At 35.6% G+C, this 144,179-nt stretch overlaps 4 protein-coding genes and 1 long non-coding RNA gene across 9 annotated transcripts; 2 read left to right on the forward strand and 3 right to left on the reverse strand.

The window, feature by feature from the left end:
• Window positions 1-1,588: 1,588 nt before the first annotated feature.
• LOC127852352 (glutathione S-transferase P 1-like) lies at window positions 1,589-15,985 on the reverse strand. Its single transcript, XM_052386297.1, has 7 exons — window positions 15,853-15,985; window positions 12,849-12,881; window positions 10,612-10,712; window positions 8,832-8,919; window positions 7,800-7,906; window positions 5,117-5,215; window positions 1,589-2,080 (listed from the first exon to the last, which is right to left on the reverse strand). Coding segments are annotated over exons 1-7 (618 nt in total). The 5' UTR covers window positions 15,854-15,985; the 3' UTR covers window positions 1,589-1,891.
• Window positions 15,986-19,969: 3,984 nt separating this feature from the next.
• On the reverse strand, window positions 19,970-25,760 carry LOC127852355 (uncharacterized). Its single transcript, XR_008036209.1, has 3 exons — window positions 25,649-25,760; window positions 25,374-25,448; window positions 19,970-21,959 (listed from the first exon to the last, which is right to left on the reverse strand). It is a non-coding gene; the product is annotated as an uncharacterized LOC127852355 (long non-coding RNA).
• Window positions 25,761-25,811: 51 nt separating this feature from the next.
• Window positions 25,812-33,722, forward strand: LOC127852354 (glutathione S-transferase P 1-like). Its single transcript, XM_052386299.1, has 7 exons — window positions 25,812-25,974; window positions 26,329-26,438; window positions 27,357-27,444; window positions 30,452-30,555; window positions 32,072-32,128; window positions 32,691-32,732; window positions 33,191-33,722. The coding sequence occupies exons 1-7, from the start codon at window positions 25,938-25,940 to the stop codon at window positions 33,377-33,379; spliced, it is 627 nt and encodes a 208-aa protein (XP_052242259.1). The 5' UTR covers window positions 25,812-25,937; the 3' UTR covers window positions 33,380-33,722.
• Window positions 33,723-37,991: 4,269 nt separating this feature from the next.
• Window positions 37,992-121,520, reverse strand: LOC127852356 (fanconi-associated nuclease 1-like). 5 transcript variants are annotated; one of them, XM_052386303.1, is made up of 15 exons: window positions 120,927-121,520; window positions 59,578-60,057; window positions 57,524-57,664; window positions 56,028-56,235; window positions 53,164-53,298; window positions 51,226-51,324; window positions 48,857-48,991; window positions 48,192-48,420; window positions 45,642-45,803; window positions 42,446-42,662; window positions 41,377-41,573; window positions 40,657-40,755; window positions 40,180-40,308; window positions 39,704-39,809; window positions 37,992-38,504 (listed from the first exon to the last, which is right to left on the reverse strand). In XM_052386303.1, the coding sequence occupies exons 1-15, from the start codon at window positions 121,114-121,116 to the stop codon at window positions 38,461-38,463; spliced, it is 2,571 nt and encodes an 856-aa protein (XP_052242263.1). In that variant the 5' UTR covers window positions 121,117-121,520; the 3' UTR covers window positions 37,992-38,460. The 5 variants fall into 5 exon arrangements, with proteins under 5 accessions (XP_052242263.1, XP_052242264.1, XP_052242261.1 ...); XM_052386304.1 differs by lacking the exon at window positions 120,927-121,520 and adding an exon at window positions 120,671-120,894 and having other exon boundaries at window positions 59,578-59,800; XM_052386301.1 differs by lacking the exon at window positions 120,927-121,520 and adding an exon at window positions 68,095-68,228 and having other exon boundaries at window positions 42,446-42,593; window positions 59,578-60,854.
• Window positions 83,471-95,126, forward strand: LOC127852357 (uncharacterized). Its single transcript, XM_052386305.1, has 2 exons — window positions 83,471-83,693; window positions 92,494-95,126. Exons 1-2 carry the CDS (start codon window positions 83,615-83,617, stop codon window positions 93,570-93,572), a joined length of 1,158 nt encoding a protein of 385 aa, XP_052242265.1. The 5' UTR covers window positions 83,471-83,614; the 3' UTR covers window positions 93,573-95,126.
• Window positions 121,521-144,179: the final 22,659 nt, after the last annotated feature.

Consider the following 144,179-nt stretch of genomic DNA (forward strand, 5'->3'; position numbering starts at 1 on the left):
ATATCATTTGGCAGGTTTAGAAATTATCTCCCTTTTAAAGCTTATTACTTCCCTTGGATTGTATTTTTTTACTTTTGACCTTGAAGGATACCTTTCACCACTCAAAATGTGCAGCTTCATGAGATACACATGCACATGCCAAATATCAAGTTGCTATCTTCAATATTGCAAAAGTTATGGCCCATATTAAAGTTTTCGGACGGACACACAGACAGACAGACTAACGGACTGACAGTACAACTGCTATATGCCACCCTACCGGGAGCATAAAAATGTATCAGGGCATTTAGGCTCTGTGCATTTATCTTTAATTACTAAACATGATGTACCTATGATATCAATAGAACATCATATCCGTTGTCATGTAATACAGAATTTATTACATTATACTTGTAAATGATGAAAACTCGGCAAAGCATCAGTTTTATCTTTTTCCAATAACTTGTGTAATAAATTCCATATAACATAACCACTCATACAATACATGTATCTCAATATCTCTACATTCCAAACAGCAATATCATGTAAACATGCATAAGATTTGGTCAAATTGTTGTCAATGGAAACAAAATAAAACTGGAATAAACAATGCATTTGCATCACTGGGCACTGTGTAAGGTAGTGAAGTCTGCAGTGTACAAATGCTAAGGAAGTAAACAAGGCACTATTTCAAAAAAAACTTGTCAATAATTTTAAAAGTTACATAAGAAATAAATATTTATGCTTCTTGAAGAGGTGCTAGCAGACAGTCAGCATGGGTTTTCAGGTTTCATCTAGATGAATGCACATTAACAGGGGTACAGTCATGCCATATTTTCATTCATCCTGCAAGTTTACTAAATAAACTCTTAAAAAAATAATTCTGCATTGAAAATAAAAAAGTAGGAATAGTAGGAAGATTTGGTAAAAAAATAGGAAAAAGTAGGAACCTGATGAAATAGTAGGAAATAGTAGGAAAAAGTAGGAAAAAGTAGGAAAAAGTATGACCGCTTGACAGCCTGTCTTAAGTATACTTAAATGTAGGCCGGGTACAGGAAATATACGGAAACGTATCCGGAAATTTTTACGCTAAATTGGTCGTTGTAGGTTGTTGTTTTTTTTTAATAATTATGTTCATATTTATGTCAATATTATATCAGATAACCTCTATATTATCGAAACTCCTCAAAAAAGCATGTTGAGGAAGTTGTTTTTTTCAAAGAGGATTGTGTTTAGTATTTCGTAACGCGTTTTACGACATCGGATTTTGGGCTGGAACAAAACTCTGGTCTGGTATAAATTGGCCGGGTACGTGTTAGTATTTTTTCAGTACCCGAGGTACATTTTAGTAGTACCCGAGCCTACAATGACCAATCGTGCGATCATTAGTGTACTGTTGCATAATGCTCGTTCGAACATTTTTATGCATTTCTTACCAAATAGTAAATATTACAGTGATATAAATGTCATAAAAATAACTTTCATTAGAACTGATATCATTCATTAAAAAATGGATTGAATTATTTACGGTGTATTATGGCCTTAATAGCGTCTGTTTTCAACTCGTAAGGCATTTATTTTATAGAATGAGAAAAACATTAAAACTGTGGAAGTTTCGACTTCTTTATTTCATAAGTTGAAACATGCTAAGATTATACAAACGTGTTGATTATTTTCAATGCAATAACACTTCCATTGTAAACAAAACAAAGCTAAATAAAAAAGACTGTTCCCCGATTAAAACGAAAAAAATTCATAACACACATGTATGTAAATGTATAATTCTCATTATGCCTTCCAATAAACAACACTCTCTTTGCTCCACTGAGAATTTAGAGTCAAATTTGACGGATTGTGATCTTAGATCACCATCGCCACCGCTGAAGACGGCTGGCCGCTACACCGTAAGTTGTTACTGCTTGCCGTTTCCGTTTACAGGCCATGCCTTGAATTCGTCGGAGTGACGGTGTTTCTTTATGTTGGGGCGGGCGGCGATGCGGTCGAAGTAGGCCTGCAGGGTGGGGAACTCGTCGAGGAACCCCGGGGATAGCACGCACAGGATGTCGAGAAGATCAAACAGATTGTAGTCCGCAAAAGAAATCTGGAAAAACATAAATAGCCTTGAACGGAACCAGGTTTTTTTCATATTTTCTTTTTTTCGAAAAAAAGTTTCTCATGATTATTATATGTCAATTTTATTTCATAAACATATAACAAAGTAATTATATAACTTTAATTAAATGATTTTATGATTTTATCCTGATGTGTCAATATTTGTTGATAAAAAATCCCAATTTGGTCTATTTTGTAAAAACAATAATCTTATTTATAAGTGACATATTATCGATTTATGACAAGGCTCATTTTCCAAAAATAGCTCGAAAAAGTTCAATGAACGCATACACACTGCTTGTCCCTTCTTTGTGAGAACCACACACAACTGCAAACGGATTGATTTTATATCAGAACATCATTTACTTTTTATTTTCGCTGACACATAACTTTAATACCCTTCCTCGGTAAAGTTTAATTATTATTATTGACTAAATACTGGTTGGGTAAGAGCTAGAGGATTTGGGATCAATCCTTCATCGCTTAACCTCACTGAGCTGTTTGGAATGTCTCAAATTTTGTATCACTTGACAATCTTTGAGATTTATTTCCAGAGATCATTAAAAAGGCTTGGTTACTCGTTGTTTATCTGCTCTTTTACAACGTTTTGAAGTTCGGATGTGAATGACTAACTCCACGAGGTTGAAAACGCGATTGGTTGGCCTTATACACGCACATGTGATGGAAAGACCGTTCTTTACTGGCTTAAAAACAACAACATGCGAATATTATTTAATTTCTAAGATGATCTCATTAATAAGCACGTGGAAGCAAACACATATAATTGAGACTTGTTCTGGGAAAACGGGACTTAATGCATGTGCGTAAAGTGCCGTCCCAGATAAGCCTGTGCAGTCTGAACAGCCTAATCGGCGGCGACACTTTCCCCTTTTATGGAATCGTTCGTTTAAATTAAGTGTCTTATGAACATTTATCCCGTCAAGGCAAGTGTCGTTCCAGATTATTCTGTGCGGAATACGGGATGACACGTATCCTATTACCAGATGAAAAACAATAGTATAACAACGATAGCCAGAATACATGTAAGATTTTTCACATGTTTGATGTATTTTTGAATAAGGTCTTAAGTTGAGAGCTTATTTCTGATTTTTGAAAAAAAATGAAGGTTCATTTAAATTTAGCCTGTACTATTATGGGTGTATTATTATAAATAATTTGACTATTATTTATTATGTACTGCATGAGTACTGACAGACGAATGATGGGACATCATTTCACAGACAGGGGAAGTATGAGGCAGGCTTGATTTTGGAGTTTAAATACTTTGATTGAGTTGTTTCTCTTGGACCATACTTGTGATTACTGTGTCTAACCAGGTGTATAACTTGACCCCAGGTCACTTCTTTTTCCCACCAAAATAGAGGCTTTTCATTGGTCTTAGGAGAGTTGAAAAGAAGACTCTCTATGTCAACATTCATAGATGATTGTGTTGACATTTTAAACTTAGATTTGTGATTTTAAATGGATGGATTATCAGATTTAGGTTAGTATAAGTTACTTATGATTCTCCATAAGTTCAGTTGGCCTTATAAAGTGTTTTGGGTCATTTTACCTTTTAATGTTTGGCTTTTCCATTGTTGTAACGATGAGTGCTTTCAGTAATGTTTATGTTCTTAAATGACAGGTTAATTACATAATCTCTATTTCATTCTTTCTGTGCACTCTGAAACAAATTACTTATTTGCAGACTACTTGCACTGAGAGATTGAGGGTTTTGACAGAGTGTTGGTGAGCTGGTGTTTAGAGTATGAGTGTATCATTCCAGTCCACAACTGAGTAAGCTAAAGCTCTGTGTTGAGATGTACATATATATTTGTGTAATCTGTATATATGTAGGTTTATGTATGTTCTAAGGTACATGTGTCTAAAGTACAGTTGTGTACACGTGTCTGATAACAGAAATGAGCCACTACACACAAGATGATGTTTTAACTTGTACTGTTCTTGTGTGCTATGTAATGTAATGTACTAAATATGATATATATGATATTCTGATATATTTGGATATGTGACTGATATACATTACATGAGATTTAGTATTGTTAATATATATTTTCAGGATAAGTATAAATACACTTATGAAAGCATATGATCTTGAGGGGCTCGTTATTTACACTTCCGGTCAAGAACAGAACCTACCCCTTTAACGGTTGCGGGTTACTATCCCTTTAATCACACGGAATTTTCCTAGTAATCCGACAGCGAAACAGTATAAACTTGAGCTTTATAATATCGCTATTTTTAGATCAGATTTGGGGTTTTCCAAAATTTGGAGAATACATTTTTGTAAAATAAAAAACAAAATCGTCAAAAATGCGATATTTGATTATTATTTATAATAAAAAAATAGGAGGGATTGATATGATAAATAGACTATAATGTGAGTTTTGCATTAAGCCCGGTTTTTCCACAGCAAGGCTCATGATTGTTTCACTTGTACAGCTCTCATAATCAAGGCTTTTCATTGCTGTTTTTGTGGATAATTTAACAACGATTATAACCTCAATCTTTTGCGAGCACAGCTTCAGAAAAGATGTGTTTGAAATGCACTAGATTTTGGAGGTACCCACAAAACAAACTTAGCTGACACATTAAAATTCCTTTCAAAATCACTCACCGCATTAACCTAAATTATTTAAAGCAACTTCAGTGTACTATTGGTTCCTAACATATCAGCTCTGTTTGTACCCAAGGACGACAACATGGGTTTTTAAAAAGTTATGGAGAACAATGTCCGTATTCATCAAACATTTCTTTGACTCAAGTCTAAGAATAAAGAACATTCTTTACACTAAAATATTCCAGAATTGCGTTAATTTTAGGTGTAATTGGGCATTAATTACCTCCATCCACATTATTCCCAATTTCCTCACAGAGAACATTTTGTAAATGACATATTAGCCGAGATATATTTATCCTGGTTCTAAGCCTATTCTTTATTCGTAATTATAAGAAAGGGTATTTGAATAGGTGCTTCGGATAGCAACCATCCTGGAAGACTCACCGTGTCGGTGATGAAGTCGCTCCCCCATCCGGACATCAGCGTCTCGATGAACTGGGTCTTGGCCTTCGCGTCCTTGATCAAGTCATCCTTGCCTGTCTCCTAGCAACGGCAAAATGGGTTCAAATTGAGGTCAATATTTAATGTCTCCTAGCAACGGAAATGTAAGGTTCCAATGTATGTCAATACATGTTGTCTAGCAAAGGCAACATGGGGTTTAAATGTTGATCAATACATGTTGAGTAGCAAAAGCAACGTGGGGTTCGAATGTTTGTCAATACATATTGTCTAGCAACACAAAAAAACAACATGGGGTTCAAATGTAGGTCAACACATGTTGTCTAGCAACGGCAACGTGGGGTTCACATGTAGGTCAAAACGTATCTTCTAGCAACCACAACATGGGGTTCAGATGTAGGATAATATATGTTGACTAGAAAAGGCAACTTGGGGTTCAAATGTAGGTCAATACATAGAAACCCTTCACCAATGATCAATAATTACATTGTAGGCTTCTTTACGGACCACATTTTTTTTTAATGTTTCATTTTTTAACTAAAGTTTGATACAGAAAATTAAAGATTGAAACAATAAAATCATATCTGAAATTCATTAGCGTTAGGGGTTGCAAAAAAGTTCCCTGAAAACAAGGCTAGACAAAATGTTAAGGTAGGTATCATTTTTCTATCAATAAACACTCTGTGTTATCCCCAAGAGTGAAAGATATTTTTAATTTATCATTAAATTTTGAACTCAAGAAAGATATGATTGCAATAGGCCAGACACTTGCACAGTAATTTTTTTCAGATGTATCGGAACACAAAAGTACCAATACAAAATTATGCATGTGAAACTGAATAACTTTAGACAAGGGACAAAATTGTCACAAAACCAGGTTTTCATTCTAAAAAAAAACTGATAAAGGGAGACAACTCAAACTGAACTTTTGAAATGAACAAACAAAATTAACCCCCTTTGTAAGTTTGTTTCAAAATAAATCTATTTTTAGTCGTGGCGACCTTGACATTGGAGATATTGACGTGATTCTTTCGTGCTACACACCGTCCCATGATGGTGAACAAATGTGCCAAATGATTTTAAAATCTCATAATGAATGACATAGTTATAGCCCAGACAAGCTCATTTATTGCTATTTTTTACCTTTGAACTCAAAGTGTGACCTTGACCTTGGAGATATTGACGTAATTTTTTCGCGCGACACACCGTCTAATGATGGTTAACAAATGTGCCAAATGATTTTAAAATCTCACAATGAACGACAAAGTTATGGCCCGGACAAGCTTGTTCCGCCCGCCCGCCAGCCCGCCAGCCAGCCAGCCAGCCCGCCCGCATTCGCCAATCTAATAACCAGTTTTTTCCTTCGGAAAACCTGGTTAAAAACAAAATGACTACAGGACTTAACTCAATTCACGGCGTGTAAGTATATACTAACTTCGCTCTGGGTAAACAGGGTCCCATGCATGTGAGTGAAGTGTCATCCCAGACTAGCCTGTGCTAGTTATAATCAGGGACGACGCTTTCCGCTTTTATGGTGTGTTTTTTTGTTTCAAGGAAGTCTCTTCTTAGCGAAAATCGAGTCTATGCGGAAAGCCTCGTCCCTGATTAGCCTGTGCAGATTGCAAATGCTTATCTATGACGACCCTTTAGGCTCGTGCATTAAACCTTGTTTTACAAGAGCATGAATCCTATTCCTATTCACGGTGTGCAGGGGTTTTTTTTAGAGAAAGGGGAAGACGCTGGACGCTGGGTGACAGGGGAAAAAAGAGTGCGAAAGAGACATATTAGGGGAAAAAATAAAAACTGTTCATTTCAATGTCTATAACTCATTAAAAGAGGCTTGTCTCTGTCCTTTTTGTTCTTAAACACATTTAACACGTATTAAAGTCAAAGTTCTTAATAGATGGGTGTAGATCTTGATAATGGGAAATGTTTTCAACTATATTTCTGTACTGGGGCCGGGGGACGATGTCAATTTTGTGATTTCAATTTCATGATGAATGGGTTGACGATCTTGATCTGCTACAGTATTGGAAGGGAAAGGAGCGGCAGCTGCCGATTGTCTACTTTCACTTTCACAATGTTCGATGTTGATTACCTCAGAATCCTGCTGGGTTATAACGGTTTTCGATGATTCTTTCTTAGAAAATGCCTCGATGTGTTCAGTATCTTCCGAGTCCGAATGTTTTATTTTGTTTGTGTAAGAACGCCAATTGTGAGACATTTTTTTTCTGTTTTCACGTTTATATCTTGGCTTGCACATAGCCCGGATGAAAATTCAACTGGTTTCCGGTAATAAATTGACGAAACACCCTTCTCGCGCAAGACCGGTATCCAGTAAAATAGTCACATGATTATTACGATTAGTTGCCCAGTTTACATGACGTAATTTAAGAGCTATATTTAGAATAACTGGGATTCCCAGATTTTTTGTGTTCGTCTGGAGAGAGAGAGAGAGAGCGAGATCGTTGTACATGGTGCAAATTGGATAATTGTCGAATGCCCAAAGGAAAAATAAACATTTCTTTGAGAGAAAATATTATAATTTAGTGAAAAATGATATTTTTGGTGGGGAAATTGTATTTTGAGGGAAAAAATTCTGGTAGGGGAAGACGCCGAATATCGGCGTCACTTTCTTAGTAAAAAAAACCCCTGGTGTGTAACATACATAGTTGCCGTAGATCATGCGGACGTAGGCGCCCCGGATGTCCTCCCCCTGGTCGTTGATCATGTCCACCCTGGCCGCCACCAGCGGGTCACTAGGCTCCTTCAGACCTAAGGGAGATAAAAAGTTAAAAGTGTCGCACACAGGCTAATTAATGACGATACTTTCCACCTAAAATACACTTTGGCTAAAAAGGGACTTTCTTCAGACGAAAAATACCATAATAGCAATTTCATCATAGGGGAGTGTCGTCCCTGATTAGCACAGCCTAATCTGTGAAAATTCTTTACGCTTAAGCGCGCCGATTTGACACTCACGGTTGAGTGACGGGCGAGTTTGTGAGATAACCATGCAACCGTTGTCACGTCTAAAATTAATTTGTATTTATATGTAACGTTCAGAACTAGTGTCCGTCTCTGTTTGGTTGGTTATTTAATGTGTTAAACGTCCACTTCAATCATATTCTCTGTAAAATACTTATTCTGAAATTTCATTTTTAATGTAGCCTGGAGTTATAAATAATGAGCCGAACCGTTAATGAGACGAAGAAATTCACTCATAAGAATCAAATAATAAGTGAATTAAATATTGACAAATCAAAATTCAGAAGAACGGACAGACGGATGGAATGATAGACAGACAAGTTTTTTACAAACAAAACCGCCAAGAAGCCATATTGATACTGAGATAAATTGAACGTTAGGTTAACCCATTTATGCCTAGCGTCCTGAAAAAAAGACATTGCAAACAGCGTAGACCCTGATGAGACGCCGCATAATGCGGTGTCTCATCTGGATCTGCGCTGTTTGCTTAAATGAATTTCTTTATGAAATATTCTAAATAGAGAAATAAATATACTGGACACCCCTAATTTTGGAAATAAATTGATCCCATTCAGAAGGATGGGAGAGTCCACTGGGCATAAATGGGTTAATAAACGCTCAAAATATCTAATGCATCAGCTTCCAGATCCTTATTTCTGCCTTGCAACATTAAACCCATATTCTTCCCTATTCCCTCTTGATATCAACACACCTGCTTTCTTTCCCAGATATCTGAGAATGGCACAGGACTGTGCGACCTTCACCCCGCCGTCTTCAATCACTGGAACCTGACCGAACGGCTGAAATACACAGATAGTTGAACTGTTAATAAAATACTAAAAGTATAATGAAAACCATTTATAGGGTAAAGACGATCAAGGGGCGGAAATGAAAATGACAGGTGGACAAAGGGCCCTGCTTAAATATCCATCTCACTTCGTGGCCGTTTTGGAATTGTTTGTTTAAAGGAAATCTCTTTTAAACGAAAATCGAGTCTAGGCACTGAGTGCACATGCATTAAGCTCATTTGCCCAGACCGCGGCGCGCATGTGCACTGAAAAAATACGCGCATACAAATCATTATTTGACAGAATCAACATGCTTAGCCATAATAAGAGTGTATGTTTCCCGTATTTAGAAACAGCATATGAGGGAACAATGAAATTAATAAATATTTAGAAAAATAATTTCAATACCTTAATAAAAGTACAGTCATCTAAATAAGCCAATTCCGTACAGGCGAATCAGGGAAGACACTTTCCGCCTGTACCATTAGCGCTCAGGAAAGTCCTCTTTTAACCGAAAAAATCCATAAAAGCTGAAAATGTCGTACCTGATTAGCCTGTGCGGACTGAACAAACATGCATTAAGCCCTGTTTGCCAAATTATAGTTTGACGTAAGCTTGAACACAGGTATCGCCGATACTGTCCAGTGTTTTTTCACTATTTTGGAAATGAGGCCATGTCTCTTAGGAATGGGAAAAACGTCTCGTTTTAGCTAAAATTTGGAAATAAGTTTTGCTGTCTTTTTGCTAACAGATACTTTAAATTTGAGAATAAAAGTGATTTGAAACAAGGGCTGTTTGTAAAACATGCATGCCCCCCATATGGGTTATCAGTTGTAGTGAAAGCCATTGTGTGAATACGTTTTTTGTCACTGTGACCTTGACCTTTGACCTAATGACCTGAAAATCAATAGGGGTCGTCTGCCAGTCATGATCAATGTACCTATGAAGTTTCATGATCCTAGGCGTAAGCATTCTTGAGTTATCATCCGGAAATCATTATACTGTTTCGAGTCATTGTGACCTTGACCTTTGACCTAGTGACCTGAAAATCAATAGGGGTCATCTGCGAGTCATGATCAATGTACCTATGAAGTTTCATGATCCTAGGCCTAAGCGTTCTTGAGTTATCATCCGGAAACCATCTGGTGGACGGACCGACCGACCGACCGACATGTGCAAAACGATATACCCCCTCTTCTTCGAAGGGGGGCATAAAAATGTATCAAGGTTTAACTTATAGAGCTGGATTGGAGATGAACTAAATGCTGAGATCGATTTAAAAAAAAACTTCAATTGGGAATTTTAAGGTCCCATTATGGAAAAATATTGCTTTTTTCCATTGGGAATGGGTCCCCTACATGCGCCAAGTTTGAATGAAAAACAACACTGCTGTCTGGACTTGGTCTAGTCAACGATTTTTTCCTTCTTTTATATAGTACCAGAAAACGTCATTTTCCCAATTGGGAAAGAACAACACATTTCACATTTAGTTAGTTTCCCTAAATATATTATTGACAACGTTACAACACTTAGTTATCAATTTTAAAGTATTTGGGAGCAAAAAATCAAATACACTTATTTCCCATTGTGAAGACTTCACGACGCGAATTTTACCAATTTCAGGTTTGTTCGCACACATTTTTCCCATTTGTGCTGGTACCGGTACTTTTTCCAATTGGACATAAAATCGTTGCTAGTACTCACCATCAGAGGTTTGTACTTGGTCGCCCACTCGGCTCCGATGTTCACATTCTCCAACTCGATGTCATTGTCCAGGCAGATATAGCGGATAGCCTGGCCGCGACCTGACCGTGAGAAACATGTGCTCATTGAGGGTAATCACGTGACGATAAAAGATGGCGTCGTCCGTGCCGAAACAGGCATTTTTCGCCGTTGTATACCATAAATTGTGTTACTTGTTTTAATTTGTAGATGCCGCTCACTTTCCAGCCATATAAGTAAGAAAGCGATAATTTTGTATAACTATCCGCTTTACATCTCGACTTAACTCGCTACGAATTTACTTGGCAGGAGCTGTTATTTTGTGATCCCGATAGGGCCGTCGGATCTTTTACATTCCAAGTTCGCGCTTAATTAATTAAAATAGTTGAGCAGACACATTTACCCAAAGCCACGGAAAATGCGAAAATAATTGAAAGTCACACGCCGAAAATCTATGTAAACAAATGCAACATCTTCCCTTGCCAGAATAATTCCTTTACCTTAAAAATGTTGAATACAGTTTAAACACACAGTGAGTTGTGTGTCATGAAACTGTAGATTTACAAATACTCGGTAAAAGGCCGATAATCTAGTATAATCTTATCGTCCTTGCTGTACCGGTGCATTGATAAAATAATACACTTTGAAATTTCAAAAACGGTTGTTTTTGTTGTTTTGGTTACAACCCTAATTCATTAGTATTTTAATTACTTTATATATAAATTTGCTTGTTTTTCTTTTTTTTTACATTTTGTGTATGGGACTTTACGCGAGGAAGCCATGCCTGATTACTTGACATTATAAAGCCTTTTATTATCGAAAAAAATACTCCTATGTCATAGTTTGTTTTCAAATAACCCACGGCCGAGAGTTTAGATTTGTGGTATCCAATCACTCGTGCTTCGGACAAGTGACTTAACCCATACGCATCTTAACCTCCGGCCGAGGTTTATATGAGTCGTGCTCTGTGTAAAGGGGGTTTAATACATGTGTGTAAAGTGTCGCCCTAGATTAGCTTGTGCACTTCACACAGGATAATCTGGGACGACACCTTCCGCTTATATGATATTTTTCGGTTAAAGAAAGTTTCTTCTTAACAAAAACATAGTTTAAGCGGAAAGAGTCGTCCCTGATAAGCCTGTGAGGACTGCACATGCTAATCTGGGACGACACTTTACGCACATGCATTAAACGCCCCTTTCACAGAGCGAGGCTAATATGCAACAACAACTTAGATATACAAGTATTACTTCTTGAAAAAATAAACAAGTATATGTGCGCTTCATTCCTCACAAATCTTCTGTAAGCGTTTTTACATCGCTTTTCGCGTACAACATTATCTTTAAATTACCCTACGAAATATTATTTTAATCATATCGACACTACACAAGCTACGCACATGTCTGACTTGACAATACGAACATTCACGCGTGATCCTTCCATCTCAGATAGCAGCGAGTTGCGACATGTGATAAATGCCATCCTTTGTGTATTATTTATTACAAGGCCACTGCCACAAATAGCCTAAAAGTTTATTTATAGCCATACATTAGGTTGTTTTCTTCTTCCAGGTCACACACTAAACTTTACCAAATACTAACACAACACGATAAGCGGTTTTAAGTGATATGCCTTATACGTCTGGAGTTTGTGATGAATTTATTAAAACCATATCACACGCTATAGATAGCATGGGCTGTGTTCTGAATTATTACCGTATGTTCTAGATTAAATATTTTATCACCCTGCATGCAGATCGCTCGCCACAGCAATATGCCATGCCGACCGTCGATAACTTTACAAAGATCCGATTATATTGATCGTAAAAAAGTATGTGATTGCAAAAAAAACTTCAATGGGTGATATTAACTAAACTGTGTGGAAACCTCAACTTATGTCAATTATTTAAGTAAAAACTTCATAAAATATGAGCCTCGTTATGGGAAAACGGGGTTTAATGCTGACTGCATTAAGCCTCGTTTTCCAAGAGCGAGGCTATTTAAACGTATTAATATATTTGTTAAAAGGTCAAAATAAGGGTCATTCCTGGATTCTTCAAAAGATCAAAGCAATAAAATACATGACATCAAAATGTTTAAACCAATTTGATTTGATAGTTTGATGTAAGATATGAAGCTGAAAGCGTTTGTAAGATACGCGCCATGATTTATATTATATATAATAGAAGGCATGAACTTGAAGCGTCACCAATTACTTACCTCGAATGGGGAAGTAGTACAGTTGAACGGCCACTGAAACAAATCGGGATAAAACATTTGAAACTAGTAAAACACTTTGTTTTAGTTTCGTTTAAACCTATTTATTTTAGCTCGATTGCATCGAAAGCCTAAGGCATATTGGTAAGCTCTCGAGTCTGTTTCATAAGTAGGACCAGTACGGTACATGGACTGGTGTCTCTATAATTGAAAGTATAATTACAAAATATTACATCTGATGTTCCTATGCATCTGAAAGGGACTTGTCCTGTACATTTCAAATGGATTTTTATGTACATATTTAAGTATTTTTTCAATTTCTGTAAGTGCACTTACTAACAAATAAATGCTATTTGGAATAGTTTTAAAATGATACAATCGAGAAAAAAGAGGGCCTGAAAGGCCCAAAGTCGCTCACCTGAGATAACAAGATATTATTGGGACAAATCTTCTGACCAAGTTTCATGAAGACCGCACCTTGGAAGCCATGTTTTTCAAGCAAACATAATTATTTTCGAACTCATCCAAGATATCATTGAGATCAATCTTCTGACCAAATTTCATGAAGATTGGACAATAAATGTGGCCTCTAGAGTGTTAACAAGGTTTTACTAAAGCCATATAAGGAAAAATGCCCCGCCCTCTGGCGGCCATGTTTTTCAACCAAAAGGCATCATTTTTTAACTCTTCTAAGATATTATTGGGATGAATCTTCTGACCAAGTTTCATGAAGATTGGACAATAAATGTGGCCTCTAGAGTTTTAACAAGATTTTACTATAGCCATATATAGCCATATAAGTTAAAATGCCCCGCCCCTTGACAGCCATGTTTTTCCAGCAAATGTTACCATTTTCAAACTCATCCAAGATATCATTGGGATAAATCTTCTGACCAAGTTTCATGAAGATCGGAAAATAAATGTGGCCTCTAGAGTGTTAACAAGGTTTTACTATAGCCATATAAGGAAAAATGCCTCGCCCCCTGGTGGCCATGTTTTTCAACCAACCGTCATCATTTTAAACTCTTCCAAGATATTATTGGGATGAATCTTCTGACCAAGTTTCATGAAGATTGGACAATAAATGTGGCCTCTAGAGTGTTAACACGATTTTACAATTACCATATATAGCCATATAAGGAAAAATGCCCGTGGCAGCCATGTTTTTCAAGCAAAGGTTACCATTTTTGAACTCATCCAAGATATCATTGGAAAAAATCTTCTGAGCAAGTTTCATGAAGATCGGAAAATAAATGTGGACTCTAGAGTGTTAACAAGGTTTTACTTTAGCCATATAAGGAAAAATGCCCCGCCCCCTGGCAGCCATGTTTTTCAACCAACCGGCATCATTTTCAAACTCGTCCAAGATATTATTGGGATGAATCCTCTGACCAAGTTTCATGAAGATCAGACAATAAATGTGGCCTCTAGAGTGTTAACAAGATTTTACTATAGCCATATATAGCCATATAAGGAAAAATGTCCCGCCCCTTGGCAGCCATGTTTTTCAAGCAAACGTTACCATTTTCGAACTCAACCGTCATATCCAGAAAACACATGTTCTGACCAAATTTTATGAAGATTGGACCAAAAATGTGACTTCTAGAGTGTTCACATGTTTTCACGATATACATATAGAGAAAACTGCCCCGCCCCCTTGCGGCCTTGTTTTTTCAACGATCTGGACCATTTTCAAACTCGTCCGAGATATCAATGAAACCAATGTTTCCACCACGTTTCATGATGATTGGGCAAAAATTGTGACTTCTATAGTGTTCACAAGGTTTCTCTAAAGCCATATAAGGAATACTGCCCCGCCCCGTGGCGGCCATGTTTTTCAACGGACCGGAACCATTTTTTAACTCAACCAACATATCATTTAGACAAACATTTTGACAAAGTTACATGAAGATTTGGCATCAAATGTGACTTCTACAGTGTTCACAAGGTTTTTCTTTTTTTTTGACCTAGTGACCTAGTTTTTGACCCAGCATGACCCATTTTCAAACTCAGTCGAGGTATCAATAGGACAAATGTTCTGACCAAGTTTCATAAAGATCAGAAATACATGTGGCCTCTAGAGTGTTCACAAGGCAAAATGTTGACGACGGACGACGCACGACGGACGACGGACAAAAGGCGATCACAAAAGCTCACCATGAGCACGTTGTGCTCAGGTGAGCTAAAAAATGAATTAACACGTGTGTGTGCCACGGATTCGAAACCATGACCTTTAGAATAAATATATATGGACCATGCTCTGGGAAAAAGGGGTTTAATGAATATGCGTAAAGTATCGTTCAAGATTAGCCTGTGCATACCGCACAGGCTAGTCAGGGATGACAATTTACTCTATTATGATATTTTTCGTTTAAAGAAAGTATCTTCTTAGCACAAATCAAGGCTATGTGGACATTGTTGTGCCTGATTAGCCAGTGATGACTGCACAGGCTAATCTGGGACGACACTTTAAGCACATGCATTAAACCCTTTTTCACAGAACACGGCCCATATGTTTAACGCGCTTACTTGAGACCACACAGGCTGTCGATATTTGTCATATATTTTAATCGCGTAATAGTCATTTTAATACACACACATTTTCCACATGATCGTTTAAAAGCCCTATAGGCAATACTCGCTTTATTATTTTACCGATTTTGATTGATGGATATTCATAAACGAACCAATATTTAAAACATTTTTCTGAGTCAAAAGTGTTATTTCGCTTGTTACAATAGATAGTATATATTACACATATTTATATTTCAGTTTTAGTCGGAAAATTGCCATGTTTCCACAACGTAGACACGTCGCTTTAAATATATGCATGTATTGTAACACAAAGAAACCTGTGCATGTTTCTACCTCAATGCATGGGCGAACGATGCATTACACATAAAACTTAACAGCAGTCGATATTGTCATAAATGCACACTCAAGTTCACTTGATATTTATTCATTAACATATTCCGAAATACAACAAAGCATACAAATAAGCTCTTACTTGTTGTGCAGTCCCGTGATTTCTGAAAAGAATGTACAAGAAGTGAGCACAATATCCACTATTTTATCATGCAGATATAAACCGGTTAAAAGCAGTTGATTATCGACTGAGCGCTCTGTGTAGCTCATTGATAAACTGAACTTGATAGGCGATTTAAAGGGACTCGTTCATAGTTTGGTAAAATGAAGATATTCACAATAATTGTCATATTTCTTTTATACACATTTTGTTTATACAAGCGAAATAAAACTCCAATAAAAATGTTACAAATACTGGTTCACGAATTATTAATAAAAATTCGAAATCGATGAAGCGTTTTGCAAGGCTTTTGTTTAGTTTGATAAAAAGTAAGTAACTAAAATAGCGTGTATTATTCGCGCATGAGCTCTAAAGCCTGCGCGACACTGTTTGATTCCTTCGGTCCGGGTAAGAATAACGGGAACGGGACTTTTTGTTTCTTGTCAAAGTATTATATTCAAAATATTATAGTTTCGTTTGTTAACATTTTAGTGACATGTGTCTAAAATGCAAAACTCTTAAAACAAGTCCGTTTAAAGGGACCTTTCACAGATTTTTGCATGTATTGAAATTTGTCATTAAATACTGTATATTGATAAATGTAAAAATTGGTTATAAGAGGCTCCTGTAAGAAAAAAAAGAATAAAATTAAGCAGAGAACAAAAAGTAACCCCTTAACCGGGCTCGAATAACTTACACCTGGAGTAAAAGTCTGTCGCTTAGACCACTCGGCTATCCGTGCTCATACAATTAAAGATTAAAGAAGTTGTTTATACTTTATACAAGCAATCTTCGTCGTAGAATCACACAATATAACGACAAAAACAGACCTCTCCAAATTATTCAATCGTTTTGCGTTGCAATGCTTTATAATTTTCAGGTTTTTAAATCGTCAAAAGGCCACTCCAAATTGATGTGTTGGTCGTCGGATTTGCCGCACCTATTTGTTCAAAATGGAAAAAAAATAAATTATTTTTTTACCGCTCGCACACTTTTATGTTTCCTTCTGTAACCATAGCGCATGTGTTTTTTTTATTTGTAAAAAAAAAGAAATCTCGCAGAAACGATTTTTGACGCTGAATACGAATGCCAAATATAGTGTTTCGTAACCTTTTTAATCGATATTTGAAGACGCTCAAAAAATCGATCGAGACGACCAGAACAATGGCTGCCTGCGTGACATCGTGTTTAGCTGTGGTGACAATTGCTACAGATTGCGGCGAAAAGTTGCTTCAGCCCACACTAATGAACATTAACACATCTGCCACGTTCAATGATTCATTTCAATTAGTGTGTTCACGTTCGGACATTCAACTATCAGCCGATGCCATTTCAACATGTTGTATTTCGAACAGCATCGTGAAACATGGTGTACGCTTTTTTATGCATTTTCTTCATTAAATGGGTTTATAGACGGTATTTCCCTATATGTAGGCAATTTTTTCATATGTTAATACAGTTTTAAGTGAACTAAAATAAACATAAAATCATTAAAGGCTTGTTCTAAAAGTGTCACAAGGACAAAGTTTTATAAGTATGAAAACGCATGGTTGACAGAACATGTTTAACAGAGTCCGTGTATTTCAGCAACATCAAATAAGTGCTTTTTAATTTATAAATTTATTTCATAAAAATACAGTACCGTACTAGCCATCAATATGCCCCTTTTAAAATAAGGTAGCGACAATGGATTATAATGCATGGCCTTTGAATAAACATTTTACTAATTGCATTACAAGATGATAAATCAAAACTTACAAGTATTAAAATGGTTCCAGTCTGTTGAAAAATATGGCTACCAGTTGTGTTTATATGGCTATAGTGAAACCTTGTTAACACTCTAGAATTCACATTTATAGTCCCATCGTCATGGAACTTGGCCAAAGATTTGTTCTAATGATAGCTTGACTGAGTTCGAAAATGGTTACGGTTTGTTGAAAAACATGGCCGCCAGGGTAGCGGCAGTTTTCATAATATGACTGTATTAAAACCATGTTAACACTCTAGTTGTAATGCTGATGTTGGTGCACAATGATTATAATGATGATGATGATGACCTAATAGATATATTATTGCTTGTGTGTACATAGATTCTTTTCTTTGTATGAGAATTGAATGTAAAATATTGCTGTTTAAACAAGTATCCTTTGTTAATGCAATATTTTTCTATCGAAATGTGCTTATTTTTTTATTCTTCGCTCTTCGCTCGCTTGAGAATTTTCCTGTTTTCAAAAAAAATACTTTTATTTTTTTTCGCTCGCCTCTTCAACTTTTTTTTATAAAAAAACGGAGACCAACAAATCAATTTGGAGTGGCCAAAGATGCATATAATGGATATTTTAGAGTATGGTAAATGTTCAGTATTACTGTTTCCTCACAAATATCATAACAACAACGAAAATTTGCGAACAAGTCCCTTTAAATTGTGAAGCTTATGAAGTCTTGCTGTTGTAAAGAAATATATAAAAAAAACAATTGAGGACTTTTAAGAAAAAGGGAACAATCCGGAGGTATCCTGCTTTTATTATTGTATATACAGTTGTAGTAGTAACAGCATTAGTGGTAGTGGAAATTGTAGTAGTAGTAGTAGTAGTAGTAGTAATAGTAGTAGAAGTAGTAGTAATAGTGGTGGTAGTAGTAGTAGCAGCAGCAGTAGTAGTAGTAGTAGTAGTAGTAGTAGTAGTAGTAGTAGTAGAAGTAGTAGAAGTAGTAGTAGTAGTAGTAGTAGTAGTAGAAGTAGTAGTAGTAGTAGTAGTAGTAGTAGTAGTAGTAGTAATAGTAGTAGTAGTAGTAGCAGTAGTCGTAGTAGTAGTAGTAGTAGTAGTAGTAGTAGTAGTAGTAGTAGTAGTAGTAGAAGTAGTAGTAGTAGAAGTAGTAGTAGTAGTAGTAGTAGTAGTAGTAGTATTTTTAGTAGTAGTTGTAGAAAATAGTAGTAGTAGTTGTTGTTGTAGTTGTAGTAGTAGTAGTAGTTGTAGTAGTAGTAGTAGTAGTAGTAGTTCTTCTTGTTGTTGTTATTGTAGTAGTAGTAGTAGTATTAGTAGTTGTTGTTGTAGTTGTAGTAATAGTAGTAGTAGTAGTAGTAGTAGTAGTAGTAGTAGTAGTAGTAGCAGCAGCAACATAAGAAGCAGATGATGTTGTTAATGCTGTTGTAGTAGTAGAAGTAGTAGGACTAGTAGAAGTAGTTGTTGTTGTTATTGTTAATGTTATTGTTAATATGGCTCTTGAGCTTACAATAGGCTTGTTCTCCCCCGCCTACAGAGGCAATTGTCGGCATTGTATTTTTATTGATAAAAATATATATCTATATTTTATTGATATCGAAATATCTTATGGATATATAAATACGTTGAGTATTTTAGATATATAAATGCCTTTAGTAGTTGGTACGGAGTTTCTTATTAACTAATGCCCCATGTCCTTAATATCAATTAATCACATGGTAGTAGGTATGATGAATTAATTCTTATGACATCCAGGTGTATGTCCTGATAACAGTTGCATCACATGAAAGTAAATATTAAGAAATAATGCGTTTTACTTAAGACACACTGTCAGATGTTCAAACCGAATGAATTAAATGTACACAAGATAAGTATTGATGCAAAGCATCAAAGGGCGTCGGGAATTTCAGTGTAAAAGGCACTCAATGAAGTTACATGGAACGATTTTTTTTCTACTGTAAATATTAATATATTGGCCGATTATTTTAAACAAAATAGAAAAAGATACTGGTATAACCATTATCTATGATTTTGTGTTATAACCCCCAAATAACCATTATCTATGATGTTGTGTTATAACCCCCAAATAACCATTATCTATGATTTTGTGTTGTAACCCCCAAATATTTCATAGTTCATTTTATTTACATTGGTTTCCTTTTGTTTACTGGCATCCGTCTGCAGTTTTCATTAATGGAACAGGACTGTGTAGGTTTTAAAACATCTGCTTCATTTTGTAAGCGTAATTTCATATTTTTCTCAACTTCAAGGGGAGATGATTCTGAACTTATTCTTACGTTGCTCATTTACGATAGGGGTTGAGTACTCATTGATGTGAAGACACTGTTTAAGTTTTAATGTGTTTACGAACCCCCCACCCTCTCACACATATATTTCATGGGCATAATAAAAACAAAAAATGGTTACAATAAAACAGCATATTTATTTAAACTAAAATGTCTACATCAAAACAAAAAGTTAACATAGAACACAAATAAAATAATTTGATTCTACTGGGGCTCGAACCTTGGGCCTCTCACATGTGAAGCGAGCGTATAACCACTACACTACGGAACCGCTTGAAAAATCACCTTCTAACTAAGATATTAATAAGTGACTGTAGTGTAACGGTTATCAATAAAGCAATAAACCGTGTTATGGCTGTCGTCTTGTAAAATTGAAGAAAATACGCGTTAACCAAAACTCGAACAGCAAAAGTCTGCGCTATTGTTAGAAAAACCACAAAATAAGTATATTTTGATTATGTTTTGTTTTTATACAAAACCAGAAAGTTTCAACGGTTCGCGTATTTGCCAAGTCCTTGTGATCTTTTATTATTGCCCAGTCCATGTGATCAGTTATTAATTAAAAGAATTAGCTTTGCATTATTGGCAATAAATGTTGTAGTAAATGTAATAGGCACAAATGCAGTACTTATTTACACTAATTTACACAAAAAATCACCACTATGCAAGATATTCTGACAGCAAAAATATATACATTGATCCGTAAAACAACTTCTCCTCCCATAAGCGAAAAACAAACGTATTACATACGAGTCGCCGCACTTCAGTGCGACGCCAATAATGTACGGCTATTCGGTTGCGAACTGTTGATATTAAATCCCTTTGTCGAGTAGTAACATCATCATTGAAGAAGGGGAGCTCGAAGCCAACTGAAGGCGTGTATTGCAGAAAAAGTGGTGCTGTTGTATTAATATGTTCCTAACAATTTCATCTATATAAAATGTGTAGTATAAAAACATGTGCCTCAAAAGATGGAACATGAATACTTTACTAAAATGCATAATTTTAGGGAATTTACTGCATATATGCTGTCGGTTATCAAATAAAGAAATAACACACATAATAAATCTTATTCTTGGGTACCTTCCTTTCGTCACCGGCTTGTTCAGATGGGAAAGCGGTGGACTAAAAATCTGAAGATCGCGGTTTCCGTTGCCGGCCCTGCCACATAACTTTATTAGATTATATCTGCTCTCCACCCCTCTTCCTCTAATAAAATACATTGTATAAACGATTTGAATGTCAAGCGGTTGTTGTGATTGTACATGTAAACTAATGACAGTTTCCAGAAATCAAATGAACTTACTGACGGTTCGTCTATTTAATGAGTGTAATCGTTTAACTATTTTTCTTTTTATTGACCGTTGATTTTAAAAAATGACAAGAAAGTCATTCAATCACCTGTAATTTATAACTGAAAATAAACCCTTACTGAAAATACAATATATTTAAATTATTAACACAAACATTTCATTGAGTCAACACATTAAAATATAGGATATTGTGGTACAAAACGCATGCATAGATTTTAGTTGCTAGATTTTCACAGATACTGCAGATGCACTCTTTCAAAATGAAAGAAGTCCACGACACACATCAGTAACAAACGCATGCACTTAGTTGAGTTGACAGAGCTGAGTCTCGGGAGACTATGCTGATGCGCTCTGTTTGTCACTTCTGGGAGCAACGCCTGCTGTGGCTAAGCAGGCCAATGCGGGAATGGCAGTCCGTGTTGTACAATATGCACGCAACAAGGCTTGCAGTCGGGGAATTGCGGCGCGGGCTTTCCGCATGCTTCTCTTTCGAGTTGCAAGCTCAGAACTGCTTGCGTCGGCTGCCTCGATTCCTTTATGTATTGACTGTCTCCAAGCCATGTGATTCTCGGCCAAAGTCTCCCAGGTGTCTGTTGCGACGCCGCAGTCTTTGAAGTCCCCCTTGCAGTCACCCTTGTACCTCAGGACTGGCCGACCCACGGGTCGAGTGCCAGTTGCGAGCTGGCCGTACATGACGTCCTTTGGTAGGCGTCCATCCTCCATTCGGCGCACGTGGTCCTTCCTTTAAACTATAAACAATCACAATAATCCTTCATTTAATCTATAAGGAATCACAATAAGTCATGCATTTAATCTATACGCATTTACCATAAGTCCTGCATTTGATTTATAAGGAATCAAAATTATTCCAGCACAAAATATATAAACAAAAACTATAAGTCTTTCACAAAATCTATAAGCAATCACCAATAGATAGGTCCTGTTTTAATAAGTGGTACGCATGATGTTGTAGACACTTTGATTCCCGAAAATGTGGCTCTCTGATGTATGAGTTTTATCTTCTTGTTGAAATGCGTTTATTTATATAATAACTATTCTTACTAACCGTGTTAAAGCACGAATCAGTTTGCATAGGCAATCGCGACACAAGGGTAATGTATGCATAACTTAATTAAAACACACGTGAAATGTAACCACTGATGTTATTCGTTTTTCTATTCGACACGCTGGCCATGCGGATACTTCGATAACAGAATCCAGTAGTAGAACGTCGGCCTCTGGTACCGAGTTTAAGCCTAGATAGCAGCGGGAGGGGGGATACCGGAATTTGCCCACGATTCGGCAAGGGTACCGGTGTAGTACCAAGGAAGCAGATATCGAGAGGAGTGTATATAAGCTCCAACGTTACAATCGATATAAGATAAATAAATTTAAAAGATAAATAAATTTAAAATTTACGCTAAATTGGTCAGATTTCAATTCCGAAGATGTTGTATCTTAATTGAATATGCCATAAAAAACGAAAACCATATTCATTGTACAACGGGGTTATAAAAAGAAGGAAACTTTTCGGTGATTCGTTTTAAAATTAAAGTCAGTGCAGACATTGTCATTTATTGCATGCTGACTATAACAGTATTCCACCGCATTTTTTTTCATTTCTGGTCGAGTGTGTTATATATCTGTTGAAAAGTGTCCGGTAATCGGTCACAGGAGTGCCATTGTCGCTGAGATGATCGGTTAAAGAAGTCGCCCAAAAATGTGGCATCAGCATGTGAATTTCCTCAAATACGTTAGTAAACTTAAAATGTAACGTGTGTTAAATAAAAAAAGACTTATCTATCTATTAATTCAAATTGTTAACAAGTTCTTGATTTATTTCTGTGTGTGTGTGTGTGTGTTTAAATTTGTACATGTTGATTTTCTCGTTTTTGCTCCACGAAAGCCACCGTTTTTTCGCGAATTTCTTTCATCGCAATACAATAAAATAATCAGTACAACATGTTACTTTTGTTTATTAATTATTCATTTTTTCGGCGTAAGCTGCATAAGCCAGCTTTTCACCCTGACTTGACCTTTGTAAGTGTCCAATAAAATTCAAATAAAATTTCCCGCGGCTAGGTACGAATGAATACACTTAATTTATTCCATTGGCTGATTTGAGTATACCACCAGAACATTGGAAACATATCCGCGTCTTTGTACCACTGTTTTACTGTATGAAACAATTTTATCTCTAATGAAAAGGCTTAATAGATAGAACAGTTTTACACTCAATTCTCGACATCAATACAGTTTGTGCGTACACCTTTTATTTTCAGAGTATTACCAGCGCAAAAGCGTTTATACTTAAAAGGCTATGTTCTCATATTTAGTACTCACTTCCATATTCCTGTCAACATGTTAACATGTAAAAGTATAAAGAGCAGTGGAAGCGAGGCCTCACTTTAAAGAATTGCATTTCAACCCGCGAGGTTTCGGGTCAAGTCGCGGACATTCATAGTTTATATACAGGCATCACCGGAGTTCGCGGTCAGTTAAATAATCGTTATATAATAAAGACGCTATCCGTGAACTAGGTTACCTGGAATTTTCTTTAGACCAGAAATATGTTAAAAGAAGATATTCAGCAATATAATTATGGTATGTCAATAATAGATTCTTAATGTGTTTTCAACAATACAATGATAAATATTATTTTTAATAAATTTAACCATAATTATTCCACCATATTGCCTAATGTACTAAAGTGATATTATGAGCATGTAACAGTTTATAGGTGTCTATCGCAACCGTTGATTATTTTTGATGTTTCTACTTCATATACACTTATAGTAATTAATGCAGCATCAACATACTAAAACAATATACCAGAAAGAGAAAAATAATGCATTTGAATATTAACCGTACTTTCGTTTGACAACTGATCATGCGTTTACGAGTTGAACCTAAATTTAGTTTTAGTGCAGATTTGTTCATACGACACAAAGACACAATATTGTTTTACGGATCATTTCGGCTTACAGGACTGGGTGGGTCACGTAAGAATATCGAATATAAAATATATTTTTATAAACAACTGGTAGCAAGGTGAGTTGCAGATAATTCATCAGTAACCACATTTTAACTAACTATTTTGACCTGTTAATTCTTTTCAGCTCAATTCAACAGTGCAAAATGCCCATAATATCACTTTAAGCATGAGCACGATGATTCTCGATACTGTTAATAATCTAATCAAATAGCAATGCCCGACAGACCACTAAAACAGGTTTGTTCTCGTGTGGCCGGTTGACTCATATGTTTAAATTTCACTTCCATTCTTCTTTTGGTTTTCTGTTTTGTATCTATAGGTTTATGACCAGCAATATGTTATAATGTAAAATAAGCCGCGAAAACTCCCCGTAACATCCCGTACTGCGTGTGATGCAGCTAAGAACTGCACAGAAAAAGACATTCGCTATCCTTGATCTCATTCATTAAACTATTTACGCCGTATATCTTTTTTAAAGATATTTCTTGTTTATTCTATAAACGACCTAAGAATTTAAGTAATAGTCTTGTGAAATGTTCAGTGTCTTATAAAAATACTCAAATACATTTATCTGGTAAATGTAACCGACGAAGATGCACACACTGCAATAATATTAACATATGTTCAAATTTCAAGAGTAGTGTTTCTGGTTTACCCTATGATTTACGCTATGATGTTGATTGTACTTCACGTAATGTTATATATCTAATAACATGTAAAAATTGCTGTAAACAATATGTCGGGCAAACTAATCAAAATGTATCCCACAGAATGAATAGCCATAGATTTAATATAAAAAACGGTTAAATAAATAATATTTTACATGTTGCTACACATTTTGGATCTACTCAAAATGATTGCATTTATCTGATTTCTCTTTTGTACCTTTTGATGTTGTTGAAAACAATCTAGACCGTTTATGTAAAGAAACATTTTGGATACATAAATTAAAAACTATAATTCCTAACGGTCTAAATAATAAACTGCTTTATAACATATAGAATATTAGCATAATTCACATATACATTTGATGTTTGCCTATTACACTGTCCTTTTATTTAAAAAATTCGCAATACGAAGTGCTATTCCATCTATCTATCACACGATGTTCCGTGGCTGAAAACCCCAAATGAACAGAACATAAATGCAAGCAAAATGAAGAACTCACCTCTCGCGCGCAGCTTTTTTTCTCTGTTATCGAAGTGCCATCGCTATATCGAAGTATCTGAATGACCAGCGTGTACTTCAGCAATAAAAAATAACATATATATATATATATATATTATATATATAATTTAATCATGACATTTCTAAAAGTTAGTATGCGTTTACCTGCTTATTTGCAATAAACGCAATCACAATACTCTCGTTGCTTTCAATACGTTTATTAAATACACTGTGATAAAATTAAGGATGTTGTCAGTTAGTGAAAGGGTTACTTACAACATAAATGTCTGTATGTTCTCATCGCTGTGATATGACTAAAATACTGCTGATTACGCCAAACAAAATTCAAACAAACAAAATGCACGTGTGAACTTATCATTTCTCTGAGGGGAAGTCACTGCTCCGTGCAGATTGACATGGGGTATGTTATCAATAAGGCCACCCCGTTATCAGACCCAGTGTTCTACAATCTGACTTCTACAGTAGTCCAGGACGCTTGAACCATTGCATACAGTTGATTGATTTGCATGTAGTGAATCACATACCATTCAAGGGTGCCTGTGAAATGACGGAATACACTTTTTATTATTTCCCAGTTCGAGGTGAGTTGTGAAGGATGTTCAATTAATAAATTATTCTAACATTATACTCGCTGATAGTTACATGTATACAAACAACGTCGAACAAACTAGGACTATCAACATAGAAAAGCAAACAGAAGAAGCGGTCTCGATTTTGATAGCATCACAATAAAATTATCATTTTAATTAAAAAATAATAATGTAGCTGACCATCTTTTTGGTTAATAAACAACGATTTGGAGTTCTGAAGTCTTTGTTTAATACTGGTCCTCACGCAGGTTGCGGCGAGGCTATCCGGATGCTGTCATTGTTTAATACTGGTGTACATGTAGGTCGCGGCGAGGCTATCCGGATTATGTCTTTGTTTACATGTAGGTCGCGGCGAGGCTATCCGGATGTTGTGGGCAGACGTTGGCGCGTCGTACGAGGAGATCAACGTGGCGCCCTCTGTGGAGGTGTGGCAGCAGCAGTGGAAACACAAGATGGTAAGGGACAGAACACGAGATGGTAAGGGACAGAACACAAGATGGTAAGGGACAGAACACAATATGGCAAGGGACAGTCTTTGAGTTTGTAAAGGGGAAGGCTCCGAGTTGGTAAGGGGAAGTCCTCGAGTTGGTAAGGGGCAGTACTTGACGTGGTAAGGGTCAGTCCTTCTGTTGGTAAGGGGCAGTATTTAAGTTTGTAAGGGGCAGCCATTGAGTTGGTTAGGGTCAGTCATAGGAAACACAAGATGGTAAGGCAAAGTCTTTGATTTTTTAAAGGGGAAGGCTCGGACTTAGTAGGGGCAAATCTCGGAGTTGATGAGTGAAGTCTCGTAGTAATTAAGGGACAATTAGGAGTTATTAATGGACAGTTTCGGATATGATAACGGACATGCTTGAAGTCGGTCACATACCACTTCAGAGTGATTAATGTAAATCTCAATGTTGCTAATGGAAGGCTCGTGAATTAAGGACAACCTTAGTGTTATTAAGGGACAGGCTCTGGGTGGTTTAATGACAGTTCTCGGATCGGTTCGGGTTGATAAAAGAAAGTCTTGGATTTCATTGGAAGTGAACAAAGTACAGCTACGTTAGAGTGGCCATGTGTTCAAGTACATCGTTGAATTCACACACGTGTTTTATAACCAAGTATACAGCTGCTACGTGCAGTCCATGTTTTGCATGTATATTATGTAGTTGGCCTGTCTGCATGTATATGCCATCTTTAAAAGTAAATTATACGAGATGAAATTTTTTGGTAATCATATATCACATCGTTTTGTTTTCTCCAGCATGATTTCCGGTTGATGCTCACACTGGTTCCCTGTTTATTGTGCTAGTGCAGCCATTACGCTGGTTCTCTGTTTCTCGTGTTATTTCAGCCGTTATACTAATTCCCTGTTTTTCGTGTTATTTCAGCCGTTCGGCCAGGCCCCGATGGTGAAGCACGGGGACCAGGAGCTAGTGCAGTCGAACGCCATACTGAGATACCTGGGCCGGAAGTACGGTACGCAGCTATTGTTGGGGGTACTTTTGTTCTCGTAATTGCAAAAATGTGTAGCTTAGTTTTACTTTCTATCCAGAATATTTTACCAATATATGTTTGAAATCATATTTTACAAGCATGTTAAAAGTTAAAAAATAATAATAAAGGAACAAGTAGACAGATTTCGTGGAATATGTCATGAGCTACATGTAGATTTTAACGAAAGAATAATATAAGGAATAGGCTACTCTCAAGCAATTATAATAAAGAAAATGGATTACCAATGTTGCAAACATCGGGACTCGAACCCAAGACCTTTGACAGCAAAATCTTACACCAATCACTAAACAAATGAATCGCTCATAAAACAACAGCGACTAATTAAAACATTGATATTGTAACACGCATAAGAATAACATTATCGATAAAACCCGTTTTAAAACCGTTATTATGTATTTCAATTAATGATTATCCATTCACGATCTTGAATATTCATGAAAATTCATGACGCGGATATAGAGTATGCCTTCTATAACAATGTTTTACATATTTTGCAAAAAATGAGGGAACTCAAACACCGTATAGCCGAAAGGGCGTATTCATTTAAAAAAAAGAATAAATATCAAGTGGTTTACCGGTTGAAAACACACGCTACTCCTTGGCGAAAATCACGAAAACGACATTTTGTAAGCCAGTACCATCTAACCTCACTCAGTCAGCTCCCGTATACGCACGCCCCCTGCTTAAACTGAGTCTAACTGTGAGATTTAACACTGATGTAGTTGTAGACCAAGTTGTGTGTTTTGGCTCCAGGACGTTTTAATCTCGAGCTCATAAGATTCGCGGGTCTCGTTATTTTACTTTCTTGCGTACATTTTTTTATCTAAAAATCGGTTGCAGGCAATCGCCGAATTTTATGCGGCTGGAGTTTGAGTTGTTTTATGACAGTCGTTTCCTACATGATTTTGAATCTACCTATCTACTCATTTAACATTGTAACAAAGGTTCTATGTTTTAGTATAAACAATATATTAAAGTTGTATTTAGTTGCCGACAAAAAGTCAACGCGATTCTAGATAAATAAATAAATGTAAAAAATACGTAGGTATGTAAATCTTGATGCAAGATCATTCGTTTGTATAACGTTTTGGAAATATTCCAAGTATGTAGTCGTACAAAAACATCCAAAAATTAGTATAGCTTTTTTTTCGCATTGTTGGTGAGTCAATTGTCAAGACTGGAAAAAATCATGTATGTAACTGTAACTACAAATGAATCTTTACAACGGCCCCTTATGCAAACCTATATGTCACTGTTACTACGAGTGTTTCTGTATGCTGGCTAATGTTTCAGACCTTTGTGTCACTGTGTCTACGAATGTTTCTGTACTCTGGCCCCTGCTGTAGACCTATATGTCACTGTAACTACGAATGATTATGAACGCTGGTCCCCTGTTTCAGACTTATATGTCACTGTAACTACTGTCACGTAATCGTTCATAGTTCATGGACGACACATAGTTACTAGCAATGTACATTACTCTTAAATTACTGGTGTGTAGCCTATCATTCAATATCTCGTCATGCGCGTATTGCCATGATGACGAGATTTGCATTAACTACCATTTTCCCGTGTTGCGCATGGGGCAAGTCCGTCCCTCTCTATTAATGTCAATTTATCTGCATAATGTGGGATAAAAATATTCAACAATACCATATATCAGTTTCTAGTCCAATTTAAAGTCTGACATAACTAATATTTTCAATTATACAAATACGTTGTGATTGCTACATGATTGTGTCTTTGTCCAACTGTTCACCTCTAGATCTAAATGCTAACTGATTATTTTCCTACAAAATTTGCCCCGTGAAACTCAGATATGAATTCCATTGGTCAGTGTTCTATACGTGCTTAGTTCTGGTTGGTTGGGTTACATTCGGGAACAGAGCGTTCAAGCTTTTACATGCATCGAATAGTATTGTTTCTGTACAAATATCGTGTGTAACTAAGGCAAACAAACACCACCGCCTAAATCCTTTATGTTAACAGCGTCGAAGCCATTATTAGATAAGAGCGTTGTTAAACACACAACCTATCTATATACGATATTTGATCTTATACTCTGTTTATTTTGTGACTGCACTTTTGTGACTGTCATGTTTACTACCCATCGATAAAATTTTCAATATTTCATACATAAAGTAATCCCAAAATAGTCCACCTACAAATTCCTACCATAACGTGACACAACGAATGTTTATGTACGCTGGTCCCCTATTTCAGACTTATATGTCACTGTAACTACGATGTTTCTGACTCTGGCCCCTGTTGTAGACCTATATGTCACTGTAACTACGAATGTTTCTGTACGCTGTCCCTGTTTCAGACCTATATATCACTGTAACTACGAATGTTTCTGTACGCTGGTCCCCTGTTTCAGACCTATATGTCACTGTAACTACGAATGTTTATGTACGCTGGTCCCCTGTTTCAGACCTATATGTCACTGTAACTGCGAATGTTTATGAACGCTGGTCCCCTGTTTCAGACCTATATATCACTGTAACTACGAATGTTTATGTACTCTGTCCCCTGTTTCAGACCTATATGTGACTGTAACTACAAATGTTTCTGTAATCTGTCCCCTGTTTCAGACCTTTATGTCACTGTAACTTCGAATGTTTATGTACTATGTCCCCTGTTTCAGACCTATATATCACTGGTACTACGAAAGTTTATGTACGCTTGTCCCCTGTTTCAGACCTATATGTCAATGAAACTACGAATGTTTATGTACGCTGGTCCCCTGTTTCAGACCTATATGTCAATGAAACTACGAATGTTTATGTACGCTGGTCCCCTGTTTCAGACCTATATGTCACTGTAACTACGAATGTTTATGTACTCTGTCCTCTGTTTCAAACCTATACGTCACTTTAATTACGAATGTTTCTGTACGCTGTCCTCTGTTTCAAACGTATATGTCACTGTAACTACGAATGTTTCTGTACGCTGTCCCCTGTTTCAGATCTATACGGTGACGGACCCCTGGAGCAGTACCGGATGGACATGCTGACCGACCACGTAGAGGACATCCGGTCAGAGTACAGCCGCATGATCTACCACAACTATGTACGTATATGGGATGTTAATACATTCACAGCAATGTGAATTTTTTCATCAAACGTTTATTTAATACAAACTACTCTACTATGGCGTTGACTTAAAGTTGGACGACTGATAACAGAAAGATAAAGGGACGTATTAAAAATATTCAAATTTCGGCAAAAAATGTCCTTAAATGTGCTTACTTACAAAATTGTAATATTTGAAACAGTCTAAGATAAATAAAATATACAAACAAACAAAAACTTCGAAGCTCTTACCAGGATAAGTGCCCAAGACTATTGAACGCAAACCCCATATAGCTACTACTCGACCATTCAGTATTGTGAAGTTTAAAGGGGCCTTTTCACGTTTTGGTAAATTGACAAAATTTAAAAAACAAATGTTTCAGATTCGCAAATTGTCTCTGTTGTTATGATATCTGTGCGGAAACAGTAATACTCAACATTAACCATGCTCTAAAATATCCATTATATGCATCTTTTTTACGATTTAAAAACCTGAAAATTATAAAATCGTTGCAACGCGAAACGATTGCATAATTTGGAGAGTTCTGTTGTTTTCGTTATATTTTAGGATACTACGAGGATTGCTTATATAAAGTATAGAATACATCACTCATTGTATGAGCTCGGATGGCCGAGTGGTCTAAGCGATAGACTTTTACTTCAGGGATCAGTGGTTCGAACCCAGTTGAGGGTTACTTTTTTTTCTTTCTTTAATTGTTTAATTCTTGTTTAATTCTTGTATTTTTTTTTGACTGGAGCTCTTTAGATCCAATGTTTACATTTATCAATATAAAGCATTTAATGACAAACTTCAATACATGCCAAAGTCTGTGAAAAGGCCCCTTGAAAAGTATTTTAACGCTATTTATTACACATACTTTGCCAAATAACGACGAAAAACTTAACAAACGCTTTATTATTTACATGATTCGATTGATGATTGTTCATAGACGAACACATAATTGAGTCTCGCTCGGTGAAAATGGGGCTAAATGCATGTGCTTAAAGTGTCGTCCCAAATTAGTCTGTGCAGTCTACACAGGCTAATCAGGGACGATACCTTCCGCGTAAACTGGAATTTTGCTTAAAAGAGACTTTCTTCAAACAAAATATATCATTAAAGCGGAGAGAGTCGTCTTTTATTAGCCCGTGTCTACTACACAGGCTAATCTGCGACGACATGCATTAAACCCTCTTCACAGAGCGAGGCTCATATTTTTGCCAAGTGTATTTAGTTAGCACTGTTTTTTGCTGATTTGTATAAAAAACATACATCATTTTCCACGACAATTTTTTTTGGAAAATGTTAATTTATTTAAATTGAATTGTATTTCAGTTACACAATTTAACGCTACTGTATAATATCTAAAATAATTCCCATCAAATTTTGTTTGAGATGTCAATTATTTTTTGTTATGCATTTCCGACCATCATGTTGTCTGTACAACGGGAATGATAATTAACACTACATAGTATATATATATGTATATATTTACATGCATATTCTTCCCTAGGACAACGGCAAAGACGAGTACATTAAATCTATTCCTACCAAGTTCGCCCCGGTCGAAGTAAGTAATCAAAGAGTACACTGTCCGCTTGTATGGGCTTTTTGTTCAAATTGAAGTCTCTTCTAAACTAAACTCCAGTTTAGGCGGAAGTACTGTCCCTGATTAGCCAATACGGACTGCACAGGCTATTCTGGGACGACACTTTACGCATATGTATTAAGACTAATTTTCTCATAATGAGGCTCATAATATTTGTACAACTTTTGCATATTAAACCTTTGTTTAATTCAGTTTGTTCAATTATCTCGAATAGTGTATCGTTTTGTTTCTCCTTCCAGGTGTGAAGACGTCGTTAAATTGCGCTGACGCTTAACATTAAAAAGAAGTGCATGCCTTATTGTTAAAGCAAAAAACACAGGGCATACTGCTTCACGTTGTGATATTATTATTTGCATATTGTTGAAAGGCAGTATTCTTATTTCTCACTAAAACGATTTTTTAAACTAATTTTTTATTTTATTTATTTTAATGGCAATCATTGCATCCACACGTCCACACAGCTTTTTTAAATTGCCAGGTATTGACAATACATGTTTAGTCATCTTCTTCGTTTTGTTTTCAGAAATTTCTGATGTCATGGGGAAATGAATACATCGGCGAAAGGGTATGGATCGACGTCATGTTACTTAACTTCCTCAGGATGAGTATGTGGGCATAAATTTGTTAAAATTAAAGAAACAAAAGTTTAAACATGTCGTTTACACTTGCATTAATCGTACATAGCCCAGGATATACAAGGGTGGGTATTACAGGGGATTTTACTTCACGACGCAGTCTTACGGTTCGGAGCCATTTTACAACACTTTTTCTCTATGATTCCTGATATAATGCTTTGAAAAAAGTTTTTTAGTCTTAATTGCAAAAACTACGACCCATAGTTCAATAAATTAATGTTGAGTTCTGATTCCAGATGGTCAGTGCTTTTAACGTTGAAAAAAAGTTAAATTTAAATTCAACCATTACACACACTCCATTGGATAGCGCCATATGAAAGGGATATTAATGGAAATGCGCTGAGACTGTTTGGTAACGGAAGATTTGATTTTCTGCCGCATATTTCAGATCTCGTTCGCGGACTACAACATGTGTGACCTGCTGGATATCCACGAGGTGCTGTCCCCGGGCTGCCTGGCCCAGTTCCCATCCCTTACGGCGTACCACGCCCGCGTCCTGGCCCGGCCACACATACAGGCGTACCGGAAGAGCGAGGGCTTCAAGACGCGACCTATCAACTTCAACGGCAAGCAGTAAACACAGTTGACGCCCATGTTCTGACAAATAACAGACTGGAGTCCCAAACGCTTGATTCGCTTTTAGTTTAGTCACACATATGGTCGGCCTCGTTACATCGAACAGCAAGCAGTACACACTAATGCCATGTCGTGTTGCTTTGGTGGCATCACCATCTATCTATAGACGAGTTGACGCACGCGCACCTGCGAAGTTTAGAATCCGCCCACTGGTTAGCAAAATGTTGTGGAATTCATATTAGATCTTACACAAAATGTTGACATGATCATAGTTCATAATAACTTTAAGTAAATATAGTAAATATTATTAAACGAATTGTGTCTGAATAAAACAAAAAAACTGATGGCCCCATCGTGTTTACTTTAGAGACATCACCAATACAAACAGTTAAAGTCCATGGCCCGAACACTGAATGTCCGGAGTTCTTAACACTTGCACTTTATCCGCTTTTAGTTTAGTCACGTAGAGAATCAGCCAAGTGGGGCGTTTTATCAAAAGCTGTCTCTCCAAATTTCAAGTTCAAGTTGCGTTTTGTTTATCGACACACAACTACTAACCGACCGTTTTTAATTTCAAATGCCACGTGTGATTTATTAAAGATCCATAAACAATCAAAATCAACGAGTACATATTATACTTCGTAAAATAAAGTTACCCCCCCAAAAAAAACACACAAAAAAACAACAACAACAACAGTGTTACTTATTTATATAAATAGCCAGAATTTCAACCATAGAGTTGGTCTGGTAACATTGATTTAACGAGATACAAACTGCTCGTTTTCATTTTTTCTGGGACAGTATATCCCATTTGAATTTACCGCGACGATATCCGAACATTTACGAGCTAACGCGAGATTGGCTTCGGGCAGCGTCGGAAGGCGGAAGCATGATGTGGATCTCATGAATAATCATTATGTTATTAATTAGTGGAGATGAAGTGAGGACGTCCTGCTTTAGCTATTCAACAAGAAAAACAGGAAAAGAGAGCGTGCAAAAATGAAAGTGAATGTGGGGCAATACATAACTGAAAGGAACTGTGTCAAGGAAAGAATGGGTTTGTTCTTTGTTTTTGAACTTGCCTGTTATCTTTATAATAGCGCGTAGAAATTATAGAAAGCTCAGGCAAGTGCGCTCAAAATTATGCAAATTAACGCAAACCGAATAAATCTCATCCTGACTCGAGATTATCCGTGAAACGATTTTTAGATGCTTAACGCTGCAGAATGTTTGTACTTTAACTTTTCTCTTTACACCAAATTACTTGTTTAAGGGTTTCCTATTGAAATTTACGTTCGTATGGCGGTTTTGGTTGTTGCAAGTTTTTAAATAGCGTCATAGTATTCGGAAGTTTTTTATGGATCTTTAATTGAATGGTATAAAGGTTAAAAGTTGCAATATCACGTAATATTGGAACTGTACTGGAAGCATATTAGAAATGACTTCCAGAAAACCAATCTTATTTATCTGTTGTACTCGGGAGTAACAGACAAGAGCATTCAACGAATTTCCGATTCGAATGATGAAGTGAATATAATAGTTACCTAGTGATTTAGTTTCTTTATCCAACGTGACCCAGTTTCAAACTCGGCCAAGATATTATTAAGAAAAATCTTCTAACCCAGTTTCATGACGATCGGACAATATAATGCATGTGCGTAAAGTGGCAGGTTGGTCGATAAGCTTCGTGGTGCAGGACATCGCCACGCCGTCTGTATCGCTGCCATTCGTTTTCTCTGATATAACTATTGGGGAGGCCATAGCTGCGTTTGAGTCGCAATCGCCGCGTTCGGTGATTCATGATTAACTTATGGCAACGGTGTCGCTAATGGACGGGACAGTGGCGGGAACATGTACCTCAGATGGATGCAATTTTGACTGGTCAACATTTTCGGGACTTAATGGGAACAGTCCACAACGTTTAAACCCATGGATTATCTGGTTCTCATGGCAAAACTGCGCCGCAGCGAGGCTCATATACGTATTAAAATGGGTCCACTTTCACAGCGGTATCGTATACAAATGGGCCTGAAATCTTGAATCAAAATGGGTCTACTTTATCAGAGTTCCGGTATAAATATGGGTCACATTTCGGAAGTCTCAATGGGACACCCCTGCCCTAAAATTTGGAAAGTAAACCCCCCCCCCCCCCGGGAATGTGCTCCTCTCGCCAGTGTTTTCCTACCCATATTACCCATGCGCCAGTTGTTTCCGCCACATATTACAAATACGCGACTTTTTCACTCCACTTTATAACCTCCACTTTCAGACACCAGCGAACACGAGTCTGCGGTACCTAGTCGGGCGTATGTCCACCGACCTGGCCCCGCACCGCTACATATATGTCAGCGAAGTGGCGACGTTCAGCGAGGAGAATACGTCTGACGCCATCAACTCCATCTGTCATTCGATGGTTGATAAGTGCTGGGTAGTGGGGGCTGGAAGTCCGAGGTGTTCCTATTCGGCAGGTTCGAGCAGCGCATTAGAACTCAGTCTCTTGGCCTTGAACTAGGAATTATGAACTTCCGGCGTCGAATGATGACGTTGAAAATCGAGTACTCACGCGGTATAGCGACGACCAACGATAACAAGTTGGTTATCTGCGTCAACAAGACTACTACGTACTTCGACTATGACCCTAGCCACGAGAATCATGTCTTGAAACTGGGTCAAGACGGCGACGAATCAAAGAAGCTAAAATACGGCCGTGTCCCATCCGGGTGGTGGTGAATACCAACGATGAACTCTGTGTTTTCGACAATCTGAAGCACTCCGGAAGAACGAAGATATTACGCTGGTCGAAACGCCGACACGCGCTAACCTGAGAACTAAGAACTCGTCTATCATCAGAAAAGATAAAGTCAGTTTCAAGATTCCTGTGAGCCGGAAAGAGCGGGACGGTCCGTTGAGTCGACCTCGAAATACATCATGGACAAGATACACACGATGGACAACTACAGCTGAACAACAGTCCAAAAAACCAGGCACCGGCGCACGTAACCTACAGTTACGAAGCTCCTTCGACAACAGCGTAACCATAGGCACCTGTCCCGGAACACACCAAAGCGCTCAGCGGTATGAGGGGTGCAATAGAGACTGTGACCGTAACATACTCCGCGCCTTACCTGCCGCCCTTTGATCCCCGCGGAATCGCGTGCGACAAGAATGGTCCCGTGATCGTTTGCGACTATAACAGCAACATGGTGCACCTGCTGGACAAGAACGGACGCCTCTTGATGTACCTATTGACGGCGGCCGACGGCATCTTGAGGTTGATAGCGCCGGGTACCTATGGATGGGCGGTGAAAATCTACAAATTCATCGCGAAGGCTTATCAGGGACGACAACTTCCATTTTTATTGCATGTTTCGTTAAAAGGAATTCTCTTCTTAGCAAAAGTATATTGAAACCTAACTATGATTAGCTATTTGGAAGTTTGAGATCCCCACAGTTTAATTCTTGGCTACTGTTGCATATATCTTGATAGAAGCACCGGCGAATAAAGTTGAAGGTTCGAACAAGTGTTGATGTAAATTGCGCGCGTTTGCGGGGCCTATATATCACCACAGGATATTGCTTGTTTGTATTATAATTGTATCCATATAGTGAGTTGCTGTCACACTTTATAACCACGAACAACTACAGGTGTCCTCTTTAAAGTTTGCGCCGTTCACTACATCTAATGTAGAATTTAATTATTTGAATTTGTTTCTTTACACCATGTATATAATATCTGTTGATTTATTTGATCATCATGCCTTAAGAAACGAAATGAGATTTAGTTTTTATTTCTGAACTCGCAACGCTAGAATGTTTGCTGCCAAAGCAGGGAAAAGGCAACTCTAATTGGATGCATTACATATTAGCTCAGAATTAACTTCAATTTTAATTGAATCTAGCCTGATGAAAGTCAGCATATCTCACTTAAAAGCATAACACGTTTCTATTATTTTTAGAGTATACATTCAACATATTTTTTTCATATGTTGCATATTACATGTAATTCCCACAAATGTGTTTCAAGGTATAAAAATCGCTTTGGAATTGACACGTAGGACTATATATACCCGATTTCAAGCCATTTTCAGGGTCGAAGCGACGCTAATGTACGACTAATAAGCTTATTTGGCCTTAATTTGCTAACAGAAACAAATACTGTTAAAATGCTTTGATAATAATTTAACAAAATAATACAGATATTTAATGCAATATTATGCAATTTTGTGCACAAATCATATATAATATCTATAATACAATTTCCATAGAACTAATCTGTAAAGCCCGTTAGTAAACCAAAGCTTGAAATTGTATAGCTTTTTATGCAAACTATCGCTGTAAGAAGGCTCTCAGCAATGTGTCAAGGACCTTCAAAACGTTAGCAAAGTGACAGGGACTTTCAATTTTTTAATGTTATATGTTAATCACTTCCTAAGTTTCTCAGTAAGATGTAGTGGTGACAGCAATAATAAATCATAGTCGGAACAAGGACGCGCTAGGAGAGAAGCGTTTACGAAGGAAAAACGCAAATGTCGTCAAAAGTACACTTAACAGTGCAACACTTTGTAATACTGCTTTACTGATGTACATCATGATTTGATGACATAAGGCAGAAGAACACATTTGTATTTATTTATTTGTTTATGAAAACAAATACAATTTACACTGTATCATTTAAACTTAGAAACTATCAACCTGATTTAATATAATTTTTTTATCAAATAAAACTTCTATGAACACAGTTGATTCCTAAGTACAAATAATATCGCGATCAAATAAAGAATACATACATTTGCCAGAATCTGCCTTCAATAAACCTGTCTATGCTAAGAAAGTATGTAAAGAAAATGAAATAAAAGTAAACAGAGTTATAAATGCTTCACAACATGATCACCCGTACAATGCGACTATATCAAAACATGTCTTGGAGAGACTTGTAAGAGTTCAACACATGTAAAAAAACACAGACAAAACTTAACAAAAGCACCTAATATGTTTGCATCATGTGGAAAGTGTGGCATGCCCTGTGGTTCCAGCATATAATGTTACATTAATGTAGAAAACAACGATGGAGACATCAAAACTTCATTTCTTGGAAGTTACAGGCTTCAGCCGCTTTGCTCCAACCGCTACAAGTACATTAACAATAACAATAAAATAACAAACTTTACAAAACTGCACTTGGACAATGGCATGTAACTCATCAAAATAAGAATCTACAAAATAAGTACATGAATTAATCATCAGCAACCAAAAAGACGACCCATCAAAACATGTTTGCAGACATTAAAGTTAGGCTTGATTGGTCATTGTCTGCTTGGGTACTACTTAAATATACCTCGGGTACTCTTTAATATACTTAAACGTACCCTGGGTACAGAAAATATACTGAAATGTACCCGGGCATTCTAACAATAAATTGGTCGTTCTCGGCTTGCTTTTTTTTCAAATTAGCTACGTTCATTTTTCTGTCAATATTTTGTAAAATAGCTTCTATGTTATCTAAACTCCTGCTCACAAAAGCATGGCGATGAAGTTTTTTTTTCCAAAGAAAATTGTGTTTCGTATTCAGTAACGCGTTTTACGACATCATATTTTGGGCTGGAATATAACTCCGGTACAATATAAAATTGGCGGTTATGTGTTAGTACCCGGAGTACATAAAAGTATACTTAAGAGTACCCAGGGTACATTAAAGTAGTACCTGAGCCGACAATGACCAATCGAGCTACAGTTAGTGTACCATGTACAGGTATTAACCATTATTTTCTTGTTTTAAAATGTTGATCACAATTGCAATGCTTGTCAGTAGATTTTTTTTCAAGTTGCACATTTTCCTTAACTGAACATTATCCATTGGAGGTGTTTTCATTTTCTACAAGAAGTCAAAGGACACACACAATTCAAACCACACATAACAACTGCGTTCCTAGTTTACAAGTATTTCTTCAGAATACGTAATATTTCACTGTACAAGTCCAAACAACACCAGTAAACAAAAATATAGCAAAGTAATTAATGCATGGCTTCACACAATTAGGTTGGGAAGACAGTTGTGCAAGCAGCAATGATCAATCAAAATGCTTACATGAACACAAGTATAATGATCCCAGTTTGGTATCAAATATGCCTCCTTCTCTCGCAGTTTCGGTCATGGGTTATCTCCCCACTAAAGAAATGTTCTCAAATTCTTGGAATCTTTAGGAGAAACCAAGAACTTGTTTTTCCCAGGAAACAAACTTGAGATAATCTCTATAAGCCTCAAGCTTTCTTTGCATTACGAAAATTTAAAAGTTGAAACGTTAATCTACTAGCAACACCAGAGTACCTTTCACGTAGCAGACCTCAGCATCCACCCCAAGTTTCAAGAGGAAGTCTATCCAGAGGATCTGCTTGGTGGAGAGGCGGTCATTGGGTCCCTTCACCTCACAGATCTGTGGACGACAATGTTTGGTGGGAGAGTGTTTGCAAAATATGAATCAAATGATGCAAATCCGGTACATAAATGACCAAAGCATGAATCTTTTAGAGGATTCAGTGGTGGGTGAATAGAAGCACTGACCCACAAACAATTATAAGGTGATTCAAAATGTTTCGACATACAATGAACAAGAAACACCAATTAAGTCTACTATACACTCTGGTTAATAACACTTTTAACCTCACTGTATTAGAAAACACAAACATAACAAGAAAACCGGTAGTAAACTATACTGTTCTTCCCATCCATAAAGGAACAGCTGATTTTAAATCCAAGCCAGATACACCAGTCAAGTCTGCCAATTACTGCCCTCTAAATGATACCTTGAAGGTCCTGGTGTCTGTGTTCCACAGTGTGAGGTCAGGGAAGCCACTGCGGGTGTGTCGTGGGTCTCTCACATAGCGTCCCAGGATACCTGATATCACAGGGCCACCCATGCAGCTAACCAGGTGCTGCAAACAGACAGGTGGAGACAAAGTCAAATGCTTAGCACTAAAATAGATTTCGTCTGCGTGCTTCACATTTTTGAAGTGATTACAGGTCATATTTAAAAGAAAATCATTTCAAAGAGGTCATGCTCTATCTGGTTCGCTTCCATAGAGGATAAACTCTACCTGATGTGTGACCCTAGAGTTTAAACTCTACACGGTGTAAATCCCTAGAGGTTACACTTAACCTGATGTATTCTCTTAATGGTTACACTGTACAAGGTGTGAATACTTAGAGATTACACTGTAACTGGTTTGTATCCCTAGAGGTTACACTATACATGGTGTTTATCAGTAGAGGTCACACTCTACCTGGTGTGTATCTAGGCCAGAGAACTTCTCCCACGTGATCCCTTCAACCATAGTGCCATTGTGTTCAGTCCACACTCTTCCCACCTCTGCAATCAGCTCCTGTAACAATAAAGGGGAGGGGGCTGCACATCAGCATGTGGTACCATAATGCAACATACCATCAATACTCGAATAAAATTTATTTAATTGCTCCAGATTTTCATATTGGGCTAGTGCCTTTGCAGCATATCCCATTAAGTTTTCGCCAATTTGTTTTACCTTGATTGCATCAAAAGCACTAAGGTATACTGTGACAGTCAGTCTATATCCTTTAAAAAAAAAACAAGTATATTGCAGGTTTGAAAAATATTTGGAGAACATTTCCAGAATTATGGTTGAACTTTTCACCTCCCAATCCCTGGGCTGCCACCATAGCAACACCACCACCACCACTTCAGATGTCATAACTAATTACCCAGTGTCGTCCAGCAGATACAATGTAGTTGTTTACTAGCAGCACTAGTTTAAAACTATTTATTTCAGTTACATGGCAACAGAATCTAAAAGCTTCCATTTCTGGGAAATTCCTGTGTATTTTGTGGAAATCTGGATAACACTTCCAGAGTGAGAATCAAATCCGGTACCTCTGCATTGGTATGCACACACCATTTAAAACCACTGCTACATTTTTGCATCACTTCATAACGTAGGCACCATTTAAACTTATCCAGGGTTACACACCTCGATGCTGGCCCCTTTGATCCACTCTAGCCGCTCATCCACAACCTGACTCCTGTTCCTGTAGAAGTCCTGAGTGGCCAGGTCCAGTGGAGCCCCCTGGTAGGGTCCCTGGAACACATCTGCCACATCCGTGAACATCACGTCCCAGAAGAGCAGCACAAATAGGTTAGTCACCACTGAGCCCTCTGCATGCAGACCTATAGGCAGACACAACAATCCAATATTCTGACAAAAAACAATGCTACTATCATACAAGAGACCGTTAAAACTTCAAACTTTGAAACGTTCCATGGGTAAAGATACAGTAATGCTTTATTTATTCACAGCATTCTTTCAATGGAGGTGTGACATCGCTGCATTCATCTTACATATCAGCTTACACCAAGTTACTATTCCATTTTGCAACTTTGAAAAGTTGTTTTCTAATGTTAACTGACAATAACAGGGCCTTTTCTCACCATCTTGAGATTATGACCTATACTTGTGAAGTTAAGAATTTAAGCACAAATTAACTTTAAATTGGGAAAAAGTATCGTAGTTTGATTAATAACTTTTCAAAAATTATCCATAAAACTCAATTAAAACAGAAAATACTAAAACTGAAAATATTGGTGTAAGGGATGTTACAATTTCAAACGTCTTATTTCTATCCTTTACAGATCTATTTCCAAATATTTGAAAGTCAAACAATAAATTGGAAATTAAGGACATAAATTTGGTAAACAAAAAACATTTGCCATTGTGAATGACCAAAAAGCAGCAATAAAAAAAGCCCTGAATAAATAAATACCCCAAAAATTGATTAACATACGCATACAATTTATATAAAACATTTTAAAAAGAAATTTAACTATTTGGTAAATTTGATTCTTATATGGACTATAGCTCAGCATATGCACGTTTCCAAAACAATAAAATGTTTACAGATCAAGCACATAGATCATACGAAGGCAGTGACGTCACATCTCTATGAATGACTGAACACTACGTGACATCTCTTTGAATAGAATTACTGAACATTACATGACATCTGTATGAATAGAATGACTTAACACTACATGCCAGCCACCTTCTGGGTATCCGTTGTTCTTGTAGTGTTCCAGCACCAGTTCTTCTACAGCACACAGAGTGGTGGAGTCAGCGTCCCCTGCCATCACAAACTGGTACTTGACCCCCATCTGACCTGCATCTGATATCACCATCCCCTCTATCTCTACCTGCAACACAAACTGGTACTTGACCCCCATCTGACCTGCATCTGATATCACCATCCCCTCTATCTCTACCTGCAATACAAACTGGTACTTGACCCCCATCTGACCTGCACCTGATATCACCATCCCCTCTATCTCTACCTGCAATACAAACTGGTACTTGACCCCCATCTGACCCGCATCTGATATCACCATCCCCTCTATCTCTACCTGCAACACAAACTGGTACTTGACCCCCATCTGACCTGCACCTGATATCACCATCCCTCTATCTCTACCTGCAAACATAGGACCCCTCATGTGAACATTGGTCTTTTGCTATATGCAGCGGGTGTAGCTCCACACCAGTCTGCAAGTCCGCAGTCTGAAGGAGCTACTTTGTTTGCTAATGAGAAAACAAAACCTAGCGGACAAGGTAGCTCCGGATTATACCATGGAGATGCACAGGCTGGTCTGGAGATACGCTGGCCGCAAATCATATAACAGCCATTTTCACATGACACTTTTGCGGCTGATATAGCATTTGACATCACCATATCCTCTTACTCCATCTGAAAATAACTTTATAAAAAAAATGAGGTTTCTAGTTGGAAATTTTTGGCCGGAATGAGTTTAACATTATATTAATACAGTTTTTCCCAATAATTAATCGTTTACAAGTGTATACCTTTGTATTTTCAAATACACATATTAAACTAGAAATGGCGCGGCAGAGGCCGACGCGTATCCCCACGCCGAATGTTTGACCTAGGTGTGCCCCAGGGTTGGTAATGGGGCCATGCATAGCTGAGATTGACCGTATTGTCATAAGAGAAGTTCATCATCAATTAGAAGTGAATTGGTGTAGAAATGAAGAAGTTATAGTAAAAGGCAATTTTGGGTGGGTGTGACATATGTGGGCAGGGCGCCCCAGGGTTGGTAATTGTGCCATGCATAGTTGAGATTGACCGTATTGTCATAAGAGAAGTTCAGTATCAATTTGAAGTGAATCGGTGTAGAAATGAAGAAATTATAGTAAAAGGCAATTTTGGGCGGGTGTGGTCTATGTGGGCGGGGCCCCAGGGTTGGTAATGGGGCCATGCATAGTTGAGATTGACCGTATTGTAATAAGAGAGGTTCAGTATCAATTTGAAGTGAATCGGTGTAGAAATGAAGAAATTATAGTAAAAGGCAATTTTGGGTGGGTGTGGTTTATGTGGGCGGGGCGCCCCAGGGTTGGCAATGGGGTCATGCATAGTTGAGATTGACTGTATTGTCATAAGAGAAGTTCAATATCAATTTGAAGTGAATCGGTGTAGAAATGAAGAAATTATAGTAAAGGCAATTTTGGGTGGGTGTGGTCTATGTAGGCGGGGCCCCAGGGTTGGTTATGGGGCCATGCATAGTTGAGATTGACCCTAATGTCATAAGAGAAGTTCAGTATCAATTTGAAGTGAATCCGTGTAGAAATGAAAAAATTATAGTAAATGAAATTTTTTGGTGGGTGTGGCCTATATGGGCGGGCGCCCCAGGGTTGGGATTGGGGCCATGCATAGTTGAGATTGACCCTAATGTCATAACAAAAGTTCAGTATCAATTTGAAGTGAATCCGTGTAGAAATGAAAAAATTATAGTAAATGGAAATTTTTGGTGGGTGTGGCCTATGTGGGCGGGGCGCCCCAGGGTTGGGAATGGGGCCATGCATGGTTGAGATTGACCGTATTGTCATAAGAGAGGTCCAGTATCAATTTGAAGTGAATCGGTGTAGAAATAAAGAAGTAAATGTAAAATAACCTAAAAAAATGAGTGATAATTTCTGACGCGGCCCCACCCCAACCGCTATAACTTTTGACCCAGGGGTCAGATCAAAATTCCAAATAGTGCAGGGTCGCACATATGCTCATAGCTACCATGTGTGTAAGTTTCAAGGTTCTAGTGCTTTTAGTGTAGGAGGAGATAGTGGCCAGGACGGACGGACAGACAGACAGACAGACAGACGGACGGACGGACGGACGGACGGACGGACGGACGGCGGAGATAACCACAATATCCCCACCTTTTTTTCAAAAAGCGTGGGGATAATTACAAATCATACTTTTATTATAACAACTATATATGTTTTTGTATTTTTTCAAGTGAAGTGAGTGCATTCTCTTTTAAGTTGATTCATAGCCGTTAAATCATTAAGCAATTCCTAAATCCTATTGATCAAAGGAGGATAGTGTGATGTTGCAGTGTAGAAACTATGCAACTGATTAAAAAACTCCCTGGACTGGAAAATTAAAAGTTAACTTGAGCCAATGTTAAGGTTTTAGCACGACATGGACGGCGGACGACACGACAATCTGGCTATGACAATACCTCGGGTTTTCTCCGAAAACGCCGAGCTAAAAATAAATCCCAACAGTACAAACATGCGTTGCCCCTTGAATCCTTATTGTTTAGACAAAGCTATCTATCAGGTAGTTCAAAAGATTGTTAACAAGATGGTTAATAAATTAATGAAGTTGACCGCTATCCCTCACTTAGATTATCTCCTTTTGATGAGTGTTTCATGACAACAAATGCATATACACAATCACTTACATAAAGTTAATATTGTTTTGCTTCGTGACCACATAAGTACTAAATAAAGTTTTATGTCATTTACAATGACAGAAAGTAATTGGTTTCTTGCTTATCAGTGGGTGTACAAATGCACATCATATGTCAAACATCAAACCAACCAACGTAAATAGTGAATACAATTTAACAAAATGTTTGGCTAATTAATGTTGACAATTTTTTACATGCTTGACCTACTATTTTTCAAATGTTGTTTATATGAGACCAAAACTCAATTGTCTTTTCAGTCAGAATATAACACAGTTGAGAGAACAGGACTTATTAGGGAGTTATTTACTTACTTCCACCCCTTCAAAGGTGGATGGATTTTGTTCCGTAGGCTGTATTCCTTGTTTGACAAGAATATTTTTATAGACTTGGAAGTGTTGTGTTTATACAAAATAAATAACAAAGAACAAATCTTTCATTGGTTTCCTTGTTATCACTCCACCAAATTACTCGCCATACCTCGGGTGTTGGTTGGACTGGTTCATGATGGAATTCAGCGATCTTGTGTGCAAACTTTGACTTGGGCGCCTCACACAGTCTGCGTGCTCTCTCATAGATGGCGTACCTGCGCCCGGTGTGCACCCTGGTGTCTGACAGCCCTCGCAATATCACATCTAGGCTCTGTAGGAACACAATCTGGGGCTTGTCACTAAGAGAATTCTTTGATTTACCCCTTTACCACTTACATACGTATTTTCACGCATTTGTAGTCCCTTAAGTTATTTTTAATTTAAGACTTTTCTTACTAGATTTTAAGTTTTTTAGGCTTCATCTCCAAACCTTTGATACTGATGAGCTGCAAAAAGCATAAAACCTGAACAGACTGCGAGTTACTCACAGGCTGTTCTAATTTCATGCTGTTTGCACATAGCCGTTTTTACTTGCTTCTAAGTGGGAAAGGGTTAAGGGGTTTATACAGACATGTATTTATAAAATATAAAATAACCAGGTCTTTTTTTTTACATAGGCATAGACCTTAAAGACTCAAAAGAATCTTACTTTGAAACATATGGTGAAGAAAGCACATTTGGTTAAGATGTCATAATTGGTGAGGAAGACTTTTTAGATGTAGATTGGATATTGAGTCAATGAAGCATGTACAATAAGGAGCATTTTAGACTATTGGTCAAGAATATCTCTGCAGTTTAAAAAGTGATATGCAGGAACAGATGTAACTAACCCAAAAAATTATATAATCGAGTTTGAATTTTTAAAATGAATAAAAGAAGCCCATGATGCCCCTTGGCTGATCAGCGTTTGCTGATACAAGGCACCATTTAAAAAGAAAAGTGAGTGGGGGCGGAAAACTTAATGTGCACATTCAAAGCGGCGCATTTTGGGCACTAGAGACTTAAATGTCCAATTGACAACAAGTATTATTGCCCAGTCATAACAATTTCTTTGGACCGCCTTTGTGGGCCATTGGGGGCAACACAGGCTTACATGTTTGCAGTTGACAACAAGATCAATTTTGAAAACACTACGTCGGTAGAAGCTGACCAATGTCTTTTTTTCTCATTTAAATCCTTAAAATTGTTGGATCTGTCCCTGATATGAATTAAAAATAAAGGTAAAATATCATTTCACAACAGACATTTAATCTAGTATCACCAAACCTTTGTTCCAAGTGTGAATTATACCATTGCACCTTCTTGCCAGCTATATTCAAGGGCAAATAATTCAGGAATGTGTGGATCACATAAGATGAAACCACAGTGCTTCAGGCTACAGTAAGTAGGAGACCACAGTGCTTCAGGCTACAGTAACTAGGAAACCACTGTGCTTCAGGCAACAGTAACTAGGAGACCACAGTGCCTCAGGCTACAGTAACTAGGAGACCACAGTGCTTCAGGCTACAGTAACTAGGAGACCACAGTGCCTCAGGCTACAGTAACTAGGAGACAACAGTGCTTCAGGCTACAGCAAGTACGAGACCACAGTGCTTCAGGCTACAGTAACTAGGAGACCTCATTGCTTCAGGCTACAGTAACTAGGAGACCACAATGCCTCAGGCTACAGCAACTAGGAGACCACAGTGCTTCAGGCTACAGTAACTAGGAGACCACAGTGCTTCAGGCTACAATAACTAGGAGACCACATTGCTTCAGGCTACAGCAACTAGGAGACCACAGTGCTTCAGGCTACAGTAACTAGGAGACCACAGTGCTTCAGGCTACAGTAACTAGGAAACCACAGTGCTTCAGGCTACAGTAACTAGGAGACGACAGGGCTTCAGGCTACAGAAACAAGGAGACCACAGTGCTTCAGGCTATTATTATTGTGCTTGGGATTTGCTGTTCAGTTGTTCTGCTGAAGAGTAACCTAGCTGTTCATTCACACAAGTACAACCTACTGAAGCATTTTGTAGGTCTCTATCACAGTAACAAGTCTTAAATGTTATAAAACAATAATAGTTTATATTAGCTTAATGTTAACTTTGAAAAGCAAACACTTAAAAATGTTCCTTCTTTTAACATACAGCTTGTGAGAAAAATGGACAAATAATGTTAAGGTTAAAAAAGTAGGGGAAAATAGGACTATGGGTAAACAAGAGATGTGTTTGTCAGAAATACGATGCCCCCTATTGCGCCGCTTTGAAATACAATTTCAATATATCATTTGGCAGGTTTAGAAATTATCTCCCTTTTAAAGCTTATTACTTCCCTTGGATTCTATTTTTTTTTAACTTTTGACCTTGAAGGATGACCTTGACCTTTCACCACTCAAAATGTGCAGCTTCATGAGATACACATGCATGCCATGGACAGTTCAACTGCTATATGCTACCCTACCGGGGGCATAAAAAGAAGAGAGACAAATAGGACTTAAGTTTAAAAAGTAGGAAAAAGAAGGAACATGTTTCAAGATTCATGAAAAAATATGAAGAACTTTTAACGTTATGACAGGATCCAGAAAAGTGTGACAGACTCACGGTCTCACGGACACACAGAGCGCAAACCATAAGTCCCCTCCAGTTTCACCTGTAGGGGACAAAAAGTAGGGGCCTACCTTATCAGGAGACTTGAGATGAGCCTCCAGGTTGAGTGCCAGTCTCTCATACCACAGACCACGGTACTGATCTCCATACACGTCCTGTGACAGAAGCTGTTCCAGCAGATCCACTGCCTCCTGGTACCGCCGGGCCCTCTGTAGGGTCTCCAGCCCCTGGGTGTGGACCCGGGTGTACACCCAGCCGGCTGTGTAGCAGCGCAGGAACAGGGGCAACGAGGCATCCCACCTGGTTAAAAGAGGCAGAATGATGTTACTAGGACTTCTTTAAGGCCTATTTAAGGTATGGTTAGTAAATTGATTCCCCTGTTACACCTCATCCCCTTCATTCTTCAATTCTTAAGAATTATTCTTCAATAATAAGGTTATGACCGTTATAGGGTGATAAAGATTGCCCGAGTCTGTGAAAACTCCTCAAAAGATTATTACCGACGGTTTTTACCAACTCTGTTTGTCTTTGAAGTTTAGGATTTATTTGAACATCCATGTTTGACATACTTCTCCTAGCCCCTCTATAAATCAACAAAGCAAAACAGCCTTACATATATCAGCGCTGAAACAAGGTTTTATAAACAAACAAATTCTTAGACAATAAAAGAAAAGTATAGCTTAAAGACAAATACTGGCTTTATATAAGTAATATCATCACAAAGATCCTCCCATACTTGACATAGGTCTTATTCCCACACACGTCCTCAGCAACCTGTCTGGCTTTCTGGTACAGATCCAGGGCATCTGACCACTTCCCTTTCTCTGTAAGGTGCTGGAGGTCAAGGTCAAACTGCAGAGCCGTCTCAAACCTGAGGTCACATGGCAAAGAGCCTCAAACCTGAGGTCACATGACAAAGAGCCTCAAACCTGAGGTCACATGGCAAAGAGCTTCAAACCTGAGGTCACATGACAAAGAGCCTCAAACCTGAGGTCACATGACAAAGAGCCTCAAACCTGAGGTCACAAGACAAAGAGCCTCAAACCTGAGGTCACATGACAAAGAGCCTCAAACCTGAGGTCACATGGCAAAGAGCCTCAAACCTGAGGTCACATGACAAAGAGCCTCAAACCTGAGGTCACATGGCAAAGAGCCTCAAACCTGAGGTCACATGACAAAGAGCCTCAAACCTGAGGTCACATGACAAAGAGCCTCAAACCTGAGGTCACATGGCAAAGAGCCTCAAACCTGAGGTCACATGACAAAGAGCCTCAAACCTGAGGTCACATGACAAAGAGCCTCAAACCTGAGGTCACATGGCAAAGAGCCTCAAACCTGAGGTCACATGACATATATATCTGAGGAAACATGACATAGATACAGGCAGGCAGGTGATAATCTGCAGAGCAGTCTCATGGCATACATATCTTAGGTCACATGACATACATATCTGAGGTCACATGACATACATATCTGAGGTCACATGACATAGATACCTGAGCACACATGACATACATATCTCAGGTCACATGACATGTATAACTGAAGTCACATGACATAAATACCAAAGGTCACATGACATATATATCCGAGGTCACATGACATTTATACTTGAGGTCACATGACATACTGTAATTATTTCTAAGTTTTCGGTCACCCTCTGTTTTAGCACAAATAATTATTTTTGGTAACTCTAAATTTTCGGGGTTTTGTCCACAGTGAATGTCTCTTAATTTTCTGACAGTATATTTTACCTCGCTTTTCTACAGACTTCTACCCTGTTTTCGCTTATCTTGGATCATGGATTTTTACAACGGGATTAAACCTTGCAGATTCATGACTGAGGGCGATGGACCATTACATTCGCGTAATTGGGTAAATAACCATGTATACCTGTAGTTAGTAATGGACTCATCCTACAGCATTTGAAACAGTGTTGTCTTATAAAGAAAGCGAAATGTTTTCTGTTTTTTACATTTTTGTTCCATATCATTTCAGGCAAGAGTTAGCGAAGCTGTGAAGTTGTATTTTTTTTAAGCAGAAAAAGAAGAGTTAATCACAAGATAATTATTATACATTGATTCATTGCATTTATTTCAATATAATTATAATTTTCGGACACCTTAATTTTTGTCACTAAATTTTCGTACACCTGTAATTTTTGAATATTTTTCGTATCTAATTTTTCAGACACAATTTTTTAAATTATTTTTAAGTGTCCGAAAACTTCAAGTAATTATGGTATATATCTGAGGTCACATGACATACATATCTGAGGGCACATAACATAGATATTGGATGTAACATGAAATATGTACCTGAGGTCACATGACATAGATACCTGACGTCACATGACATAATTATCTGAGGTCACCTGACACATATACCTGAGATCACATGACACATATACCTGAGGTTCATGACAGATACCGGAGGTCACATGACATATATACCTGAGGTCACATGACATAGGTACCTGAGGTAACATGACATATAAACCTGAGGTCATATGACATATACCTGAGGTCATATGACATATATACCTAAGGTCACATGAAATAGATACCTGAGCTCACATGACATATATACCTGAGGTCACACGACATACTTGAAGTCACATGACATATATATTGTGAGGTCACAGGACACACATATCTGAGGTCACATGGGCTAAATGCATGGGCTGAAAGTGTCGTCAAAGAATAACCTGTGCAGTCCACACAGGCTTATCAGGGAAGACACTTTAGTCCACACAGGCTTATCAGGGAAGACACTTCCACTTCCATGGAATTTTTCATTTAAAGAAAGTCTCTTCTAAACAAAAATTCAATCTGGGCTGAAAGTGTCGTCTCAGAACGAGGCTCACATTTTAAAGATAAACTCAAGATGTATTTGCAATTTCAGACTGCTGCTATTTTTCACCTGACCAATGCTGCTTTGTCAGCAAACACTGCCCTCTGCTTCCACTTTTAGCTTTAGGAGACTGAGATAGAACTTTACCCACATCCATTAAACCCACTTTTATCCAGAACAAGGCTAAAAAATAAAAAGATAAACTCAAGATGTATCTGGAATACAGGCCCGCTGTCCCATACTATTTTTCACCTGACCAACGCTGCTCTGTCAGCAAACACTGCCCTCTGCCTGTTCACCGTGTAGCGTGGGTAAGTCACCTGACCAATGTTTACTCTCAACATCTGGAACCTGTGAACACATGGGAATTGATGGTAGTCAGGTGTAAACAATTCATGAATTCCTTTGAACCTCCCTCATTATTAATGAATCAAAAACTTTAGTTTAATTTAACAACAATTTTCATGATCTTGGCCATCTTATCCAGAAAATAACATTCTACTAAAATGTTTAGGGGTATGATACACAGCAACTATTTTGATGATTTCATTTTTTGTTTAGGATTTGTGTTGCACTACAGGAAGTAGAAAAGCAATATGGGTACACTTTTTGTATGTGGTCCATTCCAAATCCATACAAGAACAGGAAACCGTCAGAGACTGGTGATGCTCCCCAAAGTTTTTTTTTGTCACAATATTGCACTATATATTCAGATAAAAGGAAACGTCTTGAGGGGCATAACTTTGGACAAAATAATACGATGGATGGTTTAGCAACTTAAAAATTTCAAAGGGCCATAACTCTCTAAATAAATCATCTAACCAGAACCCACAAATAACATGCGCATCTCCTCAAGGTAGTTAAGCTTCCCATAAAGCTTCATTGAATTCCAGTCAGTAATTGAGAAATAGCCCGGACAAGAATTGCACTATATGTACAGTTTATAGAAAATTTCAAAGGGCCATAACTCTGTGAAAAATCATCAGACCATAACCCGCTGATAATATGCACATCTCCTGTTGGTAGTGAAGCTTCCCATAAAGTTTCATTGAATTCCGGTCATTAATTGCTGAGAAATAGCCCGGACAAAAATTGTGCACAGACGGGCGGACACACGCATGGACAGACGAAGCGGCGACAATATGCTCTTGGGGGAGCATAACAAGAGATGTGTTTGTCAGAAACACAATGCCCCCCTACTGCGCCGCTTTGCTTTATATATATTTTTTTTTTATTATTTGGCAGGTACAGATAATTATATCCCTTTAAAGCTTATTACTTTCCTTGGATTTGTATTTTTGATCTTTGACCTTGATAGATGACCTTCATCTTTCACCACTCAAAATGTGCAGCTACATGAGATACACATGCATGCCAAATATCAAGTTGCTATCTTCAATATTGCAAAAGTTATTGCAAAACTTTAACCAATGAACAGACAGACAGACACACACAATGACAGACAGACAGGCCAAAAACAATATACCCCCGATTATTCGATCCAGGGGCATAAAAATGGTGTTACTAGATATAGTAAGGTATGTAATAAGTTTTACATGGCATAAACATTCATTTTGTCAAGTTCACCGTGTAAAAAACACAGTATATTCTGACAACAAACTTAGAAAATTGTATTATTTTTTTAACATTTAAATATTGCACACTTTATATATATATGTATAATTGAAAACTATTTAAAGTCTGTTCACAATGCATTAATTAGATCTCACTTTCATTACATATCATACGTTAATTTAGCAAACGCTTATGCATGTTATTTAACATGTTAACAGTTTGAAAATGTACAACATTTTTAAACTGGAAGAATGGGACAATTAACATCACCTCTCTCCATGTAGGTTACATACAACTTAATTTAAATTTATTTATCATTTATCACTTTCCCTTAATATTTAACCTTTAATCTCCCATCTTACTTTCAATGGTTATAAAATTACTATAGCATCATCTAAATAATGTATTTCCTGGTAACTATATAAAGCGTAAGCACATGTATGTTAAATTTAATACCGATTTTGTCTTTTTATGATTTACCTTAATCATTTTTATAAACATCAATAGTAAATATATTATACTCAAGTACATATAACCAACAAAATCAGTAATGTTTCATCATATGGTTTGATCATGTTGTAATGAGGTGTTTGTTAAAATGAAAAGGTAACATACAGCTGGTTTTGTCCGCCGCCTGCACTATCCTCGTCAAAGTTGGTCTGATAGAGTGAGAACAACATGATGGCCCGTATGAACATGGCCCGCGCCTCCCTGCATAGGTGACATACCTCGCCCAGGTATGTGAGAGCTCTGGGGGAAACATGTACTTTCAATTTAAACCTTCTCTCTGGGAAAACCAGGCCTAATTCATGTGCATAAAGTGTCGTCTCAGATTAGCCTGTGAAGTTTGCGCAGCCTAGTCAGGGAAAACATTTTCCGTTTTTATGGTATTTTTCTTTTCAAGAAGGTCTCTTCTGAGTACAAACCCAATTTAGAAGGAAAGTGTCATCCCTGATAAGCCTGTGCAAACTGCTCAGAAGTGTCATCCCTGATAAGCCTGTGCAGACTGCTCAGGCTAATCTAGAACGACAATTAATGCACATGCATTAAGCCCTGTTTTCCCAGAGCGGGGCTCAATTCATGCGCTACATACTTGAAATAACCAGTCAATTAAATATAAAAAAGCCACCATGAAATATTTAAATGTCTTAACATTTATTTTTAAAGTGAATTGTTTACAGTTACAGGACAATATTAATATTTTAATACAAATTGTCATATATTCAAAGAAGAGGGTCAAGCTGGCCCTATATCGCTCACCTTAATGTAATGGGCCATGGCAAGTTTGGAACCCAGTAGCATGATTTACACAAATCCAAATATCAAAGCTTTTTGCTTTCTGATTTCAGATAAATGTTTTTTAAGCTATAATTCCATACAACTCAATATAAAACATTTCACTCACAGACACTCTTTGGCTTCAATTTTTTACTCAGGTATATGATTATACAAACATAGTAGAGGACCACTATTTGACCCGAGTCATTTGAAAATAAGCCATATGTGGACAGGATAGCTCCAGACCAGCCTGCCCTTGACACAGTACAGTCAGGAGCTGCCCTGTCCACCAATAACAGTTAATCTATCAATTATCATCAACTGAAATTTGAAGAAGCCTTTAAGTGTTTGTAACTAACACGTTTAGTAGATTAATCAAAAAATATGTGTATTTCTACCATAGAAATTAAAATACGCTTGATTGTGGTCCAAGAGGTTAAAGGTTCAAATTCAGGTAAAGGCACTTCTTTATTTAACTTATTTTTCTTGCTATTATACTTATTTAGAAGCAATAAAACAATTATTTTTGCTATTAAAGCAAAATTACAAAAATAAAACAACACAAACATCAGTAAACAAGTCCATTTCAAAATAATTTTGAATTCATCATTCATTCCAAGTCTATTACAAATGTTTATAAAATAAAACAATCAGGGTTTAACTCACAGCCGTTAAAATAAATAACTATTTAATCATGACAAAGAGCTGTATATTAGCTAATAAACAGTGAGAATTGTAGAAACATTGTAAAGTCACCACATACATATCATTAGAGAATTTAAAATCCTGAGCAAAGCTTAATAAACTTTATTTTTAATTTCAATTACAACTTTATGTGTGACATTCCATTATAATCAAAACACTTGCATTATTATTTTGTAATCTTCTAAAGCGAACTCTCTTTTATATTTAATTTCTTTCTCATCAAACCCATGTTTTTAATAGGTTATTAGTTGCTGCTTAACCGTTTTCCACTTAGAAGCAAAGTGAAAATGAATATGTGCAAACAGAATAAAACCAGAACAGCCTGCGAGTAACTCGCGAGTAACTCTAAGTCTGTTCAGGTATTATGCTGTTTGCTTCTCATCAGTATCAAAGATTTGGAGATGAAGCCTAAAAAACTTAATTCTAGTAAGAAAGTTCTTAAATCAAATGTAACTTTCTTAGGAACTACAAATGCCTGAAATACGTATCTAAGTGGGAAAGGGTTAACAAGGATAAACAATTCTAAAATTAACATTCTGCCTGTTCACACCAATCAGTTTCCTACATGCGAGACAGTGCATACCTCTCAGTCGGTTGTTTGTTTAAAGCCTCTATAATGCTCAAAATCAACGAAAAATTCGTAAATATTTCGTAAAATAAAGTTAACACCTAAAGAATCAGTGTTCCTTGTAGAAATAGCCACAATTTCAACCCTAGATGTGGTATGATTACATAGATTTTTGTAGATACAAAATGCTTGTTTTTATTTATTTGTGACACAATTAATTCCATTTTAATTTCCCGCGAATATATCTTTTCATATGACACGAACACTAAAATGGTACCATGTTAGTTTTCATGTGTCGTATGAATAGATATTGTTGCGGGAAATTAAAATGGAATCAAATATGCAAAACAATAATAAAAACGAGCATTTTGTATCTACAATCATCTATTTTAACAGACCACATCTGGCGTTGAAATTTCGCCAATTGCCATAAGGAACACTGATTTTTAATTGTTTAACTTTATTTTATGAAATATTGTACACATTTTTTGTTGATTTTAAGCGTTATAGAGGCTTTAATTTTTGGCAAAAATTCAGCCCCATTCCAAATCTAGAAAAGTGAATATTTTTCCCAAATGACTGCCTTTAAATTGCAATTAAAGGTTTCCAAAAAATAGAATTTTTAATATATAAATCCTCAACGTTTAGTTCCTCTACCTACAAAGCTGTATTACTTGAACCTTAGAAAATAAAAAATTGAAAACACGTATTTTTTCAAGTTTAAAGTATTTGTCAGATTTTGTTTTATGTATTTGCAACTTGTACTCAAATCAAGAGCCAAAATGGAGAGAAAAAGACACTGTACCTGTTGAGGATGGTTTGGAAATTCTATTTTTCTTAATTTTAAAGTATTTGTTAGAAAAAACAAACAATATTTCAAACTTTTTATCAAAACACGACCCAAAATTGAGCAAAAAAGACACTGTACCTGTTGAGGATGGTTTTCTCCATGTTTGAACCTGCCTTTCCACAGAACATGGTGGATATGGAACTCTCCTTGGCTCGTTTCATCAGCAGCTCTACAATACGGGGTTTTGGCAGTCCCTGGGCGGGGATGTGAAGGGACTTGGCAAGGGCCCGGAGGTCGGGGGCCGACATGACCTTCAGAACTAGGCCAAGGTCAGTCAGGTGGTCTCCTAGCAATAATTATACAAGAGAGAATAAAACATATATGTAGTAACCATGTATACAACAGAGAATGGAGGAATGGAACAATATAATTGGACAATAATATTCACTTAAAATGTACATTGTTTTCTTGCATAATATAGCCACATAAAAGATTTTTGTCCTATACATTTGGTATGACACTAAATTTCTTTGATATTTGACAGGCCTTTTTCTGGACATTTTGGGTAAAAATGCAATTTTGGGATTGGAAATTTGTATTCCCCCAAAAAGTCCACTGATTTGGGAAAAACTAATTTAATAAAACTCTTTAGAATAGTTAAAATTAGAAGAACAAAATCATATAAATGATAGTTAACTTATATACTTTGTTAGCTGTAATTGAAATAAAATACAGATATACCGGTAACAATAATATATATTAAACGCACACACAAAATACTTGGATATTGGGATTTTTTTCGCCATTTCTCTTTGGGAATGGGTCCTTTTAACAATTTAACAAGCCAGTGGATATGCTAGGAAAAATCCTGTTTGACATTTAAAGGTGATAAAACTACTAAATTTTTTAAAATAAAAGTAAAAAATATACAACTAGGACATCAACAGAGTTAACAGAAAATCCCTAATTCAGTTAATTCTATGCTTTAACAACACCATAGGAGGTTGCTTGTTGTTTGCCAGAACTTCAAAATGATTAAAATAAAAGAGATGTAATAATAAGGTCTGTTAAACCCCTTCCATAATGTAAAGTTCTCAACAAAATACAAGTACTTTTAATACAAGTACTTTCTTTTTAATAGATGCTTATGTTTCAATGAATTTTCTGCCATTTGACCCGGCTCACATTTATATGGGAAGCCTGGCCCCCCTGAAAAAAGAAGCACCACTGGCCTAACAAGGCCCAACACCCCCGTAATCTGACATGCTTACCCTGACGCCCCCTGAATATAAAATCCCTGACAGCCTGACATGGGCAGCCCCTCCAACCTGCCATGCTAACCCTGACGCCCCCTGAATATAAAATCCCTGACAGCTTGACATGGGCAGCCCTTCCAACCTGACATGCTAACCCTGACGCCCCCTGAATATTTAAAATCCCTGACAGCCTGACACGGGCAGCCCCTCCAACCTGACAGTCCCAGACCCCTGAAGTTACAATGTAAGAAGTCGAAGTCCAGCCCCTTTCTACTGACATAAGAATCTTACCCCACCTGAAATGAGATTCTCCATGATGAGTAGACAGCCCCTCCCCCTTACATGAGAAGCCCCACAAATCACACAAGTACCACTTACCTGACATGAGAAGCCCCGCCTCCTGCAGTCTCTGCACTAGTAGCCCCAGCTCTGAGCTGATCTCTGGATAAGCCAGTCTGGACACAGGCAACCATGCTAACTTCCGTGAGAACAGCCGGACATACAGCTTCTGAGAGGCTTCTGTCAGGGGAAAGACAAAGTGATATACTCAATTTGTAATCAATTAAAACCACTTAAAATACAAATCACTTACAGAAAAGATGAGGGAATTTTTCCTTTTTTATTTTTCTTCTTTCAGTAATTATCTGAAGATGATTTGTATAATATAGGGATGACACAAAATATTTGTGTAATAAAAATTATTTGAATACTTTCAAATTAGCACGATAATTAGTACAGTGAGTGTCATATTTGCCTATAATTACCAAAATTCAATGCCAAATATTGCTTGAGAGTACACATGTGTACGTATCGATCTATGATTGTAATGACCGTTTGCGGTTTTCCGCACGGTTGTGTCATCCAGACATCCACGGTCAACTACCAAGGGTATAATGTGTGCTTGAAGGTTGCTGAACAAACTGCTGAACAGATTCTCATGTGCCATGATTGACAAGATTGTATCATAGGCGCTCTAAGGCAATTTTTTATTATTTATGTTTTATATATATTTAGTTTTATGTACATAGATATTGACAATCTATATACATAGTCAAACTATCTTTTTTTTAATAAGAAGTTTTTTCGAGAGATTTTTATTGATTTAGTATGTGTATGCATTATAATAAACAACGGGTAGCTAAAAAAATAAATATATATAAAACATAAAAAAAAAAAATTGCCATTGCATGATTAAAAACAGTTTCTGTTGTCAAGCAATGGTAATGATTATAGTTCATGTTCTGTTAAAAGTTGCAACGTAGGTCTGTATGTACATTTCCCAATACATATGTCTAAAATTTTATGTATTTTGATAAAAAGATCTATTATTACGTATTGCACATTTTTCTCATTATAATGATGTTTGTTTCAGCACAATCTATTAAGTATTTGAACAAAAGCATTTTGATCTTGTTTACTTTAATAACCTTTATAACCATTGCATTTTTCAGTTTTCTAATACTTTGATGACCAAATTTAAGATTCAAATACCAATTTCGCTATTTTGCTATTAATTTTGTTGGCATCCCTAGTACAATATTATTATTTTATATTATTTACTGTCATATTGTATATAAATCAAAATTAGAAACATTACCAAAATAGAGACAAGATAAATCTATGTGTACAAGTAAAATCAACATAAAATGGGTCAATTGATATTTATTTTCCGACCATTTTTGAGAAAAAAAAATCTGTTTGAAATGTGCCAGTTTGTTTACACATAATCTTAACAGTTATGGTGTCAAGTTTTTTTTCTTGAACTTGATTTGGGAAGGACCTAGCTGGCTTTCCATTTTGGGGGAAAAACTTATCAACAAAACTGTTAGGGGAAGACATTTTCCAAAGTAAGCTTGAAAGTTGGGGAAAATTGCATCATTTTAAAGAAATTCTCTTTGGGGAAGGGCCTTTCTCTTGAGGGAAAGAGCCTATATAAGGAACTTTCTTAAGAAGGAAACAAGCCCTGGATGTCATCAAATTGTTTAAGGATTAGGTTTCAACCTAGCTGAATATAAACTTAAATTATATGGTATTTATTGTCAACATCATACTGAATAACAACTGTTACGTCATTTAACAGTTTATATTATTGCATATATGCAATAATATAAGCCGTGCTCTGGGAATACCATACTTATACGTGTGCATTAAGTGTCATCCCAGCTTAGAGTGATCAGTCATCAGTTTTAAGCCCAGTATTCCCAGAACAAGGCTCATATGTATATGAGCTTAGCTCTGTGGAAAGGGGGTTTAATGCATTGTGCGTGCTGTGTTGTCCCAGATAAGCCTGTGCAGTCTGCAGAGGCTAATCAGGGCTAATCGGACTGCACAGGCTAATCTGGGACGACACTTTACATGTATCAAAGCCCGTTTCCACAGAGCACAGTCCATATTCCTACTTATTGTAAGGTAAATCATATTGTGAAACTCACCATCCAGACTCCTGAAGCTGGCAATGTACGCCATGTCCTGGTCATCAAACAGCTTGCTGTTCACCACGTCACTCAGTACACTGTCCAGGATTGTATGGAAGTTCTCCAAATAGTATGGCACCTGGAACTCTACTCTTCCACCACCTGCTACATCATCTTTGTCTTCAGTAACCACTATGTTGACATCACGACTGTCATCATCTGCTTTAACACTTTCTGATACCTTAAAGTGACTTTCATGATTGGCTCCTTCAACATTTTTAATTGACATAGCATTTTCTGCTTTATTTCTGTCTCTACTGGATTCATCTTCACCTAGATTCACATTCCTGTTTCTTTTCTTGCTAAGAGTTCTTGTACTTGTCTTACTGGAATCTTTAGACTTTTTGACCCCATGTTTTTCAATATCTTGTTTCATCTTTAAAAGGAAATTCCCAATAGACGGTCTTTTTGGACTTTTCAGCTTTTCCTTCTGTACACCTTTTCCCCGAATGTCTTCTGTTTCCTCAAGCTCAAGGCTATCACTTATAGTAAGATCTATTGGATGATCAGCAGTAAGATCTTTACCAATAAAAGATTTCTTCTTTTCCATGCTGATGCCATCAATCTTTGCTTTCTTGAGCGAAAGTCTTCTTGAGTCCTTTATTGTTCTTTTTCTTGTTATTTTTATCATTTCTTTACTGGAATTAGATTTTTCATTAGCATTAAGTTCAGCTGTATCAACATAGTCAGCATCAGAATCCAGTACACAAGTTGTTCGTTTCCTCAAATTGTAAGTTCTTGATTCAGAATCAGACTGTTGCAAATTTGATTTTGTGTTGTTTGCTTCCCCTCTTAAATTCATAGTTTTTATGTTTATTTTAAATTCAGATTCACTTCCATTGTCACCACTTTCCCCATCTTTACCATTCTCACCCTTAAAAGCATTCAATTTATTTTCACATACATTCCTGGCATCAGTTGAGATTTTCTTGGAAAGAGAACTTCCATAATTTGCTTCTTTCTTTACATCAAGGTTGCTTTCAACATCGATATGTTTCTCAGGTGCTTGGAAATATTTGCTGCTATTTTTCCCATTGCTGTTGCCATTCTTTTCAGTTTCTCCAGGAACACTGTCAACATCACTGTCAGATTCTGATACTATTATAATATCTTTCTTTGCTTGTTTCTGTTTTACTGCCTGACATTTGAACATAGATACAATAGTGGTCTGAGGTGTTGATGCAACAGGTGACTTTTTCAGTGACAACCTGTTTCTTTTCTTCTGTGCACTCATCCTTTATAAAAAGAAAAACATAATAGTTCTGTATTGGCGAACACATTCGTAAGATTAATTAGCAAACACAAGACAACTTAAAACTGCAATTCACAAAATATATAATAATATACAATAACAGATTAATTAAACTTTAAGATATGATGACAAAATATGTATTGATGGTGCATATTAATGGATAATATACAGCAGAACTGATTTTGTTCAGGTTTTAATTGTTTACAGTATTCTCTTTTGTTTCTACGAGAATAAAATATCCGGGAAATAAATGTGTATATCTGAATCTAAACATAAACAAAACAACTGATGTATAATAATCTTATCTAATCATATATGATAAATGTAATAATGTTACTATAACACTTAGTGTATGTGTTAACCTGAAATTAAGTGAAATTTACTGAAAATTTGTGTTCACTGGGACTTGTTCAGAGATTGGGGCATTTTGTTGTGTGTTGGTAAATGCATGAAATTGCTAGATTTATAGCTCGGAAATGAATAGCCCCATTATAATAACACAATAAAATTGAAGAAAGAAAGTTTTTAATCTCTTACAAAGGCTCAAACCAGTCCCCTTTACCAGTAGTTTGTATTCTATCGCCTTCACCATTCCACTCTCTGGGCTGTTGCATGGTTGAGCGCATTTAATACTTTAAATAATTGACACAAGAGATGAAAAAACATCTAACTAAAACCATAGAAATATTCCAAATTATACAATTGTTTAGCAATCAACACATTGTAATTCTATCAATTTCATATGATAATTATTCTAAGTCAAAACTGTATTTTAAGTGTGAATCTACAGTGTGTTTTTTCATTAAAAATTAGGTCCGTATTCAGCCCCCATTCCCAATGTAAATAAGCTATACCAGTATATCTTTACAAAATGGGACCTAAAAATTCCCAGATTAACGTTTCGAAAAAAGTATAGTTTTTTTGGGGGGATTTAAACATTATTTTGTTCATCTCCCATCCAGCTATATAAGTTTAACCATAAAAATATAATACTGAAAACACTTGTATTATCACATTTGAAGCATTTATTAACAAAACAACAACAACACTATTTCCTAATTTAAGTCAAAATGCCGATAATTTTCCTAATCCAAAGGGACCCGGCCAAACTCCCAAAATGGTGAAAAAACAAACACGGTGTGCGTCTAAGTCTCATTAATTTAAGTTTGCTCCCTGATGTAAATTTACAGTGGTCTTCTAATCTTTTTTTAAAGCTGCAACAAAAAGTTGGGAAAAGTCATTTTGAAAATATGTGAAGTCCCTAAAAAAATGCATGTTACTTTTTTTACCACTAATACAAAACGTGTACTTCAGCAATGCTAGTTTCAAACAAAACAATTATTTATTGAGACTAATTGTACAGTGTACATTTTCTAAATCCTTTTCCACTCAGATGGAAAGTGAAAAAGACTATGTGCAAACAGCATAAAACCAGGTCAGCCTGTAGTCTTTATGCTGTTTGCTGTTCATCAGTATCTAAGGTATGAAAATGAAGCCTTTAAAACTTGAGTCTTGTGAGAAAGGTCTTTAAAGGGACTCCAATAAGTAATAATACGTATCTGAGAGGTAAAGGGTTAAAACAGTAAATGTACATATAATAAGTCAAAGAAGTGGTAATATAATAATAATAAATGAGGGGCGCGCTATGAAGAGTGTACTCAAAACACTCACTCACATCCCAGATAAGACTGCACAGGGATGACACTTTCCACTTGCGGTAAAGTAGATTTTTGTTAATAAAATACTCTTTTTTTTTTAACCCTTAGATACATATTTTGACGCATTTGTAGTCCCTTAGAAAGTTACATTTAATTAAATACCTTTCTTACTAAATTCAAGTTTTAAGGGCTTCATTTCCAACCCTTAGTCACTGATGAGCAGCAAACAGCATAAAATCTGATCAAACTGCCAGTTACTCGCAGGCTGTTCTGATTTCATGCTGGTTGCAAAAGCCATTTTCACTTTGCTTCTTATGGGGAAAAGGATTAAACGAAAACTAATAAAAGTGAATGTCGGCCCAAATAAGACTGTGCGGACTCCACAGGCTAATCTGGGACGACACTTTACGCACATGCATTAAGCCCCATTTTCACAGAGCAGGGCCCAAATACAATCTTACAAAAAGGCATGTTGGACGTTTAATAATTTTACAAAAGCTTCAACTGTTGTACTTACAATAAACTTTATGGAGGATAACTACTTATTAATTTAGGCAACACAAACACAAAAAATTATTTCTTATAACTATTGCTTCTTTTACAAATTTAGATATCTTAAAAATTTCACATGTATCCGTGGTATTTTGCAAATAGTTAACTCTGTAAACAGAAGATAATTTTAAATAACATTCCTTTTAATAGCGTTGTCAAATACCAGTGTATGATAAAATCTACGGGAAAATTGGCATATATCTTTGATACATCTAATTTATTACAACAAAGACAATATCATTTGTCTCCTGAGGTATTATGACCAGCATAAATTCCAGTTTGAATTCTCTGCTGTAGAAATGTTTATTTTAAATAAATAAAGTCAATTTTTACTTTTATTAACAATTCTGCATCCTAATGATAATGCAATTAAATGTGTTGGTAATATGGTAAGACATTTAAGAAAAATGCAAAATGTGTCCGCACCATTTGAAAGAATTCTACAAAATTATATTTTGAAGAAAAAAAGGTTGGCCAAGACAGAAAAACAGCTTAAATATAAAAATTAAATAAAACAATCATAATACCTTTTCAATCCCCGAGTGGCTATTTTTTTAATAATAATGATTATGACTGGATTGAGTTGGTAAAGAGACTTGGTCTGAATTTAAGACAATTAAAGGGACCTTTTCATTTTTTGGTAAATTTACAAAATTGAAAAAAAATTGTTTCAGATTCGCACATTTTTGTTGTAGTTATGATAGAAACAGTAATACTGAACATTTACCATGCTCTAAAATATCCATTATATGCATCTTTTGACGATTTATAAAAAAAAACCCTGCAAATTATAAAGCGTAGAAACGCGAAAAGATGGAGTAATTTGGAGAGTTCTGTTGTTGTCATTATATTTTATGACAGTACGAGGATTGCTAATATAAAGTATAAAATACCTCACTTTCTCTATGTGCACGGATGGCTGAGTGGTCTAAGCGTTAGACTTTTACTTCAGTGGTAAGTGGCTCGAGCCCAGTTGCGGGTACCTTTTTTTTCTTTCTTTAATTTCATTCTTGGTTTTTACTGAACAGTTTTAGATCCAATGTTTACATTTATCAATATAAAGCATTTAATGACAAACTTCAATACAAGCCAAAACTTGTGAAAAGGTCCCTTTAAGGAGCTATATTTGAAAAATTCCATTGATGATTTGGCTTATTGTTGATTCTGGCCTCAATGTTAACCATATCAATTCAATATAATTCAACCATTTACAGAAAAGCACATGAAAACTGTTTGACGTCAAGAGCAGAAACAACAAGGTCCAAATTCACCAACAAACTATACCCACACATACCAATACTTGTGTACCATCATTAGCAAACCAATATATCATCTAAGAGGAATACTTGCACTAATCCAACTGGTTAAGGCATATTTCATGTCAATTCTGTTTCCCAGAATCCAGACGGCACTTAAATAGGTAAAATGAGCAACAAAGACTATTTTCTAGCATAAATAACCGCCAACAGATCATAAATATATCACTAATGCACCATTTAAACAACTTACTTGATAAGTGTGTTTGCAAAATAATGATATCAAATTATTAATCCAAGGTTCAAGTCAACCTCTCACGAAAATATGTTAAGTGTTAGAAATGGAAAAAACGTAGTATTCTGAATTTGAAAATATGCTTATATTTATTTATGGACTAACTCTGGGATCCTCGGCACGAAAAATTGATAGATTTCGTGTCTAATCAACCAATTGTGCTACACTGACTATCTCTGGAACTTCTGTACGGAAGATTGAATGATAAATTTATAACAAGGCAGGAGTTGAAGAATCCACTCGACCGCTCGCATATGCGAGTGAAGTTGACGGTCGGGCGAGTAAAATTTGTTAAATACTCGACCGACCGGGCGAGTGCTGTTTTTCAAGTTGAGAAATATAAATTCAGTTCCAGAACTCCTTCCACATCAATACAAATTGCGAACAATTTTTCGAACGAACAAAAAATACGTTAAATACACAAAGAAACTGCACTATCGTTTTGACAATGAAAAATGACCTCACGGGCACAGTAAAAATAATTCTTGAAATTGGCTGCGCTCTTTTCGTCGTTCTCAGTGCTCTTAGCTAATCGATTAAAAGTGAATAAAACTGTTAAATATATTGGTCATTCCGTGAATTTTAATGTAAATATCAATAAAACAATAATACATCACTGGTTAATTATAATACTTCTTATATTTAATAAAAAATAAACAGAATTTTTTTTTATTAATAAACAGAATAATTCCGAATTTCGTGATCAGAAGCCTTAGGCAAAATGTACCATATTGTAACCGTTTGTCAATCAAGCTTGTCTTTCAGTAAAAGTTCGTCTGAAATATTAAAATGAAAAAGGGTTCTATTTTAAAATATCTGCAAGGTGGTGGCGACAGGGAACAGAAAGAATTAGAAAGGTCGTCAAAACGAGAAGCGGAAAGAATTAAGAAAAGGAAAGAGGTGCAGAAAACGTAAGGAAAGCAAATATAATCCATCAGATAATGTAGATAATTTGTTTGCAGTTTAGTGTCACTATGTTAAGTAGGTTTAGAAGGTTCTGGTTGATCATGACTATAAATATAGATATCTAATTTTTTAATGCAGGGCGAGTAGATTAAAGTGAAGGGTGAGTGGATTGTCAGGCCTACTCGCCCTGCAGGGCGAGTGGCTCTGGAAAAATTCTTCAACCCCTGCAAGGGCTTTCGGTTTGAAAACTTTTTTTTTATCAACCTTTTTGTTTTGTGCATTTATCCACAAACAACACATAAATTGATAGCAATGGAGAGGTATTGTTTGATATGATGTTTTAAGATAGTTAAATTCAATTTTATAGACAAACTTGAGACTTAATAATTTTACATTGAATTTGGTTTAATAAGGAAGAATGGTCAGCTGCACCTATGTACTCATAAAAGCTCAAAGCTTTCAAGAAGAACTATTCAGAGGAAAAATATGGTGAAATAATTAATCAGTCATGTTTTTTCATGCTGCTATCAGATAATCATGAACAAATATCTTGAAGGTTTGATCCTTTCATTGATGAATTGAATCCTGAAACAAAATACATGTATAATTGTAATTTTCCTTAATTATCAAAGTGCCACTTTAAAAAATAATAAAATATTTTGATACAAGATTTAAAGGGGCCTTTTCCATACATGCCAGACGTCCCGATCTTGGCGGGACAGTCCTGCTTTTGGGGTGTTTGTCCCGGTGTCCCGATGTGACACTATTTGTCCCGACATTCGTACAAAACGATATACGCTCTATAAGTCGACAATAAAATTCCCTATTCAAGCTCCGTCTGGCTTTAACTAGTAAGTAACTACCATCGCTAATCCCTTTATTGCCCCCTATTTACAAACCATATCTTCTAGTCGAGTGATCCAGTGTTGTTTTTGATACCTTATCAGCGGTATATCGGCAAATTATTGATTTTATCGGGCATTCACACCATGGTATTTTTATGATAAGGGTCATTAATTGCTACTGATAGATGCATCGTAGTGAATTAAGCAGATTGCTTTTGTATTTCAAGGCCCAAATCAAGTCTAAAGATACTATTATTACGCGGTATTCAGTGTATTATCAGGGTTTTTTTTGGCCCAATTTTATAGCCGAAATTCGGCTATGTTCCCAATCCCAAAAAGTATACTTTTTTCCCAAAATGTGGCAAAAAATTCCAAATTCCCCCCCCCCCCCCCCCCCCCAATTTTTTTTTTTTTTTTTTTAGAAAGAAGTGTCTAATGCGTATTTTATCTCAATTTTAATTCAATTACATCTAACAGAGTATTTTATGATTTTGTTCTTTTAATTTGAATGATTATAAAGAGTTATATCAAATTTAGTATTTCCCTAATCAGTGGACTTTTCGTGTGGAAAAAAAAGGCCAATGAATTTATTTTCCCAATTTCATGAAAATGCCGATAAAATTCCCAATTCCAAAGCCATGGGCTATCTTCCCAAAAAGTGGGAAAAAAAAACTTTTTATGTCCTCCAATTACCTTGAGTCGAGCGGTAAAGGAAACATCTAAAATTATTTCTGAATTAATTCAAACAATGCTACAATAAACAAGGTGCCTAAAAAGATTTATTTCATTCCCGTTAAATCCATGTCAAAATTCTTATTTATATGTCAAACAAATCGAGCGCTGACCGATACCAAAGACATAAATTTACTTTCTTTTTTTGACTGATTTTCAGAAATTAATCTGTACATATTGCATCAATCAAAATTTAGAGTTAATGGATGACTGGTTGAATAAAAACAGTGCTCCATGTACGCACATCCTGTTGAACGTTGCCTTTGTCCCAAATGGATTCATCCGCATAGTGCACATGTTTGTTTACTTCCGAAAAATGGAGAACGTCTGTGTTTATGCAATTCTAAACACATTTATCGTCAATATTTGCCAAAAATTATAAGGTTTAGTAAGTAATTAGCTGATTACTGACTTCAGTAAAGGCCACATGATTTATTGTCTTAGGTTTCCTGCTTTTTGGTAAAATGTCCCGACATTTTTAATGGACTGTCCTGATTTGGACCGGAAAATTTCTGGCATGTATGCCTTTTCATGTTTTGGTAAATTTAAATAATAAAAAAAGTTGTTTTAGATTCACAAATTTTTGTTTTAGTTATGATTATTGTGAGGAAACAGTAATACTGTACATTTACCATGCTCTAAAATAGCCATTATATGCACCTTTTGACAATTTAAAAACCTGAAAATTATAAAGCGTATCAATGCGAAACAATTGAATAATTTTGAGAATTTTGTTGTTGTTGTTATATTTTGTGAAACTGCGAGGTTTGCTTGTTAAGGATTATTTTTATTATTTTTTTAATTGTATTCTTGAATTTCTTTAATGGAGCTTTTTAGATCCAATGTTAACATTTACCAATATAAAGCATTTAATGACAAACTTCAATACATTACATGCCAAAATCTGTGACAAGGCCTCTTTAATTAACATGCAAGCTGTGATTGTTTCCACAATAAATTAATGATGTCACACACGTACCTGAAAGCTATCATATGTACGGACTTATATTATAAATGTGTTGTCTTAAAGAGGAACACTTTTTAGCGTTGAAACATGCAAATTGCACAACGCAAACCAGTGGCGGTTTTATTTTTAATTCCATGACATTTTTGGAAATAAGGGAGGTTACTCCTTGACAGTAGCCTCCCTTGAAAGAAAAACGCTTCAATAATTATGCGGCAAAGATTTATCTCATGGGTTAAGTTCATGGGAGGGATAAAATTCATTAAAACTTTGATTTGGTTTTGATTTTAAAGATAAAGACGGATAGAATAACATTAACACATTTTTGACATTCAATATTTTTTTGCTTTATTCATATTTTTGTTTAAAACCAATACATTTGTACACTAATTTACGAAATCTCAATCTAAAGTTAGGAAGGATATGCACTACCGTAAGTTGAATAAATACAAAGCTATATACATAAACAAGGTCAAGTTAGCAACATATCACAGAAAATTATTGTCAGAAAACAACAAATGAGTTATTATTCAACGGCATTTTTGGATAATTTTCCTAAACAAAATTAAAAAAATAACTAAACTGAACTACTTTTTTAAAAATCCAGGTATGGTGGATAATAAGAGTCACCATTCTATTTCAAGGGCTTAACAATTTTGCTATAACCAAATGGAAATTTTTAAACCATCTCAAATTGAAAGAAATTGCAGACGACATATAAAATTGTAAATAAATATAAAGAAATATGTTTGGCTGGGTAGAAATCATCGTGATAAGAGGAGATATTGCTCATCAATAACAAGATTTTATGAGTTTTGTGCAGACGACTCTAGAAATCATAGTTTTACATCGAAATACACAGCTAGGTATCATAGTTTTTTTCTTTCTTCCTTCCTGAACAACTACTGTCCTTGTACCGTTTTGAATAATGTGTTCAATTTGGCAAACCTAAACTTTTTATACATTTGTATACCGATTCCTTCTACCCATTTTGAAAGCGTGGCACTCGCTGTGCTCCGTAGAAAAAACGTGCATTACAAATCGGTCGAAATCACGTGAAGTAGTAAGAAAACCTGGTATGTGTATACACATACCTGAGAAAGCACATCAATATTTTGACAGTTGGTCGCGACTACTAAAACAACTGTTAACATTAATCAGGAAGAGATCGCGCTTTATAACAGAAATGAGCACACAGAGATATGATCACTTACCCCATTTCAAATATTTTCCAGCTGAAAATTTTCCAGCACACGTATTTTTTTTAGTGTATTTGTATTGTTTTTCTGGAGCCGAAGTTTATCTCACATAATATCAATCCAACTTCCGTTGTTTTCACTTTCGTTATTAAAAACTTCGTTTAAAAGAATTATTTTTACTTTTAGGTTGTTGAAGCGAATTATTATTATATATTATCAATAAAATAGTATACCGTGATGAATTGAACGGACTTTCGTATCAATCTTTCTGTCAGTCTGTAAGCGTACTATTTTGTGCGCAATAATACAAGTACATGTGATTCGACAACAATTGTAAACATTGGCGAAATGCTTCTTACAAAGTTATTTTTGGAGTGTTTATGAGGTCTGATCATGCAGTTTGCACACATCAACGGAAAGATTACAATCCAATGCATTTGTCTTCGTCAAACGTTTGGAATGTCAATATAGGGATAATACATGTTTTCGAGGGCATGATTATCTGCGGGCGCTCGAAAAATCCGTTCCTGCCCGAGTGCGCACTCGGGCAGGAACGGATTTTTCGAGCGCCCGCACTCGGGCAGGAACGATTTTTCGAGCGCCCGCAGATGATCATGACTGAGAAAATGTGTATTTTCGCGATTATTGCATAAACAAATGACGCATACCAAAATAATTTTAAATAACATTGAAAACAATGTTCTGTTCATTCGACATCGACAAAATAATTCGATTATTTCAATACGGTTCAAGGTTGTGTTTTACATATGCCTCACTCGGTCATCGTCCGAAATGACGAGGCTTTACCTTCGGATAGGCAGTTTTCGATTTAAAATGTGTTTAAACAGTGGATTAATGCAAAGTTGAAATGCAGCCGCGTAAAGTAAGAAATGAGGAATTATTTTGGAATTTACAGCAGGAACGTTGAAGGTACATAAACACTTACATTTACAGCATAGTCTTTTGAAAGTGTTGAGTAAATAACCTTAACTTCAATGGCGTTGCCAATACAATAAAGCTGTTGTCAAGAGAGTGCAGATTGTATAACTTTAAAAGTGGATTGAAATTGTCATTATCCCTGCATGTATGAGGAAACTGGTGCTTATTCAGTTCCCCATATATGCTTGGAAAGTCGTCGAAGGCTGGAGAAGAGAAGTAATTGCGCGTAGACCAGATTATGGATATGAAAAACACATAACAGGGCTTGAACGGCACGTGAATCGCATTGTTAATACACGATTTCTCCCGTTCAAGCCCTCCTTTTGCCATGTTTCTGCACCCCGCCAGAGGGCATTATAGATAGAGTTTATGCAATAATTAGGCGATGAGTGAGTTTTTAGCATGTTTCTTTCAATTTTATTAATCTAAAAATGGCTGCCCCCATCGTCATGAAATGACATGTGTTCGAGTTTTGATATTTCTAGATATGTATTTTTTTTCTATTTAAGCGTAACTTGCCCTCATCAATGTCGATAGTATAAACTAGTTATATAATTTTCCGCCGAAATACGTTGAATAAACATCATTCAGATTTTTGAAAATAATGTCTATTTTTGTGTTAAAATCACTTTGTATTTTGATTGATTGTGTCGAGGGTATGAGATTTTGCTGCACAAAATTGGTATCAGTTTGAAGGAAAACCACCCTTTTAAGCAAATATGTAAACATTTTCAATGTGGCACTCTTCGTTTAGTCAAATTTGAGTTCAATGCTAGGGGTCCCACATTTTTCAAACTGAAGCCTCTACATGAACCCACAAGGCTCGTTACGAAAACGAACAGCGTATGGATCCATGCGTGACCATGAAATCAACAGAAATATCTGATATTAGTAATAACAATTCCCACTGATCTTGAAATAGGGTAATATATATGACAAAGAATAACGTTTTCCGCTGTCTTTTTTCTGATCAAATATTGGAGTAATGCACTCCAGATAGATAATCAACTATACTTGAGCGACCAATTTCTCCTTTTTTTTCACACACGAGTTATGTACAATAAGAAAAAAACGCGTAAATAAATGTAACGTAATGTACATATACTATATATAATATTAAGAATTTATCTCATTGTACATTATGGTATTGTTATTGTCGTGTTATTGTTGTATAAACTAATTTAGGAAATAGAACTTTGAAATTTAGAAATTGATTATGTAGATGTGTAATGTAATGGGTTATAATGAATATATCACTATTATTAACAAACTAATTTAAGAAATAGAACCTAGAAATTTAGAAATTGATTATGTAGATGTATAATATAATTAATATATTATTCTTATGAGTTTATATTTCAGTAATATGTATATGAAAAGTTAAGATGAATGTATACATGCAATGTTAAGATAAAGTCTGAACAATTAATAATACAACTTGGGAGATATTTACAAAACTGACCTGGTTAAGATTTATTTAAAGTAAGAAAGCAAACACACTCAGGGTGGGGTATAATTGGAATCAATAACATAGAAAGTCAGACCTGATTAAATCCAAACAAGAATACATTGAGTCCAGAGTCAGCATATAGATACGAGATTATACGTAACAATCATGGTCAATAAACAGCACAGATGAAAAGGTCTGCTATTGTCTGGAGTACAAAAGTCATAGTACTGACGAAAGTAACAGAATTACTCTATACCAATAAAAATTGATTAGTACCAATATACATTGATTAAATTTTAGTATATCCGCCAAGCAAGTGAATACATGAAAAAAGTGTTCCTTCTAGAATATTCTGACGAATCAACCAATGAATAATAACCATACTAGCTGAGGACCAATCAAAAGTTTAAAAGAAAAATATGCAAATTAAATTGGGGATAAAATGGGGATGTTTGGAAGGAGAGCGGCACTCTGCGCTTGGGTTAGGAAAATACAACAGATAGACTTAGAAAATAATGTTTAAACTATAACTACAATTTTGATGTTAGAGAATAGAGTAAAATAAAGAAATAATTTAGACATCAGAGACTTGTTTTATCTTCATTACGTGACACGTGTTTAACTGGTGCGCGGTGACAGGATCAACCAGAAGTACCACTTCTTTCACGGGCCAGAGGGAAGAAAACGTGCCGGACCTCCACAACGAACGGGCAAATATTCGGTGAGTGACTGACTTATTTTCCTATGGTTAATTATCTAAGATGGCAGATCAAGCGATTCCACAATTCTTTCAAAATTTAAGCGAACAAATTAGAGGAGTAACAAATGCTATCGGAACTCAAAGCGTCTCACAAGTAATTCAAACTTATGACGGAAATCCTAAAGAATACAAAAATTGGATCAAAAACATAGAGAAATATGGGGTACTTTCACGTTTGGCGGGGGATCAATTGAAGTTAGTAGCTTACCAATCCAGTAGGGGACTTGTTAGCGATTACATTCAGAGGTATTTGACTGATTTTCCTGATGAGTCATGGGCAACCTTAAAAAATGAACTTAAGATAAGATTCGCAGAAATCCAGGACCCTCATTATGCTCTTGCTCTCTTAAAAACACTCAAACAAAAACCCGACGAAAATGTCCAATTATTCGCGGAACGACTTCTGTCTTTATCTAGTGAAGCGTATGAAAATGTTGAGGATAACCTCGAGATGATCGAAAGTCAGTTAATTGGAACTTTCATTGACGGCCTGAGACATGATTATTTACGCCTTAAATTAATGCGAGAAAATCCGACTACTTTAGCGTCAGCAGTCAATTCCGCATTAGCCGAACAAAATGTAAGAGCAAGATTCGAATTAAGGTCACATTTGAGTCATAATCAAGTTCAAACACCACTTAATAGACCTGTTCCCATGGAAATCGATCATTTGAGACCATCAAACACTTGCAGGTATTGCAAGAGACAGGGTCATGTTATACAAGACTGTAGACGTAGGAAAAACGAAATAAATGCATACGCCGTAGGTCAAAACAATTACGCGCGTAAGAACGAATATGACAAAAATTGGAAAGACAAAATAGACTGTTGGAATTGTGGAAAATTGGGACACTTCAGTAGAGAATGTACTCAAAGAAAACCATACCTTAATAAAAAAAACTAGGAACGTCGTACCAAAAAGGGGTCTATGGTAACGACGGAAACGTAAAGACGTATAATATTGCTTTGTGTGGAAACCCAAATTCTTGCCTCATTTCAATAGGAAATTGTAAATTTAGGAGCTTGATAGATTCTGGTGCAGAACTTTCTGTAATTAGTAAAAGAGCTTATGATCTATTAAAACACAAACCACCACTTAAAATGACAAAAATTAATCTAAAAGCGGTCGATGGTAACTCGCTATACATTCGCGGGAATGTAAAATTAAAATTTAAAATAGGGAGTATATATATTGAACATACATTTTTTGTCGTTGAAAACATTAATAGGAACGTAATATTAGGGAGAGATTTCTTACAAGACAACGGTGTCCGTGTATACTTTGATCTAGGATGTTTAAGAATAAAAGATTGTTATGTACCTCTGGAAGAAGATGTACACCTTTCGGTAATAGCGAGGTTAACTAGGCATACCGTTCTTAAACCACAAACTGCATATAGACTCCTTGCCAGGACGAAGAGAAACAGCTTACGCTCAAATCAAAACTATGACTTTACTGGAATAAGTAATTCTTTCTTTGATAATGAACCCGGTTTAACAATCGTTAACTCAGTAGTCAAGACAACGCGTGATCGTAAATTCCCTATTCTAATTATAAACAATACCCATAAAACGATTAGACTAAGACGTAATTGTCCCATAGGCCAACTTCAAGCTATCCAAGATAATGAAATATGTTCTATCGAAAGCGTTATCAAAAACAATACACCCAAATCAGGCTTATCTAAAGATGAGATTCTATCAGATTTACATGTCGCTGGGGATCAAAAAGAAAATATTCTTCCAATACTCTTAAAACACAGAACTCTCTTCGCAAGAAATAATTTAGAACTAACACAAACTACAGCAATGGAATTTAACATCGATACAGGGGACCATCCTCCCATTAAATTAAGGCCGTATCGAACACCATTAAACAATAAGGTATTCATAGATAAAGCTATTGACGAAATGTTAGCGGCAAACATAATAAGCCCATCGCGAAGTCCGTGGAGTTTCCCTATTGTTTTAGTAGACAAAAAGAAAAATAACCTTGATTCAAATAAAGATCAAAAAGAAGAGAAAAGATTTTGCGTCGATTTCAGACAGCTTAACAAAATTACAAAACCAATTGCATATCCATTACCATTAATCGATGATATATTGGCGTTATTAGGGAAAAGTAAATATTTCACCAGTTTAGATTTAATATCGGGTTATTGGCAAATACCTATAAAAAAAGAAGACAGAGAAAAAACGGCTTTTGCTTCAGGGTTTAGGGGTCTATTTCATTTTAACGTTATGCCATTCGGTGCGTCTGGGGCGGGATCGATATTTCAAGAATTAGCTAATAAAGTACTTAAGGGTTGTGAAGGATTCGCCGTAGCGTATTTGGATGATATTTTAATATTTTCACCTGACTTACAATCCCATTTATCACACGTAGATACAGTACTGCAAAGTCTCACTAAGCATAACCTAAAACTTAAACTATCGAAATGTCAATTCTTGCAAAGAGAGACTAGATACCTAGGCTTCATTATAGATGAAAACGGTATAAGGCCAGATCCGTTAAAAGTAGAAGCGATCCGACAATTCCCTAGGCCGAAGTGCGTACGCGACGTACGATCTATCTTAGGTGCTGCAGGATTTTATAGGAGATTCTGTCCGTCGTATTCAGAAGTGGTAGAGCCTCTCATTAATCTCACGAGAAAGAATGTCCCATTTAAATGGTCAAAACAATGCGAAGATAGTTTCTTACAATTAAAAGACTCGTTCACACAAATTCCTTACCTTTCCTATCCAGACCCGAATAAAGGTTATATTCTGTATACAGATGCTTCGGATAAATGCATCGGATCTTGTTTAACTCAAAAATGCGGGGATAATGAAACCGGAGATTATGTAGGGGAAAAACCGATATTCTTTCTATCGCACCGATTAAACCCGACGCAATGTAAATATAGTACTATTGAGAAAGAATGTTACAGCATATTTTACAGTCTAAATAAATTACACCATTATTTACACAACGCCGAATTTGTTATCAAAACGGATCATCGCCCGTTAAAATTCCTTCTTGAATCTCCGATGCAAAACAAGAAAGTACAATTATGGGCCTTAAGTATAGCAGGTTACAATTGCAAAATTGAGTATATATCGGGAAAAAAGAACATAATTGCCGACTTTCTAAGCCGACCACCAAACACCAAAATAACGAATGACCGAGACGAACAAACAGAAATAGAATTAGATATTAACGATAAACATTATACAATTAGTTCGGAAATAAATGGAAAAAACCAGACGCGCGAAATTAATGTAATCGACTCTACGCATATCGATCACAGACAAGTAATTGATAATAGCACGATCCCACAAACGGTTATAAATAACGAGACAATCGAACCCGATAAAATAAATGATTGTAACATGGAAATTGAACAAGGAAAAGACCCACACATATCTGAGATTAAAACGAGATTAAAATTAGGGAAACTAAACAAACACGAAGATGGAAAATTCATTATGGTTGATGAGATATTATACTATATATCGAGCGTCGATGAAGAACCTACCTTTAGGCTTTTTGTACCTAAACACCTGACAGGTTTAATTATTAATCAATATCATGACGAAAATGGACACGGTGGTTCTCAAAGACTTTTTCATACCATAAAAGAGAAATATTATTGGCCTAAAATGTTCAAAGAATTGCATGATTACGTGTCGAAATGTATTGTCTGTCAAACTAGAAACTTGAAAGCAATTAAAGCTCCCGTATCATCAGAAACCGCAATACCACCATTCCCTTTCTCGGTCGTTTCCATAGATATATGCGGACCATACCCAACAACGCTTTCCGGAAATAGATATATAATATGTTTCGTGGATCAATTTTCCGGATATATAGAGGCTTTTCCGTCGCCGGATAAGTCATCTGATAGCGTAATACACCTGTTAGTAAACGAGATTTATTGTCGTCATTCATGTCCCATAAGGATAATTACCGATAATGGTAAAGAGTTTACTAGTACGGCGTTTACAGAAACATTAAAATCCATGAATATCCAACACGTCAAAACGTCCACATATCACCCAGAAGCTAACGGTAAAAATGAGCGCTCTCACTCGACTATGAACAATATACTATCAAAACGCGTTCAAGAAAACGTACAACAATGGGATTTACATTTAAACATGTCTTTGGCAGCTATGCGATTTTCCCATTCAGAGACATCAAAACATTCGCCTTTCTTTTTAGTATTTAACAGAGACCCCATTCTACCAATAGACAATTTGTTAAAACCTAGGCGTAAATATCACGGTGAGGATTATCATAAAATAATATTAGAAGAACAACACAAATCATTTAAAAAGGTGTGTGCACAAATTCAAAAATCTAAAAATAAACAAGCCGAATATGCGAATAAAAATACACAAGATATCAAATTTGAGATTAACGACCCCGTTTACTATAAGAACTTACATCGTACAAATAAATTAGACAGTAAATGGAGACCATATTATCGTATTATCGAACAAAAATCACCGTTAACATACATAATAAAGAATCAATTAGACAACTCAACTATTAAAGTTCATGCTGACCAAATAAGACATGCTAACATAAATGAGTGGCCTATATCAAATACTAATATGGGACGCCCCATAAGGAAAGCAAATTTAGCTTTTGCCGAAAATAGTGAGTCTGATAGCGATTTAAATAAGTCAATACACGGATTACCTATCATAACTAGGCAAACCCGCCAAATTCGGGACAATTCTGATGAGGAGGAAGACATCCCCTTAGCAGAATTACAAAAACATTTACGGAAAAAACAATTCAAATACAATGCGTCAAACTCTAGCGAATCCGACACACATCAATACGATAGGGCTGAACAACAATATCCACCCCCGCGTCAATCGGACACCGATTCGACCGATCATCACATGCAAATTGATGAAATAGCTATTAAGCACAAAAAAAGAAAATCCATACGACAACGTCAAAGATCTAATAAATCTATTAAGAAAGTGATTTTCACGTGCCTAGAGGCAATAGCTGATCATATGTAATATTTACCATAACGACCACACGAGCAACGTTGACGTCTATACGCTTAAATGACCCCAAGTTATGTAAATAGCATTTAGTTAGTAACCAAATCGGATAATATACTTCTTCTTTGTAATATTTCAGATGATGTTGCCATCATTTGTTTTGATATTATCGTTGCGCATGATCGGAGGACTTGAGATTAACGAAAATGTTATATTTCAAAAAGTTAACGAAGTGTCTGTGACCAGAGCTCATTGGCAAATAGTCCTACTTCTCGATACCAACGTCTTCTCTACATTTCTTACCCAACTTGAAACCAGACTAAACGATATCACGAATACCACGAAAGACATGATGTTCCAATTCAAACGTAATGATCTACTTTTACAAACAGACGCATTTGAACAATCATTAGCACAACTCCATACGGAAATCGAATACATCCGTTCTGACCATGACAACGTACTTGACAGCTATCTAGATTATAAAACGCTCAGTCATACCCAGAAACGCTCATTGTTACCCCTAGGCGGATTCTTTAAATTTCTTTTCGGCACAGCTGACGATTCTGACATCCGTAATATTCAAACGCACGTTAATCAACTTCAAGAAAGCCAGAAAACTATTATCCATGTGTTACAAAATAGTTTATCCATTCTCAATGTTACCCAACAACACATAACTGAGAACCGCCACTCCATTAACACTCTGATATCTACCCTCAGACAACTTGACGAAAAAATCATGCACACACATGAACGTTTACAGGCAATGACCCATGCTATTCAAGATTATACGGTTAATTACAACTCCCTGAAGGTCATGGTTGATGAATTACGTCAGGCTGTTTTCCACGCATCACTATATCTAGAAACTTTTAAAGGACAACTTAATATGCTCAGCACTGGCAAACTTTTTCCATCTCTTATTTCACCTATTCACCTGAAAGACGTACTATTAGACATTGCGACAAAATTGCCTAATAATTTACAACTACCAACTAATCCCAAGACCGACCTATGGCATTATTACCAATCTACCTCAACGACCGTCATAATGTCACCTACTACTATTATCATTACAATGGACATCCCTCTCCTCGAGATAGGAGCTTCCTTCGAGGTATACGAAGTATTCAATTTCGATATGCCCTACTCACCCGCTAACGAAACTATCAATGACAATAAGATCCACTATAACATGTCCGCTAGATACGAACTTGAAACTAAGGGCTTCTTGATTGATCAAGCGCGAAATCACTACTGCCTATTGACAAATAACGAACTGAAAACTTGTCAAGCGCGACGTACATGTGACGTACAATCCCCATTCTACCAAGTAGACATGTCTAAATTATGCGTCATAGCCATTATGATTAACAACACTCAGCACATAAAGGATTATTGCAAGGTGATCATACACCCTAACACCGTCTTACCTGCTGCCAAATATTTAGGATCTGGTAACTGGGCGATAGTCTCTAGACAAGACCTACGCCTCGTGACGATATGTCAAGATCATTCCCAAAATAAAATATCCGTTCGCGCTATCGCTCCCATAGACATTGTTAATGTACCCATGAACTGTCGCGCATACAATGAATACTTTACATTAAATGCCTGGTACATTAACTCCAGTCAAACCCGGCTTCAGACCGACAAACTCGACATACCTACCTTTAAGGGTTCTTCCATTTGGAAACCATTCCATACCTCTCTCGTTAATTTCACTAAAACCGAAATGCCTCATGACCTATCAAACATCAAAGAAATACCTATGGAAGCTTTAATAACAAAACTGCAGAGTATCAGACAATTAAATGACATTGACACGACATCAGGTGACTTCCCATTATGGGGTTACATTATCATTGGTGTAGCGACCGCTCTGAGTTCTGGTGCAGCACTCCTTATTTACTGTAAATGTAAACATATGACCCGATCTAATCGTCCCATAATTGCCCAATTCCGATCTGCCAACGATGATATGCACCTGGGAGAAATCAGTCCCCCGGGTTATGTGGGCGTGGCTTCCTGTGATGTGGCGCACGAACCTCTCGTGTCTGAGGTCAACAAGCCCTCAGCACCCCCGCAACGACCGAGAACACTGTCATCCCTATACCCGTCTCTACGAGGGTAACAAACCCTTCCAGACGACAACATCAGGATGATCCTTGACGATAACAACTTGTCAACAACCAAGTTGTGAACCATAAACAGCACCATGGGCTGTTTACTGGATATTACCTACTATCGTCAATAATGAACAGAACGATATACTTGCAAACTAAGATCTACGAACAATTGTTTAGTGCACTACCACATCGATCGATATATCACCCGTATTCGTCTATTGTGACTGTATATATGTGTTGAACACTCGTATAATCTTCAAAGAATGTTTGGAATATGTATTATTAGGATGTTGTCTATAGTTAACCAAGATGCGTTGAACACTCGTATAATCTTCAAAGAACGTTTGGAATATGTATTATTAGGATGTTGTCTATAGTTACCCAAGATGCGTTGAACACTCGTATAATCTACAACGAACGTTTGAAATATGTGTTATCGCCACATTGTATATAATTTACCAAGACTAATGTCAACACCATGAACTGTATCTAACGATGATTTTGATTCCACGAGTTATTCTACCGCAGAGTGACTCTACCGGAAGCGGCCGCCCAATCTACCGGAAACCCATCATCCGCGGGAACCAACTCTACAAGACCAACATCGCGCCCGATCTACCGGAAACCCATCATCCCCGGACAACAACTCTACAAGACCATCATCGTTCACTGACACCAAACTTCACAAACTTTATCGTCTGCCGACACCCAGTCTGCAGGAGCTCCAATATCAACCAGTCTACAAGACCTACATCAACCGCTGACGCCAACTCTACCAGAACAACATTTTTCGCTGACGCCCAACTACACTAACTTTATTGTCCACTAAAACAACATACAAGAACTGTGCTGCCCACTGACGGAACGGATATAAACATTTCATTATTTTTATAACTATCTATTTCATTTATTAACCATGTACCTCGTTGACCTCTTTGTACACATTGCCTTTTGGATTACTAATTCGATTTTCTTTCAATCATTTTTTAGATTCTACAAAGAATTTAATTTTCAATTGCCAGTTTCCATTACTTTACCCATTGAAGAAACTCAATTAGAAGAAATACATTATTTTATAACTACGTTTGAAAAAATGTCCACCCTTGAACAAGAACATAATGTTTCAGTTTTTACTTATATGATGAGATCTGGCGAAATTCAAGTGGATACATTGATTTTCTTGATTACGTATTTCAACATACCTCTTCTTCATCAACAGATGCTCAATCATTTAACAAACGAACAACACATTCTCAATTATCAAATTTGCAAAGCAATATTCACGTACTACGGCATTGACTCTTTAGAATCACTACAAACATTCCGTCGATTAAAATATTCAACATCCATCCCAAACAAAATACGCAACATGTCAATCACCACATTCGCTCAAACAGATAACACTCAATTGCATAACCGCATCCAACAATATTTCACTCAAGGCCACCAACGCCAAAGACGTTATCAATTTTTATCAAAACTTTTATGTAAGTTCTGTTCAAAACATAGTATAGCAGCAGTACAAACACCTTGCTGTAAACTTACATATCATCCAACATGCGGCACACCATACAGAACTTTGAACAACGCACATGTATGTACTTTTTGTTTTACACAGTTGACATTACCAGATATAGCCCTCATTCATGAATCACATCGGTTACCACACATACAGAGATACAGACAAATACTACTAGAACACAAACAACGCAAACTTGGTAATAGACAATAACAAAAAAAAAAAAAAAAAAAAAAAAAAAAAAAAAAAAAAAAAAAAAAAAAAAAAAAAAAAAAATTATATTTTTAGAATCTTATCTTCGTCCAGATCTCAGGATTAGATTTTTGACATCATCATAATTTTTTTCATATCGTGAAATAAGAAAAAATTCAATTGAAAGGGTGAGTTGTGTAACGTAATGTACATATACTATATATAATATTAAGAATTTATCTCATTGTACATTATGGTATTGTTATTGTCGTGTTATTGTTGTATAAACTAATTTAGGAAATAGAACTTTGAAATTTAGAAATTGATTATGTAGATGTGTAATGTAATGGGTTATAATGAATATATCACTATTATTAACAAACTAATTTAAGAAATAGAACCTAGAAATTTAGAAATTGATTATGTAGATGTATAATATAATTAATATATTATTCTTATGAGTTTATATTTCAGTAATATGTATATGAAAAGTTAAGATGAATGTATACATGCAATGTTAAGATAAAGTCTGAACAATTAATAATACAACTTGGGAGATATTTACAAAACTGACCTGGTTAAGATTTATTTAAAGTAAGAAAGCAAACACACTCAGGGTGGGGTATAATTGGAATCAATAACATAGAAAGTCAGACCTGATTAAATCCAAACAAGAATACATTGAGTCCAGAGTCAGCATATAGATACGAGATTATAAGTAACAATCATGGTCAATAAACAGCACAGATGAAAAGGTCTGCTATTGTCTGGAGTACAAAAGTCATAGTACTGACGAAAGTAACAGAATTACTCTATACCAATAAAAATTGATTAGTACCAATATACATTGATTAAATTTTAGTATATCCGCCAAGCAAGTGAATACATGAAAAAAGTGTTCCTTCTAGAATATTCTGACGAATCAACCAATGAATAATAACCATACTAGCTGAGGACCAATCAAAAGTTTAAAAGAAAAATATGCAAATTAAATTGGGGATAAAATGGGGATGTTTGGAAGGAGAGCGGCACTCTGCGCTTGGGTTAGGAAAATACAACAGATAGACTTAGAAAATAATGTTTAAACTATAACTACAATTTTGATGTTAGAGAATAGAGTAAAATAAAGAAATAATTTAGACATCAGAGACTTGTTTTATCTTCATTACGTGACATAAAAATGACATACAGTTACAGATAAGTTTAATTATTCAACATTTCAAAAGAATGTTTCGTTGACAATTATATGTCAAATGGGAAAAAAAATACCCCTTTTTATCTTTCCATGTCATTTTCAATTATGTACTTAATAAATCGGCACTCAACAGAGAACATCACTAAACTTCTATAACAAACATGAATGTTTAACGACTGAAATGTGGAAAACGGTATATAATTGAGAAGAGAAAGAAGTATGTAAATATGCTAAAACAATGTACGTGTTTGATAGGGAGTACTTTGTGTTATAAAACAACCAAAATAAAGCACTCTTTTCCAATGGTGAAATGTTAAAAAACAATTGAAAGAGGCACTGAAAACAAGATTTATCAACAACAGAATACAACCTATACAAACAAAGGTCCCTGGATCACCCAACTTGTTCTTGCAAATAACTTGAGATAAGGTTTAAAAAAAGGAAGTAAAACCGCCCTAAAATGATGAAATTGAAATAATGATGAAATAAATTTAGAATAATGTTGCGTTTCACCATTTCCATGTGCAAAGAGACGAAACTATACAAACCCCTCGTACTAAAGCGTCAAATCGCCAAGGATGAATGGATACAACGTGAGATTGCGCAGAATGTAGTCAAATGACCACATGTAAAAAAATAATCAAAATCTTAACTCATAACTGAGATATTAACCCATTTATGCCTAGCGTCTAGAAAAAAGGCATTGGCAAACAGCGTAGACCCATATGAGACGCCGCATGATGCGGCGTCTCATATGGGTCTGCGCTGTTGCCTAAAGGAATTTCTGTAAGAAATATTCTAAATATAGAAATAAATATACAAGACATCCCTAATTTTGGAAATAAATTGTTCCAATTTAGAAGGATGGAAAAGTCCACTAGGCATAAATGGGTAAAAGTTTGAAAAGTGTTGCGTCAGAAGAGTCTCAAGTGATGCACACGCTGAACAGTTTGAAGTGTGTATCACATCAGGGGCTACATTTAGCTGCGCCACTGTAAACACATACTCGTGGAACTTAAGTTATGCTCAAAATGAAACATCTATATTTGAAGATTGAGATAATTTAAAATAAACACGTGATTGCAATTTGTTTTAAATTAGCTACTTACTAAAAGTCACACGTATTTTGTAATCACCTCAAGATGTTAGGTTACCGTGTTCGTTTACGAAAGAATATTACATTTTTCAAGGCAAAATGTTCAGGAGTTATATTCACGATAGGTAAGTGCAGGTATGTGTATTATGGGTTTATACACATACCTGGTAAGTGTTTAATGATTTATGGTCTTACATATTTCTGTTTAATTAATTTATTGAATTTATAGTTTTAAACTAGTTCATGAATTGCTAATATTTTTGAATATATTTTCTTGACATTTTTATGTGGTATTGTTTCGGGCACATGTAAATTCAGTTTCTGTATGTAACAAATAAAAAATGAAGTTTAGATGTTGCTTTTACAAAACAGTATAAATAACAGAGATTTTGTTAATTAATACTCAGATTATATGTGGCCGAATATACTCCTCTCCATATTGATAATTATGTATTAATTAAAGGAACACCCTTCTTCACCAATCCACATTGATTCTGTTATAAGTGATGTTCAGTTAACCATGTTCAGACGCTATCGGCCAGGATTAGCTTTGTCGCTTTTTGACAACTATTAGTGGGTGATTGATTTTGAAAAATATCAAATCAAATCATTTTGCACAATATACTATTATCGGCAAGTGTTTAAAACTATTGATTTAATATGCATTATGTATGTTACGTTTTTGACGGCATTGACTTAATTTATATGTTTGTGACTAATTAATATGTCAGCTTGTGTTTTTAAAGATTGAATAAGACCAGCGCATCTTGTAGTCGACTTAGATATTATCGAGTTCGAAAGTAGTCACTTATCCATAGGCGTAAAATTATTTAAATTTAGTTTATTGTTTTATATGTTAATTAAGAACATCTTTGTATTAACAATATGCATTGTGTATGTTACGTTTTGACGACATTGACTATGTTGATACGATTATACTAATGCACATGGGTCTTTTTGACCTAACGCATTGAAGATATGTGGTATATCGGATTTGAATCAATTCTTCTTCTTCTATAAAATCATGATATGTTCTTATACAAATTTAACACACTGTAATTTTAAAATATTCGATGCATTCAAAATATTATGTAGCTATGTAGTCATATTGCACGAAATATACTCTTTTATATATTCTATGTACAATATCAATCTTTCAAAAACTAGCTGTTTTATATTACCATAATATATACATATATACATATATATATGTATATACATTTCCGTGTTATTTCATGCGTTCGACGATACATAAAGCAAAAAATTGATATGCTTATATGTTATGATAACAACGTCAAATTTGACAATTTCGATCATTTGTAAAAGCATTTCTATGCAAACGTTTTCTATAGTTAATTTGTGATTAGAACATCTGAATTTAGCAAATCATTGTGTATAGAGAACAAGTATATCATAACATCGACATAATTTCCGGAGAGAATTGAGACTTAAAGCATCCATATGTATCATGTCGAGCAGATTCAATTGATACGATGGGTCAATCTTGATTATTTGAATTAAAAATACATTAACTTCGCGACTCTTTAAAGGCTACGCCAATCACCAAAGACTTATTGATAAAGAAGAGCTGTAACGGAAGTAGCCCAGCTTTGCCTTCTGGGGAGACGGTTATGAATATAGTCAGTGAGAATATAATTATTAAGTAGACTTTCAAGATATACTACAGCCGTCAATATATTTCATGAACAAGTTTTCAAACCATATCAAGCTAAACCGGTTGGAAGTTTTATGTTTATATGTTGACTGCAATAAAAAAAATATGGACTGGGACATTGATACTTTTGTTATAACTTCAAATTTCCGCATGAAGCGGACATGTGTTATTGTTTTTTCCCTCGATTTATCAACTTTATCTCTTAGATTCAAAGTCTATACGGGTCAGTGAGACGTATCCAGTACCATTTTCAGTTAGCAACTTTTTCAAAAAAACCGGTAATTACAAATCATACAAAAATGCTCTAAAATATACGACTTAAAGGGAGATTATACGATTTTGTAAAATATTTATGATTTTTTCGGAGCGATACGCTGCCCCTTTCAAAGCCAATTAGCGCCAGGTGCCTTTTTATCTAGATCCATATGTATCAAGTGTTATCTTCTTTTGCAATCTTGTGTTATCTCGGTGTCCCAAGACGCGCATATTAATGCATGACTGCGTATGACGCAATATAAGAGGGCCTATTACCTGAAAAGTGCTGTAAAAATCAATTATCATCCGGTAGCAGTTAATTGCGCGAGTTGGTATAAGCTCCAAATACGACCTGTTAACTCCGCCTTCGGCATTTTTGTGATGCATACGTCATTTTGATTGGCTAAATGGCATTTCCAATGGAAACCAATCAGAAAAAGGAATTTGTTATTCAGAAAACGGCTTGGGTTTTGTGTCGACAAATTAATTATAGTCAGGTTTCTTAATGACAAACATTGACGACGCAAAATTCTGGCGCAGACTATTTATAGGAAATAAACCAGCAATAGTTGTTATTCAGTCCTCGCGTATGTTTGTGTTTCACTCACTTACAGGAGGTACACATAAAATTTACCTAAATCAACGGCGTTTCGTATTGTTATTCAAATAAAAGTGATCCGAAATCTTTTGTTAATATCAGAATATTCGTAAGACACAAGGGCCGTAACGGTATAGATTGTTATTACCGCGGTACCTAAAGATTATCCGAGTTTCGCATACTGTCTATTACAAGTCAAATCCTCGCCGATTTGAAAAACTCTTATTAACATGTATAGGATTTGTTTGTTATTAAATGCCTACCTGGTCCATGAGTGGCAAACCTGCATATACATGTACCGCGGTTCGTTTGATATATATGGGCAGAATCGTAAGAAAACGTATTTTTATTGAGAATATCATTGAAAATCCGGTTGAAATCGGTCGAAAACAAACAATATAGCGATTTTTATTTTGGGGTCGAGTACGGTAAAGTACGAACACGATCTAATTAATATTCATGATTCGACAAGTTAATTCAAACCTAAACAAACAAAATTGCGGATACAGGCGAATTTAGCGGAGAAAAGGTAAGGACAAATGCAAAATTAATCTGCTACAGACGGAACCTGTGTTGCAACGTTACGTTTTTACTAAATCTATGTATTTATCTTCCATATGCTTATAATGTTTAGAGAAAGATAAATATAGATGCAATTTGCATAACTCGCGATGCTGCAATGAATTCCGCCTATTGCAGGTATTTATGATCATTTATGTATTATTTTATCGATTCAAAACCGATTTTGACCAGGTTTTCGATGTCAACCTCGATACAAAATATATTTCAATGAATTTATGTAAAGTTTATTTCTAACTTTACGATTTATATGCAAAACAACGATCTATTCCGCGAACTGTCACTTTAATTAATGAATACAGACAAGATGAATAGTTAAAAAGTGGCATTTATTAAATGCATTATGAAACACATGTAATTTATTTCATGTATACGTCCCTTGTTAAGTTAACATTTTCATTCGAAAACGACGAGAGCGTTCGATATGAATGTGACGTCATTGTGCATACCCGATGCACGCTAGTCATAAACATCCGGAAAGTTAACTTTCAGTTTAGAGCTGCCATGATCAATTACATTTTCTTGTTTTGCATTCGATTTGAATGTTGTCCAAAATATATAATAATAAATGCACACGTTAACACAATAGCTGTGTATTTTAAGAACACAGTTTGCGTGATGTTTTAACGAAAATGACATTTAAAATGTATAAATCAAAGTTTTAAGCTGTGATAAAAAATTTCAAAAAGTTGAAAGCACATAATGTGCTATTTGTACGAGAATCGCCGTGCAAAATGCCCCTTTTAAGTCATGTGCCATGCCCCTCTGCCTTTCTAGATTAAAGACTAACATACATAGATACATACTTACACGAACGCACGCACGCACGCGGACGGCCGGGCGGGCGGCCAGGCGGGCGGGCGGGCAGGAAGAAACATAGACAGAGAGGCAGAGACAGACAGGCAGACACAGACAGGTATACATGCAGACAGACAGGCAGACAGACAAACAGACAGCAGGAAGACAGAAAGGCAGACAGGCTCATGTTGGCAGGCCCCGACAAACATATAGTCAGACAGACAGACGGACGGACAGGCAGACATACAAACAGAGTAAAACAGACAGACAGGCAGGCAAGCCAATGCAGAAAGACCCAGACAAACATACAGACAGACAGACACACGGACGGTCAGATAGACAGACAGACAGACGGACATGTCCAGACCCAGGCAGGCAGGCAAAGGCATGCCAATGGAGGCCCAGGCAGGCACAGGTAGGCCCAGGCAGGTACAGGCAGGAAGGCCCAGACAGACAATTTAATTAGACTGATACAAAAGTAAATCGTCTTCATGCTTGAAAATGCACACAATCTGATGACACCTTTATTGTTTTGTTAGATCACTTTTTGCATTAAACACTAAACGCTCTGAAAATAAAACAATCTGGGTCATTGTACAATATGCTAAGTAAGTTTCTTCAAGCAACACGCTTAACCTTAACACACAGAAATATGTATAATTCAAAAGTTTGACAGTAAACAATGCATAAGCGTAATTACATCATTCTGAACTCGAAACCTGCTGTAATCATATTGCGGCGACCAGTTCACAAACAATAAATGACCATCATCATGTTATGTTCAATGGTGACATGGACTTGAAAGAGCCGTACTCGAAACGAGTCACATCACTGCGCGGAAGTTTTAGTAAAGTATCTTTATTTAATCATACCGACACACACTTGTCTATATTTGATCAGTGAACTATTAATACGCTCATAATTCACACGGGGAGAGTCAAAACAATGCAATCAAATCATAAATTGTTCTATAACTATACTAAGTACTTTAGAAAATGCCTCCGTAACATGCTATCAAGTGTTTGCAGACTTTCTGATTTATTGATCTTTATCTTACTTTTTTTTTTTTACTTCAGAAGTCTGATTTTAAGGAGTATAATAAGTATGGCAAACTGCAATACATTTAAAAAAAACTTTTTCTTTTTAAAATGAATTATACTATATGTTGACTTGTTCGTGTGTAATTCCTATTCTGAGGTTAGTTAAATGCAAAAAAATAAATGTCTTTGAATTAACACGGATGTCATTTTTGTCTTAAATATACAACAGTATGAAAAACATGATTTGTTAGGTGTCTTCTATGGCCACTGATTATGTTCCCAATTAGCGAGAATTTTCGACATTTTGATTTCTCGGATAGCACGACTCAAAATATATTTGAACTCTATAGGTATCAAGAATATTGCGATGATACACGACCCCATTTTTCCTCAATAACCTAAATCTAATACGGTTGTTTTCGTAAACATTACTGATTCATGAAATGTCATTTAATGTAAACATATTAACATAGTTAGAAAATACAATAATAAAGGTAATTTATAAGTATTGTATATAGGTCACGTATATTTAATTATATTTATATATTAACATCTAAATTATATATTGCTCGCATCATTCGTATTGACAATTTTATATTTACGTAAAGTCTTCAGGAATTAAAAAAATTCGCGACCGCCATTTGACACTTATCATTTCTTAAAATTAACTTAATGCTTTTTTTAATCGCAGGGTACAATTAAACAAAACGTATTTATGTGTGTGTAAACGTCGCAAAGATATTATCCTTTGCTATACAGATATATCAGCTTTGCTATGATTTGCAGAAGGAAAAGCCGATATGTTAGTGAAATGAACGAATTGTAAACTGCTAGTTCACTGGAGGCACGTATCGAAACATACCTTCGACTAGTGTAAATACTTTCAACGGTGTGGTCGTTACAAACACATCATGGTGACTAGAAAAATAAATTCGTGAAATAGTGTAAAGTTCTATGGAACAAAGAAACTGTTTTTAGAGGAAATCCATCGATATGCTGACTAGTTTAATAAATTGTTGACTTGCAGTAAGCCGTTCCAACCATCTTAACTATCATAAAACTGTATGCATACAAATGTTGGCATTGCGAATACAATTAAAATATAGGCACACAAGTAAGTAAGTGACGAGAAATCGGTTTGTAATTTGTAATAAACATGTAAAAGATACGCACGAACTAGTCATGTATAAACAAGAAATGGTCATTTCTATGATTTTAATATTGCCTTTAATTTCCACCCATACCTGAATGACATTGCTGCGTTAGTGACAGGTATATAGAACTTTTCGAAACTACAGAGTACACGTAAATTCTGATAAGCTAACTACAGTGAAACCGACAGCTACTTCTAGACATCCTACAAAGAGCGACCTGTGATCGAGTTTGTTTAATTACTATAATACTTATAATTTGAAATTAATGTTGTTCTATTTACAATTTCGACAAAAAATACTCTTGTAAGCGAAAGCATTTGTTAATTCATGTGACGCATATTCAATTGTTACGTTCACTCGAATCGGCGATAATGAGACGAATTTATGTTTTCTCGGCTCGTTATGGTAGCCAAATTTACGCATTAAAATATTCAACCCACTTAACGCATTAATAGACGAGTTGAAGATTGGCGGCATGCGCTGCACAATTATTCACACGAAGGATTTAAGCAATGCAATAAAGTCATAAATCATGCTTTTCAAGGACCTAGGACAATGCATCCGTAAAGCGGTACCAAGTGTTCGCAGACTTTGTGATTTATTGATAGGCATTTAACTGATTTGTTAAAGCTTTTGCTGTCTTTACATTGGCAGGTTGTTTTGCTTCGCATTTGTTTTGCTGTTTTGAACTCAATTTGACTTAAGAAGAGTAATAGCTATGGCAAACTGCAATATACTAAGAAAACATGTCATTTTGAAAATGAATTTTACTATATCTGGACTTGTTCGTGTGTTATTCCTTTTTGGAGGTAAGCTAAATTGCGTTGACACGGATGTCATTTTGTCTTAAAAATACAACAGTAGGACAAACATGATTTGTTAGGTGTCTTCTATGGCCACTGATTATGTTTCCAATTAGCGAGACTTTTCGACAACTAGATTACTCGGATAGCACGACTCAAAATGTATTTGAACTTTATATATATATATATATATATATATATATATATATATATATATATATATAATATTGCGATGATACACGACCCCATTTTCCTCAATAACCTTAATCCAATACAGTTATTTTCGTAACTGATTCACGAATTCTTATTTAATGTAATATATATTAACATATATAGAAACACGAATAAAACGGTGATTGCTTACTATTTTATATCGGACACGTAGATTTATTTATATTTATATATGAACGCCTAACTCATATATAGCATGCATCATTTGTATTGAATTTTTATATTTACATAAAGTCTTCAGAAATCAAACACCTGCAAAGTTTAGACTCCGCCCACTGGTTGGTAAAATGTGGTTACATTCATATACGCGCATATATAAAGTGTTAAAAACATAATGTATATTCACAATAATAAAATATATTCGCAGGGATTTCTGTATTTATAAGAAAGAAAAAATGAAAGAAAACGCAATAGAAACGTTTTTGTGGTTGTTATTGGCATAGTTATATTTAATTACCACAACGTTCTCTGAAGAAAGCTAACGTTTGTTCGCAAGCATTTGTTTGTACAAACAATTAACTCAGAAATCGCGTTGCAGAATAAAAGTGAAGTTAATGTACTGTAAAAAATACGGAAAACAAGACATTGATCCCTTGCGCACAAAACTTACTACAACATCTATATGGCTGGAAAAAACCCATATTTTATCCATTTAGTTTACACATGTTTTTTCATATTACATTTTTTAAACAACCAATCTTGGCACCCTTTATTTGAGCATGTATTATCTCATTTTAATGTTTCGTTGGTAACGCAAAAACCAATGATTTCGATATGATTAGATAATGGTACTGTATCTTGTGTAGCTTGCACTGGTCACGCTTTCTCGTAGGACACGCCCTGCATTAATGCCTCTTTAATAGCATGTACTAGCACGTGTAGGGAGCCTGATCTGTATGCTTGAAGAGAACGGATGTTAACAAACGAGTAGACCCTTCAATAGTGGTTGAGCCTTTAATGGTGTTAAACAGTGTATTCTATAGAAGAAACACTAGACTGTAAATACCGTTATTTAATAACAACATGGTGTCATAAACCACAGATGCAAGACCAATGTCTGTTAATTTTGCACAACATACATGTAAAGTCTTTTACACACATACTTGGAAAACGATCGGAGTTAGTGTCATTCACGAAATGAGGTAATTTTAAACGAAATTCATTAAATTTGAAAAACAAATATGTATGTTCAACCGATTTGGGCGTACAATAAGGTAAATATATCTATTCAACGCTGTCAACTTTAATAAATATACAAGACTAACGAATCTCCAGAAACATAATTAGGAAAGAATTTCTTATTAACCCAATCAAGTCTTTAATTTCAGGTAAGTGATCAATTGCCTAGAAAATACAGAACGAAACAAACAACACGCCCTACAGCATTCAATATGATTAAAGCTTCGATCAATATATTGGTGGGTTAAAACTACTATATGATGCATTAAACCGCACATCAATCCCAGTAATATTCAAATAAACGGCAAGTGCACAAATGATTAATTAAAAATTTCATATATTTTTTCATTTAGCAGTTTTAGATAAAATCGCCAAAACGGCAACTCTACAGAAGGATAAGTATACCCACCAGAACGAAAAAAGAACCGATACGACAATTAAAGACATGTGTTGCACTTTTAGTCGACCTGGTGGGTATATGTGTCGTTCTTTCTTCCAATTGTCGATTTGGTAGACTTGGGTGATGCGAAGGCATTGGCAAATAACTTGACTGTAAATGCTAAATATTTTCAAATAATTTTTTATATAACAGCATAATATTTTTCTTTTGCAGTCACCTTTTCAGTTTGGTATTTCATCCCCACATCCAGCACCGAGCTACTTGCACTGACAGGCTCGAAGCTTAAATTCCTCGATGATATTCCCCTGGAAATGGGCTTCCAGCCTTTCGTTGACGTAGAATTCCCGCACGTGGAGACGGACGTACCCAGGATACCGCACAACATCCACCAAATATGGATACGTCATCACAACAATACTGAAATCGATATTGAGGTGCCTGAACAGTTTGAACAATACATGAAGACATTTCCAAAATGGAATCCAAGCTGGAAGTATTACTTCTGGACACATAAGACGTCAAGAAAGCTGCTAGAAGAGAGACATCCAGAGTTATTAACTTTTTATGACAAGACCTTGGTGCCAGTTCAAAAATCTGACCTTATGCGTTACGTAGTTGTCTACGAATTCGGTGGCCTTTACGCAGATTTGGACACATCGTGCCTACGATCGTTGGATATAGTGACCACAAAATACGCATGCATTGTTTTACCCGAACCGTTTGAAGACGGTATTATATGGGAAAATATCCCGTATCGAATTCCGAATGGAGTTTTCTTTTGTCGCGCAAAACACCCCTTTCTGGAACAGGTTCTGCGGACTATATCCGGAATAAAGACAGTTGAAGCCAGTCCAACTCTCATCGGTCCACTATTTTACACAACGCAGTACAGACGTTACAACAACATAAGCGACACTGACATGTACAGAGTTAACATCAGCGGCGATACCAGCAGTCCCTATTTCTACAAAGGAGAACTTCCGGAATCGCATGACGATGCAATCTACATTCCAAACACGCGGTACTTTCTAGACCAACCACATCCTTGGCACAGAGACAAAATTAAACGTATTTGCGAAAATCCGAGTAAAGCAACGCTTATTATCAAGAGAATGTGTGTCGTTTATACGAGAAGGGGTTTCGATCGTAAGCCGAGTAACTTCACCTTCCTTGAGCATGCATATACCTTTTCATTTAATTCGAAAATCGATTGGTCTAAACGAAAATATATCCCAGTGAAAAAGATTCAATCTAATGTTCAAACATACAATGGAAGTCGAAGTTTAATTTAATGTATAGTCAACCTTAACTTTGATAAGTTTTTTCCTGGTTGTTTGTCAGTGAACTTTCCTGATAACAGATACCAGCATTTGCTCTTGACTTTATATTTAAACTCTGAACATATGTGCCGAGTTTTAATATTACATCAGGTCCAGATTTCTCATATCATCTGCATTTGCTTAGCATTTAGCATTATATTAAGTCGGTTTTAATTGAATAGTATTACCATAGTGACGTTAATTGTGATATACATAATTATACTGTTATTTTCACATTTTAGTTCAATTTGAAGTTGGTTTTTAATTGTACGACAAAGTGTTTGCACAGTTAATCCGACATTGAAACAAGAATGCCATGAGTCTATCGCAAGTTTAAGGTGCACCTATTTTCGAAGACTAGACCTGGCGATCCTGTTTTTTACCCGCACTTAACTCAGATTCGACTATTTCCTTGATATTCTCAATAATACTATGACCGAATTTTATCAAAGTTGAGCAATAATTGTGGCTTTTCGAGTGGTAAAAAGCTGTACACTTTTCTGATGAGGTGAGCTAAAAGCCATAAGTTTATCTTCCTAGCAAATGCTTCGCAAAAATCGGACTCTGCATACGATTAAAATGCACATGTATTGCACGTACATAATTTAGTAAAACTCTCCAATTACTATCAAAACTTTTACTTAGAAGAAATCGCTTTGAAAATTCACTTTAAGAATGGAATGTTTGTATAGAGGTGGTCGCAATTTAAGTAACTTCGAGTTTCATTATTGAATTTATAGGCGATCGATGTTTGAGAGATGTTGACATGTTATTGTTATACATGTATATTTAGTGGTTATTTTAGTAGTTTTTGTAGTTTAAGTTTTATTGTTTTGTTTATATGTAATTGTAGTTAGTTGGGCTTTTATTTCTTTGTTTAATAGGTGGTCGAAGTGTTATAGGCTTGGGGTTGTATTGTTTTGATTATAGGTACTCGCACCTGCTGGGTTTGGAGTTGCATTGTTTGTTGATAGGTATTCGCAGTTTTAGAGCTTATTGCTTTATTGTTTTGATTATAGGTATCGCAGTATTATGAATTTGGTGTTGTATTGTTTTTTATATGCGGTCGCAGTTGTATGGGCCAAGACTTTAATTATTTTGTATGTATGTATTTGTATTTTATATGTATATTTATCGACTTGTAGTGTTATTGTTTAGCTTTGAGTCTATTTGCCTCGTGTATAGGTGGTATTGTTTTATTGTTTTTCTGGAGTTTCATTGCTTTGTATATACATGTATGTGGTGACAGTTTAATCGACTTTGATTATTATTGTTTGGTATATTGGTTAATGCATGTATCGACACGAAGTTTTAGTTTTTCTTAAGGTGGTTGCAGTATTATGGGCGTGAAGTTTTACAGTTTTGTATATAGTTGGTGCATCCCTATATGTAAGCGTATAGTATCTCTTTTTGTGGTGAGTTATGGTTTCCTTTCTATATTTAAGACAGCTTATTAACTAATTAGGTTTTGACTTTTACGTAAAGTGTATGCTTACTTGCAAACATAATAAAAATACAAGCACTTAAAACGTCGATTTTGTTAGAAGTCTGTGTTTGTTATTTTTCCCTTTTGTAGATGACCCGAACGTCTATTTTAACATTTGCAAGCAGGATATTTTAGGGACAGTTTCCTTATTTTGAGCTGGCTAAAATTCGGTCCAATCTCATTCACGTTGTGTTTATATTTTAAGGTTTGAAAGCACGTTACACTTAGGATGCGTTTTGAAAACTCTACGCGACAGTTATATAATAATACGCAACAATGGACTTCAATCAAATTACACATAAATTTATTTTGTTGTTACTGTTTCAAAATGAAACTTTTCATGTGTGTAGACGATTTGTTAACGTCGTAGACGTAATCAATGTATCACTATCTAGATAGCTGTCGGCATGACGAAATAATGTCGACATTATAAATAATTTATGGAAATATTGAACTAGTTGCACCATGAAAATGTTTGACCTTGACCTATTCCTAGCGGGCACAAAACATTTGTGGTGAATTATTTTCAAAAGTTCAATGATAATGTTAATCTCCACAAAAATTCTGTTGTATGTCCCTACTGAACGTTTGACATTTAAATGTGACTTCGACATTTGAGGTAGGAGTCGGGTCCCACAAGCAATATACTAAAAGTTAACTATTTTGTTACATTATTTTTAAAACTGTGCCATGAATTAAAATGGTTCGGTCTTCACACGCTTGAAAGAGCTGAAATTTGATATTTGATTGCTGAGTTTGACTTAGGATTTCGAAAAAGTAACATTTCATTTCTAAATGGTGAGTATGTGTCGTAAATTATTTCAACCCGACATGATGAACCATAACGGTAATGTTATTGTTAGAATCGTTTACAATCTTATGTGCCAGCCACTTATACTCCTTACTTTTTAAACTATATTTATCAGATAATCGACACGATTGGTAATTTATTTTCCTTTTTAGGACTTTTTATTGCGTATTTTTATTCAGCTTTGGTTACGATAATTATAAAATTGTGAATTATAATGCGAGACTCACTCTTATGTACCTGATTCAAAAGCGAAATATTCCCGGCCCTTTAGGAGTTATATACCCAGGTTTCGAACCGATTCAATCGGAGCCGAGCAAACACCATACAAAAAAAAGAAAAGATTTTTTCCCCTTCAATTACCACTTTGTTGCCAGCATACGTGGATGTAAAGCGTTTTCCAAGTTTTCAATCCGATCACTCAATTTAAATAATGTCTTTGCAATTTGCTGATTATAGCCGTTGCAAAGGGTTTGGACGAATTTAGGAACAATCGTGAAATACGTCAACTCCAAATCGACAAACATAAAAAAAAATCTAGCAGATGAGCATGCACAATTTATTAAATTTAATTATTTACTAGTAAATCTTGAACAATAATTTAATGGCCCCTTATTAGGTCCACAGCTAAATGATTCAAATGGAAAAACACGCAAAAATACAATTATACGATAAAACTAAGACTTACTCAACGAATTATAATGAAATGCATTTGAAAACTAAACATAAATTTTGAGGAAAAAAACAAACTGTTAATAAACAACAATCTTAACATTAAAACGTATACGATCACGATTTAAATAGTGAGGATCAATTACCGTAATAAATCTAAGTTTTTGGACGTTTTCGGACGCTCTAAGTTTTAGTACAAACTCTTTTATAGCAAAAACATTTTTTTTTGTGACTCTTAATTTTCGGGCATACGGGTTTTCGTCCATAATTAATATTTCTAAGTTTTCCGACAGCATATTTTACAGCGCTATTCTACAGACTTCGGCCCTGTTTTAGCTTATCTTGTGAGACTACTATCATGGATTTTTACAGCCGGATTATTGTTATAAAACCTGGCATGCCTGAGTTCAATGGACCATTATATTCGCGTCATTGGGTTCAAAAACATGTATACCGGTAGAAAACAATTGATTTACCAAACCAAGTAGCATTTTAATTAGTTTGGATTTATTAAAGAAGCAGAATGTTTTATATTTTTACCTGTTTGTTCTTTATAATTTAAATCAAGACTTGGCAATTATGTGAAGTTGTATTTATTGGTTTAAAGCAAAATAGAAGATTGAATCACAATAAATAATTGAACATTGATCTATTGCTTTTATTTCAATATAAGGATACTTTTCGGACACCAATTATTTCTAAATTTTCGGACACCTCTAATTTTAGAACATTTTACGTATCTTAATTTTCGGACACGAAAAAAAATTAATGTCCGAAGAGTATCTACTGTAATATCCAAACTATCCAGTGAAGAATAATTTAATAGTTTATTCGGGCTAATTACTTTTAAGGCTTCTTACGTTCAACATTAGTTCATAGTAAAAGACCAAGTTGGTCCGGTTAATACCTTTTCAAATGCTGAGACTTGATCTCGACAACCGTGGCATCTTCAATATATACGATAAACGAAATTCCGTTACGATAACGTTAATTTTATTTCCGAAAATGACAAGTCTTATTCATACTGTTGCACTTTACATTATAATAATATATAAATGTCATATTTGCACTGTTTAAACATATTACACGGAATCTTACAATCATGTACTCATTCAACTGTTATGTTTGGGATAATTTTTGATAATATTTTTAATTAGAAGTATACGTTTGCTTGTATCAATATAATGCACACCTTTTTTATTTTTAAATCCATGACCTTTGTTTTGTCATTTTTGCCAAACTGTCAACATGTAACTTAACAATCACTAATATATGTAATAACATGGAGGATTTCGGTACGCGCTCTGAATCGGAAAACGTGTTTAACCGAAGTCCCAGTTATAAATCGCTTGTTCGTGTCAGATTTAAGTAAAAAATATTGTTTTGATAATACTGTATCAATTATATCGATAAATGCCATTGTAGAAGTGTAATCTAATGCGAATAACACACCAGCAAGTAACACTTTGTGCATACATACCAGTGCATGTGTCTGTTAGCATGTTGAACTTACTAAAATTTGCAAAATAAATAAATCTATATACATTTTATATAAATGAATAAATTATATTACGTCAAACACCTTTTGTACTCAAATTAGATATGCCGTAATATAAATGTAAAGTAATACATTTGCATAATAAATAAATGATAAATAACCAGCGTTATATGCGATCTGAAGCAGAAAACAAGGTTCAACAAAATAATCGCATATTGCGTAATCTATATGCACAGACACCACTTAAGTGTTAGCTGTTCGAAGTTTCCCAACCACTTGGTCAGGTGATTAAGTGGGCAGACCAATCGTCTCCCAGGAGATATGTTCATAATTTTTAAGTCGACTGTATACCAAACGTAGCAACATGATATACAATGCTGCTTAAATAATCTTATGTAAATATTGCGAAATATTTTTCATTTAGTTGTTAGTGTGATTTTTCTTGATGTGTAGATTTTGAGTTGGTGAGACCTGAATTTATTGGTGCTTCGAGTGCAGTAGAGAAATATCAAAAGGCCTTGAGTGTTTCCACAACGCTCAAACGACAAATGTGTTTACTTCAATACTTTAACAATTGATTTATTGCAATTTTGTGATGTAATTTACCATTCCATAATCCTTAAATTGTGTAAAATGTGAACTCATATCATGTCAAAGTGTTAATATCCTAGGCCTTGTCATATAACAGCACATGCTTTATGGCGCCAGGGCGCCAGGGCGCCAGGGCAGATAATAACGTAGGAGCATCAGTGCTGCGTGAATGAGACAAGTCGTGTCTTAACTGATCGACAATGAGCTAATATATCATTATTTCACTGACTTACCCCAAAACGTCAGTCAGTTCAGTGTAATGCAATTACGCCATTCACCTTTCTGTACTAAAATGAGATGTGCCGTGATAATATTGATATATGTTTGCTAATCAAGCTAGCGGATGTATTTCGTCGTACTAAGCAGACCGTCAAGGATTCGTTCGTTCACGTGATTTCATAACTTGTTTCCTCTCGAGCATTGCTATTGTTCAGCCATATTCCTATTTATTTACGCTATCGGTAATCAGGTGGTGTAATATCAAGATTATTATCGTAACATAATTAAATTTCCTCCTGTTTGCATGTTCTTAGTGTGCGAGTTTCTTTTGTAGATTGCATTTCACAATATAACACCAGTTTGAGTGCCATGTCGTTTGTAATAACGAACAAAAGTGTTGAAAAAACACATAAGTTTTTTCTTAACAAAAGTAGCCCGGAAACATATGCAATCCGATTAAATCTAATTTTTATAATCCGATTAAATCTAATTGTAATTCCAAGTATTTTGATAGAGGATCGACGTTAAATTGCTGTCAAAGAAACTAAAAAACTTTATACGAAAGAAATAGACGAAGTTGCACATACTCCTAAGGAATTCATCTATCAAACGTGTATTATTCCTGAAAGAGATGTTAAATATAGCAAGGTTATCAATCACTATATTGAATATAACCATTTCAACAAAAGATACAGTATAATCTGCTATTAAAGGGGCCGTCCAACAGATTTCACGTTTTGGTAAATTGACAAAAATTTAAAAAAGGTGTTCCAGATTCTCAAATTTTTGCTTTAGTTGTGATATATTTTAGGAAATAGCAATACTGACCATTTACCATGCTCTTAAATATCTATTATATGCATCGTTTGATGATTTGAAAACCTGAAAATTATAAAGCGTCGTACGACGCGAAACGATTGAATAATTTGGAAAGTTCTGTTGTTGTCGTTTTGTTTTGGGATACTACGAGGATTGCTTATATAGGTAAAAATACATCCGCTCTATGCATTATCATGGATGGTCGAGTGGTCAAGGCGGGAGACTTTTTACTCCGGGACTCCAGGGGTCAGTGGTTCGAGCCCTGTTGAGGGTTACTTTTTTCATTTTTAAAAATTGTATTCTTGCTTTTTTACTGGAGATATTTAGTTCAAATGTTTTAATTTATCAATATAAAGCATTTAATGACAAGCTTCAATACATGCCAAAAATCTGTTGGACGGCCCCTTTAAGTTCTAAGTGACAGAAAGCTATTTCGCTATTGTTGATTTGAGACATTATTATAGACTCTATTTATTGAGTACCAGTAGTTCCTGAATACGGCGTTACGCGTTTTTGTACCTTGAAAATTAAACCACAATGAATCTTTTGTCAATGGTACTCAGTTTGCCCAGAAACAGTTGATCAGAATTTTGAAACCAAGTTCTGCTTCTAGTTATCTAAAACACGCTATTTCGCACTATAACCATTGCACTATCGATATAATAAATTATGGGCGCAGTATACGTGCATATAGTTCTTATCAAATACTGTAAAACCATTAAATTTCGTGTGGTACGAATTTTCCTGAATTGTGTTGGTCCGATGAACTACGAATTCAAGTACCAACGATTATTTATACATTTTTAATCCGAAATCGGACATTTCGGAATGTCATGTCGGGCAATCGTGCTATTGTAGGAGTACGTGTCTAAACTGTTCGCGTTTTCAACCATTTTGAAAGAGACATTGTTTGATTGAGCTATGCTAGTTAAAACAATATGTTGTTTTCTTGATAAGTGTTTGGGTAATACTACTTTTTAAATCAAGCACGGTATTTAAACTGTACATCAACGATTGTTCTCTTTTACGTGACGTTGTCAAATTAACAGTTTGCAGAAGTATCACATATGTCAATTAGTGCCAATTAAAGTTAAAAGAGACAACGGTTTTCACACGTTATTTTGGGGACCTTATTACTTAATTGTTACTACTAGGTGATCGATTGCGCTGAGAATTGCAAATATTGTCGAAACAACATTGATGGCAATTAGCGAGCGGGGACAAACAAGTGCGCCGCTGTATCGCTCTTATTGACAATTATCGACAACACTTTCATGCTTTAGTGCACATTAACCTCAAGTCTTGCTGTCGACACAGATTAGCAGATTATGCTTCGTTATTACTCTTGTTGTTTTAATAAAAGTTAAATTATTATTACGGTCAGTCTCCGAAAATTTTTGAAATCCACGAAATTACGTGTCAACGAATTAGTTGCTTTTATTAAACCACGAAATTTCATACCGACGAATTTCTATACGTTTACAGTATCATGAACGGTATTTATTATCGATATTTAGAGTCGACTGCGGTTATGTACGGATTGCAATTAAATATTCATGAAGGCAAAGTAAATTCATCGTTTTATTAACCAATTTTACTTGGATGACAGTGTTACTATTTGCTTCTACAAAAATCAAACACTTACCCATTGCCGGTGATAAAATATCGTAAAATATGCAAATAAAAATTATTGTTTCAAGAAACAAAACCATGAAAGGAATTCTACTTGCATTGGTGCTATTATGCATATGTTTTGGTGTTAAAGAAGTATATGAATCTCTGAAGGCTCTACTGTACTCTAAATATGTCACTTTGGACACCGTTGACAACCTTAAAATGACAGAGTCGTCAAATGACTCCAAATCTGACACTGTGGGCAGCCTTGGTAAACTTCAAATGTCAGGGTCGTCAAATGTTCGGATGTTTGACACGTCTGTGGATTATTCCGATGCGAAACAGATTTATAAATGCGTTGATCTAAAAATAGATCATCTGGAAAGCACTCCGATTTGTGTTTACGACCCAACGACCGATATCTATGTTTCAAATGATATAATAAACAAAGGGAGTTTCGAAGGTGATTATATCAAAGAAGTGGTTAAAATACTCCAAGAAAATCAAAGTATTTCATTTTTGGACATAGGTTGTAACGTCGGAGTGTACACGCTTGCTGTTGCCAAGTTCGGACGAAAGGCAACAGCTCTGGACGCTAACCGAAAGAATCTGGAGATGGTTGCGACATCTCTTGTGAAGGGAAATCTCACGGGAAAGGTTAAATTGATCTGGAATGCACTCTCGGACAGGGAAGAAGCAGTTCGATTTAAACATAAGGAAGGAAACATCGGTGCCTTGCAAATAGAAAGCGGAATTAGCGCCACAAATGATAGCAGGGATGATGAAAGCTCCATGGCAATCGTGTTGGACGACTTAGTGCCGCTATTTAGGAAACAATCAGTGTTTGTAAAAATGGACATAGAATCCTACGAGTATAAAGCCATGTCAGGTGGGAAGAAGTTCTTTGAGGAAGTCGATGTAAGATTTTTGTTAATGGAATGGGATTTTCATAGAACGTCAGTCGAAGGTTCAAGAATTATACAGTTCATGACAGAGAGGCGGTTTAGACCGGTTTTGCCGTTACAGAGGCTGGTTCCATTGAAAGTTGAAAACCGGAATGCCTGGCCAAACGAAATTATGTGGATAAGAATTTAAATAGTGTCACGTAACATAATAATAGGACGAATAACGTTTCCGATCACAATTTCAAACAGTTTCACAATATGCATATATTTATTTCAGATTTTTAAAAATATTATCTATTTTAATTTTAACGTCAAAGTAATGTCTTTGTGATCGGTATTAGTACATCACACACACCTTCATCAAAAGTTCCATTCTTCATAATATTTAGCCCTGAAATATGACCTGGGCAATCATTTACTTAAAGAAATGAATACTGACATGTATCATTTGAATCTGTTTTTGTTTAATTATAAATGAACACATGACATGCATTTTTTGTTTTATGCAGTTTCAAATTTAAAAGCGGTATGCTTTAGTGAAATCGTTGGTTGTTAGCGTATGTAACAATTATTAATGGATGGATACACAAACATCAAAATCAAATGTAACATTTTAAGTAACTTAACAATTCATAATGAAGCGGATCGGGAAAATCACCTTTGCATAGTGATGGTTTTTGTTGTTTGCATTTTCCCTGCGCGGCACTAGAGGGGGTAATCACGTAATCAAGATGGCGACGTCCATGCCGAGGCAGGTATTTTTCGCCGTTTTATACCCTTTATTACTTGTAATATTTTTTTTTATTTCCTATCACTTTCGAGCCATAATAGCAAGAAAGTTACTGGCGTTTATCCCATTGTTATATTCGCTCTATATCTCTACTTTACTCGCTGCGAAATTTCTTAGCGGGATGACCTAATTAGGGCTCCACTTATAAAAGTTGCGGGGAGTAAAGTCGAGATATAAAGCGAATTTAAATATGAAATAGACGCTAATCACCTTTTCACTGATATCGCTGGAAAGAGAGCGTAAAAAAATAAACAAAGTAATAAAGAGTAAAACACAGACAAAAATAAATGTCTCGGAACGGACGTCGCCGTATTGACAATCACGCGATTACCCCCTCTGAGCACAGGCTAGATAGGCATTAAACACCGGTTAAAACCCTATTCAATCATATTCGTATGACTGCAGTGTTAAGGATTCTGCTTAATTGTTATTGACAGAGGAACTTTTGCTAACGTAATGCTTAATTCTAACTGCCATATAACGTATCTGAAAAAACAAACACCTTATAGCCAATGTTGTGATAATTACTACTATTAATACAATTTGTGTTAATAAAATGTATTTGCTAGTATTAGCATGTGTATATACGCACTAGTTTTGTCTTTGACACATGTTTACTATTTGAATGAATAACTACACCAGAAATACTTTGCGGATATGAAAAACAGTAGAACGATCGCGTTTTGGTTTGTTACATCGCCTTCGTATGATAACTATACAACGAACACCGTTTACAATAAAGATGTTTTTTTTTACAACACAGTAAATTGAATAATGGGTTTATTTAAGTTTATTAAAGTGTAGGGTGGGTTTATGTAAGTGAATTGATGGTTTATTAAAATTTATGGTGAGTTTATTTAAGTGTAGTGAGGGATTATTCAAATGTAGGGTGTGTACGATTTAGAACAAAAAAGGACCTTTGTGCAGGAATTGCTAAGGCGTAGGGTTATGAAAACTTCCTAATATTCCAAATTTGTTGCTTTGCTCGTCGTAGATCTATATTGTATAGTTTTATTTCAAATCGCTCACAAATGTCGACATATAACGACATTATCAAACTATTCTTCACAGTTAGGTAAGTTGATAATTGTAAATGAAAATTCTTAAAAAATCAAAATTTAACATAAATAATGTATGTGAATAAGCGAAATAACACTCTTGCACAGAAAAAGTTTTAAAAAACATGTTTGTTAGTTATTTATCATCAATTGAAATCGTAACCATTTTCATCGATAATTTTAAAAACGTGTACTCCCGACATGGCGATCCAACTGCTACATCTAATTAAAAAGCTTGCGTGGTAAACTGAGAGCGCGCTCGCTTTGTTTATTAGACGTTCAGACTCAAGGACAGGCCCATTATTTATATTATAATTGTTCAAAACTATTCCGATAATTTAGTTGAGCTAGTAATTATTTAATGATACTTAAAAAACAAACGAAAATATGTTAACAATTGCCTTATACTATATATAAGATTAACGAAAAGGTGGTCGTTGACGCCATACAAATCGTGTTATTATTATATACCACTGCAAGACAAATATAAGGGGGGATCATGTGTTCCGTTTGACCTTCGTGTTGTTTGTCCAGGAAATGATTAGAGATCAGAGGTATCAACCCGAACCTTCATATGTAAATAGATTTCATTGAAAAGAAATACACAAGTACCATAACTATTGATACCTCAATTGCATGGTATATGCCATTTGTTAATGTTTCATATTTTATTGTTGTCTGTGACTATACTCTTTTCGACACCCACACGATTTGATCCATATAACTTTTCTCTTAATCAGAACTAGCAAAGCCCTGTTAGCGGTGTATTTTGGGGAAGGGAAGGGGGGTAAGACTATTTCAGGCGGTTTCAAGTGTATTTCATTCAAATCACAGCCGGTTGTTAAGCTGTCAACTATTTTCCTAGTTCAGAAGGTTATCCAGTATTTAGTGGTCATGCGTACTGTAGTGATTGACAAATGTCACAAGGGATTGCGTAGCTATTCTTTATATTATTCGCAACTTTAATATTAACTTTCTGTTACTTTGTTTAAGTCAATTCTCGAACATTATTAATTCTAGGTTTCAATGTTGATCGCTTGATCATGGTCTATGTGAAAGGAATAACACTTAGTATCTTCGATAATCCATGACAAAGGTCGAGTACCTTAAAGGGGCCTTTTCAAAGATTTTGGCATGTATTTAAGTTTGTCATTAAATTATTGCTTTAATATGATAAATGTAAACATTGGATCTAAAAGGCTCGAGTAAAAAATAAATAACAAGAATAACATTAAAGAAGGAAAAATAAGGAACCCCCAACTGGGCTCGAAGCACTGACACATGGAGTCTTGGAGTAAAATTCTATCGCCTAGACCACTCGGCCATCTGTGCTTATACAAGGACATATGTATTATTGTTTTTTTCCCAAAAATCAAAACTAAAACGAAATTTTGCGAATCTGAGACATTTTTTATTTTGTCAATTTACCAAAACGTGAAAATACCCCATAAACATGTTAATAGTCATATCTCGGTTTTCGCTAGATTTGGGAAAAAACATTAATCCTCTTTAACGAACAAAGCTGTCCCTTTAGAAACAGCTTCAAAATCACATACCATGCACACCATTATTCTTTAATGGAAACTACTATTGATTAAACCCAGCGTTAATTGGACCGTGCAATTAGTGATTTTTTCCAAGGTATAGTATGGGATAATGCTGTCTCATATCTGATTAACAGCTTGAAAACACCGACTTCGGACTTTAAAGAATTACGCATATGGAACATATGTATAACAACCTTAATCTATACATAGATCAAGTTATTTTCGATAACATTTTTACTTTCTTTGATTTTATACTTGTTTTATTAATTGAGCTTTCTAGTTCAAAGATATACATTTATCAATTTCAAGCATTTTATGACAAAATTGTATACATGCAAAATGTGTGAAAAAACCTTTAAGAAATAAGTTACAACTAAATATTTAATGTATTATTGTGCCGTTAAACGTATCCATTTTGAACGATTGCATGATTTAATTTCGACCTAAAACAGGCAGAAAGTGTCATGTGAAAACCAGTTAAGAATGCGTGCTTCTAACAGCGTCTGTACAATTAACGACCTTTGTTCATATTTACTGCTGTTGTCGAGCAACGGCAAATTGCTGTCATGCATGATTTCTGGAAAGCTTCCAGACAAAATTAACGCAAATTGAAGATGCCAACGACAATCTGGAATTCCATAGCATACGAGAGAATCTGCTCTTTAATGGCATTAAAGAATAACCTGGTAAGCAAGAAAATTGCCAAGAGCTAATCAAGACACTCATACAAAATGTATTACAGATCGAAAAAAACATCGAACTTGATAGGGTCCATCGAATAGGCAAGGAAACACCGGGCAAAACGAGACCAATAGTGGCGAAGTTCCATCATTATTCCGACCGGGAACTCGTTCATTAAGCCTCAATTGAAAAGAATCCAGATTTAAGGGCGCTACACCAAGGCGTTGGGATACAGCAGACGAAGGCTACCCTGGAAAAGCGACGAAATAAACAACACATAGTTGACCGGAAACGAAATGCAGACAGAACAACCAAAAGGGCAGGATCAAGACTTCTAGTGAAAGGACAAAACGGCGGCTATCATGAACTAAACAATTAGGACAATGGAACGTTAAAAATTATTTCGTGGAATATAAATGGACCGATACGAAAATTAAAGGATATTGACTTTTTTGAATACATTAATCAATATGATATCATTTTGTTAAGTGAAACCTGCACCAATAAAAACAGAGTGCAAAGTCTAAACATTCAAAACTTTAAAAGCACACATATTTATGGATATAAATCTTATGGAGTTAAAAAAGGCCGACAAGCCGGAGGTATTTCTGTTTATTTTAAAACCTCATTAAAAGAAAAAAAATAAATTGTAAAAGTAAATGATTTTGGCATAATATGGTTAAAAATAGATAGAAAACTGTTAAATTTTGATACAGATGTTTATATTTGCTGTACTTACATTCCACCACCCAATTCGAAAGTCTTAAGAGATGTCGATTTTGATTTTTTCGAAGAAATAGAGAATAATATTGAACAATATTGTACCTTAGGATATACTTTTATTGTAGGAGATTTAAATGCTAGAACTGGCTTATTATTCGATATATTAGAATAAAATAGACATTTGGATGAAACTTACAACGTTAACACAAATTCAAATGAACCAAATTTAGGACACATTCCGAAACGAATGAATGAAGATCATACAACTGACTGTCAAGGCCGATCATTAATCTCTCTATGCAAATCAACCAACCATATCATTATTAACGGTCGTATGCCAATCTCTTGCACGACGGTCATATTACATTCACCTCTGTGTTGGACTCAGAACGGACTATTGTTTTGAAAGCGTCTCATTCATGTAATGATCATTCCAAGCGTTCATCATTGAGGTTACAGTACACTAAACAATCTCTTGCACGACGGTTACATTGCATTAACTGCATTAAAGAAAACCATCTCATACCATGATATCTTATATCAGTCTTAACTAATTATTATAAAATTGATATGTTTTTTTTATGTTAAGAAACCAACATACATAAATACGTCGAAGCAATGCCTAACGTCACTCAATAAAAAATATGTACAATTGTTTACATTTGTGAAGTGCGTGGAATGATTACATCTGTGTAAATGGGCAATAAAATAGTTCCAAAGAGTTGCATAAAAACTCACACGTTTTTGCACGATTTATCGTACATTTTAAAGTCATATTTCTTAATTAAATGCAGGCGATCTTAAATATCCACTCAAATATACATTGTATGCGTTTGTTTGGTTTTAGCTATTTGGTATACAAAATTGCGTGCTGAGCCTTATGCAGAGTTGTATGTGAGAGCAAGGAACGACAAATCTGCGTGGAGATTGGTCGTATGCCCGGAGATAGAACAGGTAATTACACCTTCACCTCACCACGTGGTCTTAGCGTAACCGATTATTTACTAACACACCACGATATATTCCTCGGTAATGTCATTCATGAATTTGAAATACTTGATTGCAGCGAATTCTCTGATCATGCTGCACTTTATTTTAGTTTTCAAACAGTAAGCAATATAAACTTACAAAGCAATAAAAAGGAAACAAAACTACAAGAATTAAAAATAATATTTGATAATGATAAGTCACAAGTATTTACTTCGTTAATAGATGAAAAATTACATGTATTAAATACAATTTTTACTGAAATTAATGTTAATAATCAAATTAACACTCTAACGCAATATTTACACGAAAGTAGCATTCAGATATTTGGAAAAGTATTTACAATTCATAACAATAAACAATCACATCCAAAAGCGCCAGAATGGTTTGATAATACTTGTAAAACTGCAAAATGCAATTTCCGTAACGCAAAAAATAACTTTAATAAAAATACATCCAACCCAAATAGACAACTATTTATACATTATAGAACACAATACAACGCTATTCGTAGAAAAGCAAAATATAGATATAAGATGAATGAAAGCACACGGTTAAATAAAATTGCAAAAACGCAACCAAAAATGTTTTGGAAAACACTTAAAAAATGTTATAAACCTAATAATAAAAATGCAGAGCATACAAATATTAACGAAATGTTCAATCATTTTAATAACTTAATCGGAAACGATGCATTCGATAATACAGATTTTGATATAAATGAACAGAATTTAAACACACCACAAACCGAGACTGAACAGCTCGATTCGCCAATTACAGAGTCAGAAATATATCAAGCAGTTTTCAAGCAAAACAACGGCAAATCAAGTGGACCTGATAAAATTTCAGGTGAAATTATTAAAACAGCATATAATTCTATAAAACCGTACTTAACAACTATATTCAATAACATTTTTGATACTGCACAATATCCAACAAGCTGGGGAATGGGTTACATCACACCAATATTTAAAGGCGGTGATCCGAGCGATGCGAAAAATTATATAATAATAACATTAAATAATATTTTATCAAAGATATATTCCCAAGTACTATTAAACAGACTAACGAAATGGTGTGTTGAAAACAACATTATATCTGACTGTCAATTTGGTTACCAAAAGGGAAAGAGCACAGTCGACTGTATCTTTATACTACACAGTATAATTAACAAAGTTCTAAACTCTGGTAAAAAATTATATTGCATTTTTATTGATTATGCTAAATGTTATGACAGTATAAATCGATCACTATTATGGCAAAAATTAATCACCGAACGAATAAGCTCTAAAATGGTTGCCGCATTCAAAGCTATGTATTCATCAGTGAAATCAGCCGTCAGGTTAAACAATCAAACATCAGATTACATCAACTCACATGCTGGTATGAAACAAGGCGACCCATGCTCAAGCATCCTGTTCATGATGTTCGTTAATGACATAATTGAAAATATTGACTCTAATATTGAAGGAATCATAACGATCAACGATATTAAATTCTTTTTATTATCTTATGCCGATGATCAAGTCCTATTTTCAACTTCTCCAACATCAACCCAACTAATGTTAAATGACGTTGAAAACTATTGCAATAAATACAAACTGAAAATCAATACGAGTAAAACAAAAGTTGTTATTTTCGAAAAAAATAACCGACACACAAGTTTTAACTTTACGTTATATGGTGAGCCGTTAGAAATCGTCACATCATTCAAATATTTAGGTGTAACTTTATTCAAAAACGGAAACTGGTATAAAACATTAAAATCAATATCAGAACATGGAATTAGAGCGCTTCATCGATTTTACTCTGTTTTAAACCAATATGAATTCGCAACAAAAGAAAAATTAAATCGTTTTGATAAATTAGTAACCCCCGTTCTTCACTATTCTGCTGAAATCTGGGGACAAGATTCAGGAAAAGAACTAGAAATAATTCATACAAAATGTTTAAGAAAAATTCTATGTGTCAACAAATCAACAAATCTATCAGCACTGTATGGCGAATTAGGACGATACCCTTTATCTGTCATGCGTAAATTACACATCTTTAAATATTGGTTTAAAATAATATCATGTACAAATGATAGTCGCATAAAAATAATATATGAATCACTTTTCAATGACGCAGAACAAAACATAACATACAACAAAAGAAATTGGGCTTATCAAATCAAATCAACACTCGAGCAGCTAGGTTTAACTTTTGTATGGACTGAACAAGAAACCTTGACAGAAAAATCTGAAAAACCTACATATACAATCTAATAAAACAGCGATTATTCGATCATTACAAGCAACACTGGTACAGTGAGATCAATAATTCATCAAGACTAAATACATATTGCCGCATCAAGGACACGTTTAATACAGAACAATATCTGGATATCTCCACAACAAAAATAAAATAAAATAGCACTAACTCGATTACGCCTATCATCACATAGATTACAAATAGAACGAGGTCGATACCACAATATTCCTCGGGATAATAGGAAATGTAAATTTTGTAATCTTAATGTCGTAGAAAGTGAATACCATTTCTTATTAATATGTCCAATATACAAAGATATTAGAAAAACTTATTTAAAGGCATATTATCAAAGATGGCCAACATTAAATAAGTTTGATTTATTAATGAAAACACAAAATAAAAAAGAAATCATTAACCTTTCAAAATACATATATAACGCGAATTGTTTACGGAAAAATTTAGAAACAAATTAATTTATCTATGTCTACTATTTTTTCCAATAATTTGATGAGTACTAATCAATATGAATGTTTAAAAAAAAACTAATTATGCAGAACAATGTACTCTTTTGTATCATTATTTTATTAACAACTTTCATTATCGATGTTAGAAGAAAATATCCTTTGTTATGAATCAGTAAAATTTTTGTTAACTTCCTCCATTACATAATTATAATTATTACCTAATTTAATAATAATTATCATCCATGTCGTTACACTTGTGTATTATGTATAATTGTATAATGCATTTGGCTAAACAGCAATTGTATGCTTAAGAGCTAATAAATGTTGTTGTTGTTGTTGTTGATTTCTCTAGCAACACTGATGGTTTAAAACATGAATAGTTTACTGTTCATTACGCTTAAAACATCAATTGTCTTCTGAAGTCGCTTGATAGATTTCCGACTGAAGTTTTTAATTGCCAATCAAATCGCGATGGGAGTTGTTGCGATGTGTTCATTAATTAGAAATGTACATGCAAGTTAAATCTATATAACACATCTCTCCAAATGCAGCTTTTTGTATTTATGTAGTCATTTTGTATAAAAATATATCTTTACATATTCTTCGTACATTACAAATCTTTTACACAAATATATGTTTTATAAGACCATAAATGAAATATTATTTCACTGTTATTTCATGGGTTTCGACGATAAATTATTAAACGCACATCGCTTAAGCGTAAAAGATTTCGTGTCCTGCGGGGGGACACAATATTCTTTGCATAAAAATATAATGTTTATAAATAGTTAAGTTTAATTATATTAATGGTAATGTTCCACGTCGTTTTTCTTCATTTCATTCTTAATCGGAAATGAAAAACACATCAAGCATTCAACCGTGAACATGCAGATGATATAAAAAGGCTTCTGGACATGTAAAGCCAAAGTGAACATGACAACAAACATTTTCGTCGTTTAAATCATTAAGTTGTAAGATAAAAATACCATATATTACTTATTCTCAGTATTTTTTCAATTCTGATTATTGCTTTTTTCAACAATGCTGTGACAACATAACAACACCAGCATAGTCATCTTTTGTAAGCAAAGACGGATAGAAACTTTGTTTAGCGAATCCCCTAGGAATATTATTATAAGTGCCAATATGTTTATAATTAAATTTTTAAATATTTAGTTTTCATTGAGTTACATTGGCGTCACCTATTGGTTTGGCGATGCTTCAATTATTCTTTATTAGACCAGACAATGGGAAGAGAAGCAAGTACAATTGTGACAGCATCCCTGGAGACTGAATCTTAACAACAAAACAAACGTTTGAGGTTAATTAATTAAGACATCCTAGTACAATAAATATTTAAAAAAAAATGATTAAAATTTTAAACATATACCACAATATTATATAATATGTACATAAAATGATACTTTAAGCGAGACGAATGTAATTGTTATATATAGTAAATATGTAATATATATATTTCGAACCTCTTTTACCTAATTAAGAAAAATAAATTGTATTTTGTTTGTTCGGCTTTTGTTTTGTATCAAATGTTGTCATTGAGTGATAACGCAATACTAAATGACAAGGTTACAGCCCTGCTATAACAAAGTGTAACTCGCTCGTCAAGTATGGTCAAATCTTCCATACAATTAAACATACCAAATGATTAATGTTTATAGTAAGCACATTTGAACTGTGGATTAAGATCATAATTTAGCCATAGGTATTCATTGTGACATTTTGCCAAGGTACAATTTGCGAATGGATCATCTAGTATATCCAGTTTCAATCAACATCGAACGAAACTTTCGTATCAATAGAACAGATATTCTAACTAGAAATGACACATATGTAATCTTAGTTTAATAATTTTTAAAAGAGTGCACATGTGAATGTAGTTGCACGGACGTTTTATTTAAGGCATACAAACAAAAACCCTTCAAACTAAATAATGCGCATTGTATACATACATACAATGCAACATAAAATATTGTGCAAACATCGTGATCTACATACCAACGCATATGTTGAAATGTTTACATGGTCAGCTTATGTATACACACACATAAATATACTTCAGCACATTTTAATATTTAAAACTCTAGTGTTTCATAACTCAAGTTAATTGCTATATTTAGCGTTAAGGGTGTTGGAGTGAATAGTGCGAGCTCCAAATACACCCACTATATGTTATTTTAAAAGAATTCTTTAAAGTTAATTACGTATATGTTTAACTGCGTGTAAAATGGAGAATACAACAAATGCGTTACATTAATCAATTTCTTAACAACGGACGCTTCATTCACGTGTATGTTTCCGTACAACTTTCTAGACAGCGCTCGTACAAATATGCCAGATGCGGACGAGTATAATATTTATAAAAAAACAAGGGGCCACAAGAAAATAGGACAAATCAATGATTGAACAAATACGTAAAAAGCATTGTGTCTAAACTAAAACTTCATCAGACTGTGGTATATATAGACATTGTTGAAACACTATAAAAAAGGATAAACTATTAATAACAAAATAATACGTTATTAACTGCGCAAAAAGACATCCATGGATCTTGTACCAGAAACATGAAATACAATTTGTAAATTGTTGGATATTTGATATATTTTAAAATTCAAATATTGCAAAACGGTTCTTCATAAACGACCTTCAAATTCACGTATCAATCTAATGGCAACATAAAGTATATGAGTGTGTTTTTAATTCAATCTTAATTTTTTATGGAAACCGTAGAGACATTGTAGAATTCTTCAAAGAGGAAAATTAACACAGCGACTGTCAATATATTATACGATAGCTTTACATTGGACCATTAATTTAAGCGCATTATTCCACATAACCCGTAAGGAAAAGCGATAAAAAAAGACTCGATAATGACACATTTGCCAGTGTCAAGGCAATAATAATAAACACGGGAAAATCAGAAACATCGGAGCGTGATGGAATAGTGGATACGTATAGATTTCTTAAAGGGACCTTTTCACGTTTTGGTAAATTTTCAAATTTTTTATTTGAATACTTTTTAATTAGTATGCATGATAATTAGTACATTGAGTGTCATAAATGGCCTCTTATTACCAAATTCAATGCCAAATATTGCTTGAGAGAACTTATGTGTACCTATCGATCTATTATTGTAATGACAGTTTGCTGTTTTGTTTTCCTCATGCCTGTGTCATCCGTGGTCAATTATCAAGGGTATAATGTGTGCTTGAAGTTTGCTGAACAAACTGCTGAACAGATTCTCATGTGCCATGATTGACAAGATTGTATGATTAAGAACAGTTTCTGTTGTCAAGTAATGGCTACAATTATTGTTCATGTTCTGTAAAAAGTTGGTCTGTATGTATGTTTAATTTTAAAAAATACACGTGTCTAAATATTTTGTGTATTTTATTAAAAAGAGCTTTTATTACGTGTTGCACATTTTTCTCATTATAATAATTAATGTTTGTTTCAGCACATCCATTAATTCTTTAAACAAAAGCATTTTGATGTTGTTTACTTAAATGACCTTTATGACCATTGCATTTTTCAGTTTTCTCATACCTTGATGACCGAAGATTAAAATGCCAAATTTGCTTTATGTTGGCATTCCTAGTACAATAATATTACTTTATACTATTTACAGTCATATGGTATATACATTGTTATGTAAATCAAAAATAGAAACATTACCAAAATGGATACAAGATAAATCTATGTGTAAAAGTAAAATCAACATAAAATTGGTAAATTAATATTTATTTGCCGACCGTTTTCGAGAAAAAAGAATCAGTTTAAAATGTGCCAGTTTGTTAACACATAATCTCAAAAAAATAATATTCATTTTAGGAAGGATCTGGCTTCCATTTTGGGGAAAAAATAATTAACAAAACTGAAAAGGGGGAAGAAATTTCCAATGAAAGCTTGCAATTTTGGGAAAATTGCATCATTTAAAAGAAATTCTCTTAGGGATAGGGCCTTTCTCTTGAGGAAAGGAGCTTATATAAATCCCTTGCTTTCAAAGGAAACAAGACCTGGATGGCATCAAATTAATTAAAGATTAGGTTTAAAAATACTTAAAAAATAGTTCTCCTTGTTTAAGCTAGCTGAATATAAACATAAATCCAATAGTATTTATTGTCACCATTCTCATGAATAACAACTGTTACATGTACATGCAATAACAACTGTTACATGTACATGCAATAACAGCTGTTACATGTACATGCAATAACATACATGTAAGCCATGCTCTGGAGAAAACAGTCTTATACATGCGTAAAGTGTTGTCCCAGCTAAGCATGTGCAGTCATCAGTTCAGTCTTATACATACGTAAAGTGTTGTCCCAGCTAAGCATGGGCAGTCATCAGTTCAGTCTTATACATACGTAAAGTGTTGTCCCAGCTAAGCGTGTGCAGTCATCAGTTCAGTCTTATACATACGTAAAGTGTTGTCCCAGCTAGGCGTGTGCAGTCATCAGTTCAGTCTTATACATGTGTAAAGTGTTGTCCCAGCTAAGCGTGTGCAGTCATCAGTTCAGTCTTATACATACGTAAAGTGTTGTCCCAGCTAAGCATGGGCAGTCATCAGTTCAGTCTTATACATACGTAAAGTGTTGTCCCAGCTAAGCGTGTGCAGTCATCAGTTCAGTCTTATACATACGTAAAGTGTTGTCCCAGCTAGGCGTGTGCAGTCATCAGTTCAGTCTTATACATACGTAAAGTGTTGTCCCAGCTAAGCGTGTGCAGTCATCAGTTCAGTCTTATACATGCGTAAAGTGTTGTCCCAGCTAGGCGTGTGCAGTCATCAGTTCAGTCTTATACATGCGTAACGTGTTGTCCCAGCTAGGCATGTGCAGTCATCAGTTCAGTCTTATACATACGTAAAGTGTTGTCCCAGCTAAGCGTTGCAGTCATCAGTTCAGTCTTATACATGTGTAAAGTGTTGTCCCAGCTAGGCGTGTGCAGTCATCAGTTCAGTCTTATACATGCGTAAAGTGTTGCCCCAGCTAAGCATGTGCAGTCATCAGTTCAGTCTTATACATGCGTAAAGTATTGTCTCAGCTAAGCGTGTGCAGTCTGCAGTTCAGTCTTATACATGTGTAAAGTGTTGTCCCAGCTAAGCGTGTGCAGTCATCAGTTCAGTCTTATACATGCGTAAAGTGTTGTCCCAGCTAAGCGTGTGCAGTCATCAGTTCAGTCTTATACATGCGTAAAGTGTTGTCCCAGCTAAGCATGTGCAGTCATCAGTTCAGTCTTATACATGCGTAAAGTGTTGTCCCAGCTAAGCGTGTGCAGTCATCAGTTCATTCTTATACATGCGTAAAGTGTTGACCCAGCTAAGCGTGTGCAGTCATCAGTTCAGATTTATACATGCGTAAAGTGTTGTCCCAGCTAAGCGTGTGCAGTCATCAGTTCAGTCTTATACATGCGTAAAGTGTTGTCCCAGCTAAGGGTGTGCAGTCATCAGTTCATTCTTATACATGCGTAAAGTGTTGTCCCAGCTAAGCGTGTGCAGTCATCAGTTCAGATTAATACATGCGTAAAGTGTTGTCCCAGCTAGGCGTGTGCAGTCATCAGTTCAGTCTTATACATGCGTAAAGTGTTGTCCCAGCTAGGCGTGTGCAGTCATCAGTTCAGTCTTATACATACATAAAGTGTTGTCCCAGTTAAGCGTGTGCAGTCATCAGTTCAGTCTTGTACATATGAAAGTGTTGACCCAGCTAGGCGTGTGCAGTCATCAGTTCAGTCTTATACATACGTAAAGTGTTGTCCCAGCTAAGCGTGTGCAGTCATCAGTTCAGTCTTATACATGCGTTAAGTGTTGTCCCAGCTAGGCGTGTGCAGTCATCAGTTCAGTCTTATACATACATAAAGTGTTGTCCCAGCTAGGCGTGTGCAGTCATCAGTTCAGTCTTATACATACATAAAGTATTGTCCCAGCTAAGCGTGTGCAGTCATCAGTTCAGTCTTATACATGTGTAAAGTGTTGTCCCAGCTAAGCGTGTGCAGTCATCAGTTCAGTCTTATACATGTGTAAAGTGTTGTCCCAGCTAGGCGTGAGCAGTCATCAGTTCAGTCTTATACATGTGTAAAGTGTTGTCCAAGCTAGGCGTGTGCAGTCATCAGTTCAGTCTTATACATACGTAAAGTGTTGTCCCAGCTAGGCGTGTGAAGTCATCAGTTCAGTCTTATACATACGTAAAGTGTTGTCCCAGCTAGGCGTGTGAAGTCATCAGTTAAGTCTTATACATACGTAAAGTGTTGTCCCAGCTAGGCGTGTGCAGTCATCAGTTCAGTCTTATACATACGTAAAGTGTTGTCCCAGCTAGGCGTGTGCAGTCATCAGTTCAGACTTATACATACGTAAAGTGTTGTCCCAGTTAGGAGTGTGCAGTCATCAGTTCAGTCTTAAACATGCGTAAAGTGTTGTCCCAGCTAAGCGTGTGCAGTCATCAGTTTAGTCTTATACATACGTAAAGTGTTGTCCCAGCTAAGCGTGTGCAGTCATCAGTTCAGTCTTATACATACGTAAAGTGTTGTCCCAGCTAAGCGTGTGCAGTCATCAGTTCAGTCTTATACATGCGTGAAGTGTTGTCCCAGCTAAGCGTGTGCAGTCATCGGTTCAGTCTTATATATGTGTAAAGTGTTGTCCCAGCTAAGCGTGTGCAATCAGCAGTTCAGTCTTATACATGTGTAAAGTGTTGTCCCAGCTAGGCGTGTGCAGTCATCAGTTCAGTCTTATACATGTGTAAAGTGTTGTCCCAGCTAAGCGTGTGCAATCAGCAGTTCAGTCTTATATATGTGTAAAGTGTTGTCCCAGCTAAGCGTGTGCATTCATCAGTTCAGTCTTATACATGTGTAAAGTGTTGTCCCAGCTAGGCGTGTGCAGTCATCAGTTCAGTCTTAGACATGCGTAAAGTGTTGTCCCAGCTAAGCGTGTGCAGTCATCAGTTCAGTCTTATACATGCGTGAAGTGTTGTCCCAGCTAAGCGTGTGCAGTCATCAGTTCAGTCTTATACATACGTAAAGTGTTGTCCCAGCTAAGCGTGTGCAGTCATCAGTTCAGTCTTATACATACGTAAAGTGTTGTCCCAGCTAAGCTTGTGCAGTCATCAGTTCAGTCTTATACATGCGTAGTGTTGTCCCAGCTAAGCGTGTGCAGTCATCAGTTCATTCTTATACATGCGTAAAGTGTTGTCCCAGCTAAGCATGTGCAGTCATCAGTTAAGTCTTATACATGTGTAAAGTGTTGTCCCAGCTAAGCGTGTGCAGTCATCAGTTCAGTCTTATACATGCGTAAAGTGTTGTCCCAGCTAAGCGTGTGCAGTCTGATATTCAGTCTTATACATGCGTAAAGTGTTGTTCCAGCTAAGCATGTGCAGTCATCAGTTCAGTCTTATACATGCGTAACGTGTTGTCCCAGCTAAGCGTGTGCAGTCATCAGTTCAGTCTTATACATACGTAAAGTGTTGTCCCAGCTAAGCGTGTGCAGTCATCAGTTCAGTCTTATACATGTGTAAAGTGTTGTCCCAGCTAAGTGTGTGCAGTCATCAGTTCAGTCTTATAAATGTGTAAAGTGTTGTCCCAGCTAAGTGTGTGCAGTCATCAGTTCAGTCTTATACATGTGTAAAGTGTTGTCCCAGCTAAGCGTGTGCAGTCATCAGTTCAGTCTTATACATGCGTAAAGTGTTGTCCCAGCTAAGCGTGTGCAGTCTGCAATTCAGTCTTATACATGCGTAAAGTGTTGTTCCAGCTTAGCATGTGCAGTCATCAGTTCAGTCTTATACATGCGTAAAGTGTTGTCCCAGCTAAGCGTGTGCAGTCATCAGTTCAGTCTTATACATGCGTAAAGTGTTGTCCCAGCTAAGCGTGTGCAGTCATCAGTTCAGTCTTATACATGCGTAAAGTGTTGTCCCAGCAAGGCATGTGCAGTCATCAGTTCAGTCTTATATATGTGTAAAGTGTTGTCCCAGTTAAGCGTGTGCAGTCTGCAGTTCAGTCTTATACATACGTAAAGTGTTGTTCCAGCTAAGCGTGTGCAGTCATCAGTTCAGTCTTATACATGTGTAAAGTGTTGTCCCAGCTAAGCGTGTGCAGTCATCAGTTCAGTCTTATACATGCGTAATGTGTTGTCCAAGCTAAGCGTGTGTAGTCATCAGTTCAGTCTTATACATGTGTAAAGTGTTGTCCCAGCTAAGCGTGTGCAGTCATCAGTTCAGTCTTATACATGCGTAAAGTGTTGCCCCAGCTAAGCGTGTGCAGTCATAAGTTCAGTCTTATACATGTGTAAAGTGTTGTCCAAGCTAAGCGTGTGCAGTCATCAGTTCAGTCTTATACATGTGTAAAGTGTTGTCCCAGCTAAGCGTGTGCAGTCATCAGTTCAGTCTTATACATGCGTAAAGTGTTGTCCCAGCTAAGCGTGTGCAGTCATCAGTTCAGTCTTATACATGCGTAAAGTGTTGTCCCAGGTAAGCATGTGCAGTCATCAGTTCAGTCTTATACATGTGTAAAGTGTCGTCCCAGCTAAGCGTGTGCAGTCATCAGTTCAGTCTTATACATGTGTAAAGTGTTGTCCCAGCTAGGCGTGTGCAGTCATCAGTTCAGTCTTATACATGCGTAAAGTGTTGTCCCAGCTAAGCGTGTGCAGTCATCAGTTCAGTCTTATACATGCGTAAACTGTTGTCCCAGCTAAGCGTGTGCAGTCATCAGTTAAGTCTTATACATGCGTAAAGTGTTGCCCCAGCTAAGCGTGTGCAGTCATCAGTTCAGTCTTATACATGTGTAAAGTGTTGTCCCAGCTAAGCGTGTGCAGTCATCAGTTCAGTCTTATACATGTGTAAAGTGTTATCCCAGCTAAGCGTGTGCAGTCATCAGTTCAGTCTTATACATGTGTAAAGTGTTGTCCCAGCTAAGCGTGTGCAGTCATCAGTTCAGTCTTATACATGCGTAAAGTGTTGTCCCAGCTAAGCATGTACAGTCATCAGTTCAGTCTTATACATGCGTAAAGTGTTGTCCCAGCTAAGCGTGTACAGTCATCAGTTTTATACATGTGTAAAGTGTTGTCCCAGTTAAGCGTGTGCAGTCATCAGTTTTATACATGTGTAAAGTGTTGTCCCAGCTAAGCGTGTGCAGTCATCAGTTCAGTCTTATACATGTGTAAAGTGTTGTCCCAGCTAAGGATGTGCAGTCTGCAGTTCAGTCTTATACATGTGTAAAGTGTTGTCCTAGCTAAGCGTGTGCAGTCTGCAGTTTTAAGCCCAGTTTTCCTAGAACAAGGCTCATATGTATATGAGCTTGGCTCTGTGAAAAAGGGGTTTAATGCATTGTGCGTGATGTGTTGTACCAGATAAGCCTGTGCAGTCTGCAGAGGCTAAACACTGCAGACAATTTCTGCCTGAACTGGATTTTTGCTAAGAAGAGACTATCTGTCAAAGAAAAATACAATAAAAGCGTACAGTGTCATCCCTGATTAGCCTGTGGGGACTGCACAGGCTAATCTGGGACGACACTTTACGCACATGCATTAAACCCCCTTTTCACAGAGCACAGTCCATATTCATACTTATTGTATGGTAAATTACATTGTGAAACTCACCATTCAGACTCCTGAAGCTGGCTATGTACGCCATGTCCTGGTCATCAAACAGCTTGCTATTCACCACGTCACTCAGTACACTGTCCAGGATTGTATGGAAGTTCTCCAAATAGTAAGGCACTTGAAACTCAACACTTCCCCTACCCGCTACACTGTCGCTGTCTTTAGTTATCTCGACATTTCCACCACCTGTCACACCGTCTTTGTCTTTAGTTACCTCTTCATTTTTACTACCTGCCACACCGTCTTTTTCTTTAGTTACCTCTACATTTCCACCACTTGAAACACTGTCTTTGTCTTCAGTAACCTCTAAGTTGACATCACGACTGTCATCATCTGCTTCAACACTTTCTGATACCTTAATGTGACTTTCATGATTGGCTACTTCAACATTTTTAATTGACATAGCCATTTCAGCTTTATTTCTGTCTCTACTGGATTCATCTTCACCTAGATTCGCATTCCTGTTTCGTTTCTTGCTAAGAGTTCTTGTACATGTCTTACTGGAATCTTTAGACTTTTTTGCTTCATGTTTTTCAATATCTTGTTTCATCTTTAAAAGAAAATTCCCAATGGACGGTCTTTTTGGACTTTCAGCTTTTCCTTCTGTACACCTTTTCCCCGAATGTCTTCCGTTTCCTCAAGCTCAGGGCTATCACTTATAGTAAGATCTATTGGATGATCAACAGTAAGATCTTTATCAATAAAAGATTTCTTCTTTTCCATGCTGACGACATCAATCTTTGCTTTCTTGAGCGAAAGTCTTCTTGAGTCTTTTATTGTTCTTTTTCTTATTTTTATCATTTCTTCACTGGAATTAGATTTTTCATTAGCAATAAGTTCAGCTGTATCAACATAGTCAGCATCAGAATTCAGTATTCAAGTTGTTCGTTTCCTCAAATTATAAGTTCTTGATTCAGAATCAGACTGTTGCAAATTTGATTTTGTGTTGTTTGCTTCCCCTCTTAAATTCATAGTTTTTATGTTTATTTTAAATTCAGATTCACTTCCATTGTCACCACTTTCCCCATCTTTACCATTCTCACCCTTAAAAGCATTCAATTTATTTTCACATACATTCCTGGCATCAGTTGAGATTTTCTTGGAAAGAGAACTTCCATAATTTGCTTCTTTCTTTACATCAAGGTTGCTTTCAACATCGATATGTTTCTCAGGTGCTTGGAAATATTTGCTGCGATTTTTCCCATTGCTGTTGCCATTCTCTTCAGTTTCTCCAGGAATACTGTCAACATCACTGTCAGATTCTGATACTATTATAATATCTTTCTTTGCTTGTTTCTGTTTTACAGCCTGACATAGATACAATAGTGGTCTGAGGTGTTGATGCAACAGGTGACTTTTTCAGTGACAACCTGTTTCTTTTCTTCTGTGCACTCATCCTGTTTATAAAAAGAAAAACATAAAAGTTCTGTATTGGCGAACACTCCCGTAAGATTAATTCGCAAACACAAGACAACTTAAAACTGCAATTCACAAAATATATAATAATATACCATAACAGATTAATTAAACTTAAACATATGATGACAAAATATGTATTGATGGTACATATCAATGGATAATATACAGCAGAACTGATTTTGTTCATGTTTTTAATTGTTAACAGTATTCTCTTTTGTTTCTACGAGAATAAAATATCCGGGAAATAAATGTATCTATCTGAATCTAAACATAAACGAAACAACTGATGTATAATAATCTAATCTAATCATATGTGATAAATGTAATAATGTTACTATAACACTAAGTGTAAGTGTTAACCTGAAATTAAGTGAAATTTACTGAAAATTTGTGTTCACTGGGACTTGTTCAGAGATTGGGGCATTTTGTTGTGTGTCGGTAAATGCATGAAATTGCTAGATTTATAGCTCGGAAATGAATAGCCCCATTATAATAAAACAATAAAATTGAAGAAAGAAAGTTTTTAATCTCTTACAAAGGCTCAAACCAGTCCCCTTTAGTTTACATTCTATCCCCTTCACCATTCCACTCTCTGGGCTGTTGCATGGTTGAGCGCATTTGATACTTTAAATAACTGACACAAGAGATCAAAAAACATCTAACTAAAACCATAGAAATATTCCAAATTATACAATTGTTTAGCAATCAACACATTGTAATTCTATCAATTTCATATGATAATTATTCTAAGTCAAAGCTGTATTTTAAGTGTGAATCTACAGTGTGTTTTTTCATTAAAAATTAGGTCCGTATTCAGCCCCATTCCCAATAAGATGAAACAACAACAACACTATTTCCTAATTTAAGTCAAAATGCCGATAATTTTCCTAATCCAAAGGGACCCGGCCAAACTCCCAAAATGGTGACAAAACAAACACGGTGTGCGTCTAAGTCTCATTAATTTAAGTTTGCTACCTGATGTAAATTTACAGTGGTCTTATAATCTTTTTTTAAAGGTGCAACAAAAAATTGGGAAAAGTCATTTTGAAAATATGTGAAGTCCCTATAATAAATGCATGTTACTTTTTTTACCACTAATACAAAACGTGTACTTCAGCAATGCTAGTTTCAAAAAAGAGCACCGCCTTGCGGGTGCAGACCGCTCATCTATTTTCTTTTTAAAGGTGAAGGGACTCTCATTTTCAATCACAAAGGAGGAAGGGGCGGAGTGAAGAGGGGTGTATAGTGTGGGGGTGTGGAATTTATTACATTATCTTCCAAAAATGCGAAAAAAAAACGAAAAAAAAAACAATCTGGGGGGTGGGGGGGATTTTTGGGGTGGATGGTTGGCGGTATTTCAAACATAAAAATAAATATTTGTGTTTTTTAACCGTTTCAAAAAAAATAAAAAAATTGGGGGGGGGGGGGGGTAAGTGTGAAGTTGTGGTGGTAATTTGTGAGATGATCTTAAAAAAAAAAAATAGGGGGGGGGGATTCGGGTGAGGGGAGGGGGGTGGGGGGGATTCTTGGGTGAGATGGTTGGACGGTATTTCAAACACAAAATAATAAAAATAAATATTAGTTTTTAACCGTTTTAAAAAAAAATTGGGGGGGGGTGGGGTGGGGGGCGGGTATAGTGTGAGGGTGTGGTGGTCATTTGTGAGATGATGTTTAAAAAAAAAAATTAGGGGGGGGGGAGGGGGGGCACAGGGGAAGGTTTGGGTGGAGTCTATTGTGGTATGTTAGGTAAGAGTAGTTTTGTCAAAGTATCAATCAAATCTAATCATAAATAAAGTTATGGCAATTTTAGCAAAATTTAATAATTTGACCTTGAGAGTCAAGGTCATTCAAAGGTCAAGGTAAAATTCAACTTGCCGGGTACAGTAACCTCATGATAGCATGAAAGTATTTGAAGTTTGAAAGCAATAGCCTTGATACTTAAGAAGTAAAGTGGATCGAAACACAAAATTTAACCATATAGTCAAAGTTACTAAGTCAAAAAAAGGCCATAATCCCGTAAAAATGACAACCAGAGTTATGCAACTTGTCCTTTTACTGTACCCTTATGATAATTTGCGAGTGTTCCAAGTATGAAAGCAATATCTATGATACTTTAGGGGTAGAGTGGACCAAAACACAAAACTTAACCAAATTTTCAATTTTCTAAGTATAAAAAGGGCACATAATTCTATCAAAATGCCAGTCAGAGTTACATTACTTTGCCTGCACAGTCCCCTCATAATAGTTAATAAGTGTTGCAAGTATGAAAGCAATAGCTTTGATACTGTAGGAATAAAGTGGACCTAAACACAAAACTTAACAAACTTTTCCATTTTTTAAGTATATAAAGGGCACATAATTCTGTCAAAATGCACGCCAGAGTTATCTAACTTTGCCTGCCCAGTCCCCTCATGATAGTTAGTAAGTGTACCAAGTTTGAATGCCATGGCATTGATACTTTCTGAGAAAAGTGGACCTAAACGCAAAACTTAACCAAAATTTTCAATTTTCTAAGTATAAAAATGGCACATAATTCTGTCAAAATGCACGCCAGAGTTATCTAACTTTGCCTGCCCAGTCCCCTCATGATAATTAGTAAGTGTAGCAAGTTTGAATGCAATAGCATTGATACTTTCTGAGAAAAATGGACCTAAACGCAAAACTTAACCGGACGCCGACGCCAAGGTGATGACAATAGCTCATAATTTAAAATAAATAAATAGATGAGCTAACAAAACAATTATTTATTAATTGTACAGTGTACATCTTCTAAATCCTTTCCCACTCAGATGGAAAGTGAAAAAGACTTTGTGCAAACAGCATAAAACCAGGTCAGCCTGTAGTCTTTATGCTGTTTGCTGCTCATCAGTATCTAAGGTATGAAAATGAAGCCTTTAAAACTTGAGTCTTGTGAGAAAGGTCTTTAACCCTTTCAGTGCGGGAACCGAATTTTGAAGGCCTTTGCAAACAGTTATGATCCAGATGAGACGCCACAAAACGTGGCATCTCATCAGGATCCAAACTGTTTGCTATTCTGATAGTATTCTTTGACAAAATCGACGAAAATGCTAATTTTAAAAATTCAGCAGACAACATTTCAGCAGACGACAAATTTCCCAGCATGCAAAGGGTTAAAAGGACTACAAATGCATAAAAATACGTATCTGAGTGGTAAAGGGTTAAAACAGTAAATGTACATATAGTAAATGAGTGGTAATAATATAATAATAAATGAGGCGTGCTATGAAGAGTGCATTCCCAGATAAGACTGCACAGGGATGACACTTTCCCCTTACCGTAAATTAGATTTTTTTTAATAAAATACTGTTTTTTAACCCTTAGATACATATTTTGACGCATTTGTAGTCCCTTAGTAGTTACATTTAATTAAATACCTTTCTTTCTAAATTCAAGTTTTAAGGGCTTCATTTCCAACCCTTAGTTACTGATGAGCAGCAAACAGCATAAATTCTGATCAAACTGCCAGTTACTCGCAGGCTGTTCTGATTTCATGCTGGTTGCAAAAGCCATTTTCACTTTGCTTCTTATGGGGAAAAGGATGAAACGAAAACTGATAAAAGTGAATGTCGGCCCAAATAAGACTGTGCGGACTCCACAGGCTAATCTGGGACGACACTTTACGCACATGCATTAAGCCCCATTTTCACAGAGCAGGGCCCAAATACAATCTTACAAAAAGGCATGTTGGACGTTTAATAATTTTACAAAAGCTTCAACTGTTGTACTTACAATAAACTTTATGGAGGATAACTACTTATTTATTTAGGCAACACAAACACAAAAAATTATTTCTTATAACTATTGCTTCTTTTACAAATTTAGCTATCTTAATAATTTCACATGTATCCGTGGTATTTTGCAAATAGTTAACTCTGTAAACAGAAGATAATTTAAAATTACATTCCTTTTAATAGCGTTGTCAAATACCAGTGTATGATAAAATCTACGGGAAAATTGGCATATATCTTTGATACATCTAATTTATTACAACAAAGACAATATCATTTGTCTCCTGAGGTATTCTGACCAGCATAAATTCCAGTTTGAATTCTCTGCTGTAGAAATGTTTATTTTAAATAAATAAAGTCAATTTTTACTTTTATTAACACTTCTGCATCCTAATGATAATGCAATTAAATGTGTTGGTAATATGGTAAGACATTTAAGAAAAATGCAAAATGTGTCCGCACCATTTGAAAGAATTCTACAAAATTATATTTTGAAGAAAAAAAAGGTTGGCCAAGACAGAAAAACAGCTTAAATATAAAAATTAAATAAAACAATCATAATACCTTTTCAATCCCCGAGTGACCAAAGCTATTTTTTTAATAATAATGATTATGACTGGATTGAGTTGGTAAAGAGACTTGGTCTGAATTTAAGACAATTAAAGGGACCTTTTCATTTTTTGGTAAATTTACAAAATTGAAAAAAATTTGTTTCAGATTCGCACATTTTTGTTGTAGTTATGATAGAAACAGTAATACTGAACATTTACCATGCTCTAAAATATCCATTATATGCATCTTTTGACGATTTATAAAAAAAACCTGCAAATTATAAAGCGTAGCAACGCGAAAAGATGGAATAATTTGGAGAGTTCTGTTGTTGTCATTATATTTTATGACAGTACGAGGATTGCTAATATAAAGTATAAAATACCTCACTTTCTCTATGTGCACGGATGGCTGAGTGGTCTAAGCGTTAGACTTTTTCTTCAGTGGTAAGTGGCTCGAGCCCAGCTGCGGGTACCTTTTTTTTCTTTCTTTAATTTCATTCTTGGTTTTTACTGAACAGTTTTAGATCCAATGTTTACATTTATCAATATAAAGCATTTAATGACAAACTTCAATACAAGCCAAAACTTGTGAAAAGGTCCCTTTAAGGAGCTATATTTGAAAAATTCCAATGATGATTTGGCTTATTGTTGATTCTGGCTTCAATGTTAACCATATCAATTCAATATAATTCAACCATTTACAGAAAAGCACATGAAAACTGTTTGACGTCAAGAGCAGAAACAACAAGGTCCAAATTCACCAACAAACTATATCACACATACCAATACTTGTGTACCATCATTAGCAAACCAATATATCATCTCAGAGGAATACTTGCACTAATCCAACTGGTTAAGGCATATTTCATGTCAATTCTGTTTCCCAGAATCCAGACGGCACTTAAATAGGTAAAATGAGCAACAAAGACTATTTTCTAGCAGAAATAACCGCCAACAGATCATAAATATATCACTAATGCACCATTTAAACAACTTACTTGATAAGTGTGTTTGCAAAATAATGATATCAAATTATTAATCCAAGATTCAAGTCAACCTCTCACGAAAATGTGTTAAGTGTTAGAAATGGAAAAAAAGTAGTATTCTGAATATGAAAATATGCTTATACATGTATTTATTTATGGACTAACTCTGGGATCCTCGGCACGATTTATCCACAAACAGCACATAAATTGATAGCAATGGAGAGGTATTGTTTGATATGATGTTTTAAGATGGTTTAATTCAATTTTATAGACAAACTTGAGACTTAATAATTTTACATTGAATTTGGTTTAATAAGGAAGAATGGTCAGCTGCACCTATCATTATGTACTCATAAAAGCTCAAAGCTTTCAAGAAGAACTATTCAGAGGAAAAATATGGTGAAATAATTAATCAGTCATGTTTTTTCATGCTGCTATCAGATAATCATGAACAAATATCTTGAAGGTTTGATCCTTTCATTGATAAATTGAATCCTGAAACAAAATACATGTATAATTGTAATTTTCCTTAATTATCAAAGTGCCACTTTAAAAAATAATAAAATATTTTGATACAAGATTTAAAGGGGCCTTTTCCATACATGCCAGACGTCCCGATCTTGGCGGGACAGTCCTGCTTTTGGGGTGTTTGTCCTGGTGTCCCGATGTGACACTATTTGTCCTGACATTCGTACAAAACGATATACGCTCTATAAGTCCACAATAAAATTCCCTATTCAAGCTCCGCCTGGCTTTAACTACCATCGCTAATCCCTTTATTGCCCCCTATTTACAAACCATATCTTCTAGTCGAGTGATCCAGTGTTGTTTTTGATACCTTATCAGCGATATATCGGCAAATTATTGATTTTATCGGGCATTCACACCATGGTATTTTTATGATAAGGGTCATTAATTGCTAGTGAAAGAGGCATCGTAGTGAATTAAGCAGATTGCTTTTGTATTTCAAGACCCAAATCAAGTCTAAAGATACTATTATTACGCGGTATTCAGTGTATTATCAGGGTTTTTTTTTTGGCCCAATTTTGTAGCCGAAATTCGGCTATGTTCCCAATCCCAAAAAGTATACTTTTTTCCAAAATGTGGCAAAAAAATTCCAAATTTCCCCCCCCCCAATTTTTTTTTTTTTTTTTAGAAAGAAGTGTCTAATGCGTATTTTATCTCAATTTTAATTCAATTACATCTAACAGAGTATTTTATGATTTTGTTCTTTGATTTGAATGATTATAAAGAGTTATATTTAGTATTTCCCTAATCAGTGGACTTTTCGTGTGGAAAAAAAAGGCCAATGAATTTATTTTCCCAATTTCATGAAAATGCCGATAAAATTCCCAATTCCAAAGCCATGGGCTATCTTCCCAAAAAGTGGGAAAAAAAAACCTTTTATGTCCTCCAATTACCTTGAGTCGAGCGGTTAAGGAAACGTCTAAAATTATTTCTGAATTAATTCAAACAATGCTACAATAAACGAGGTGCCTAAAAAGATTTATTTCATTCCCGTTAAATCAATGTCAAAATTGTTATTTATATGTCAAACAAATCGAGCGCTGACCGATACCAAAGACATAAATTTACTTTCTTTTTTTGACTGATTTTCAGAAATTAATTTGTGCATATTGCATCAATCAAAATTTAGAGTTAATGGATGACTGGTTGAATAAAAACAGTGCTCCATGTACGCACATCCTGTTGAACGTTGCCTTTGTCCCAAATGGATTCATCCGCATAGTGCACATGTTTGTTTACTTCCGAAAAATGGAGAACGTCTGTGTTTATGCAATTCTAAACACATTTATCGTCAATATTTGCCAAAAATTATATGGTTTTGTAAGTAGTTAGCTGATTTCTGACTTCAGTAAAGGTGGCATGATTTATCGTCTTAGGTATCCTGCTTTTTGGTAAAATGTCCCGACATTTTTAATGGACTGTCCTGATTTGGACCGGAAAATTTCTGGCATGTGTGCCTTTTCATGTTTTGGTAAATTTAAATAATAAAAAAGTTGTTTCAGATTCACAAATTTTCGTTTTAGTTATGATTATTGTGAGGAAACAGTAATACTGTACATTTACCATGCTCTAAAATAGCCATTATATGCACCTTTTGACAATTTAAAAACCTGAAAATTATAAAGCGTATCAATGCGAAACAATTGAATAATTTGGAGAGTTCTGTTGTTGTTGTTATATTTTGTGAAACTGCGAGGTTTGCTTGTTAAGGATTATTTTTATTATTTTTTAATTGCATTCTTGAATTTCTTAAATGGAGCTTTTTAGATCCAATGTTTACATTTATCAACAGAGCTCCAGATAAGGGTCGTATTTTCGTAATTACGAATTATTTTCAAGCCCGTTACGTATTTATTTTAAAATCTTGTCGTGCCATTAAGAATTACACAATCAAGTTACGAATATTATTTTTACATCGGTTCGTATCGATTTGTATTGAGTTCTTTTCGCGCATTAAAGATCTTTGCGGTGCTTATATAGAATGGTCATCGGGTTTGTTTAACAAAGCACATTTTATCCAATATAAGGGGGACGTATACAGTCGATCTGTCAAAAAACAATGGCGGCGCCAAGAGAGCGTCCTTAAAAACTGCAAAGCGTCCAAAAACACGCTTTAAACATATTGTACGCAAAGTGAGCCGACGTTAAATGTTTAGAAAGACATTATAGAAATGATCTTATACGATGTTGTCGACACAGTCGAAAAAGCTAAACAAAAACGCGACACGACGGGTCCAAACTTAAACAACAAAAAAACATTGAACGAGTAGAAGGGACAAGTTCCTTGGCTAATCGTTGAAAAGATTGAAGGGAAGACCCGTTTTAATTGTGAAATATGTAAAAATTCATCTAAAGCATGCAATCTAAGCACAGTTTGGGCATATGAAGGTATTTGAAAAATAAAATTGTATAATACTGAAAAGACACTGTTGAACTCGTATAAATAAAGTAGCTACTTGTTTATTTTGAATTTTTTTGCATGAAAATAACCATTATTATTTATTTTTAGGTCATTTAGAAAAAAATATGAATTATTTTCCAAAACTTAGTAGTAACGTTAAGAATAAAATTTCAGAGTTAAGAATTCTTTTTGAAAATCTGGTAGTAATTTAAGAATTTCACAAAACCTTATCTGGAGCTCTGTCAATATAAAGCATTTAATGACAAACTTCAATACATTACATACCAAAATCTGTGACAAGGCCTCTTTAATTAACATGCAAGCTGTGATTGTTTCCATAATAAATCAATGATGTCACACACGTACCTGAAAGCTATCATATGTAGGGACTTATATTATAAATGTGTTGTCTTAAAGAGGAACATTTTTTAGCGTTGAAACATGCAAATTGCACAACGCAAACCAGCGGCGGTTTTATTTTTAATTCCATGACATTTTTGGAAATAAGGGAGGTTATTGACAGTAGCCTCCCTTGACAGTAGCCTCCCTTGAAAGAAAAACGCATCAATAATTATGCGGCAAAGATTTATCTCATGGGTTAAGTTCATGGAAGGGCTAAAATTCATTAAAACTTTGATTTGGTTTTGATTTAAAAGATAAAGACGGATAGAATAACATAAACACATTTTTGACATTCAATATTTTTTTGCTTTATTCATATTTTTGTTTAAAACCAATACATTTGTACACTAATTTACGAAATCTCAATCTAAAGTTAGGAAGGATATGCACTACCGTAAGTTGAATAAATACAAAGCTATATACATAAACAAGGTCAAGTTAGCAACATATCACAGAAAATTATTGTCAGAAAACAACAAATGAGTTATTATTCAACGGCATTTTTTGGATAATTTTCCTAAACAAAATTAAAAAAATAACTAAACTGAACTACTTTTTAAAAATCCAGGTATGGTGGATAATAAGGGTCACCATTATATTTCAAGGGCTTAACAATTTTGCTATAACCAAATGGAAATTTTTAAACCATCTCAAATTGAAAGAAATTGCAGACGACATATAAAATTGTAAATAAATATAAAGAAATATGTTTGGCTGGGTAGAAATCATCGTGATAAGAGGAGATATTGCTCATCAATAACAAGATGTTATGAGTTTTGTGCAGACGACTCTAGAAATCATAGTTTTACATCGAAATACACAGCTAGGTATCATAGTTTTTTTCTTTCTTCCTTCGTGAACAACTACTGTCCTTGTACCGTTTTGAATAATGTGTTCAATTTGGCAAACCGAATCTTTTTATACATTTGTATACCGATTCCTTCTACCCATTTTGAAAGCGTGGCACTCGCTGTGCTCCGTAGAAAAAAACGTGCATTACAAATCGGTCGAAATCACGTGAAGTAGTAAGAAAACCTGGTATGTGTATACACATACCTGAGAAAGCACATCAATATTTTGACAGTTGGTCGCGACTACTAAAACAACTGTTAACATAATCAGGAAGAGATCGCGCTTTATAACAGAAATGAGCACACAGAGATATGATCACTTACCCCATTTCAAATATTTTCCAGCTGAAAATTTTCCAGCACACGTATTTTTTTAGTGTATTTGTATTGTTTTTCTGGAGCCGAAGTTTATCTCACATAATATCAATCCAACTTCCGTTGTTTTCACTTTCGTTATTAAAAACTTCGTTTAAAATAATTATTTTTACTTTAAGGTTGTTGAAGCGAATTATTATTATATATTATCAATAAAATAGTATACCGTGATGAATTGAACGGACTTTCGTATCGATCTTTCTGTCAGTCTGTAAGCGTACTATTTTGTGCGCAATAATACAAGTACATGTGATTCGACAACAATTGTAAACATTGGCGAAATGCTTCTTACAAAGTTATTTTTTGGAGTGTTTATGAGGTCTGATCATGCAGTTTGCACACATCAACGGAAAGATTACAATCCAATGCATTTGTCTTCGTCAACCGTTTGGAATGTCAATATAGGGATATACATGTTTTCGAGGGCATGATTATCTGCGGGCGCTCGAAAAATCCGTTCCTGCCCGAGTGCGCACTCGGGCAGGAACGGATTTTTCGAGCGCCCGCACTCGGGCAGGAACGATTTTTCGAGCGCCCGCAGATGATCAAGACTGAGAAAATGTGTATTTTCGCTATTATTGCATAAACAAATGACGCACACCAAAATAATTTTAAATAACATTGAAAACAATGTTTTGTTCATTCGACATCGACAAACTAATTCGATTATTTCAATACGGTTCAAGTTTGTGTTTAACATATGCCTAACTCGGTCATCATCCGAAATGACGAGGCTTTACCTTCGGATAGGCAGTTTTCGATTTAAAATGTGTTTAAACAGTGGATTAATGCAAAGTTGAAATGCAGCCGCGTAAAGTAAGAAGTGAGGTATTATTTTGGAATTTACAGCAGGAACGTTGAAGGTACATAAACACTTACATTTACAGCATAGTCTTTTGAAAGTGTTGAGTAAATAACCTTAACTTCAATGGCGTTGCCGCATGATGCGGCGTCTCATATGGGTCTGCGCTGTTGCCTAAAGGAATTTCTGTAAGAAATATTCTAAATATAGAAATAAATATACAAGACATCCCTTATTTTGGAAATAAATTGTTCCAATTTAGAAGGATGGGAAAGTCCACTAGGCATAAATGGGTTTAAGTTTGAAAAGTGTTGCGTTAGAAGAGTCTCAAGTGATGCACACGCTGAACAGTTTGAAGTGTGTATCACATCAAGGTCTACATTTAGCTGCGCCACTGTAAACACATACTTGTGGAACTAACTTTAAGCTCAAAATGAAAATCGTCGACTTTAAATAGCCATATTTCAATAAATCCTGAATATTAATAACCAGGATTTTTTTAACATAGATGGTAATACCTCCTTTGCATACACCAAAATATATTTTAATTCAAAAATGCCTTTAAACAATTATAGAACTGGATTTGCTTACCCTATCGAAAATCTACGAAATATATCGGCAATTCTCCTAGCACATCCAACTTCTCACAGCATATCGGGTTTCCGGGGGTGAAGATGTGTCAATCTTTTTTTTAAATTAAAATACACTAACTTCCCTACTTTAAAGGCTACGCCAATCTGCACCAAAGCCTTATAAATAAAGTAGAGATGTATCGGAAGTAGCCTAGCTTTTCCTTATGGGGAGGCTGTTATGAATATACACGGCAGCCAATCACGGGCTATGCTTCTTTTTAGCGACGCATTACTAAATGAGCCAATGCTACTTCCTAGGTGGCGCTAAGGACCTGATGTTTTTAAATTTCACGGGTAATTCTTCAGGGGGAATATGTTTTATATGTTTATCAACACATTTCGCATTATTTTAAAAATCGGGCAATGTAGTGCGATTCAGCGAAGATTAATTCTCCCACAAATCTACATAAACATACAATCACAACCCATGTGTGAACGTGGGGACCTTTATAAGTTTTGGCATGGTGGAGAATTGAAAGTAAATCGATGTATTTTGCCTGCGTGACGAGCCAATTCATGCCGATTAGTTCGCGAACGTCATCAAACGATTGCGTTTAACATATAACAGTATCCAGATTAAGTTTGCAAATCCAGATTATTTGCAAACTTATTTTTTTATTTATTGAACAATTGTAATGAAATTTTGCATATTTGTAGGGGGCATTGAGTACATACATATAATTGAGAAAAAAAAAGTTAAAATGTTTTTGGAAAGTAGAGTTATTTGATGATAAAGTTGCCATCCCCCTTGGGATCCCAACGGAGTTTTGGCTCCCCCGTTAAGAATTGCAATTCACCCACGGGTTTTTTTCCAGACGAGAGAATTTGTCCTATATTTTACAACAAATGTAATTTAAATATTATGCTTTGTTAACTGTTTCAATGTTTACATATACACATGCTTATGTCATAATTGTAAGAAATATGAACTTAAATAAGAAAATAAAGTGTTTGTAGATTTTCTTCTCCCGTGGGGTTTTGACGGGGGCGTCCGCCAAACACCCATTTCCATTAAACTCCCGTGGGTGGTTTGACGGGTCCCCCGTGGGAGGTTTGACGGGGGACCCTGCAAACTCCCATTTTCAATGAACCCCAATAGGATTTTGACGAGGGCCTCCCGCCCATTTACAAAGAACTCCAGTGGGAGTTTGATGGGGGGGGGGGATCAGACTTCAATAAACATTTAATACCCATTGCAATATATTTCATTGTATAAAGACACCAAACTTAATTAAATAATTAATGTTTTCTTTTTTTAGATGTCAAAATCAATTTATTATGATTGAATTTTCTTAAATCAGTAACAAGATTTATGTTAAATAAAATGTCTTTTGGGTAAGAGATTAGACCCACATATCGATATTTCTGTAAAGATGAATTTAAAACGTTCAATAATTATGAAAGACTCACTGTATAAAGTGACTTGTCTCGAAAATATATTACATTTACGTTTTGATAATCCAAACGTTGCTTTTATCCATTACTGTGATGATAAATACAATTCAGAAAGACAATAACATTGGAAACATACTTATTGTCATTCGGACTTGTATTTCTTTGTTTATTCCCGTGTAACAGTTTTGGAAGATTTTTGCTCGAAACTTTGCTTGGAACCATGTTCGGTGCAATGTCGTACCTTAGTGTACCGGTTACATTCCACAAGTTTTTACACAAAATGCCTGAATAGGGCAGTGTGTTAGGTTCATTGTTTTGTTACTGTAGTTGTTTGTTTTTTATCTTTAACAACACTGGTGGGGTTATTATCAGAGAAATGAGGGAGTCTTCCTGAAACATACTGTACTGGCTACAGTACATTACAACATAACCAATACAAACAGTTTCAATTATGGGACACAACACCACTTCTCCAATAGAATCGATGATGTTGAAATACATTTGAGTTATATTTGAAGTTTCAGTTATTTACTGGGGTTAGGTTTCTAATGAGGATATGATATCCCAGACATCAGTGCCTGTGCTGTTTTTTTTCTCTAAACAAACAGACATTTTACCTCAAGGATTTTGATCACTTTTCATTATTGTGTATAAAATACAAAATACCACACAAAACTGAAACATATTTGATATAACCTTATCAGCAGCATGATTTCCTTTCTAAATGTAAGAAAAATTTCAATCATGAACTTGTAATTTCAAGAAAACAGAAAACCAAGAAAAAAGGTGAAAGCAACAAATGCGTAGATTGTGAAATATGCAAGCCAGAGTTCTCGAGTTACGATTGTTGTGCGCTGCACTTCTATACACCACAACCTATCTTTATTCGAAATTTGATGTCATTAGGCCATAATGTAATTACGATATGACCCGGACAATAAAAAAGCGAGATAAATATAGTAATTCAGGGGCTATAGCTATAATTCTTGTACACTAAACTTCTCATCAATGAGATCTATCCATATATGAAGTTTCACGTGAATAGGTGTTATAGTTCGGACAAAGACTGGAAGCTGCCTGACCCCCGACATGAAATAGGTAATCCCTTAATATGCCATTTATTAGACGGACTGATATAAAAGACAAATGGAAAGGATGAAAAAAAAACCAGCAGTAATTAGTTTTATCAGAGACAAATAACAGAGCTAGGCAGCTCGCCAATATCGGCAAACTCTCGCATGTCGAGTGGTTTTGGCGAGACAAGTCTAAGCGCGCAACTGTTTGTTGGTTGCAAAGGTAGTTAACATGCTTATCAACATTTCTAAAACACGCTTTTGCATTCCAGTTTTTTTATATGAAACAAATATACTGTCATGTATTATTAAAATGAGAATGTATGCAGTATTATCACTCAATTGTAATTTGTCAATTAAAACGAGAGATTGCCAAGCAATATGGTCCCTACCGGTGAAACTCCACCATTGTCAATTTTTATTTGTTGCCAAAGCAACCACAATTCTTAAGGTAGGAACAAAATGAAATGACGTGCATAATCTCCCTATTGCCATCTATCAATGTTTCAAGTTTCATGAACAAATATGAAGAAGTTTCAAAGTTATCGCATGATCCAGAAAAGTGTGACCGACCGACAGACTGACTGACGGACAGAGCGCAAACCAAAAGTCCCCTCCGGTTTCACTGGTAGAGGACAAGTAATCACATGCCGCATTGTTTTATTAAGCCATTTTATCCGGCTCCAGTTTGAAAAAAAAAAGATTTAGGGTTTATAAAGATGGCCTTTGTAAAAAGATAAAGGAGCGATCAGAATCTTGCAACAAACAACTAATAATAGGTTGTTTTAATTAGATTTTTGTTTTTCATTTTTATTGCAGTGTTTAAATTTGATTAATCTGAATGCCATTTACCTGTAGTATAATTTGAATAAAGCTCTGAATTTTTTTTTTCTTTTGGAGAGAATCTATTCTCAGTCTGTATATCATCTGTATATAATCGGCTGTATATGGTCTTTGTTCTCTTTAATTACCGCTAAATGAAATGCATAATTTTACCAATTATAAATAACATTACAATCTAGAAATCTTCAGACCCGTATACTGTGCCATTCTCCAATATTTAGCATATCGATCAAGTTATTTAGTCACTTTTCTTTGTTTCTTCACTATGTCTTCGACGGATTTTGTGTCATAGGATGACGAGGATTTAAATCTGGATTTACTTCTAGGTATACCCATAATGATGAGCACTGTGATAGTGCATTTGTTCAGCACATTAATCAGTCAGTTGTGTATGAGTGCCCAGAATTCAAAAAGTTAATGCAAAGAATATATGGATTCCATATATTGTTAAAAAGCATAATCTAAAATTGAAAAGTATTTCCCCTTATGTACATAATGATAAACTAAATGAAATGTGTCCCGGCTTCTACAGAGGAACCTATGCAACCATTTATGTGATACAGTCTCTTAATAAACCTCTGTAGTAATATTTTTAGTCTGTGCATAAAAGATTGCATGAACACAGTTTTTACAGTTTAATGATATTTCATCAAAACTTCATAATTCATGAACAAATATCAATACACCTGGCATAAAAAAATTGAGCAATATATCAAACATTACACATATTAAGCAAGTTGTTGATATTACAAATAACATATTGGAAGAAAACAGCTAATATTCTGCAGTTATGCAGGCAACAAACATGTAAGAATAAGAGCCATTATCGTATGAGGCAGGGTATTAATGTTGCTGAATAAAAATCATTGTCACATGTGACTGAGAGTGTTATCATGTTTTTACCATAGCCATGTAAGGAAAAAGCTTTGCCCCCCTGCTTGCCATGTTTTTAAACCATGATTTCATTGTGACATATTGTTTGACCAAGTTTTATGAAGACCGGACAATACATGTGGCCTCTAGACTGTTAAAAAGGTTTTTCGATAGCTATATATAGACTTATAAGGAAAAATGCCCCGCCCCCTGGTGCCCATGTTTTTTAACCAACCGGAACCATTTTTGAACTTGCCCAAGATATCATTGGGACAAATCATCTGACCAAGTTTCATGATGATGGACAATAAACTGGAACAATTTTTTTACTTTTCCAAAATATCATTGGGAAAATTGTTCTGACCAAATTTCATGATGTTTGGACAATTAATGTGGCCTCTAGATTATTAACAAGACAAATGTTTACGCCGCACAACACACATCGCATGACGGACCATTAGCACATTGTGCTCAGGTGAGCTAAAGGGCAAAAGATAATCACTAGAAGTTTGTTTCCACAAAAAATGGTCATGTGCAACTTCCTTACCATGAACATACACCGTAGTGTGTCCTGCTTCATTAAAACATACTTTCATACTTAAATATGTCTTGCCATTGCTTTGATCTGAATGTAAACAGAGAATGTCAAGGTCTCTAGCGTGCATATTGACAATACATGGCTTTGGATCACTTCGTTCAGTATGTAACACTCAACCCTGATAGGCACAGTGATCTCAACTTGACAGTCTCCAACGTCAGCTGAGTCTGGTTCTGTTGTTGACGATGACGAACCACACTGAATTGCTTTGTCTTCATACAATGCAGTGTTGAGAGAAGTATCATCCTCAGTTCTCAGTTATGGATTCATCCTCAAGGAGCAGGAAACCATCGTCAAGCGCTTTTGGGGATGATTCATCATGTCAAGATGGCTTGTGCTTCTTCTGCACCCCATAACTCAGTCACTTCCTCCTGGGCATGGCCAAACTGAAAATACAAATGAGCATATCAGATGAACACCAAATCATATGATATGTTTATATGCTATTCTAAATTTAGACAAGAGGGCCAAGATGGCCCTAGTTCGCTCACCTGAGAGGAGTCAGTTCATTCAATCTTTACCAAACATCAAACCTGACCTAGATATTGTCCAGACAAACATCCTGATCAAGTTTCATCATTATTGAACCAAAACTCTGGCATATGGAGTGATTTTGTTTTTGTAAGATTTGACCTGGTGGCCTATGTTTTGATTTGGCCCCCCTTACCAAACATCAAACTTTGCTTACACAAATAAATATTATGACCAAGATTCATAAAATCTGAAACAAAATTGTGACCTCTAGAGTGTTTACAAGGATTTTGTATAATATAATGAAAATTTGGACAATCTAAGGGCAATAATTATGGCATTAATTATGTGATATATATAAAACCAATCTTTTCACCAAGTTTCATGATGAATGGGCAAAAATGTGACTTCTAGAGTGTTCACAAGCTTTTATATAAATATAAAAAAACTGCCCCCCCCCCCGCCGGCCATGTTATTCAACTGACCGGAACCATTTTCAAACTCAACTGTCATATCAAAGAAACAAATTTTCTGACCAAATTTCATGAAAATTGGGCCAAAAATTTGATAGTTCACATGTTTCACTATATACATATAGAGAAAAATGCCCCGCCCACTGGCGGCCATGTTTTTTCACCGATCTAGACCATTTTCGAACTCGTACGAGATATCAATAAAACCAATGTTTTGACCAACTTTCATGATGATTGGGCAAAAATTGTGACTTCTAGAGTGTTTACAAGGTTTCTCTATAGCCAAATAAGGAAAACTGCCCCCCCCCCGGCAGCCATGTTATTGAACTGACCAGAACCATTTTCGAACTCTACTCTCATATCAAGGAAACAAATGTTCTGACCAAATTTCATGAAAATTGGGACAAAAATGTGACTTCTAGAGTGTTCACATGTTTTCACTATATACATATAGAGAAAAATGCCTCACCCACTGGCGGCCATGTTTTTTCACCGATCTGGACCATTTTCAAACTCGTCCGAGATATCAATAAAACCAATGTCTTGACCAACTTTCATGATGATTGGGCAAAAATTGTGACTTCTAGAGTGTTTACAAGGTTTCTCTATAGCCAAATAAGGAAAACTGCCCCACCCCCGGCAGCAATGGTATTGAACTGACCAGAACCATTCTCGAACTCTACTCTCATATCAAGGAAACAAATATTCTGACCAAATTTCATGAAAATTGGGCAAAAATGTGACTTCTAGAGTGTTCACATGTTTCCGCTATATACATATAGAGAAAAATGCCCCGCCCACTGGCGGCCATGTTTTTTCACCGATCTGGACCATTTTCGAACTCATCCGAGATATCAATAAAACCAATGTTTTGAACAACTTTCACGATGATTGGGAAAAAATTGTGACTTCAAGAGTGTTTACAAGGTTTCTCTATAGCCAAATAAGGAAAACTGCCCCGCCCACTGGCGGCCATGTTTTTCAACGGACCGGAACCACTTTTGAACTCAACCAACATATTATATAGACAAACATTTTAACAAAGTTACATGAAGATTGGGCATGAAATGTGACTTCTACAGTGTTTACAGTTTTTCTTTTTTTTGACCTAGTGACCTAGTTTTTGACCCGGCACGACCCAGTATCGAACTCGACCGAGATTTCATTGGGAGAAAGCTTCTGACCAAGTTTCATGAAGATCGGACAATAAATGTGGCCTCTAGAGTGTTTACGAACAAATGTGGACGGACGGACGGACGGACAGACGACGGACAAAGACAGGTCACAAAAGCTCACCTGAGCAATCAGGTGAGCTAAAAAGATGCAATGATTATAATGCACACATGTCAGATAAATAACAAAGTTATAAGGTGTTCAAAACATCTACATGATAAATTCCATTTTTGATTGATTTAATAAGAAAATTCTATCAACTTGACCATTATATTGTTTCATGATCCTAGGCGTAAGCTTTCTTGAGTTATCATCCAAAAACCATTTTACTGTGTCAAGTAACCGTGACCTTGACCTAGTGACCTGAAAGTCAATACGGGTCATCTGCAAGTCATGATCAATGTACCTATACAGTTTCATGATCCTAGGCATAGGCCTTCTTGAGTTATCATATGGAAACCATTTTTCTAAGTTGAAACAACGTGACCTTGACCTTTGACCTAGTGACCTGAAAATCAATAAGGGTCATCTGCGAGTCATGATCAATGTACCTATTTAGTTTCATCATCCTAGGCATATGCGTTCTTGAGTAAAACAATTTTACTATTTTGGGTCACCTCAATTTACCTATGGAGTTTCATGATCCTAGGCGTAAGCGTTCTTGAGTGATCATCCGGAAACCATTTTTCTAAGTTGAGTCACCGTGACCTTGATCTTTGACCTAGTGACCTGAAAATCAATAGGGGTCATCTGCAAGTCATGATCAATGTACCTATAAAGTTTCATGATCCTAAGCATAAGCGTTCTTGAGTTATCATCCGGAAACCATTTTACTATTTCGGGTCACCTTGACCTTGACCTTTGACCTATTGACATGAAAATCAATAGGGGTCATCTGCAAGTCATGATCAATGTACCTATGAACTTTCATGATCTTAGGCATAAGCGTTCTTGAGCTTTCATCCGGAAACCATTTAACTGTTTCGGGTCAGCGTGACCTTGACCTTTGATCTAGTGACCTGAAAATCAATAGGGGTCATCTGTGAGTCACGATCAATGTACCTATGAAGTTTCATGATCATAGGCATAAACTTTCTTGAGTTATCATCCAGAAACCATTTTACTCTTTCGGGTAACCGTGACCTTGAACTTTGACCTAGTAACCTCAAAATCAATAGGGGTCATCTGCGAGTCATGATCAATGTACCTATGAAGTTTCATGATCCTAGGCGTAAGCGTTCTTGAGTTATCATCCGGAAACCATTTTACTATTTCGGGTCACCGTGACCTTGACCTTTGACCTAGTGACCTCAAAATCAATAGGGTCATCTGCGAGTCATGATCAATATACCTATGAAGTTTCATGATCCTAGGCCTAACCGTTCTTGACTTATCATTCGGAAACCAACTGGTGGACAGACATACGGACCGACATGAGCAAAACAATATACCCCCTCTTCTTCGAAGGGGGGCATAAAAATGTGACTTCAATAGTGTTCGATCACAAGGTGTGACCGAAACCATTTATGAACTCAACTCTCGTATCAAAAAAACAAATGTTCTGACCAAATTTTATGAAAATTGTGCCAAAAATGTGACTTCTAGAGTGTTAACATGTTTTCACTATATACATATAGAGAAAAATGCCCCGCCCACTGGCGGCCATGTTTTTTCACCGATCCAAACCATTGTCGAACTCGTCCCAGATATTAATAAAACCAATGTTTTGACCAACTTTCATGATGATTGGGCAAAAATTGTGACTTATAGAGTGTTTACAAGGTTTCTCTATAGCCAATTAGGGAAAACTGCCACTATATACATATAAAAAAAAATGCCCCGCCCACTGGCGGCCATGTTTTTTCACCGATCTGGACCATTTTCGAACTCGTCCGAGATATCAATTGAATCAATGTTTTGACCACCTTTCTTGATGATTGGGCAAAACTTGTGACTTCTACAGTGTTTACAAGGTTTCTCTATAGCCAAATAAGGAAAACTGCGGCGACACGAATTACCTAAATCTACCCAAATCTACCTAAATCTGCCCAAATCTACCGAAATCTACCCAAATCTACATAAATCTTTGTAAAATAATTATCTTGCATCATGTTTGTGTGATGGGCACTATTGTTTTGTTATGCTTCATCTTTACTGGAGACAATGTGTAATTTCCTAATAATGGGTAGATTTTGCATCATTCTGAAAGAAGCGTATACTACTTATTGAGGCAGGAAGAAAGTGAAACAATTACATATAAATCCACTAGAAAAAAACGATGGATAGGTTCTTATTTATTTTCTTTTTTTGTTTTGTTTCTCTTTTGTGTCGTTGATGTAATGAAGGCCAATAAATATATAATGTAGTTAAAGTTGGCTCCCATTAAACGAGCATGATCGTTTGATGGTTAAAAATGCGGATGCATAACTAAGGCTTAAACGGATGCGTTGTAGTTGTTATGCTATGTATCTATAGAGTATATAGAGATCATTTAATTGTGCAAACCCAATTATACTATCCGAATCTTGGCTTCATTGCACTGCTTTTAGATTGATATTCGTTATATGCGTTAAAAATAACTGTCGCAAAAATAGTGTATTCAATATACTGAAGCTGACAGTTTATATTTATTTCAGTTTCGGTTATGTCATTGTATTTGTCGAATCTGACACGTAACGCAAATTGCTAGTGTCCTATTATCTCGGCGTAGGTATTGTACGTTATGTTTTGTAAATATTTATCAAATTACGTTGAATAGCACACGTAGGATGCAAAAAGGTTTCAGCTTGTTATTTGCTGTTCGGTTTGACTTACCGATTTTTTTTTGCAAATGCCCAAAAACTAGCGTAAATGTAATTACCCAACTATTGAAATTAAACTTATCAACTCATATATTGTATAAAATTGCATCAAGTTTTCTCATACATTCAATAGGAAATATTACATGTGGGTGCAATCATTTGCTCTTAAAATGTTAAGTTATAATTATAACAATGTTCATTATTGTTTAAAATATTGTATTTATATACACCGTCCGATTGTTTAAATTTTCTAAAACCTTTTAAAATATCATTCAAAGTTATTGTCTTATCAAACGAGGCTCTGTTTTCTGGCAAAAAACAATTTTTTTCTATTGAATTGAATAGCTTGCATGGACACTCCTTGCGTGCTCAGCGTTCCGATATTTGAACAAACAAAAAGTCATTTTGAAATAGCATATATATTTATAATTTTGCGCTGTTAAATAATGCACTACATTCGACAGTTTGGCGTTCCTAACGAAATGTAAATATATAAAAAGATCCAGGGTTTTGTATGCTGGAATTAATTCAGAATTAATTCACTGCCATAAAAATTATATGGGGTGTATTGATGAAATTTGGTAACGTCCTCGTAAACAGTTTACCTGATACGTATTCCCGGTATTGCATGCTTCTGCATGTGTTCTCTGTTTACTAGCCATACCTTGTAAAGGCCTGTAAATCAAGTATTACGGTACGTGCACAAACACATAACATGTCTCGAAAGCCGAAACTATGTCTACATGCCTTTGAATAATAAATTAGATTTTACCTTTCGATAAACACCCATTACGATCAATCCTTATAACCTGCGGCCTATCCCGGATCTCTTAGCTTTCTACAAATTATATGACACGATATATATATATATTATTTTTTGGGGATTAAAACTTCAGGTATATATTAGCTGTATTTACTACACGGATACATGCTGGTCGATGCTGAATAGACTAAACCATATGCGATTGCATTCATGTGTATATGTCTAATATTATTTGTGTTTGTGCCATACTTAAAAATTGACCGATTGCTGAACATAATGTTGTGTTTTTATTGTAAATAAAGGCGGACTTGTTGCATCCTTTGACATACTTACGAATTGCAGATAAAACTGGAAGAACAATTTGCCGTTGAAATATTATGAAATATTTGTGCGGTAAATACAACATATGTATTCAGATGTATAAGATTGCTCGCTCTCCTAATTAATCTGGCTTATAGTGTTGTCCCTACTTGAAACGTATTTTGGAAATGTTTTGAGGAACAAGGTTTAATTTCTTCTATTAATATAATTATTGATGTTCGTGATTAACAATTAAAATTTAAACTACATAAACACTTTAATTATATCATACGAAGCGATTTTTATGCTTTCTGAACATGTAATTTTAATTATTAGCCGTTGCGTTACAATGCAATATTTAGGCGATGTTTTTATACTGTTTATGTTTCTGCGGGCGTTAAATTA

Source organism: Dreissena polymorpha, chromosome 12, assembly GCF_020536995.1.
Source record: "Dreissena polymorpha isolate Duluth1 chromosome 12, UMN_Dpol_1.0, whole genome shotgun sequence".
NCBI classification, from domain to species: domain Eukaryota; kingdom Metazoa; phylum Mollusca; class Bivalvia; order Myida; family Dreissenidae; genus Dreissena; species Dreissena polymorpha.

Excerpts from the sequence above, each read along its gene's own strand:
- LOC127852352 (XM_052386297.1), bottom strand. Across the intron at positions 7,907-8,831 it reads ATATCTGGGAAAGAAAGCAG|GTCTGAAGGAGCCTAGTGAC; the intron begins GTGTGTTGATAT and ends TATCTCCCTTAG. Across the intron at positions 2,081-5,116 it reads GCGACTTCATCACCGACACG|ATTTCTTTTGCGGACTACAA; the intron begins GTGAGTCTTCCA and ends ATGTTTTTCCAG.
- LOC127852354 (XM_052386299.1), top strand. The coding sequence starts at position 25,938 with ATGACGGAATACACTTTTTATTATTTCCCAGTTCGAG. Across the intron at positions 26,439-27,356 it reads AGCAGTGGAAACACAAGATG|CCGTTCGGCCAGGCCCCGAT; the intron begins GTAAGGGACAGA and ends GTGTTATTTCAG. Across the intron at positions 32,733-33,190 it reads ATGAATACATCGGCGAAAGG|ATCTCGTTCGCGGACTACAA; the intron begins GTATGGATCGAC and ends CGCATATTTCAG.
- LOC127852356 (XM_052386300.1), bottom strand. Across the intron at positions 41,574-42,445 it reads GAACAACGGATACCCAGAAG|GTCTGCATGCAGAGGGCTCA; the intron begins GTGGCTGGCATG and ends GTCTGCCTATAG. Across the intron at positions 39,810-40,179 it reads CAGACACCAGGACCTTCAAG|ATCTGTGAGGTGAAGGGACC; the intron begins GTATCATTTAGA and ends TGTCGTCCACAG.
- LOC127852357 (XM_052386305.1), top strand. The coding sequence starts at position 83,615 with ATGTTAGGTTACCGTGTTCGTTTACGAAAGAATATTACATTTTTCAAG. Across the intron at positions 83,694-92,493 it reads AGGAGTTATATTCACGATAG|TCACCTTTTCAGTTTGGTAT; the intron begins GTAAGTGCAGGT and ends TTTCTTTTGCAG.